This window comes from Hyperolius riggenbachi, chromosome 8 (genome assembly GCF_040937935.1).
Source record: "Hyperolius riggenbachi isolate aHypRig1 chromosome 8, aHypRig1.pri, whole genome shotgun sequence".
Taxonomy (NCBI): domain Eukaryota; kingdom Metazoa; phylum Chordata; class Amphibia; order Anura; family Hyperoliidae; genus Hyperolius; species Hyperolius riggenbachi.
In genome coordinates this window covers 19,260,532-19,404,710 of record NC_090653.1, presented here as the reverse complement: position 1 = coordinate 19,404,710, position 144,179 = coordinate 19,260,532, and the positions used below count along the sequence as shown (strand labels likewise).

The window sequence follows — 144,179 nt, the reverse complement described above, 5'->3', positions numbered from 1 at the left end:
CAAAACTTACCATAATAGCTTCTATAAGTAAAGTAAGGGTTTTATATATATTCTAGTTGGCCACTTGTGTAGAAGGAAAAGTATAGACCATGTATAAATGATAATTTATATAAAAAAATATATATTTGTAATAGTGATGTAATATAAGCGCAGCCTGCAACCCTGAAAGGCAGAAAAATAAAAATGTTTCTGGGTATTTAAAAATTTATATTTTATGAATTAGTTACCAAAATGACATGTTCTCTTCACAGCAGCATGTCTTATGTTACAGATATCATTTGTTTAAACTTAAATTAGAGAATAAAATAATTGCATAAGGTCACTTAAATGTATTTGCATTGCAAGCTATATATGTTATGAAAAAGTTCATTCAAGTTTCAGAGTTGTTGTCCTATACTTTCATTTGAGTATTGATAAAAAGCATAAAATATAGTAATGAATGTTATAATTGATATTAAATTTTAATTAATTAAAATTAAGCCTATAATATTGCCTAGGATTGTTTATCATCATAGCTGGATGATAAACATATCTGTCTCTGTATTAGGTGATTGATGAGGATACTGTGGTAAAGGTCAGCATTCATAAGTAAGATGTGATTGCTTGTGACCATAGACAGACAGATATTGTAACAATCGTTTTTTTTGTTTTGTTTGTTTTTTGCATAAAAGTTGCTAAAAGGAGGTTTTTAAGTTATAGGTTTAGTCAGGAAGTTATTCTTAGTAATATTACTGTGAAATAACATGATTTGGTTTAATTTAGACTAAATAAATTTGAATTGTTGCAAACGATTGCACCAAGAATTTGATCAAAAGGAATAATGCAGGGCCGGGCAGAGGCAGAGGCGAGAGAGGCTCCAGCCTCAGGGTGCAGTGCAGGAGGGCACGCACAACTCACTCAGCTATCATTCACTAGATGTGTTTGAAGTAGAGTTGGGCCGAACGGTTCGCCTGCGAACGGTTCCATGCGAATTTCCGTGGTTCGCGTTCGCGTCCCACAGGCGAACGTTTTCGGAAGTTCGGTTCGCCCCATAATGCACCATGTAGGGTCAACTTTGACCCTCTACATCACAGTCAGCAGGCCTAGTGTAGCCAATTAGGCTACACTAGCCCCTGGAGCCCCACCCCCCTTATATAAGGCAGGCAGCGGCGGCCATTACGGTCACTCGTGTGCCTGCCTGCATTAGTGAGAGTAGGGCGAGCTGCTGCACTGTCTCTCATAGGGAAAGATTAGTTAGGCTTAGCTTGTTCCTGGCTGCATACCTGTTCTGTGAACCCACCACTGCATACCTGTACTGTGTCTGTGAACTCACCACTGCATACCTGTTCAGTGAACCCACCACTGCATACCTGTTCTGTGAACCCACCACTGTATACCTGTTCAGTGAACCCACCACTGCATACCTGTTCAGTGAACCTGCCACTGCATACCTGTACTGTGAACCCACCACTGCATACCTGTTCTGTGAACCCACCACTGCATACCTGTTCTGTGAACCCACCACTGTATACCTGTTCAGTGAACCCACCACTGCATACCTGTTCAGTGAACCCACCACTACATACCTGTTCAGTGAACCTGCCACTGCATACCTGTACTGTGAACCCACCACTGCATACCTGTTCTGTGAACCCACCACTGCATACCTGTTCAGTGAACCCACCACTGCATACCTGTTCTGTTCAGTGAACCCGCCACTGCATACCTGTTCTGTTCTGTGAACCCACCACTGCATACCTGTTCTGTTCAGTGAACCCGCCACTGCATACCTGTTCTGTTCAGTGAACCCGCCACTGCATACCTGTTCTGTTCAGTGAACCCGCCACTGCATACCTGTTCTGTTCTGTGAACCCACCACTGCATACCTGTTCTGTTCAGTGAACCCGCCACTGCATACCTGTTCTGTTCAGTGAACCCGCCACTGCATACCTGTTCTGTTCAGTGAACCCGCCACTGCATACCTGTTCTGTTCAGTGAACCCGCCACTGCATACCTGTTCTGTTCAGTGAACCCGCCACTGCATACCTGTTCTGTTCAGTGAACCCGCCACTGCATACCTGTTCTGTTCAGTGAACAGTTTGGTGTGTCAGTGTGAAGCAGTACCTTAATTACACTACCTGATTGATGTATACACATGCAAGATGTTTTAAAGCACTTTAGGCCTGTCATTTAGCATTCAATGTGATTTCTGCCCTTAAAACGCTGCTTTGCGCCAAATCCAGATTTTTCCCGGGGACTTTTGGCGTGTATCCCACTCCGCCATGCCCCCCTCCAGGTGTTAGACCCCTTGAAACATCTTTTCCATCACTTTTGTGGCCAGCATAATTTTTTTTTCCAAAGTTCGCCTCCCCATTGAAGTCTATTGCGGTTCGCAAACTTTAACGCAAACCGAACCTTCCGCGAAAGTTCGCGAACCCGGTTCGCGAACCTAAAATCGGAGGTTCGGCCCAACTCTAGTTTGAAGCAGAGAGAAATAAGAAAAAGGGGATACATGGCGGTGACTGCAAGCCAGATAACTAGAGATGGGGGGGGGGGGGGGTTGGATGCCCTTAGTCTTAGTCTAATAGCAATCAGTGTGTGACTGCTGGGGTGGGAGGGATGGAGGGGCGCACTGTGGTGTCTCAGCCTTGGGTGCTGGAGGACCTTGTCCCGGCTCTGGAATAATGTGTTAGGTAAATTTAGCAACACATGACTATAGTTATAAATTTGATTATCAAATGCATTATAGAATTGAGAAGATTTATGATACTTTATAAGGTAAAATATTTTTTGAGAATCAATATGTGTGTTCAGTCTAATTTGATCAGTGATTAATTATTTGATTAATGTAAGCAGGGTATGCTGAGTGCACAGTTCCATAAGTTGTTGATCATGAATAAGTATTATACTTATATATATTTTCGTATAAGTCTCTTTTTTCTTACCGGAGGAAAAATGGAAATTTATGAAAATATAATTGATGAATGGTGACAAATGTTTTATATCTTTTTCTGGTCAGAGGTGTGAAATCAGATGTACCAGTTCTAATTATTGTTATACAGGGGAACATTGTGCTAATGTAACAGATATCTGGATTAAAATGGTATACTTTGATCATTGCTGTAAATTGTCAATACAGTAATGCATGCATTGATATCCTAGACTGTACACAATAGAATACTTAAGTTAAAAGGACAGCATATTAGAGAAAAATGCTGATAAAAGTAATTGTTTGTTTATTTTATATGTGCTTAAGTGATAACATTTTTTATTTCCCCTTATGAATTATGTAGACATGTATTTTATCTCCTTAAAGGGATACTGTAGGGGGGTCGGGGGAAAATGAGCTGAACTTACCCGGGGCTTCTAATGGTCCCCCGCAGACATCCTGTGTTGGCGCAGCCACTCACCGATGCTCCGGCCCCGCCTCCAGTTCACTTCTGGAATATCTGACATTAAAGTCAGAAAACCATTGCGACTGCACGCCCGTGTTGTCGCTCCCGCTGATGTCACCAGGAGTGTACTCCGCAGACACAGACCATACTGGGCCTGCGCTGTGCGCTCTTGATGACATCAGTGGGATCAAGGACACGGCAACGCAGGCGAAGTGGTTTTCTGACTTTAAAGTCTGAAATTCCAGAAGTGAACCGGAGGCGGGGCCGGAGCATCGGTGAGTGGCTGCGCCAACACAGGATGTCTGCGGGGGACCTTTAGAAGCCCTGGGTAAGTTCAACTCATTTTCCCCTAACCCCCCTACAGTATCCCTTTAATTATTAAATTTTATTTCCTGAGAAATATGTGAAGAAGATCAAAGGTAGTGGTGACCCCCCCTCCCCCTTTTCAATAAATTGATGAAATCTAAGGTACGATAGTAATTAAGATGGGACATTAAAATAATTAGAGTATTAGTTGTTTATAGAGAAGTTGATTTCATGTTTCATTGAGTTTATTTTGGATACGAGCAATTTAATACGTCTAGTTGCTATGTACTTTAGTACGCGCAGTTGTAATGAAATATTTGGAGTGTCATGAGGTATATTTCAAGGGACAGCTGTAGTTATGTCATCTGAGCTGTTGTCATCTAATCTGCAATGGTACAATGTAGTTTAAGAACAATTAAAAAATAGTTATAGATACATCAGAAAAATCTTTATAGAAATGATGTATTGATCATTTTTGAGATATTATTGTGTAAGAAATGCAAAGGTGTCATTTTTATGGTAGAGGAGTTTCATATAGTTTACTTGAAATTTGCACTCATACAGCAAGTAAATTAGCTGATAAAAGAAACGAGAATACACACAAAAGATTCATGCTGTGAGAAACATAAAAGATGTAATCACACTTGATATTAAAAATAGATATACATACGAGATTAGCATGTTATGTAAACGCACACACACATTAACATGCTATTAAACATTTACATAAGACAAGATATTATGAAGTTATGAAAATATAACTTTGTTGTCCTAACAATAAGATGTGAGAGATGATTTAAGATGACATTGTAGTTTTTTTTAATTGAACTTTTATTAGGTTTATCTAAGGTTATGTTTATTAGATAAACGAGATGTATAAGGTTCATGGTAAAATTTGTGTCCTCATCAAAGGATTGCAATTGTTTAGATAATGTCATAGGAGTTTAATATTTTGTTTGTTTAAAGGTGGAACAAAGGTTTAAAAGAGTTATGATGCTGCACTTTCTTGTTATAGATTTTAATGATCCATTCACGGTTGGAGATGACATGCAGAGGTAGCAAAGTCACATGACACAAACTAAAGAGCTAATTGAGATGAAGGAATGAATGGCATTTCTGAGGTTTGCAAGGAACAGGGCTTAGGCCTGAAGAACTTTGAAAAGTTTTTTTTTCTCCTCATGAACTGAGTTACACTGAGTTTTACATAGTTTATACATTGAAGATGAACTGAACTGGAGAAGTGAAATTTAATATCTCTACACACATACAACTGACTTGACACATATGAAGAATAATTTTTGTATTGATGTGTTTTGTTTAATTGTTTGTTTGTTTTGTTTGTTAGTGAACAGGGTTCATAGTGAACATTTTTAAGGAAGTTTTTTTTAAATTTATTAACATATAGATCCAGTCATTTTTTAATTAAGGTAAATGTATGATTATTGTTTGGAAATTGAATATTTTGATAGAGAAAATTTCCATAATATATTTTGTATGCAAAGTTATTTTGCAAGTTTGATGGAATCATTAATGAACAAGTTTTAGATGGTGTAAAAAATATTTATTCTATAATTAATGGTTTGTATTTAGAGATTTTGAAATCAGATTTAAAGGCAAAGACCTTAACAGAAAGCAAAGGACTAGATAGATAGCATAATTATGTCAATTTAAATCAAATGATATAAAATGGCATCAGTATCATGTCCTTCAATGATACATTTTTTATGATATTTTTTAATTTTGATCAATAATGAGCAAAAACATAATGGTCAAGTATATGTTTGAAAGATCAAATTGAAAATATTACACATTTCCAAACAATAATACAAACGTCTTAAGGAGATATAACTTGATTAAAAAAAATACAAGGTATACATTTTATCATATAGATTTGGGATAGATAAATTATATGAATGCTATCAAGATGAATATATAGCATATTAATGATATCAATAACTGGAAGGCAATACATTTTAATATCTAACATTATTAATGTGATCTAATGAGTTATATACATTATTATTATTAATTTATCAAAGGTTTTATGATAATTTTACAGTGCATGAAAAAGTAATGAAATTCAAAGTTTAGATTTGTCATCATGTTTGCATGCTTAGTCCAAGGATATTGGTTTGATTTTAAAGAGTCTATCATTTTTGTCTAATGTGAAGATTTCTGTACACTAACTGAAAGGGTTAACTTACACACTGACACATGAGAAACAAAGAACAGTTGCTGTTAACCACTTGCCGACCAGTGGATTTTACACTGATCGGTGCTGCGTGGGCTCTACAGCCCGCAGCACCAATCAGGAGTCCAGCAGGGCGATCGGACTACCCCCCTTTTTTCCCCACTAGGGGGATGTCCTGCTGGGGGGGTCTGATCGCCGCCGGCCATCTGCGTTTTGCGGGGGGGCTTCTCAAAGCCCCCTCCGCAGCCATTTCTGCCCTCTCGCTCCTTACCTCCCTCCCTCTCTCCGTAATGCGCAGGACGGAGTTCAGTCCTGCGCATTGAAGGATAGGCTTCAGCCTATCATATGCCGGCGATCCCCGGCCAATCAGAGGCCGGGGATCGCCGATCTGCCTTACGGCGCTGCTGCGCAGCAGCGCCGTATGATGTAAACAGCGGGGATTTCTTCCCCGCCTGTTTACATTTTGCCGGAGAGCTGCGATCGGCAGCTCTCCGGCTGTTCACGGAGACGCCCTCCGTGAACTGACATGGAAAGGCTGCTCGATCGAGCGGCCATTTCCATGGTAACCCGCAGACGACCAGTTTACGCCAATCGGCGTTAGCTGGTCGTCAAGAGGTTAAATAAGGTCCAGCAAGAGAGTAGTTAAAAGGTTTTTTTTTGCCTCTGAGTTCTCACAAAGGAGAAGTTATATTATATAGAGAAGCATATGCATGCAATTAGTTTAAATAAAAGTTAACGGTTTCTCTATATAATATATTGTTATACATAAATTAATACATTTTCCGAATAAGATGGGTGAAAAAAATTGAAATTATTAGAATTCAATGATTGTTATTAGCTTATCTAAAAACAAGAGGTAGCAAAGTTTAAATATAATTATCAGTAAGATATGATAAAATATAATTTCATTACATTTTTATTACATTTTTGATAGTGATAAAATTATAAAAAAATGTATTTATAGAAGTGAAAGTAATTTTAATAAATGATTTAACTTCTATAAACAGGGGGATGTTATATGTTGAATGTTTTGAGATTTTAATCAAATGATATAAAATATTTGATGACTTGATTTCTGCACATGGCTAGGGCCCTGCCATTTGGAGAGTTAAGTTATTGGTATACGGTGTCATGAGATTGAGCTATCAAAACTATTGTTAAACATAGTGATACTTATACAATATTGGTTAATAGATATACAGTATAAGGTTTAAAATGAACTGTCAGAAGTCTGCTGAGCTTAGAGCATGTGGTCTTTCCTTGTGGAATTTAAGGTCACAGAAGTCATTAGAAAATAGATCTCTGTCAAGCCAGGCTTCTGGTTGCAGTAATTTTAACCTGGTTACGTAGTCGACAGCTGGTTGTTATGTGACGTGACTCAACCCTACGTTATTCTTAAGTTAGGAAAAGAGGCTTCGTTCCATATAGAGTGAAAACTCAAGAATTACAACACAGCATTATTTCTGGTCCAATCAGAAGGCAGAACAGTAGGAATACCGAGTACTAACATGTATAAGAACCAGCAGTAAGGTCTGGTCACTCGGACTCACTCACTCTCACACACACTCAAACACACATTCATTCATTCATTCTCTTTACATGACAGACACGTATACACATATGCTCAAATAGAAGACTACTACAATAGATTCGATATACACATTATACAGCAATTTACTCATTCTGTTTTTATATCTTTTGTAACTGATTTTTGATGTACCAAAGAACTGTACCTTATTGATTATTGAATATCTATGAAGATCAATAACGTCTAATTAAAATCCCTATTTTACTGTCTCCTGAGGACTCTGTTTTTTAAAGGAACATTTTTTTATCCCAGTTTATAACATACTGATACCCTAGATCAGAGTTCCCCAACCCTGTCCTTAAGGCTCACCAACAGTGCATGTTTTGTGGAAATCCACAGAGGTAGGTAATCGACGCTGCTGAGACACTAATTACCCCACCTGTGATTGTGTGTGGTTTCCTGCAAAACATGTAGTGTTGGACAACCCTGTCCTCAAAAACTTGAGGACAGGGTTGGGGAACTCTGCCCTACATGACTACTTAATTATTCAATCTGGGGGAATATGGCATTTAGTGGCACTTTACTTGGCCTGAGGAAGTTGGCGAGTTCGCACGAAATGCGTTGTGTGTGTTTGATACTAATAAATAGTTCATTTTCATGAATTTGTCATCATTGAGGTAAGCCACCTCATTTTCTTCTTTTTATTTTTGTTTTTAATGTATTTTATTTTCCCTGGGCGCCTCTTTTCCCTTATCAATGCTGTATAGATGCATCGCTGTGTTGTTGCCTAGCAAAGCCTCTGTACAGCACTGGGTACTTGACATGTAAAAGTTAGGAAGGGGGAAACATGAAATAAATTTGTGATTTTTAAGTTTACGCCTAATTTTCCCAGATGAGTTGAAATTAAATAATAAGCCTGGAATTTACTAAAAAAAAAAACAAATAGGCTCAATTAACTAAAGGGTGCTAAGTGTTAGCACGGCAGTGAAAAACTGCTTTGCACGTGCTAACATGCGCGTAAGGGTTTGCGCACGTAAAGTTTGTGCTTTGCGCATAAAGTTTTGCACGTAAACGTTTCACGCGCAAAGTACTGTGATCTGCACTGACTTCACATGCTAAGTATAATTAACACATGAACTCAGTGCAGATCACGCGAGTGAAAAGTCTATTTTTAATTATTACTGTGCATATTTCTTTATGTGGTGCGTGTAAGACTTTGCGTGTGCCGCGCTACAGTACCACACTTGTTAATGCAACCAACACAAACTTTTGCTTGACTACTAATCACAACGAAATTATCTATTTTTTTTCCACCACCAATTAGGCTTTCTTGGGGTGGTATGTTTTGCTAAAATTATGTTATGTTAAATGCATGTTAACAGGAATAATAATAATTAAAAAAAAATATTTCTCAGTGTTTGGCCATTTTAATTTCTAAAATAATACATGCTACTGTGAATAACCCCCCCCCCCCCCCCATTTTCTGAGAGTGGGTGAAACAATGCTCCTATTTACTTCTGATTGAGTCAGGCAAAGGGGGAGAAAATGAGCAAGGGCCAAGTAGAATTTTTTAGATGGCTAGAGAGATATGGGATGGGGCATATGGGATGGGGCAAATAAGACATATGAACAGATAATGACAAGGGTACATGGGGTGGAGAGGTGAAGTGGAAACTAGTTAGGAGGAGGGAAAATGTGCATATAGGTCTGATGGGTGATGGGTCTATAGCAGGGAGGAAGATATGTGGATGAATCAGGTTAGCATGAAAATCAGGATATGTATATAAGTACAGATGAAGGGGTGGATGAGTAGGTTGTTAGGATGCTTTAGCACCCAAATCAAATCAAGAAAGAAACATGAGAACCTATTTACGCTAGGTGGTGAATGGGAGGTTCATTGTGCTCACGGGAAGATAGAATATTTACTAGGATGACTGGAATGGAACTATGGGGAGTGAGGTCAAATGAAACAAGGCATATATAATCTTATACATCATGGAATTGGAAGATGGTAAACGATTAATTACTTGTATTTTTTATGCTTTGCCATTTTCTTAAAAAGTAAACAAAAAATGATCAAACGGTGATGCACAATGAACCCAACATAAAGGGCTTTGATGAATAGTGTTGGGCGAACATCTAGATGTTCGGGTTCGGGCCGAACAGGCCGAACATGGCCGCGATGTTCGGGTGTTCGACCCGAACTCCGAACATAATGGAAGTCAATGGGGACCCGAACTTTTGTGCTTTGTAAAGCCTCCTTATATGCTACATACCCCAAATTTACAGGGTATGTGCACCTTGGGAGTGGGTACAAGAGGAAAAAAAAATTTAGCAAAAAGAGCTTATAGTTTTTGAGAAAATCGATTTTAAAGTTTCAAAGGGAAAACTGTCTTTTAAATGCGGGAAATGTCTGTTTTCTTTGCACAGGTAACATGCTTTTTGTCGGCATGCAGTCATAAATGTAATACATATAAGAGGTTCCAGGAAAAGGGACCGGTAATGCTAACCCAGCAGCAGCACACGTGATGGAACAGGAGGAGGGTGGCGCAGGAGGAGAAGGCCACGCTTTGAGACACAACAACCCAGGCCTTGCATGAGGACAAGAAGCGTGCGGATAGCATGCTTTGTACCACCATGCAGTCATAAATGTAATAAAGATAAGTGGTTCAATAAACAGGGACCACGCGGCAACGCTAACCCAGCAGCAGCACACGTGATGGAACAGGAGGAGGCGCAGGAGGAGAAGGCCACGCTTTGTGAGACACAACAACCCAGGCCTTGCATGAGGACAAAAAGCGTGCGGATAGCATGCTTTGTACCGCCATGTAGTCATAAATGTAATAAAGATAAGAGGTTCAATAAACAGGGACCACGCGGCAACGCTAACCCAGCAGCAGCAGCAGCAGCAGCACACGTGATGGAACAGGAGGAGGCGCAGGAGGAGAAGGCCACGCTTTGTGAGACACAACAACCCAGGCCTTGCATGAGGACAAAAAGCGTGCGGATAGCATGCTTTGTACCGCCATGTAGTCATAAATGTAATAAAGATAAGAGGTTCAATAAACAGGGACCACGCGGCAACGGTAACCCAGCAGCAGCAGCAGCACACGTGATGGAACAGGAGGAGGCGCAGGAGGAGAAGGCCACGCTTTGTGAGACACAACAACCCAGGCCTTGCATGAGGACAAAAAGCGTGCGGATATAGCAGCAATGCTTTTTGCCGCCATGCAGTCATAAATGTAATACAGATGAGAGGTTCAATAAACAGGGACCGGAAACGCTAAACCATCCCAGATGTTCATCGGTCATGTTACTTGGTTGGGGTCCAGGAGTGTTGCGTAGTCGTTTCCAATCCAGGATTGATTCATTTTAATTTGAGTCAGACGGTCTGCATTTTCTGTGGAGAGGCGGATACGCCGATCTGTGATGATGCCTCCGGCAGCACTGAAACAGCGTTCCGACATAACGCTGGCTGCCGGGCAAGCCAGCACCTCTATTGCGTACATTGCCAGTTCGTGCCAGGTGTCTAGCTTCATGCCCGGTTTCAGGTCCAGCGGTGCCAGCCACAAATCCGTCTGTTCCTTTATTCCCCTCCAAATTTCCTCCCCTGTGTGCTGCTTATCCCCAAGGCAGATCAGCTTCAGCAACGCTTGCTGACGCATGCCAACAGCTGTGCTGCACTGCTTCCACGATCCTACTGCTGCTGGTGCTGGGTTAGCATTTCCGGATGAGGTACAGCTTTGAGATGCGTTGGAGGAGAAGGAGTCAGAGAGGTAGGTGCTGCTGTTGTTATCCAGCTGTTTGCGGCGTGGGCAACACCCGCGCCGTAGCAGGTGAGGAATCGCTGCCAGGCTCCACAAGGTTCACCCAGTGCGCGGTAAGGGAGATGTATCGACCCTGGCCGAACGCACTCGTCCAGGTGTCAGTGGTGAGGTGAACCTTGCAGGCAACGGCATTCTTCAAGCTTCGGGTTATTTAGCTGACCACGTGCTCATGCAACTCAGGCACTGCAGAGCGCGCAAAGTGGTAGCGGCTGGGAACCACGTAACGTGGGATGGCCACTGACATCATGCCCTTGAAGCTGTTTGTCTCCACCACTCGATATGGCAGCATTTCGCAGGCCAGAAGCTTGGCTATGCTGGCTGGCTGTTACTGCCACGGCCCGGGGGTCATTTGCTGGCAATTTCCTCTTGTGCTCAAACATCTCAGAAACAGACAACTCAACCGTAGCGCTGCACACCGAAGGGCTGTTGGTTGTTGTGTTTGATGAACACTGGGAGACCTCAAGAGCACTAGTCCGGAAAGTGACAGTGTCAGCATCGTCTGATGTTTGTGAATGTTGTGAACCACGCAATGGCTGGGCTACTGCTGCTGCTGAGGCGGGTCTGGTGGTGAGTCTGGTGAACCCAAGGGAGGCAGTGTTGCTGGTGGTACCCTGTCCTGCCGCGTTTGCCCACAGAGTGGGATGTTTGGATAGAATGTGGCGGCTCATGCTGGTGGTGGAGAGGTTGTTAATACTTTTCCCCCTGCTCAGGCGGGTCTTGCACACCTTGCAAATCGCCATGGTAACATCCTCAGTGCAGTCTTCAAAGAAAGCCCAGACTTTAACTGGCTGAGGACTCGGACCTCGTGCGTGATGTGCTGGTGCTGCTTAACCCACTGCTGGACGCTTGAGAGGTCATCCAAGTAATTATCTGGTCCTGTTCTTTTGGATCTGTGAGGGTTGTTGTCCTGGACAACATGGGCAGTATTGAGTGGGTTTTCTTGGGTGCTCCCCTGTGGCCTGTACGTGAACCGTCAGGGGAAACACCTCTTCCCTTGCCCCTCCCTCTTTCACCGGATTTCTTCCTCATTTCACTTATCCTTAAAGTACACGCTGACTGGCAGCAGTACAGTGGCAGTACAGAAATGCTATACAGTGGTGGGTGAGCGGTGTACCACTATTGTCAGCAGTGACACAGAGCACAATGCTATACAGTGGCGGGTGAGCGGTGTACTACTGTTCCCAGCAGACACAGAGTGGAAGTAAACACAATGCTATATAGTGTGGCTGAGCCGTGTACACAGAGTGGCATTAAACACAATGCTATATAGTCTGCTATATAGTCACCCCGAACAGGGTGATGTTCTGCAGAACCCGAACAGTGGCAAACACTGTTCGCCCAACACTACTGGGAGGGAACGCAGATTTTAGTACCTAAACACACGATACAACATGTTTTCCGGGGTCGGACTCTGAGGCACATACAGATGGTCCCGATCATCATCCTCATCATACAACTCTTCTCCTGAGTCTGACCCACCCACCACCTCTGCCACCCCAACATCCCCAGACACAGACCCCTCATCGTCCTCAACATTAACTTGGGATGCTGGCCTGAGCCAGACCTCCTCCTCCACATCAGGCCCCATCATCTCCTCAATGGCAGCCCTCATTAATCGCTCTGGCGACGGACTGATGGACACAACGTTCTCCTCCGGGGAGGGCTGCTGCTGACCACTGGCTGCTGGGGTGGATGTTATAGCTTGCGTGGGGCGTTGGCTGTTGCTGTTGTTGGGAGTGCTGCTCACAGCGGAGGTCTCTGGGGAACTCATGTTGAGCTCATATAGTGGTTGACGGTGAGTGGAGTATTACTGATCCCAGCAATATACACACTGACTGGCAGAGTACGCAATGCTATATAGTGTGGCTGAGCGGTGTACACAGAGTGGCAGTAAACACAATGCTATATAGTCTGGCTGAGCGAGCGGTGTACTACTGTTCCCAGCAGAATCAGAGTGGCAGTAAACAATGGTATATAGTCTGGCTGAGCGGTGTACATAGAGTGTCAGTAAACAATGGTATATAGTCTGGCTGAGCGAGCGGTGTACTACTGTTCCCAGCAGAATCAGAGTGGCAGTAAACAATGGTATATAGTCTGGCTGAGCGGTGTACATAGAGTGTCAGTAAACAATGGTATATAGTCTGGCTGAGCGAGCGGTGTACTACTGTTCCCAGCAGAATCAGAGTGGCAGTAAACAATGGTATATAGTCTGGCTGAGCGGTGTACACAGAGTGTCAGTAAACAATGGTATATAGTGTGGCTGAGTGGTGTACACAGAGTGTCAGTAAACAATGGTATATAGTCTGGCTGAGCGGTGTACACAGAGTGGCAGTAAACACAATGCTATATACTCTGGCTGAGCGAGCGGTGTACTACTGTTCCCAGCAGACACAGAACAGTAAACAGAATGCTATATAGTGTGGCTGAGCGAGCGGTGTACCACTATTCCCAGCAGACACAGAACAGTGAACAGAATGCTATATAGTGTGGCTGAGCGAGCGGTGTACCACTATTCCCAGCAGACACAGAACAGTAAACAGAATGCTATATAGTGTGGCTGAGCGAGCGGTGTACCACTATTCCAAGCAGACACAGAACAGTGAACAGAATGCTATATAGTGTGGCTGAGCGAGCGGTGTACCACTATTCCCAGCAGACACAGAGTGGCAGTAAACAGAATGCTATATAGTGTGGCTGAGCGAGGTACACAGAGTGGCAGTAAACAGAATGCTATATAGTGTGGCTGAGCGAGCGGTGTACCACTATTCCCAGCAGACACAGAACAGTGAACAGAATGCTATATAGTGTGGCTGAGCGAGCGGTGTACCACTATTCCCAGCAGACACAGAACAGTGAACAGAATGCTATATAGTGTGGATGAGCGAGCGGTGTACCACTATTCCCAGCAGACACAGAACAGTAAACAGAATGCTATATAGTGTGGCTGAGCGAGCGGTGTACCACTATTCCCAGCAGACACAGAACAGTGAACAGAATGCTATATAGTGTGGCTGAGCGAGCGGTGTACCACTATTCCCAGCAGACACAGAACAGTGAACAGAATGCTATATAGTGTGGCTGAGCGAGCGGTGTACTACTGTTCCCAGCAGACACAGAACAGTACACAGAATGCTATATAGTGTGGCTGAACGAGCGGTGTACTACTGTTCCCAGCAGACACAGAACAGTACACAGAATGCTATATAGTGTGGCTGAACGAGCGGTGTACCACTATTCCAAGCAGACACAGAACAGTGAACAGAATGCTATATAGTGTGGCTGAGCGAGCGGTGTACCACTATTCCCAGCAGACACAGAGTGGCAGTAAACAGAATGCTATATAGTGTGGCTGAGCGAGGTACACAGAGTGGCAGTAAACAGAATGCTATATAGTGTGGCTGTGCAAGCGGTGTACTACTATTCCCAGCAGACACAGAGTGGCAGTAAACAGAATGCTATATAGTGTGGCTGAGCGAGGTACACAGAGTGGCAGTAAACAGAATGCTGAGCGAGCGGTGTACTACTATTCCCAGCAGCGACACACAATGACTGGGGGGGACCCTGGCTAGCGTGGCTGGAGCGCGAACTACCCTGCCTGCCTACCCAAAGCTAAACCCACAGACAAATGGCGGAGATATGACGTGGTTCGGGTATTTATTTACCCGAACCACGTGACAGTTCGGCCAATCAGAGCGCGTTCGGGTCCGAACCACGTGACCCGTTCGGCCAATCACAGCGCTAGCCGAACGTTCGGGGAACGTTCGGCCATGCGCTCTTAGTTCGGCCATATGGCCGAACGGTTTGGCCGAGCACCGTCAGGTGTTCGGCCGAACTCGAACATCACCCGAACAGGGTGATGTTCTGCAGAACCCGAACAGTGGCGAACACTGTTCGCCCAACACTATTGATGAAGCGCGCGTGATTTAGTTGGGTACAGTATAGAAGGGTATGCTGAGTTTGGAAAAAAATAAAATAAAACCCACCTATTTTATTTGATTGTCCTAGTTATTACAACGTTTAAAATATTTCCATAGTACAAGGTATGGGGCCAATATTTTATTTGGAAATAGGGATCCATATGTAACTTCTTTGCAGATATTGCAAAATATTTGTTGTTGGATTTGAGACACTCGGAATGATGCTGATATTTACACTGTATCCTTATGACAGTTTCTGTGTACTTATGACACCTTTATCTGCACTGTTAATGCCTATGGCTCTGGCAGAAGAAGACTTGTTGACTTTTTTTTGTTTGCTTTTTTTTTCTGGCAAGTGGTAGCGGTAAATCATAAAGGTGTGAAAAGATCACGTGGAGGCTACCTTCACAAGCCTGGCTGAGCCCCAACCCTGTAATAGCTTCCATTCCTACCACCTACTTGTTTAATTGTAAAGCAGCATGCTTAATTTTAGTGTTGGGCGAACATCTAGATGTTCGGGTTCGGGCCGAACAGGCCGAACATGGCCGCGATGTTCGGGTGTTCGACCCGAACTCCGAACATAATGGAAGTCAATGGGGACCTGAACTTTTGTGGTTTGTAAAGCCTCCTTACATGCTACATACCCCAAATTTACAGGGTATGTGCACCTTGGGAGTGGGTACAAGAGGAAAAAAAAATTAGCAAAAAGAGCTTATAGTTTTTGAGAAAATCGATTTTAAAGTTTCAAAGGGAAAACTGTCTTTTAAATGCGGGAAATGTCTGTTTTCTTTGCACAGGTAACATGTTTTTTGTCGGCATGCAGTCATAAATGTAATACATATAAGAGGTTCCAGGAAAAGGGACCGGTAACGCTAACCCAGCAGCAGCAGACGTGATGGAACAGGAGGAGGCGCAGGAGGAGAAGGCCACGCTTTGTGAGACACAACAACCCAGGCCTTGCATGAGGGCAAGAAGCGTGCGGATAGCATGCTTTGTACCGCCATGCAGTCATAAATGTAATAAAGATAAGTGGTTCAATAAACAGGGACCACGCGGCAACGCTAACCCAGCAGCAGCAGACGTGATGGAACAGGAGGAGGCGCAGGAGGAGAAGGCCACGCTTTGTGAGACACAACAACCCAGGCCTTGCATTAAGGGCAAGAAGCGTGCGGATAGCATGCTTTGTACCGCCATGCAGTCATAAATGTAATAAAGATAAGTGGTTCAATAAACAGGGACCACGCGGCAACGCTAACCCAGCAGCAGCAGACGTGATGGAACAGGAGGAGGCGCAGGAGGAGAAGGCCACGCTTTGTGAGACACAACAACCCAGGCCTTGCATGAGGGCAAGAAGCGTGCGGATAGCATGCTTTGTACCGCCATGCAGTCATAAATGTAATAAAGATAAGTGGTTCAATAAACAGGGACCACGCGGCAACGCTAACCCAGCAGCAGCAGACGTGATGGAACAGGAGCAGGCGCAGGAGGAGAAGGCCACGGTTTTTGAGACACAACAACCCAGGCCTTGCATGAGGACAAAAAGCGTGCGGATATAGCAGCAATGCTTTTTGCCGCCATGCAGTCATAAATGTAATACAGATGAGAGGTTCAATAAACAGGGACCGGAAACGCTACACCATCCCAGATGTTCATTGGTCATGTTACTTGGTTGGGGTCCTGGAGTGTTGCGTAGTCATTTCCAATCCAGGATTGATTCATTTTAATTTGAGTCAGACGGTCTGCATTTTCTGTAGAGAGGCGGATACGCCGATCTGTGACGATGCCTCCGGCAGCACTGAAACAGCGTTCCGACATAACGCTGGCTGCCGGGCAAGCCAGCACCTCTATTGCGTACATTGCCAGTTCGTGCCAGGTGTCTAGCTTCGATACCCAATAGTTGAAGGGTGCAGATGGATTGTTCGACACAGCTACGTCATCTGACATGTAGTCCTTGACCATCTTCTCCAGGCGATCGGTGTTGGAGGTGGATCTGCACGCTTGCTGTTCAGTGGGCTGCTGCTGCATGGGTGTCAGAAAATTTTCCCACTCCAAGGACACTGCCGATACCGTTCCCTTTTGGGTACTAGCTGCGGCTTGCGTTGTTTGCTGCCCTCCTGGTCGTCCTGGGTTTGCGGAAGTCAGTCTGTCTGCGTACAACTGGCTAGAGGAGGGGGAGGATGTCAATCTCCTCTCTAAAGTCTCCACAAGGGCCTGCTGGTATTCTTCCATTTTGACCTGTCTGACTCTTTCTTCAAGCAGTTTTGGAACATTGTGTTTGTACCGTGGATCCAGAAGGGTATAAACCCAGTAATTGGTGTTGTCCAGAATGCGCACAATGCGTGGGTCACGTTCAATGCAGTCTAGCATGAATTGAGCCATGTGTGCCAGAGTCCTACCAGAATCCTCATCATCCTCTTGTGAGCGTTGTGATAGTTGTTGTGATGCATCATAGTCGTCACCTTCCTCCTGGTCTGCTTCTGCTGACCATTCGCGTTGAATTGTGGAAGTCCAACGTGCACCGCTCTGGCCCTCGTCAGTGGTGGCATGAAATTCCTGCTCCAACTCCAGCTGTTCCTCTTCCTCTTCTTCGTCATAGCTGCTGGGGCCAGCGTTCCCTGAGGCGGATGGCCTGATGTTGGTACCATTACGCTGATCGTTTTCTCCTTCAGATTCCCCCAGTTGCATCATGACAGCTGTTTCCTTGATTTTTAACATCGACCTCTTCAGTAAACACAGCAGTGGTATGGTAATGCTGACTGAAGAGTTGTCACTGCTCACAAGCAACGTGGATTGCTCAAAATTTTGGAGGACTTGGCAGAGGTCCAACATGTTGGCCCAATCGGATCCACAGAAGCTTGGCAGCTGGCCGGATGCGCCTCGGTACTGCGCCGTCATGTACTGGACCACTGCACTCTTCTGCTCGCAAAAGCGGGCTAGCATGTGCAGCGTAGAATTCCAGCGTGTAGGGACATCACACAGCAAGCGATGGTGGGGGAGATTGAAGCGCTCCTGCATCTTGGCGAGTGCCCCCGAAGCAGTACTGGAATTTCTACAATGTTTGGCCACTCGACGCACCTTCAACAGAAGATCGGCCACGCCTGGGTATGTCCTCAGGAACCGCTGAACTACTAGGTTCATCACGTGCGCCAGGCAAGGGATGTGTGTCAGCTTAGCCAACCTTAAAGCGCGAATGAGATTACTCCCATTTAGTGTTGGGCGAACAGTGTTCGCCACTGTTCGGGTTCTGCAGAACATCACCCTGTTCGAGTGATGTTCGAGTTCGGCCGAACACCTGACGGTGCTCGGCCAAACCGTTCGGCCATATGGCCGAACTAAGAGCGCATGGCCGAACGTTCCCCGAACGTTCGGCTAGCGCTGTGATTGGCCGAACGGGTCACGTGGTTCGGACCCGAACGCGCTCTGATTGGCCGAACTGTCACGTGGTTCGGGTAAATAAATACCCGAACCACGTCATATCTCCGCCATTTGTCTGTGGGTTTAGCTTTGGGTAGGCAGGCAGGGTAGTTCGCGCTCCAGCCACGCTAGCCAGGGTCCCCCCTGTCATTGTGTCACTGCTGGGAACAGTAGTACACCGCTTGCTCAGCCACACTATATAGCATTCTGTTTACTGCCACTCTGTGTACCTCGCTCAGCCACACTATATAGCATTCTGTTTACTGCCACTCTGTGTCTGCTGGGAATAGTAGTACACCGCTCGCTCAGCCACACTATATAGCATTCTGTTTACTGTTCTGTGTCTGCTGGGAACAGTAGTACACCGCTCGCTCAGCCAGAGTATATAGCATTGTGTTTACTGCCACTCTGTGTACACCGCTCAGCCAGACTATATACCATTGTTTACTGACACTCTGTGTACACCGCTCAGCCAGACTATATACCATTGTTTACTGACACTCTGTGTACACCGCTCAGCCAGACTATATACCATTGTTTACTGCCACTCTGATTCTGCTGGGAACAGTAGTACACCGCTCGCTCAGCCAGACTATATACCATTGTTTACTGACACTCTGTGTACACTGCTCAGCCAGACTATATACCATTGTTTACTGCCACTCTGATTCTGCTGGGAACAGTAGTACACCGCTCGCTCAGCCAGACTATATACCATTGTTTACTGACACTATATAGCAGACTATATAGCATTGTGTGTACACCGCTCAGCCAGACTATATACCATTGTTTACTGACACTCTGTGTACACCGCTCAGCCAGACTATATACCATTGTTTACTGCCACTCTGATTCTGCTGGGAACAGTAGTACACCGCTCGCTCAGCCAGACTATATACCATTGTTTACTGACACTCTGTGTACACCGCTCAGCCAGACTATGTACCATTGTTTACTGCCACTCTGATTCTGCTGGGAACAGTAGTACACCGCTCGCTCAGCCAGACTATATACCATTGTTTACTGACACTCTGTGTACACCGCTCAGCCAGACTATATACCATTGTTTACTGCCACTCTGATTCTGCTGGGAACAGTAGTACACCGCTCGCTCAGCCAGACTATATAGCATTGTGTTTACTGCCACTCTGTGTACACCGCTCAGCCACACTATATAGCATTGCGTACTCTGCCAGTCAGTGTGTATATTGCTGGGATCAGTAATACTCCACTCACCGTCAACCACTATATGAGCTCAACATGAGTTCCCCAGAGACCTCCGCTGTGAGCAGCACTCCCAACAACAGCAACAGCCAACGCCCCACGTAAGCTATAACATCCACCCCAGCAGCCAGTGGTCAGCAGCAGCCCTCCCCGGAGGAGAACGTTGTGTCCATCAGTCCGTCGCCAGAGCGATTAATGAGGGCTGCCATTGAGGAGATGATGGGGCCTGATGTGGAGGAGGAGGTCTGGCTCAGGCCAGCATCCCAAGTTAATGTTGAGGACGATGAGGGGTCTGTGTCTGGGGATGTTGGGGTGGCAGAGGTGGTGGGTGGGTCAGACTCAGGAGAAGAGTTGTATGATGAGGATGATGATCGGGACCATCTGTATGTGCCTCAGAGTCCGACCCCGGAAAACATGTTGTATCGTGTGTTTAGGTACTAAAATCTGCGTTCCCTCCCAGTAGTGTTGGGCGAACAGTGTTTGCCACTGTTCGGGTTCTGCAGAACATCACCCTGTTCGGGGTGACTATATAGCAGACTATATAGCATTGTGTTTAATGCCACTCTGTGTACACGGCTCAGCCACACTATATAGCATTGTGTTTACTTCCACTCTGTGTCTGCTGGGAACAGTAGTACACCGCTCACCCGCCACTGTATAGCATTGTGCTCTGTGTCACTGCTGACAATAGTGGTACACCGCTCACACACCACTGTATAGCATTTCTGTACTGCCACTGTACTGCTGCCAGTCAGCGTGTACTTTAAGGATAAGTGAAATGAGGAAGAAATCCGGTGAAAGAGGGAGGGGCAAGGGAAGAGGTGTTTCCCCTGACGGTTCACGTACAGGCCACAGGGGAGCACCCAAGAAAACCCACTCAATACTGCCCATGTTGTCCAGGACAACAACCCTCACAGATCCAAAAGAACAGGACCAGATAATTACTTGGATGACCTCTCAAGCGTCCAGCAGTGGGTTAAGCAGCACCAGCACATCACGCACGAGGTCCGAGTCCTCAGCCAGTTAAAGTCTGGGCTTTCTTAGAAGACTGCACTGAGGATGTTACCATGGCGATTTGCAAGGTGTGCAAGACCCGCCTGAGCAGGGGGAAAAGTATTAACAACCTCTCCACCACCAGCATGAGCCGCCACATTCTATCCAAACATCCCACTCTGTGGGCAAACGCGGCAGGACAGGGTACCACCAGCAACACTGCCTCCCTTGGGTTCACCAGACTCACCACCAGACCCGCCTCAGCAGCAGCAGTAGCCCAGCCATTGCGTGGTTCACAACATTCACAAACATCAGACGATGCTGACACTGTCACTTTCCGGACTAGTGCTCTTGAGGTCTCCCAGTGTTCATCAAACACAACAACCAACAGCCCTTCGGTGTGCAGCGCTACGGTTGAGTTGTCTGTCTCTGAGATGTTTGAGCACAAGAGGAAATTGCCAGCAAATGACCCCCGGGCCGTGGCAGTAACAGCCAGCCAGCATAGCCAAGCTTCTGGCCTGCGAAATGCTGCCATATCGAGTGGTGGAGACAAACAGCTTCAAGGGCATGATGTCAGTGGCCATCCCACGTTACGTGGTTCCCAGCCGCTACCACTTTGCGCGCTCTGCAGTGCCTGAGTTGCATGAGCACGTGGTCAGCAAAATAACCCGAAGCTTGAAGAATGCCGTTGCCTGCAAGGTTCACCTCACCACTGACACCTGGACGAGTGCGTTCGGCCAGGGTCGATACATCTCCCTTACCGCGCACTGGGTGAACCTTGTGGAGCCTGGCAGCGATTCCTCACCTGCTACGGCGCGGGTGTTGCCCACGCCGCAAACAGCTGGATAACAACAGCAGCACCTACCTCTCTGACTCCTTCTCCTCCAACGCATCTCAAAGCTGTACCTCATCCGGAAATGCTAACCCAGCACCAGCAGCAGTAGGATCGTGGAAGCAGTGCAGCACAGCTGTTGGCATGCGTCAGCAAGCGTTGCTGAAGCTGATCTGCCTTGGGGATAAGCAGCACACAGGGGAGGAAATTTGGAGGGGAATAAAGGAACAGACGGATTTGTGGCTGGCACCGCTGGACCTGAAACCGGGCATGAAGCTAGACACCTGGCACGAACTGGCAATGTACGCAATAGAGGTGCTGGCTTGCCCGGCAGCCAGCGTTATGTCGGAACGCTGTTTCAGTGCTGCCGGAGGCATCATCACAGATCGGCGTATCCGCCTCTCCACAGAAAATGCAGACCGTCTGACTCAAATTAAAATGAATCAATCCTGGATTGGAAACGACTACGCAACACTCCTGGACCCCAACCAAGTAACATGACCGATGAACATCTGGGATGGTTTAGCGTTTCCGGTCCCTGTTTATTGAACCTCTCATCTGTATTACATTTATGACTGCATGGCGGCAAAAAGCATTGCTGCTATATCCGCACGCTTTTTGTCCTCATGCAAGGCCTGGGTTGTTGTGTCTCACAAAGCGTGGCCTTCTCCTCCTGCGCCTCCTCCTGTTCCATCACGTGTGCTGCTGCTGCTGCTGCTGGGTTACCGTTGCCGGTCCCTGTTTATGGAACCTCTTATCTTTATTACATTTATGACTACATGGCGGTACAAAGCATGCTATCCGCACGCTTTTTGTCCTCATGCAAGGCCTGGGTTGTTGTGTCTCACAAAGCGTGGCCTTCTCCTCCTGCGCCTCCTCCTGTTCCATCACGTGTGCTGCTGCTGGGTTAGCGTTGCCGCGTGGTCCCTGTTTATTGAACCACTTATCTTTATTACATTTATGACTGCATGGTGGTACAAAGCATGCTATCCGCACGCTTCTTGTCCTCATGCAAGGCCTGGGTTGTTGTGTCTCAAAGCGTGGCCTTCTCCTCCTGCGCCACCCTCCTCCTGTTCCATCACGTGTGCTGCTGCTGGGTTAGCATTACCGGTCCCTTTTCCTGGAACCTCTTATATGTATTACATTTATGACTGCATGCCGACAAAAAACATGTTACCTGTGCAAAGAAAACAGACATTTCCCGCATTTAAAAGACAGTTTTCCCTTTGAAACTTTAAAATCGATTTTCTCAAAAACTATAAGCTCTTTTTGCTAATTTTTTTTTCCTCTTGTACCCACTCCCAAGGTGCACATACCCTGTAAATTTGGGGTATGTAGCATGTAAGGAGGCTTTACAAACCACAAAAGTTCGGGTCCCCATTGACTTCCATTATGTTCGGAGTTCGGGTCGAACACCCGAACATCGCGGCCATGTTCGGCCTGTTCGGCCCGAACCCGAACATCTAGTTGTTCGCCCAACACTACTCCCATTATCACACACAACCATGCCCGGTTTCAGGTCCAGCGGTGCCAGCCACAAATCCGTCTGTTCCTTTATTCCCCTCCAAATTTCCTCCCCTGTGTGCTGCTTATCCCCAAGGCAGATTAGCTTCAGCAACGCTTGCTGACGCATGCCAACAGCTGTGCTGCACTGCTTCCACGATCCTACTGCTGCTGGGTTAGCGTTTCCGGATGAGGTACAGCTTTGAGATGCGTTGGAGGAGAAGGAGTCAGAGAGGTAGGTGCTGCTGTTGTTATCCAGTAGGAGGGACGGCGGTGCAGCTGTTTGCGGCGTGGGCAACACCCGCGCCGTAGCAGGTGAGGAATCGCTGCCAGGCTCCACAAGGTTCACCCAGTGCGCGGTAAGGGAGATGTATCGACCCTGGCCGAACGCACTCGTCCAGGTGTCAGTGGTGAGGTGAACCTTGCAGGCAACGGCATTCTTCAAGCTTCGGGTTATTTTGCTGACCACATGCTCATGCAACTCAGGCACTGCAGAGCGCGCAAAGTGGTAGCGGCTGGGAACCACGTAACGTGGGATGGCCACTGACATCATGCCCTTGAAGCTGTTTGTCTCCACCACTCGATATGGCAGCATTTCGCAGGCCAGAAGCTTGGCTATGCTGGCTGTTACTGCCACGGCCCGGGGGTCATTTGCTGGCAATTTCCTCTTGCGCTCAAACAGACAACTGAACCGTAGCGCTGCACACGGAAGGGCTGTTGGTTGTTGTGTTTGATGAACACTGGGAGACCTCAAGAGCACTACTCCGGAAAGTGACAGTGTCAGCGTCGTCTGATGTTTGTGAATGTTGTGAACCACGCAATGGCTGGGCTACTGCTGCTGCTGAGGCGGGTCTGGTGGTGAGTCTGGTGAACCCAAGGGAGGCAGTGTTGTTGCTGGTACCCTGTCCTGACGCGTTTGCCCACAGAGTGGGATGTTTGGATAGCATGTGACGGCTCATGCTGGTGGTGGAGAGGTTGTTAATACTTTTCCCCCTGCTCAGGCGGGTCTTGCACACCTTGCAAATCGCCATGGTAACATCCTCAGTGCAGTCTTCAAAGAAAGCCCAGACTTTGGAGCACCTGCCTGCTTGCTGGCGATTTCTGTTTCCTCCTCTTTTGCCTCTCACTCTAACTTCCACGCTTGTGGTGCCTGAAATTGCGCGCCGCCTACCTTGTGGCACAAGGCGAACTCGTGCAGCAGTGGGTTCTTCAACAGACTCATCTGTGCTGCTGCTACGACGGCGATGTTCTCGTTCACAAACAAAATCTGGGTCTCTGTCCACATTGTCCATACCCTCCTCTTCCATCTCCTCAAACTCGTCATATGTCATTGTGGGCCGCCGCCGTGGAGTAGAGCTCCCCACAACAACCTCTGCGCAGCACACTCCAACGTCGTCTTCCAGATCTTGTCGGCCGACCTCCTGCAATTGCAACCCCTCCTGCCCAAATTGCTCTGGGATTTGGGTTTCCGAGTCCTCCTCGGACTCGCCTTGTATTTCAGTGCGCGGTGCATTTCCCACAGTTAACGGTTGTGAATCCAGGCACAACATTTCTGGCTGTTCCTCCATTGACCTTTGAAAGGTGGAAGTTTGTTGGGCTGGGAATAGCTCCTGCGAATACCCCATTGTGTCCTGAGGTAATTCATCGGACTGGTTATCTGGCAGTTGTGTGCGTGGTGTCGCTGCCGGTTGTGTCAGCTTTGTGCCCACTGGCTCCTTGCAACTGGCTGAGGACTCGGACCTCGTGCGTGATGTGCTGGTGCTGCTTAACCCACTGCTGGACGCTTGAGAGGTCATCCAAGTAATTATCTGGTCCTGTTCTTTTGGATTTGTGAGGGTTGTTGTCCTGGACAACATGGGCGGTATTGAGTGGGTTTTCTTGGGTGCTCCCCTGTGGCCTGTACGTGAACCGTCAGGGGAAACACCTCTTCCCTTGCCCCTCCCTCTTTCACCGGATTTCTTCCTCATTTCACTTATCCTTACAGTACACGCTGACTGGCAGCAGTACAGTGGCAGTACAGAAATGCTATACAGTACCACTATTCCCAGCAGCGACACAGAGCACAATGCTATACAGTGACGGGTGAGCGGTGTACCACTATTCCCAGCAGCGACACAGAGCACAATGCTATACAGTGGCGGGTGAGCGGTGTACTACTATTCCCAGCAGACACAGAACAGTAAACAGAATGCTATATAGTGTGGCTGAGCGAGCGGTGTACCACTATTCCCAGCAGACACAGAACAGTAAACAGAATGCTATATAGTGTGGCTGAGCGAGCGGTGTACCACTATTCCCAGCAGACACAGAACAGTAAACAGAATGCTATATAGTGTGGCTGAGCCAGCGGTGTACCACTATTCCCAGCAGACACAGAACAGTGAACAGAATGCTATATAATGTGGCTGAGCGACGTACACAGAGTGGCAGTAAACAGAATGCTATATAGTGTGGCTGAGCGAGCGATGTACTACTATTCCCAGCAGACACAGAACAGTAAACAGAATGCTATATAGTGTGGCTGAGCGAGCGGTGTACCACTATTCCCAGCAGACACAGAACAGTAAACAGAATGCTATATAGTGTGGCTGAGCGAGCGGTGTACCACTATTCCCAGCAGACACAGAACAGTGAACAGAATGCTATATAGTGTGGCTGAGCGAGCGGTGTACCACTATTCCCAGCAGACACAGAACAGTAAACAGAATGCTATATAGTGTGGCTGAGTGAGCGGTGTACCACTATTCCCAGCAGACACAGAACAGTAAACAGAATGCTATATAGTGTGGCTGAGCGAGCGGTGTACCACTATTCCCAGCAGACACAGAACAGTAAACAGAATGCTATATAGTGTGGCTGAGCGAGCGGTGAACCACTATTCCCAGCAGACACAGAACAGTGAACAGAATGCTATATAATGTGGCTGAGCGAGGTACACAGAGTGGCAGTAAACAGAATGCTATATAGTGTGGCTGAGCGAGCGGTGTACTACTATTCCCAGCAGACACAGAACAGTAAACAGAATGCTATATAGTGTGGCTGAGCGAGCGGTGTACCACTATTCCCAGCAGACACAGAACAGTAAACAGAATGCTATATAGTGTGGCTGAGCGAGCGGTGTACCACTATTCCCAGCAGACACAGAACAGTAAACAGAATGCTATATAGTGTGGCTGAGCGAGCGGTGTACCACTATTCCCAGCAGACACAGAACAGTGAACAGAATGCTATATAATGTGGCTGAGCGAGGTACACAGAGTGGCAGTAAACAGAATGCTATATAGTGTGGCTGAGCGAGCGGTGTACTACTATTCCCAGCAGACACAGAACAGTAAACAGAATGCTATATAGTGTGGCTGAGCGAGCGGTGTACCACTATTCCCAGCAGACACAGAACAGTAAACAGAATGCTATATAGTGTGGCTGAGCGAGCGGTGTACCACTATTCCCAGCAGACACAGAACAGTGAACAGAATGCTATATAGTGTGGCTGAGCGAGCGGTGTTCCACTATTCCCAGCAGACACAGAACAGTAAACAGAATGCTATATAGTGTGGCTGAGCGAGCGGTGTACCACTATTCCCAGCAGACACAGAACAGTAAACAGAATGCTATATAGTGTGGCTGAGCGAGCGGTGTACCACTATTCCCAGCAGACACAGAACAGTAAACAGAATGCTATATAGTGTGGCTGAGCGAGCGGTGTACCACTATTCCCAGCAGACACAGAACAGTGAACAGAATGCTATATAGTGTGGCTGAGCGAGCGGTGTACCACTATTCCCAGCAGACACAGAACAGTAAACAGAATGCTATATAGTGTGGCTGAGCGAGCGGTGTTCCACTATTCCCAGCAGACACAGAACAGTAAACAGAATGCTATATAGTGTGGCTGAGCGAGCGGTGTACCACTATTCCCAGCAGACACAGAACAGTAAACAGAATGCTATATAGTGTGGCTGAGCGAGCGGTGTACCACTATTCCCAGCAGACACAGAACAGTGAACAGAATGCTATATAATGTGGCTGAGCGAGGTACACAGAGTGGCAGTAAACAGAATGCTATATAGTGTGGCTGAGCGAGCGGTGTACTACTGTTCCCAGCAGCGACACAATGACAGGGGGGACCCTGGCTAGCGTGGCTGGAGCGCGAACTACCCTGCCTGCCTACCCAAAGCTAAACCCACAGACAAATGGCGGAGATATGACGTGGTTCGGGTATTTATTTACCCGAACCACGTGACAGTTCGGCCAATCAGAGCGCGTTCGGGTCCGAACCACGTGACCCGTTCGGCCAATCACAGCGCTAGCCGAACGTTCGGGGAACGTTCGGCCATGCGCTCTTAGTTCGGCCATGTGGCCGAACGGTTTGGCCGAACACCATCAGGTGTTCGGCCGAACTCGAACATCACCCGAACAGGGTGATGTTCTGCAGAACCCGAACAGTGGCGAACACTGTTCGCCCAACACTACTTAATTTGCACACTTAGATGCACTTTTAGGCATTTGCACTTTTTTTTTATTTTTTTTCCCTTTTAGGAGTGGTGTATATAAACCACACAATGTTTTTATAATACATTTATCTAAAGAATGTCACTGACTGAAGTTATGTATTTCTTTAAGGTTATGTATTGTAATATAAACAAGGATTGTTTTTTGCTATGGCTGTGTGGTTAATTGTGATATATATTGAATGTAAAACTAGATATCTGTATTGAATTTAGGTTTTCTGTTTGTGTTGACTTGATGCAGAATCCTGTGAAACGCGTTGTCCACATTTCTTGTATAGTCTTTTTTTCCCCACCCATGTGAGTCTTCATTAGAAGTAAGACACCTCTTTATATATATATTGGTATAGATATATAAGTCAGCTCCAATATTCAACCCTCTTTAGCTGGAATGTTTTATCGGCTCAAGTATAAGTCTACCCAGCAAAGTTAATGGCTGCACTTGGGGACCAGGAGGGGTTAATGACTGCACTGCATGCAGTATTGCAGCCATTAACCCCTCCTGTCCCTTAAGTGCAGCCAATACCAAGGCCAATACCAAGGCCCCCAAGTGCTGCAATTATTCACTCCCTTTTATGCAGCCCAGTATTTCCCTCCCCCGTCCCTTTCCTTGGTAATTGTTGTGGCCAGGACTTTCGGACCTGTGTTTTCTTGGCATTTCCTTTCCTCAAAGTATCACTTACCACTGGGTAAATTGCTGCAAATGGGAATGTCACTAATTGTACTCATATTACTCAGTGTGCTCAGTGTTGCCCGTGACTCGTGTATAAGTCGACCCTATACTTTTATGAAGTGAATCAGACCTAAATTTTAAGACTTGAGTATATACAGTAAGTCTCACCTATCATATACATTGGGTGCCTCCCCAAATAGCCTTAATCCTGTTTACTTTACACCTACTTGTCGATCTGGTCGACTAATAGAGAGGACCCAAGGAGGAGAGCGACCTTCCAGCTCCAGAAGGATTTGGGACACCGAGCAATAACAGTTTATTTACGCATTCGCATACGTTGGTTGCAGGACTGCAACCCATCTTTGTAAGTATCTGCTACCCACAATATTCTGCAATATTTTGTACCTGATGATGCTGCACCATTGGGCTCCTGGTCTCCCCTTTTTCATAGGGCAAGGGATCTCCACTCCCCTTGTGAAGGGACTCCACGCCACCTGACCCCCTATCAAAGAAACAGTTCTCCTGTAAACCCCACATACCTATAGAGCTTTTAGCCAGCATCACTAGCAAGCTTTTCTCAGGTCTCTCAGCACAGCTTCTGTGAAAAAATTACAGCTTGTAACAATTGAGTCAGCGTCAAGGCTAGAGCCATACCATGTGGGAATGATTTACTGTTTGTTTATGCACTGTTCACACACACTGCTTTATCACAGATTATATGATAATAGGTGAGAGATTTTTGCAACTTTAGAACAGCTTTTAAAGAGGAGTATTTCATTTATTCCTTTAAGACTTGGATGTTTACAACCCCCCAATCCAGAATGGGCTGTTCCTGGCTGTAAACACTGTTTACTTTAGACTCCGTGAGCAGACTCAGGAACACTACAGAGCTGCAGGTGATGAGTTAGACACATATTATTTGAAGCGATATTTCTTCTTTCTATCATTCTGAACTAATTTCAATCACAGTTTCACTGCTAGTGAGGTCTGTCTCTGTATGCTGGATGTCCTGGGCACAGTCCTCCATAGTCATGCCCACAGTGACTCTTCTCTGTCATTTTTTCTTCACACAAATGAAAAGATGAAAAAAGTCCTTGTATAGCTATTTGCTGGTAATTACTGGAAATATATGTGGCATTTAGAATTGTAGTTAACTTTTGATAGTTGTCCTTTAAGCAGACTGTTATTGTCTATTGTTGAGACTTAGATGAAGATCAGATCACTTTTTATTAACAGTTTTTGTAGAAATCCATATCATTCCAAAGAGATCACATACTTTTGATTGCAACTGTAGTGGCATGTCCTTCCTATGTGGTACCCAGAACTGGATCCCGCACTCGAGATGTAACTTCACCAGTGATTTATACAGAGGGAGAAGTATACTGGCATTTCAAAGTTTAATTTTCCTGTTTATGCGTTCCAGAATTGTATTTGTTTTTGCTGATGCTCCATGGCATTGAATACATTTGCTTGAGGTCCACCTAAAGCAAAACAAAAAAAAATAGTTATCATATGCCACAGCCTTGAGAAATGGGGACCCTGTGAGGCCTCCAAAACAATTGTCGGTACTCATTGTGGTTCATGGCACATTAAAAGTGTGTTGCATCTAATGACAACTGGTGTACTGGTGAACTTTGTGGATTTACATACATTTTTACGCATTACTGGTTCAATGCGTAAGAATTTACGCATTGAACCAGTAACGCGTAAAAACGTATGTGTTAATATTCCTACATTAGCGGGAATGCGTAAAAATGTATGCAATGCATCCTGCCGACCTCCGAGGTCGGCAAGCTGCCAGCGGGGGACTGGAGCAACAGTGAGTGACTACGAGGGCACAGGATGGCTGCATGGGGCTGGCAGAAGCCCCAGGTAAGTGAAACTCATTTTTCTATTTTTCTTGAACCTTCCCTTTAACGTAGCAACATTGCCTATGGTTGCATCACCTAGCACCGAGAACCCGATGGTGTGCCTGCTTCATCTTTTATACAAAAAATGGATAATTACCTTTGGCAAAACAAAAGTTGGCCTTCTTAACCACTTCAGCCTACAGTGTTGTTTCACCGTATGCATCTGAGCAACTTTCACCTCCCATTCATTTGCCAATAACTTTATCACTACTTATCACACTTAATTGATCTATATCTTGTTTTTTATGCCACCATTTAGGCTTTCTTTGGGTGGTACATTTTGCTAAAAATTATTTTATCCTAAATCCATTTTAACAGGAAGATTAAGAAATAAATGGCTAAAAAAATCATTATTTCTCATTTTTTGGCCATTATAGTTTGAAATTAATACATGCTACCGTAATTAAAACCCATGTATTTTATTTACCAATTTGTCCCAGTTATTACACCATTTTAATTATGTCCCTATCACAATTTATGGCGCCAACATTTTATTTGGAAATAAAAGTGTTTTTTTTTTTATTTGCGTCCATCACTATTTACAAGCATATAGCTTTAAAAATTATTGTAATATACTCTCTTGACATGCATATTCAAAAAGTTAAGACCATTAGGTAACTATTTATGTTGTGTTTTTTATTGTTTTTTATTATTATTATTAAATTTTCCGTGTGGGAGGTAAATAGTTAATTTTAAATGTAATATAATGTATTTATTTAATAAAAAAATGTATGTGGGTGTAGTTTTACTATTTGACCACAAGATGGCCACAGTTAAAAAATCCTGGAAGCAAATGCTCTCACTTCCAGAAAGCATTAGGAGGAGGGGAAACTTTTTATATGCAGAAAGACCGGGGTTTTTCTGCCGGGGAAATAGATCAAAGAATGGAAACTATATTTCCATTCATTGATCTCGGGGCTAACGGCAGGCGGCGGGAGCACGCGCGGAAGTGCGCACAGCACTGCTGCAGCAGCACAGTCTATCTGTTCTGGACCACTATGAGCTTGCTGGGTAGTCTGTAACTCTAGGTGTTTCAAGCCCTGGAAGCTAGAGCGGTAATATGGCGGTTTGGGCTTACCACTTTGTGTAGTATTTAGATTCTTCCAGGGCATCACCTGACTGGGAGCGTTTATGTGCACATAACTGTATGTATAATGTAGATATATGTATATTGGTAAAAACAGGGAACACCAAGAGCCCCAATAGTACTATATATATATATATATATATATATATATATATATATATATATATATATATATATATATATATATATATATATATATACTAGCTGATTGCCCGGCATTGCCCGGTTATGTATTTGGCTGGTGTTGGCTCCGCCTACTTTTTCTAACCCTAACACACAATTACTCACTGACCAAGTTTGTGAGCTTTGCGGTCTTTGGTATCAATAATCTGCATTGAAATGAAACAAATCTGATTGGCTGTTTGTGGCTCCACCCCTCTCCAGCATTTGAACCCCAGTCACCCAATGACCAACTGTAGCAGGTTTGAGGCATCTGCTATTAACAGTGTAAAAATGGCAGCAATTTAAATATTCCACTTGAAAATCAACAGGTGAATTTTGATTGGCCATTATAGGCTCCACCCACTTCCCTGAATATTAATCTCAGTCACTCAGTGACCATCTGGGCAAAGATTGGGAACCCTGACATAAACAGTGTAAGGGCCCGTTTCCACTTGTGCGGTGCGAATCGCCGCGGTAAAAATTCGCATGCGGATGCGAATTTCGCATGCGGTTGTTTGCGAATTTTCGTGCGAATTTGTATGAAAATTCGCATGGATGATGCTGTATGCGAATTTAACCATGGCAGTGCCGGTGTGCTTTTCCATTGATTTCCATGCGAATTTGCATGAAAATTTGCATACCAAAGCCGCAGGCGATTTCCCTATTAAATACATTAACGGCGATTCACATGCATTCCACACGCAGGCGAATTCTGAGGGCTCTGCCGTGCAGAAAAATCCTGCACAGAAAAACGCTCAGGAAAACTGACAAGTGGAAACAGGCCCATACATTTGTATTGGCTGTGCAAATCTGCATGCAGGAAATGCATGCAGATTCGCAATAGTGGAAACGGGCCCTGAGAAGGGCTGCAGTTTACACTTTCCCAGTGAAATTTGTTTTTGGCTCTGCTCACTTTTTGTAACCCCGGACACAAAGACACTAATCAATGCCCAAGTTTGTAAGTTTTGGGGTCCTTGGCATCAATAATTTGTATTTTCCCATGAAATGAAACAAATCTGATTCACTGTTTGTGGCTCTGTCCCTTTTTCTGAATTTGAACCTCAGTGACCCAATGACCGACTGTACCAGGTTTGAGGCTTGTGCCATTAACAGTTCAAGAATGGCAGCAATTTTAATATTCTCCTTGAAAAGCAACATGTGAAGTTTGATTCACTTTTGTAGGCTCCACCCACTTTTCTGAATATTAATCCCATTTACCCAGTGACCAACTGTGCAAAGTTTAAAAACCCTGCCATTAACAGAATGGCTGCAGTTTGCATGTTCCCAGTGAAATTTGTATATGTCTCCACCCACTGATGAACCGGCATTTCCCGGGTATGTATCTGACTGGTGTTGGCTCCGCCCAGTTTCTAACCCTAACACACAAACACTCAATGACCAAGTTTGTGAGCTTTGGGGTCCTTGGCATCAATAATTTGTATATTCCCATAGAAATTAAACAAATCAGATAGGCTGTTTGTGGCTCCACCCCTTCCAGCATTTGAACCCCAGTCACCCAATGACCAACTGTAGCAGGTTTGAGGCATCTGCTATTAACAATGTAAAAATGGCAGCAATTTAAGTATTCCACTTGAAAATCAACAGGTGAATTTTGATTGGCCATTATAGGCTCCACCCACTTCCCTGAATATTAATCTCAGTCACTCAGTGACCATCTGGGCAAAGATTGGGAACCCTGAAATAAACAGTGTAAGAAGGGCTGCGGTTTACACTTTCCCAGTGAAATTTGTTTTTGGTTCCGCCCACCTTTTGTAACCTGGACACAAAGTCACTAATCAATGCCCAAGTTTGTGAGTTTTGGGGTCCTTGGCATCAATCATTTGTATTTTCCCATGAAATGAAACAAATCTGATTCACTGTTTGTGGCTCTGTCTCCTTTTCTGAATTTGAACCTCAGTGACCCAATGACCGACTGTACCAGGTTTGAGGCTTGTGCCATTAACAGTGAAAGAATGGCAGCAATTTTAATATTCTCCTTGAAAAGTGACATGTGATTTTTGATTGGCATTTTAGGCTCCACCCACTTTTCTGAATATTTACTACTCAATGACCAAGTTTGTGAGCTTTTGGGTTCTTGGCATCAAAATTGTGCTAATGGAAGCAGTTTATCCAGCAAAGAAATCTGGCTGTTTTTGGCTCCGCCCCTTTACTGAATTTGAACCCCAAACACTTAACGACCGACTGTAGCAGGTTTGAGGCCTCTGCTATTAACAGTGTGAGAATGGCTGCAGTTTCAATATTCCCCTTGAAAATCAATAGGTGAATTTTGATTGGCTCTTGTAGGTGCCACCTACTTTTCCGAATATTAATCCTAGTCACCCAGTGACCAACTGTGTGAAGTTTGAGAACCCTGCCATTAACAGTGTAAGAAAAGCTGCAGTAGGAGAACAGAGGCGGCAGCAGAATAAAAGTGGATAACATTTTTAAAATTTGCTAGGAGGAAGTGGTGGACTTACCTCCATAAAGCAAACACGAAAGACTGTCTGAAAAGTAGCAATCACATTTATTATATAGTACCCCAAAAGTGTAACGCGTTGCGCAGGCCGAGCCCGCTTCATCAGGCAATAAACGTGGGGACAAAACTGAATTCCAGCAATAGCAGGTGTAGCGCCTCAGTGAGGAAAGCTGCAGTTTACATTTCCCCATGTAAAAAGTTAGTTGTTTTTGCCCACTATTTCTAATCTTGACATACAGTCACTTAATGACCAAGTTTATGAGCTTTGGGGTCTTTGGCATCAATAAGTTGCATTTTACCATCGAAATTAAACAAATCTGATTGGCTGATTTTGGCCCGCTCCCTTCAGAATTTAAACCCCAGTCTCCCAGTGACTGACTGTAGCAGATGTTAGGCCTCTGCCATTAAGAGTGCATGAATGGCAGCAATGTAAATATTCCCCTTGAAAATCAAAAGGTGAATTTTGGTTGGCTGCTGTAGGCTCCACCCACTTTTCTGAATATTAGTCCCAGTCACCCAGTGGCCAACTGTGTCACGTTTGAGAACCCTGCCAATAACAGAATGGCTGAAATCAATCTAACAAATCTGATTGGCTGTTTGTGGCTCCACCCCTTTAGTGAATTTGGACCCCAGTCACCTAATGACTGACTGTATCAGGTTTGAGGCCTCTGCCACTAACAGTGAAAGAATGGTAGCAATGTGAATATTCCCCTTGAAAATCAATAGGTACATTTTGATTGGCGGTTGTAGGCTCCACCCACATTTCTGAATATTCATCCCAGTCACCCAGTGGCCAACTGTGTAAAGTTTGGGAACCCTGCAATGTAAAAAATGAAGTTGTTGGCACCGCCCACTTTTTCTAACCTTGACATACAGTCACTCGATTATAAAGTTCATCAGCTTTGGGGTCCTTGGTATCAATACTTTGTATATTCCCATTGAAAAATAAACACATCTGGCTGTTTGTGGCTCCGCCCCCTTCCTGAATTTGGACCCTAGTCACCCAGTGACCACCTGTACCAGGTTTGAGGCATCTGCTTTTACCAGTATAAGAGAATGGTAGCAGATGAAATATTCCCTTTGAAAATCAAAAGGTGAATTTTGATTGGCTGTTGTAGGCTCCACCCACCTTCCAAAATCTTAATCTGTCACCCAATGACCAACTGTGCAAAGTTTGAGAACCCTGCCATTAACGGTGTAAGAATGGCTGCAGTTTATATTTTTCCAGTAAAAGTTGTTTTGGCTCCGCCCACTTTTTGTAACCTTGACGCACAGTCACTCAATGACCAAGTTTGTGAGCTTTCAGGTTCCTGGCATCAAACATGTGTGAATGGAAGCAGTTTATCCACCAAGGAAATCTGATTGGCTGTATGTGGCCCCGCCCCTTTAGTGAATGTGGACCCCAGTCACCCAATGACCGACTGTAGCAAGTTTGAAGCCTCTACCATTAAAAGTGTAAGCATAGCAGCAGTTTAAATATTCCCCTTGAAAATCAACAGGTGAATTTTGATTGGCTGTTGTAGGCTCCACCCATTTTCTTGAATCTAAATCACATTCACCCAGTGACCAAGTGTGCCAAGTTTGAAAACCCTGCGATTAACAGTCTAAGAATGGCTGCAGTTTACATTTTCCCATTTAAAATGAACGGCTGAAATTTGATTGGCTGTTTTATGCTCCGCCCACTTTTCCTGGATTTGTAACCTCGGTCACCAAGTGACCAACTGTGCCAAGTGTGGGGACTCTGGCTTGATTACTGTGAGAATGGCAGCCTTTTACATTTTTTCCATTGACTTGAATGGGTGGAATCTGATTTGCTGTTTGTAGCTCCGCCCAGGTGTGCAGGGGGGCCGCGAGACCCCCAGAACATATCATCCCAGGTAGTAAGGGATCTGTATACCAAGTTTCGTTCAAATCGGTCAAGCCGTTTTCGCGTGTTCGCGGCACATACACACACACACACATACATACACACACACACACACACACACACACACACATACATACATCCGATTTTATATATATATATATATATATATATATATATATATATATATATATATATATATATATATATATATATATATATATATATATAAAATGTTTTTGTATGTCTTTTATTAAATTTCTTTGCAACGAATTAATACTTTGCACATTATTTGCAATAGCTCAAAAGTTTGAATTTTTTTATTGTTTTATATGTTGTTTTGGAAGGGAGACATCCACACTCTCCTAGCAACTGTGTATATATTTTTTCATGTATTTATTTATTTTTTTCATTTTAAATGTTTATTGAAGAAAATATGCATCATAAGCTTACAGCAACATTATAGCATTTTCTTCAAATAACAAATCAATGACAGTATGAATAAGTGTAGCAGATACACCATTTTCTGTTTAACATTCTCTATATAAGTAACACTTGTGATATACAGCTTTGACAGTATCCTTTTGGCTGAGCCAACACAGTTAGTTCAATATGGTGTCACAAGAGATACAATGTAAGTACTATATTATTTCATTAACTGTATATGTATTGAATTATTGTGTATCGTGGTCTGGATTGGTGATGATTTTGTATACATACTATAGACTAATTGCACTAAGCACCTTATACTTTTGTTTTTATGCGCTTCCCATTGTCTACGTTGTTGATTTACTAATTACGCACGCATATTGATACTTCCCTATGTATATTGTTAGGCTCCAGCCACATACGTATTCTTCTCGGCCACCTGTACTCGTCCCTTTGGTTTTAATGGTTATTGTATCCCCCTGTTTTGGTTTCCCTATTGTGGGTTCCTTGTCTTGTTTATTTTAATGGAAATGATCAAAAATAAAAATGATATATTTACATGTTCGTGCATTTGGTGCATTGTAAGATCTATTTTCTCCTAAATGTGTATGATTTGCTTTGCTCTAGATACAAACACTTGTACATAGATTGTTTTTGGATGTAATTTGGCTGTGCTCTCTGGTTCTTGTTTCTTTATTTAGTAGCTTTTTAAACTTTATTGGTTCTTTTTCTTTCCAGATGAAAGCACGCATATACCTGTATTGAGAATTTTTTATGAGAGTGGCCAAGGGTCTTGAAAATCTTATATTTGGCTTTGTGATTGTGATATTGCTGTACTAATATTATGGAGTTCCTAGATAGACTTGAAAGTGGTTGCAATAGTAGATTTCAGAGGATTTTTGGACGTAAGTCTGAAAACCACTAATATGGGTCCGGAAGAATTTAGGAAATTATGCTTTGTAAATAAGGATGCACACATAAGTTATTTAAAAACATGGTGGAACACCCATAGCCTAGAGAGCTATAAAAAAGAGGAGATATACCCTCAGGGTCTATGTGCACAAATCTTTCCCTCCTGGGAGGTAGATGCCTAGGAGAAAGAGGATTGGGAAACAGGTCTGAAGAAATGTTCCACAATTATAAAAGATATGTTAATAGCACATGATAAAAAACATATGCATAAACTAAAGAAAGGAATTGCTAAATTACAGACACCGATTGACACATTTGACTAAATACAATAAATTCAGCCTTTTTAGAACAGTTCAGACGGGATTGGAATAAGAGAGAACAAACTATTGTGGATGGAAAAAAGAAGAAGAAATTGGATAGAGACAGAGAGGACCATGCCCGGAATCAAGCTTATCGATGGAGACATAAGGGGAATAGGAAAGGCTAAATATATTATAGACGAAAACCAAGCAAAAAACCGTCAATCTGGAACTCCCAGCAATGTCTTACAATCTTTACAACACACAAAAATAGGGTCAGCACCAAACACCAGCCATATAGTAAATAGCCAAGTGTGCAGAACAGATCACAAACAATGCAAGTAGCCACAAAGGAAAAGTAGATCTGAAAAGCACCACACCCCTCAGATACGTTTAAAAAGATTCTATCTTTATTCAATACCAAAAAGTCAAGGATAACAATAAAAACAGTTGCAAACCAAATAACAGGTGGAATATGCTGACATAATATTAATATTTCCAATTAGTGTGTATAAAAACTCTATCATCCAACCACAACAGTAGGCTCAAAGAATGCACATAGGTAACAATGTAAATCTAAAGCATATTTTATATAGAAAAAAAGCTTGGCGTATCCCTCCAAAAAAACGTGTCTATATCTAAAAATACAAGGGCATAATAGTCACATCTGGAAAATAATAAGAGACTCCCCAAAAACAGCAATGGAGATAAGTAGGTGCAATATATACTACTGTAGAGTGTATTACATGGAAACCAAACGCGTGTGAAGTGTGCAACAGTTAATAAAAAAGTGTGAGTAAGATGAGAGACATAAAGGACTGGGTGAGTAGAAATGGACCCAGATGAGAATGCTGATATACGCTGTATAACAGCCAAGGAAAGTGAGAGGAAATTGCGAAGCCAGACCGCCATGAACAATGTGAAGAAAAGGAGAGAGGAGAATGAAGGCTGAGCGGGCAAACAAGCCTTACCGAGTGAAGGGGGGTGAGAGAGACAGTGAGCCACCTATGACATTGCGATTCTTCCGGGCTGATGTCATTTCTTATGATGCCCGTATACATACAGACAGAGGGGAGGGGGCGGTAACTATCTAAAAAATGTTGTGTGCAGTTGCGCACTGGAATACTGATAGATAGTTATGTGGCAAACTGTTTACTGAATTGTTTGCAGCGAACAGGCCATGGGAAATGACCTCGGGGTGATTCCGCATTCAACATATTACACATTACTGTGTAGACGCTTTCCTGGTGGCCGCGAGTCCTTGATTGGGTGCCTTTCCCCCGGGAGTGCTCTGCGCATGCCCATGACATCACGCAGAGCACTCCTGGCTGCACGCCTGCAATCAAGGACGCACGGCCACCGGGAAAGCATCTGCACAGTAATGCATAACATTACGAATGCGGAAATGATCCCGAGGTCATTCCCCATGGCCTGTTCCCTGAGAACAGTTTGGGCCATCTCTACTGATATATACTTACTAATCTCGCATCCCCAGCATCCACCCGGTCTGTGAGTAAGCCAAGGAGAGGGGACAGAGGAAAGGAAAAAATATGAGGTATAGCATAAGAATAGAATCAAAGTGGGAATAGTAAATTTATCTCCCAATGGAAATAAGAATATATAAAAACACTGAAAAAATCATACAGTAAAAGTACATATAACTTTTTATAAATACTGAATGATCTGATGGTAATACAAAAGTAGTAATGCTGGTAAACTTGTGTAATAACAGAGCCATCTAGTGGTCCACCATATAATGACATGTAATATGATAGAACAGCACAGAAGCTTTGTATAAGCAATAGATGTAAAAACATGAAACAAAATCAAGGGACCCATAGAAAGCATTATAAGATCAAAAAGCAAAATGGGGATAGGGGTATTAATCAGAGGGTCTACTCACAAAACGCCTCTTTAAGAAGGGCAAATACCTAGAATAGAACTGCAAGGAGAGTCCAAGAGAAAATATACATTCATGGTGACTATAGCCACATGCAGGGAATAAAGTGGAACAAAGATGAATATGAAAAAGGAGATGGTGAAATGTATTACACAGCACTACACACCAGGGGTGTAAACCTCCATTCACCTTGGAGGAAGTCCATACCAATACAGAAGAAGATAATGATAATGAACTCAGTGCAGAAAACTCACAAATTAAAAATCCTTGTTGAGGCCTACTGGATAAAGTGATCCCAGATCGTAGATCCACCGAGTTTCGTTTTTCAGTAGCTGCTGTGTTATGTCACCGTCTCTAAGAGATGGAAATATATGTTTAAGACCACTTACTGTCCAACCTCTTACTGAACCTCCATGTTTTCTTAGGGCATGATCTGTTACGGATGTAAGGGTCGTAGCCTCTTCCAAATCTCTTGATGCCATACGGATTGTCGAAAAGTGTTTCTGTATCCTTGATTTTAGGTTTTTTTTAGTTTTTTTTTTGTCTAACCTACACAAAACAGACCACATGGGAATTTCATGAGATAGACAACTCCTTTTATCTGACAATTAATAAATTCATTAATGCAAAAGGTTTTATTAGTTTTTGGACTGACAATTGTGTTTGTGGGGCGCATATATGTACACACATTGCAGCCACCACAGGGGAAGCTTCCTTTTGTTTGTACTTTGTGTCTTTTTCTCTGAAAAAGGCTCCTACAATGGAGATCGATCAGGGTTGGTAATAAATTCAGCCAGAGTTGGATCCGTATGTAGGATTGGCCAGTGTTTGGTCAAAATTCCCCTCAGGTCATTATTAAAAGGGGTATAAATGCGAACCAGGTTGTCCCCTTTCCTAATTTTAGTACACAACAATTTAGTCCTCTTGGAATGTGTAGCCTAATTATATGTTGTTTAGTATGGAAAAACTCAAAAAAAATGGAGCAAACTGTTGACTGCCATGGTTTTTCAATACAATGTGATGGCAATTTGTCTCATCTCTGTAAATGAGAGATGTAGGTCAAGAAAATTCACAGAGGTGTTTGAGATGGTTGAGATCAAGACTATATTTAGATCATTATGTCCCAGAGATGTGAAAAATTCCTGTGCCATACTTTCTGGGCCATCCCATAAAATCAGTATTCATCTACAAAATGGTACACCAAAATGTGGGGGCGGTACTGTTCAAGGAGTTGGCCCCAGGCAACCCTCCCACCATCCAAGAAATATTAGTGATGGCAGGTGCACATTTTTCTCCCATTAAAACACAGTATGTTTGTTTCTTGGGGAGTAAATAAAAGGTTGTTATGACCAGTTTATTTACCATCAAAAAAATTGTTCCCACTTTTGTAGAGCGAGGTTTAAACTTACTTTTCTGCAGTATATGCACACAGGGAGAGGTTGCTTGCTTGGCAGTTTGAAAAAGCTGTTATTTCCCACAATGCAATGATGTTCACAGACAGAAAACTGTGAAGTCTGGAAGCAGGGACACACATACACACAGGGACAGGATGCAGAGACACAGGGGTTTTATTATATAAGATGACTCATTCTATACACGCCCACTTCGAGATGGTATACTGGTAGGCCAATTTCTAAAAATCTAAAGAAATTGTTCAGGGGAAGAGGACTTTGAAAAGGAAGCAGATGCTTTACAGAGAAGGTTTGAGGTAAAAGGCTATCCCAATCATATGATTAAGAAGGTCCAAACGAGACCTAGAAACGCTGATAGAGAGCTCCTTTTGAGACAACGGAAAACTAGAAATCAACCTCTTAACCCATAAACGATGGCTGCTCACTAACAACTATGCTATGCTGAACATCAGATATTGTGGCTCTACAGCTCTGCTGCTGGCTTCAACTTTATGCATTGAATTAACTTTATACTGGCTTCTGGTCTATCACGCAGGAGATTCTGTGAGTGGGAATCGGCGGTGGACTCCCTGTATATTGAGTCTTATTTGTCTTGACCTCAGGAGAATTTATTAGCCTTTGAACTTGCTGGAGTTGTATTACCTGTTCTCAGTGTTCGCCTGCAATTTGAGATACACAATTTTTTTGGAGTAGGATTTTTTGTCTTTTTCAAGTGTTCAAACAATATATGGGTTATCCAGTTTTTTTGTTGGATTTGGAGACTGCAGCCCCTTTTCACTTTTTTTGACCAGCTATTTTTGCCTGTATGTTGTATGTATACTATTTATACAGATAGTATTATATTACTGTTAAAATAAAGTAATTTTCTAATCCCATATGCACCCAAGAGTCAACCCTTTCCCTTGTGCTTGTACATTATTCAATGTTGACATGGTGCATGTGTGTTCTTCATACGTTTTTTCTTATTATTTATTCTCTTTTGTTTGGTCTATTAGTCTCATGGGCTATTATACCTGCCATATTTAAGTAGTTTTTTTCATGCTAACCCAATCATGTGATTAAAAAGGTCCAAAGGAAACCTAAAAATGCTGATAGAGATCTCCTTTTGAGACAGCGGAAAACTTGAAATCAACCTCTGCTCTGTCTAGTTACTAAATACAACCATAGTTAGTCAGAAATAATCTGTAATTGGAAACGGCTTAGGGCATACTTACCAACGATCCAATTCTAAAACAATACATAGCTCAGAGACCTAAATTATTGCCTAGAATGGCCCCCACCATTGGTGAATAGAATTCACTTTAGTAGATCATCTGTAGGAAACTTGAAATGCTTCACTTGTGGGACATGCAATATCTATTAATCCACGAAACCCACTAAATCTGTGTGGGATTCAGAATGAAGAAAAGAGTACCATGTACAACACTTCATTAACTCTGGAGTCATATGCATGATGGAATGCTCTTGTGGTATAAAATACATTGTTTAAGCCAAAACTGAGTTAAGGAAATGTATACAGAAACATTTCTCTATGAAAGATTGGCACAGAGAGGCCATGAGGAGGCAAGCATTAAATGCTTAACAGAAACATGGTGGCCAAGCCTCTGGCTGGAAAGTCTGTGGTTTGGAAAAGATTTATCCATCCCCACATGGAGGTGACATCACTACACATATGATACGTAAAGAGACCAGATGGATACATGATTTAAAGGGGAACTTCAGCCTAAACAAACATACTGTCATTCCCGCTCGTCCACGCGTACGCGCGGATCGATTCGCGCTCCTCCCCGCCGGCGCTCCTTATCAACTGCTCGATTCCCCACCATTGTTCTCCAGCGGGGATTGAGCGGGGAATCTATCCGGCAGGTCATCGGACCTGTCAGATATTATCAATCGAGCCCATCAGCGACTCGATTGATAAGGAAAGAAAGTGCCGTGTATGCCCAGCATAAGTCTATATAGCAGTCAGGATGAATCACCGGAGAAACATTACTCCTCCAAAAGTGGGACCAAAAGGATCAAGACACAAGGACCGGATCAACACCAAACCTCTATCAACAACAGCAAAAATCTGATGTGTATTCCTCCCCTACTTTCCGAATGTACTACATCAGCACAACAGAATCAAGGACCCAGGGGACCAAGGAACAAACATATTAAAGAATTCTTTTTACCTACACAGGAACAAAGCAGTGGATCAGAATACAACACAACAGGATGCACCTCTTCTAGCTTTTTTTTAGAGCTTCCCACTATTCTAGAGGGAACACGAACACTGAGACCCCAAATTCGGAACCCAATATTCCACCAGGCACAAATGCCCAAAAGGTCCCCAATAAACCTGGATACGGTACCTATGGGAGGTTCAGAACAAGGAAGAGGAACTGCAGAGGGGGCAAGAAGAAAAAAAAAACTTGGAATTAGATCAATCGAGACTGCCAAGGAGAGTAAAACTGACAAAGAAGGAATGAATTCTATCTTCAACCTGTCAACACATAAACTCCCTCAAAAACAGCTGATCTTTTCGAAATTGTTCGCAGACTTAAATTATTTCACAAGAAAATTAACGTTGAAAAGATACTTCGCTTGTAAGAAATTACAGAATCTTACAAACAATAAAGATGGAAACCTTAATCCAATTGTTGTCAATACTGATCAAACAGAGGGATATTATATCGATGAAACAGAATTAAACTTGGAACGATATATACATACACACCTTAAAAGTTAATCAGCTTTTTACCCCACAACACATTGGGGGACGTATGTATAGAGAGTTTCTATACCCAGGTCTTGGAAGATTTTAGGAAGTTTGAAAACACTAGAAAAAAGTGTAGCCTCATGAGAAGAGGAACGGCAATTAGGGAACTACAGAACAATCCATCCTTGGTCATCAGGTCAGCAGATAAGGGGGGAGGAATTGTAATTATGGATAGAGTTGACTACATCAGAGAAGCTGAGAGGATCTTGGGGAATACAGAATATTATACCATACTAGATGAGAATCCTACAATCATCTACATGGAAGAACTGAAAACACTGGTCAAGGATGCTAAGGAGGACAGTATCATCAACTCAGCGGAAAGAGATTATTTACTCATTAGCAACCCTAGCATGGCTCACTTTTACCATCTCCCAAAGATACACAAGTCAATCACAAACCCACCGGTCGACCCATCATAGCAGGGATACATTCTCTATCTTCACATTTATCCGAACTTATAGATATACACCTAAAACCACATGTACTGGCACTACCCTCGTACCTTAAAGATTCAACACGACTGCTTCTGGAACTTGAAGAAATAACTTGGAAACCGACATACAGATGGTTAACTTTAGACCTAGCATCATTATATTCCAACATACATCATCAGATAGGTCTGTGAGCTATCTGGTATTTCTTAAATAGAGACGAAAATATGCCTATAAAACAAAAGATCTTTCTTCTTAAATTGACAGAATTTTCTCTAACACACATTTTTTTTAAATTCTTAGATACCACATATCTACAGACGAGGGGTACAGCAATGGGGGCTAATTATGCACCAAATTATGCTAATTTAACCATGGGGTTTTTGGAGAGTATTATTCTTGGACCCAATAACCCGTTCTCTAAGAATGTGATATATTATCGAGGATACATAGATGACTTGATCTTGGTCTGGGATGGCAATCTCGAACTACGAATAGGTTTGTCCAATACATGAATGATAATAACTGGGGTATCTCCTTTACATCAAATACCAGTAACGAACAAATAGAGTACTTTGATGTCACGCTATACATCGAAAAAGGAGAAATAAAATCACTGAACCACTTAAAATCGGTGGATGTGAATGGATATATAGACTATAGGAGTTGCCACCACAAGCCATGGAAAAATAAAATTCCGTATGGGCAATATCTACATATCAGGAAAAATTGTACCGAACTTCGAACCTTTGATAAACAAGCTGGGATTTTAACGAATAAGTTTAGACAAACGCTCTTTCCTGAAAAAGGAAGCTGGAATGAAGGCGAGGAGAACTGAAAGACGAACCCTACTTGATAAAAAGAAACACTCCCATGCACCTATGGAACCTTCATCTCAACCTCTATTCATACCCAGATTTTCAAATAACCACTCTTCTATCAAAAATATCTTAGGTAAACACTGGTAGGTACTTAACGATCAATTTTTGAAAGAGGAACTAGTCAATGGCCCTAGATGTGTATTCAGGAGAGCAAAGACGCTGAAAAATATCTTAGCCCCTGGTAAGATAAAAACCACAAGAACTGTCGTAAAAGCAATAAACGGGACCCACAAAAAGGGTGTGGTTAGATGTAAACAAAGAAGATGCCTCTGTTGTCAAAAGATCGAGGAAGGGCAAAAAAAGTTCATCTCTGCCGTTACAGGCGAAAGCTTTGAAATCCATAGACACATTGATTGTTCCTCTAAATTTATAATATACCTTATCACCTGTACATGTAATCGGCAATATGTAGGCAGAACCACTCAGTCCCTTAGGGAAAGATGGGGACAACATAGACGTAACATTCTAAAGGGCTATAACAAACATGGCCTATTTGACATTTTAGGGATGTACATAGCTGGGATCCTACTACTGTAAGAATTTGCCCAATTGAAGGACCATTCTATGTATACGGATACCGTACTTTGGTTCCTTATACAAATGTGTTGTGATATATAATAATGCATTTTGAGGTTCCTAAGCTCCTCTTCCTCCCCTCGCCTTATTTCCCCTCCTCTCTTCCCTCCAACCCCCCCCCCCCTTCCCATAATTTTTCCCCTCGATCCCTTCTCCTCCTTCCCCCCCTCCATTTCCCCCCTACCCACCTTTCCTTCTCCCGTATTGTCCCTTTACATTCCCTCCTCCCTTGTTCATATGAACTTATTCTGTGCTAATAATTATTGTGATAGGGTTGATGAGAATTATTGATATATACAGTATAGATACCGTCTTTCCCCGAAAATAAGACAGTGTCCAGGGTTTATTTTCAGCAGATGTCTTATATTTCAGTTCATGTGCTGAGTGTCCTCCTGACTTCCCCATTGTGACACCTTTTCCTCTACTGGATCCACCTCTTGTGTGCCACTTTTTTGTACCTTTAGTGTACCCCTCTGCACCTGTATCCTCCTCTATCCCCTGTCCTCCTGTGTCCCGTATCTACTTGCCCGCAAGACTATGGGCTCCAGTAATAACACAAGTTTCCATATTTTTCCCCCTTATTGCCACTAGGGCTTACTTTCAGGGTAGGGTGTCAGGAAGCGCAGAAGCGCAGCCGCTCGCTCTCAGAGCGGGGCGGCTGCTTCCACATCCAGCATGGCAGAGCACGGTGAGGAAGCCGCCTCCACTCAGTATGAGGCGGCTGTCCCCGTGCAGGGCATGGCGGAGCGCGGAGAAACCGCCGCGTTGGACGCGGCGGTTAGCGCGCATGGCCCCATTGCGGAGGCACCGCAGAGTGGTGCTGGTGTGGCTGGGACACGTAGTCCCTCTAGCTTTAGAGTAACGCGCGCGCGCGCACTGAGGCAGAGATTATATGGAAACCAGAAGTGAGTCAGCTGACCAGGCTGGTCAGCTGACTCTGGCTCCACTCTTCATTGGTCCAGCACTTAGGAAGGTGCTGGAGAGGTGCCTGTGTATATATACTGCTGGCTGTTCAGTTGCTGGCTGTCTGGCGTTGCGAACACAACGTGGGAGCACTCAGACCCTTAGTCAGATCCTTAAGTGTGCCGGGACCAGCTGGAGCTGTAATCCTACACTTAGCTAGATTCTGTTGATAGCTTAAAGTACTAGTTTGATTGTGATTATCTGTTATGACCCTTGCCTGCCTGACTATACTCCTGAACTCTGATCTTGTACCTTGCCATTCTGATACCCTGTTGCCGAATCCTGGCTCGTCCTTAGACTCTGCTTCTGCCTCCTGACCTTGTACCTCATTATATCTGATACCCTGTTGCCGAATCCTGCCTGTACCTTAGACTCCGCCTCTGCCTTCTGAATCTGTACTTTATCTGTCCGTGTGTTTATGACCTGGCTTGTCCGACCTCGAGAACCGACCTTACTATTGGAGGCGGTTCCCCGTCCTGTCAGTGACACTTCCTCCAGAGTGTCATTTTCAGACAATCCTTCCTATTCTCAGCCTGACTCCTCCCGTCTTGGAGAGTTCAGGTCTTCGGAAGGAATCTGTGCTGTACTCCTTACTGCACTGAGGCCTAGTCCTCTAAGTGCTACTGTTACACCAAACACTACACTCTACTCAGGTGAACAGAGGTTAGCTGGTATATCGGATTATCGGTGATACTGCAGATCACTTATAATCTGGTATACATCTGTATTCCCAGTGATACTGCAGATCACCGGTAATAAGATCCTCTCTGTGCTTCACCGTTCATTACATAGGGCTTATATTTCGAGTATGCTCAAAATTCCTACTAGGGCTTACTTTCAGGGGCTGTCTTAAAGGGAAGGTCCAAGCAAAAAAAAAAAAATGAGTTTCACTTACCTGTGGCTTCTACCAGCCCCATGTAGCCATCCTGTGCCCTTGTAGTCACTCACTGCTGCTCCAGTCCCCCGCTGGCAGCTTTCTGACCTCGGAGGTCAGGGACACATTGCATACATTTTTACGTAATCCAGCTAGTGCAGGAACAAAAATGTACGCGTTGCACCACTAACACGTAAAAATGTATGTGTTAATGTTCCTGCACTAGCGGGAATTTGTAAAAATGTACGCAATTCGGCCCTGACCTCTGAGGTCAGAAAGCTGCCAGCGGGGGACTGGAGCAGCAGTGAGTGACTACGAGGGCACAGGATGGCTGCATGGGGCTGGTAGAAGCCACAGGTAAGTGAAACTCATTTTTTTTTTTGCTTGGACCTTCCCTTTAATTTCGGGGTCAGAGGGTATATACCTCATAGACAGGTTGTCTCTAGTTTAAATCACACTTTTTTTGGATGTTCCCTAATCGGGATCATAGTTATTACCTATTTTTAATTATGAGCTTATTACAACCTCCTTACATCTATTTTCTCAGCATATAGATTCAGATTTAGCCCCTTTTTGCTTACCTTGAGTTTCCCTATACTGCCAAGCCCCATCGCACATTAATCTGCGGCTTTTAATTCCCCTATTTATTAACATTTCATCTATTTTATCCATGATGATCATTATCCTCATTATTATTATTTATATGGGCTAAAAAAATGTCTTACACTATCCGAACCTCTTATCTGGGTCATTTCCCTTGTCGCCTTGCCACCCCATCCCTCTATGAATCCTTTTTAGTCATACATTTAATATTGGTGAATCATACACTACTACCTCTCTACCAATTTTACATTGAACTAATTAATACACTACAGGGTCATCGCATTTATAATCTCCTACATTGACCACTTCTATCCATATTGTGGATACTGTTCTACATTTAATATGGCTGCCGTGTTTATTTCCCAACACAATATGGCCGCCACCTTTCATTCCACCCTATGCCACACTCTATATGGGCGTTTTCACCTTACACCTTACACTATTGCCACACTCCCTATGGCCGCCACCTTTATATATATCTAGCAAACAGAAGAGAGCAGGAAAGCTGGCACTGCTGCAAGTGTTCGGTTTATTATAGCATTGATAAAGTGCAGACGTGCAACATCTTGCAAAAATAGCAAGCTTCCGTAGAAGCGCTATCCAGAGTGAAACGGCCGTCAGGCATCCTGTGCCCAGCACCCACCATTACCAACGCCTCCTCTCACCAGGGTATGTGTTTTTTCATGCTATTTTTGCAAGATGTTGCATGTCTGCACTTTATCAATGCTATAATAAACCGAACACTTGCAGCAGTGCCAGCTTTCCTGCTTTCTTCTGTTTGCTTGCCATTTGATGCTTTTGCTTGAGCATGCTGAAGAGGTTCCAGAAAAGAGGGGTGTTTGTAGTCCTCCTGTGCAATCTGCATGTCTCTGAAGCTGATTTATGCATGCCATACCGCTGTAGTGCCAACCATCTGTTCTCCGTTGGTTCTTTATATATATCTACCTCAGCCACACAAAATATGGCCGACGGCTGCCCGTTACGGTGCTTTGCCACGCTTAATATGGCCACAACTTCCTTTACTTGTACAATGCCGGGTTAATACTGGACGTGACGTAGTAAATATCCGACGTCACAGAATTCCCCCTCTGGGGACGGATACTTTTTTCCCATACACTCATTTAATACCCAGTGCAGCGTCTAGCCACTATGCTGCCCAGGCTCCTTACATGATTTTTAAGGTAAGCACTCGCTGCGGACACTTAGCTCTAGGTCCTACGAGGCTTTGACGTTCCCTCTATAGGGGACATCCTTTATCAGCTGCTTCACTAGCAGCCGCCCTGCCTGCTGATTTTATCGGCACATTCCTGTTATTTCGTTTATAGCAACGGCACCCCCACCTGCCCATACATTATTAGTAAAATAGGCCACTGCAGCTTTAAGGCTAAGCTGCAGGGCCACACAACATAGCACACAAGTGATCCCCCGCCCTTTTCTCTTCACCAACAGAGCTCTCTGTTGGTGGGGTCTGATCGCTCCCCCATGTTTATTTTTTTAAAATAAATATTATTGTTACTGTTTTTCATTAAAAAAACCCTGTTTCTTTAAATATCTACCCTCCTCCCCCCCTCCCTCCCCACAGCCAGCCAATTATGGCAATCGGCTGTCATAGGCTTCTGCCTATGAGAGCCGATCGCTCTCTTGTCCCCCAGGGGGACAGCCGTGTGACACGGCTGTCCCCAGTACAGCGCTATACATGTAAATAGACGGCAATCACGCCGTCTAACAGTCTCCCGTGCAGCAATAGCCGCTCGGAGACTGAAGGCGGGGCGGAGCTCGGCCCCCCAAGCAGGAAATGCGCGCGCAGCCTGCGCGTGATCTCCTGAAAAACAGAGCCCCAGGACTTTACACCAATCTGCGTTAGGCGGTCCTGGGGCTGCCGCCAAGACTACATCCATTGGTGTGACGCGGTCGGCAAGAGGTTAAATGTATATACAGTACATGTTGCTAACACTCTGGGGCTTACTCTAACCATCCTCCCCTTTTATCAATAGGCTCACTCCCATAAGATTATATGTATCCTAAGCCCAAAACTAGTCCCAGATAACCTTGATTCCACTCCATTGAACAGCAGAGGGTTTACTAATCACTCTTTTTCTGGTTACATTTATAGTATATTTTTCATGCATTATATTAACATTGGCACCTTGTAATGATATCATATACCACCATGTGATAGAATGGGAATGTAATTAGAGCATACTATAGATAGAATGCTGGTTCCAGGGCATATATGCTGTTTTCCTTTTATTGCAACATGGATTTTTATATATTCTGTGTCATAATATGAATTTGATGATTGTAGGTTGAGTTTATGTATTTTTATGTAATTTTCTTTTTATGATTTGAGTCTGAGTGCCATCCTTTTTCTTTTTAAAGCACGTAAATTGACCTGAGGAAGTGACTGTTGGTCGAGAAACACGTTGTCCAGTGCTAAATAAACTATTAATTTCTATACCTGTCTGAGTCTTCATCTCAGGTAAGACTTTAAACTCTTACCTGTTTGAACTGAAATTGATATACCATATCATTATATAACTAAAGGGCGCCTCCTACTGTTTGAAATACAAAAATCTTTACCCCACCTGCTAGGAGTTGCGATCCTATTTCTATATAGGGCTCATTTTGTTTTAGGAGCAGCGACTTACAAGGCCGAGTGGAGACAGTTCTTCTCCACACACATTGACAGTGATTGCCTTCACAAGCAACCTACATTTGTGAGTATAACACTTTTACAATTGACCAAATACTGTGATCGTATTATGCGATATTGGGCTCCTGGTAACCCTGTGTTTTTTCATTTCTACTAGTCCGATCTTTTTCATGGGGGCAGCCATCTTTTTTGTTGAAAGGAGGTGACAGGGAGACACAGTTCCAACTGTCCTGTGTCCTGATCACCCCTCCCAGCTGTGTGCGCTAGGCTTCAAATCTCAAATTAAAATTAAAAATAAATTAAAAATTAAAAAAAAGCACCAGAACAGCAGAACGAGTACAACGACATTAGAAATCCTATCATGCTTTGCACAGAATAAGGGGACAACTGCCCGGGCAGTTTTTTTTTCTGTGCAGCTAAAAATGAGGCTTGGGTAACGAAAACAAAGTTTTGATGCTGTGAAACTGTTAAAGAAACACCAAGCCTTTTCAGTGCTACTGAGTAGATTTTTAGTCTGAAAGTTCACTCACTTTAAAGACTTTATCACCATGAAGTATAAACAAAGACTTTTCATCTTTCAGTTATTTACATGACAGATCTTGAAACACTTGTGTAAATATCTTTGTCTTTTTGGACTGTGGTTCTCCTTCTTATCATCATGGTCATCCATTTATCTTATGCTTATGTTTTCTCGGGTAAGGCTGGCTTGGCCCTTAAAGCGGAATATAACCCTGCATTTCAATTTTGCTCTAAAATATTATTTACAGCATATTACATGCAAAAAGCATTTTTTTTTACTAGACCAGCATTGGAAGGGTTAAACACAGAGGTTTAAAGGTCCTGGAGAGATATGCAGAAGTTCAGATAGATACATTCTATTTAGTTACATGTATCTATTGATAAACAGTTACACACTCTTTGGTTGTCGTCCAAGCTCCTTCTCAGTGAGAGAGATGAGTCACATTCAACACTTAGATACATTATGTAAACAAAATGTATCTATTTCAGCTTCGGGTGCGTCTGCAGAAATCTAAAGGAACTTTAAAGCCCTGTGTAACCCTTCCAATGCTGGTCTAGTTAAAAAAAAATGCTGGTTGCATATAATATACTGTAAATAATGTTTTAGAACAAAGTTGAAATGCAGGGTTATATTCCGCTTTAAGTAGTGTTGGGCGAACAGTGTTCGCCACTGTTCGGGTTCTGCAGAACATCACCCTGTTCGGGTGATGTTCGAGTTCGGCCGAACACCTGATGGTGTTCGGCCAAACTGTTCGGCCATATGGCCGAACTAAGAGCGCATGGCCGAACATACCCCGAACATTCGGCTAGCGCTGTGATTGGCCGAACGGGTCACGTGGTTCGGACCCAAACACGCTCTGATTGGCCGAATGGGTCACGTGGTTCGGGTAAATAAATACCCGATCCACGTCATTTCTCCGCCATTTGTCTGTGGGTTTAGCTTTGGGTAGGCAGGCAGGGTAGTTCTCTCTCCAGCCAGGCTAGCCAGGGTCCCCCCAGTCATTGTGTCGCTGCTGGGAACAGTAGTACACCGCTCACCCACACTATATAGCATTGTGTTTACTGCCACTCTGTGTCTCTGCTGGGAACAGTAGTACACCGCTCACCCACCACTGTATAGCATTGTGCTCTGTGTCGCTGCTGGGAACAGTAGTACACCGCTCACCCACCCACCACTGTATAGCATTGTGCTCTGTGTCGCTGCTGGGAATAGTAGTACACCGCTCACCCACCACTGTATAGCATTGTGCTCTGTGTCGCTGCTGGGAACAGTAGTACACCGCTCACCCACACTATATAGCATTGTGTTTACTGCCACTCTGTGTCTCTGCTGGGAACAGTAGTACACCGCTCACCCACCACTGTATAGCATTGTGCTCTGTGTCGCTGCTGGGAATAGTAGTACACCGCTCACCCACCACTGTATAGCATTGTGCTCTGTGTCGCTGCTGGGAACAGTAGTACACCGCTCACCCACCCACCACTGTATAGCATTGTGCTCTGTGTCGCTGCTGGGAATAGTAGTACACCGCTCACCCACCACTGTATAGCATTGTGCTCTGTGTCGCTGCTGGGAACAGTAGTACACCACTCACCCACCACTGTATAGCATTGTGCTCTGTGTCGCTGCTGGGAATAGTAGTACACCGCTCACCCACCACTGTATAGCATTGTGCTCTGTGTCGCTGCTGGGAACAGTAGTACACCACTCACCCACCACTGTATAGCATTGTGCTCTGTGTCGCTGCTGGGAATAGTAGTACACCGCTCACCCACCACTGTATAGCATTGTGCTCTGTGTCGCTGCTGGGAACAGTAGTACACCGCCCACCCACACTATATAGCATTGTGTTTACTGCCACTCTGTGTCTCTGCTGGGAACAGTAGTACACCGCTCACCCACCACTGTATAGCATTGTGCTCTGTGTCGCTGCTGGGAATAATAGTTTTCCTGGAACCTCTCATCTGTATTACATTTATGACTGCATGCCGACAAAAAGCAAATTGCTATCCGCACGCTTCTTGTCCGCATGCAAGGCCTGGGTTGTTGTGTCTCAAAGCGTGGCCTTCTCCTCCTTCGCCGCCCTCCTCCTGTTCCATCACGTGTGCTGCTGCTGGGTTAGCGTTACCGGTCCCTTTTCCTGGAACCTCTCATCTGTATTACATTTATGACTGCATGCCGACAAAAAGCATGTTACCTGTGCAAAGAAAACAGACATTTCCCGCATTTAAAAGACAGTTTTCCCTTTGAAACTTTAAAATCGATTTTCTCAATAACTATAAGCTCTTTTTGCTAAAATTCCTCTTGTACCCACTCCCAAGGTGCACATACCCTGTAAATTTGGGGTATGTAGCATGTAAGGAGGCTTTAAAAAACACGAAAGTTCGGGTCCCCATTGACTTCCATTATGTTCGGAGTTCGGCTCGAACACCCGAACCAGTGGCATACCTAGGGTATTTGACACCCGGTGCTGGGTCTTAAATTACACCCCCCCCCCCAAAAAAAAAGTAAAGGAGTGTGGCATGCTAAGCACACCATGGCGGGTAATGCCAGGTATAGGTGCCCCCAGTATATGTAGCCTGGAATTGTTGCCCCCAGTATAGGTAGTGTAGTATAGCCACAATAAGCAGTGTCTCCCTACAAAATACATATGATGCAGCAGTGTTTTGCCAAAATATATAATGGGACAGCTATTAGGTAGCCAGATAACCCCCCTTTAGTGCCGGTAGCCAGATGACCTCCACCATTTATTGTATAGGTAGCTAGATAACCCCCCATTTAGGATCGGGAACTAACATTATACCCAATTACAGTATATATAGCCAGATCTCTCTTTAGTATATAGCCATTGTATATAGTCAGACCCCCCTTTAGTGTTATAGCCAGCGTATATATTCAGATCCTCCCCTATATATAGCCAATGTATACAGTCAGATCCTCCTGTACATAGCCATTGTATATAGACAGATCCCTCGTATATAATCAGATCTCCTGTGTATACAGTTAGATCTCCCCTGTATATGGCCAATGTAATTCTGACTGAGTGACCCCCAGGTGTACACACACACAGAGAGAGAGAGACAGAAGGAAGATAGAGCGGAGAGCATCAGGAGAGAGAGACAGAGCAGAGGACAGGAGGGAGAGAGACCAGAGGGAAAGAGGAGAGAGACAGAGCAGAGAGACAGGAGGGAGAGACAGAGGAGGGAATGAAACAGAGCAAAGAGAGACAGAGCAGAGAGAGATAGGGAGAGAGACAGGCGGGAGAGACAGAGGAGAGAGAGAGACAGGGGAGAGAGAGATGGAAGAGAAAGAGAGACAGGAGAGAGAGAGAGGGAAGAGAAAGAGAGAGAGAGAGAGAGAGACAGAAGGGAGAGACAGGTAGAAAAGAGAGCGGAGCGAGACAGGAGGGAGAGACAGAGCAGAGAGAGACAGGAGGGAGAGAGACAGGAGGGGGAGACAGAGAGACAGGAGGACGAGACGAAGACACAGAGAAGAGAGAGAGGAGGGGGAGACAGGAGAGAAAGAGACTGAGTAGAGATAGACATGAGGGAGAGACAGGAGAGAGAGAAATAAACAGGAGGGAGAGAGAGAGAGAGAGAGAGAGAGAGAGAGAGAGTCAGGAGGGGGAGACAGAGCAGAGAGAGAGAGAGAGAGACAGGAGGGAGAGAGCAGGAAGAGAAAGAGCAGAGAGACAGGAGGGAGGGACAGAGCAGAGACAGACAGGAGGGGGAGAGAGACAGACAGCAGGGAGAGAGATAGAGCAGGGAGAGAGAGAGAGACAACAGGGAGGGAGAGAGAGAGAGAGAGCAGGGAGAGAGAGACAGACAGCAGGGAGAGAGAGACAGACAGCAGGGAGAGAGAGACAGGAGGGAAGGAGGGAGGGAGAGACAGGAGAGAGGGAGGGAGAGACAGACAGGAGAGATGGAGGGAGAGACAGGCAGGAGAGAGGGAAAGACAGACAGCAGGGAGGGAGAGACAGACAGGAGGGAGGGAGAGACAGACAGACAGGAGGGAGGGCGAGACAGACAGGAGGGAGGGCAAGACAGACAGGAGGGAGGGCGAGACAGACAGGAGGGAGGGCGAGACAGACAGGAGGGAGGGCGAGACAGACAGGAGGGAGGAAGAGACAGACAGGAGGGAGGAAGAGACAGACAGGAGGGAGGAAGAGACAGACAGGAGGGAGGAAAAGACAGACAGGAGGGAGGAAGAGACAGACAGGAGGGAGGAAGAGACAGACAGGACGGAGAGACAGACAGACAGGAGGGAGTGAGGGTGAGACAGACAGGAGAGAGGGAGGGTGAGACAGACAGGAGAGAGGGAGGGTGAGACAGACAGGAGAGAGGGAGGGTGAGACAGACAGGAGAGAGGGAGGGAGAGACAGACAGGAGAGAGGGAGGGAGAGACAGACAGGAGAGAGGGAGGGCGAGACAGACAGGAGGGAGGGCGAGACAGACAGGAGGGAGGGCGAGACAGACAGGAGGGAGGGCGAGACAGACAGGAGGGAGGAAGAGACAGACAGGAGGGAGGAAGAGACAGACAGGAGGGAGGAAGAGACAGACAGGAGGGAGGAAAAGACAGACAGGAGGGAGGAAGAGACAGACAGGAGGGAGGAAGAGACAGACAGGAGGGAGAGACAGACAGACAGGAGGGAGTGAGGGTGAGACAGACAGGAGAGAGGGAGGGTGAGACAGACAGGAGAGAGGGAGGGTGAGACAGACAGGAGAGAGGGAGGGTGAGACAGACAGGAGAGAGGGAGGGAGAGACAGACAGGAGAGAGGGAGGGAGAGACAGACAGGAGAGAGGGAGGGAGAGACAGACAGGAGAGAGGGAGGGAGAGACAGACAGGAGAGAGGGAGGGAGAGACAGACAGACAGGAGGGAGGGATAGACAGACAGACAGGAGGGAGGGAGAGACAGACAGGGAGAGAGAGACAGACAGCAGGGATAGAGAGAGAGACAGCAGAGAGAGAGAGAGACAGCAGGGAGAGACAGACAGGAGGGAGAGAGAGGGAGGGAGAGACAGACAGGAGAGAGGGGGGGAGAGACAGACAGGAGAGAGGGGGGAGAGACAGACAGGAGAGAGGGGGGGAGAGACAGACAGGAGAGAGGGAGGGAGAGACAGACAGGAGAGAGGGAGGGAGAGAAAGACAGGAGAGAGGGAGGGAGAGAAAGACAGGAGAGAGGGAGGGAGGGAGAGACAGACAGACAGGAGGGAGGGAGAGACAGACAGACAGGAGGGAGGGAGAGACAGACAGCAGGGATAGAGAGAGAGAGAGAGACAGCAGGGAGAGAGAGAGAGAGAGAGAGAGACAGCAGGGAGAGACAGACAGACAGGAGGGAGAGAGAGACAGACAGGAGAGAGGGAGGGAGGGACAGACAGGAGAGAGGGAGGGAGGGAGAGACAGACAGGAGAGAGGGAGGGAGAGACAGACAGGAGAGAGGGAGGGAGAGACAGACAGGAGAGAGGGAGGGAGAGACAGACAGGAGGGAGGGAGAGACAGACAGGAGGGAGGAAGAGAGACAGGAGGGAGGGAGAGACAGACAGGATGGAGGGAGGGAGAGACAGACAGGAGGGAGGGAGACAGAGACAGACAGGAGGGAGGGAGACAGAGACAGACAGGAGGGAGGGAGACAGAGACAGACAGGAGGGAGGGAGACATACAGGAGGGAGGGAGACATACAGGAGGGAGGGAGAGACAGAGGAGAGACAGACAGGAGGGAGGGCAGGAGAGAGGGCGAGACAGACAGGAGGGAGGGAGAGACAGACAGGAGGGAGGGAGAGACAGAGGAGAGACAGACAGGAGGGAGGGCAGGAGAGAGGGCGAGACAGACAGGAGGGAGGGAGAGACAGACAGGAGGGAAGGAGGGAGAGACAGACAGGAGGGAGGGAGAGACAGACAGGAGGGAGGGAGAGACAGACAGGAGGGAAGGAGAGACAGACAGGAGGGAGGGAGAGACAGGAGGGAGGGAGAGACAGGAGGGAGGGAGGGAGGGAGAGACAGACAGGAGGGAGGGAGGGAGAGACAGACAGGAGGGAGGGGGGGGGAGACAGACAGGAGGGAGGGAGGGGGGGGGAGACAGACAGGAGGGAGGGGGGGGGAGACAGACAGGAGGGAGGGGGGGGAACAGATAGGAGGGAGGGGGAGATAGGAGGGAGGGGGAGACAGACAGGAGGGAGAGATAGACAGACAGGAGGGCGGGAGAGACAGACAGGAGGGAGAGACAGAGGTGTACTGTCCAGCGGAAGCGTCACATTGTAAATGTTCACCAAAGGTGTACCTGGGTGGCCCAGCTTGTCGGGAGATGAGCAGCCACAGGGAAGCGGCAGGCAGGCGGCATCTAGTTGTCATGGCTGCAGCGGTGGAGGAGCTGCAGCATGGATGGGCCCGCCTCTGGGTTCCCCGTGAGCCTGGAAGGAGGTGCAGAGCAAGTCTTCCCTTGGAAGCATTTGGCGCCTGGTGATAGTCCCAGGGTGCTGCGGTGACGCGGAGGCGGCAGCAGCAGCAGCCGTGGTGGGGATCATGGCAGACATCCCATGTGCGTCCCACGTGCAGCCCTGAGCGGCTTCCCGCTGAAGGTGGATTTCCGGAGGATGGCTGAACTGACAGCCGAGGTGACGGAGGCGGGGCCAAAAGGGGTTTTAGCCGGCTGCCAATAGAAGGGAGGCGGAGCATGTATTCTGGCTTAAAATCTGTGATAGGTTGGGCTGGCTTCTTTGACACCCCCATCCCCACCTGTCACCCGGTGCGTGGCGCCCCTGTGCGCCCAATGGACAGAACGCCACTGACCCGAACATCGCGGCCATGTTCGGCCTGTTCAGCCCGAACCCGAACATCTAGATGTTCGCCCAACACTACCCTTAAGGTCTATTTATTTTTGTGGGGTGAAGCTGGTTGGGCCTTCAAGGCTAATTCACTCTATTGGGTATACATCACTATCTAGTCTCTTCCCTTCTTCCCACACCTTTTCTAACGTGGCATATTATTTCACTCTTTGGTATACTCACATTCTCGTGTGTTTTCCAGCTGTAAAGCTGGCCTTTCATTCTTAGTATGTATTTAGGGGGCTTGTTGTAAGTCTGCCTCCCCTTCCTTCACTGTTTGCTTCTAATGGTATTATTGAGGCTTAATTCCCTGCTCCCCTTTCCCCTTGGTACCCCCCTTCCTTTTATTTGGACACAACATCTTTGGCCTGTTCCCTCCATCTCTCTCTCCCCCCTCCCCTCTCCCTTTATTGTCATTTTATATTGAGCTGGATTATATTCATCTCAATGTGAATAATATCTACATTTTTGTAAATATGCAACCAATTATTTGTACACTAAAGCATACTTTATTTTCCTTATAAAACATATATATCAGATCTGCTCTACAACCACAAGATGGCAGCATCTCTCCTGTTTATTTTGCCTAAGCTGACATTCTCAAGTCAGAATGGAACTCAGTTTACCTCTCATCAGATCCTCTCTTTTGTTCTAAATGTTATGGACAGCTCACTAATGTTCATATATACATATTTATTTGATCATCTTGAATTTAAAAGCTGCATGTGTAACATGAATGCTCCTCCTCTAATTCCCAGATTTGATGCTAGCTGCATTACTATGGTGACACAGAGACCTCACATCAATTGCTGCATGGCCATACAGCGTCTTTCCTTCCCTGTCATTTGACTTCTGACAGCTCTTAACCACTTAATCCTATATGGATGGTCATTTCCATCCAGATAGGCGCTGCTAAATTCTATCTGGATGGATATTTCCATCCAGTGTTTAAGCAGCGATGCGCGCACACACACAGAGTCATAGCCATGCGCAACCTAGCGTTTTTCCATGTTGGCAATTGGGGAAGATAAGCAAGGCTTCACCAAACCAACTGCAGTGCCTGTGATGAATGGACATGACCCCGATCAGGGGCCATGTCCATTCATAATAAAGAACGTGAATGAACAGAAAAAAAATGGTAAACCAGGAACTGTTTCTAATGCCATCTAGTGGCAAAAAAGTTAAATTACACACTACACATTTTTTAAATTAAAATATTAATATATTTTAGTCATTTTCAAAGCTCCTCCCCACCCCAGTTACCAAGTAAATACTTTGGAAAAAAAAATCCATAAATAGTTGCCTTAGGGACTTTATTTTTTATATTTATGTCATGATGGTATATTACTGTTATGTTCATGCATAAGGGCTTACAATTGATGGGACATGAAAAAAAACCCTTTATTTCCACATAATATATTAATGCCTTACATTGTGCTTGGGACATAATTTAAATGTTGTGATAGCCAGGACTAATGGGAGAATAAAATGGGTGGGATTTATTTATAGTAGCATTGTTTATTTTCAAAACTATAGGGGATGGAATAGGAGAAATAGTGTATTTTTCTTTCATTTGTGTGTTTGCCTATAAAATGCATAGAAAATAAAGTAATTACTGAAAACAAATATCACTCACGAAAAGCTTAATGTGTGGCGAAAAAAAAACAACAACAAGATATAGATCATTTACATGTGATGAGTAAGGATAAAGTTATTGGCGAATGAATAGGAGGAGCGCTGACAGGGGAAAATTGCTTCCATCCTGAAAGTGAATACACCTGCAGGCTAAAGTGGTTAAAGGACATCTGAGCTGAAAATAAACTGAAGAGAAAAACAATTGTATCTATCCTCCTTCTCCTAAAAATTACTTTTTTTAAAATATCCCATGGTTTTATTTCATAATTACATGTAATTTTTACTTTTTTTTGCTGTTTCATTGTTTCTGCTCAATGACACCTTCATTGAAGTATGCCGGAGCTCAAATCTATGAATTTTTAACCCTTTTTTAATCTTTTTCCTGATCACAGAAGCAATTTACTGACAGGAAAGGGTTTTATGCTTGTAATTACTTATCAGTGAGGACTGAGCTATCATCTGACCTGGTCCCAACCTGGATAGAGACTGTCACTTCCATACCTGATGTTTTACTCTTTCAGGCAGTGAAAAAAAAGAAAACAGCCTTGTTATTTATGAACTTGGCACTGTACATGCACCTGTCTATCTCATCATGTCACCTGTCACCTCTGTTGTTCTAAAGGAACGGAACACTGCTGGAGGCGTGGTCTCTGAGTAAGCCGGGCTTCTCTGGTGACACGTGTTAGACCTAGAAGGTGGCTGCAGCGTGCTGTACTGGGGCGGTGTGCAGAAAATATGGTGGTTTGGGCTTATCACTTTATACAGAGTTCAGATTCTTCCAGGACATCACCTGACTGGGAGCATTTATGTGTGCATACCTGTATGTACAATATAGATATATATACTGGTGTTTTTTTACCCAGATAGCACTTTGGCTTGTACATTTGCACTTTGCATCTTGAAAAAAAATAACTTAAAGATACTTATTTCTTCTATCCTATAAGTTCCTATACCTGTTGTAATGTGCTCTGGCTTACTGCAGCCTTTTCTAGTTGCACTGTCTCTGCAATATATCTAATCTTCTTTTCTTTGTCAAGCTTTGTCGACCCAGAGAGGAATGCACTGCCTCTGCTGTGATAGGGAGAAGTTATGCACGCCACCTCCACGCCCCCTGCAGGCTCTGTGTGTTTTTATGTGTGTTGTGTGTTTATCCCTCACAGACAGGTCTCTGCTCTCAGTTTTCTTAGTTTGTGAGGCTGAGGGGGGAAGGAGCTGCTGCCTGTCACATGCTAATCCCAGACTACGTGCAGATAATTCACTATGTAATAAAAAACTTTTATTTTACTGTAACATGATATATATATATATATATATATATATATATATATATATATATATATATATATATATATATATACACAAACATCCCTTCCTGATTAGCAGCCATATTTTTTGTTTGTAAACATTGCCTAAAACTGGTGATTAAAAACCAGGATTGTGGCGGGGAGCGGCGTAAACGGCAAAGAGGGACCCAGGAGATCACAGTGACTCGATTGGTATGTTTTTTACTGTACAAATCGGACAGTACAGATTCTCTTTAAGAACTATATTCTATTATTAACTGTATACTTACTGAATTATTATGTATCATGGTCTGGATTGGTGATGATTTTGTATGCATACTATAGGCTAATTGCACTTAGCACCTTATACTTTAGTTTTTATGCACTTCCCATTGCCTGCATTGTTCATTTACTGAATATAAATCCTTGTATATATGCGCTCAACACCAATGTACAACCTGGAAAAAAAACACACTGGAAAAAAACACTGGGGGAAAAAAATGCCCCTGATGAGTGTGCATGCACGAAACATGTAGGGCGGAGCTTACAGGCGTGGAGTGGTTGGCGTGGAGCAACTTGTTACTGTATGCTTATGTATACTGGGATCATGTGAGTGTAATTGCTTTTAATATCTTTTAAGACCTATACGGTGGTGATATTGAGCACAGATAATCTGTCTGGAGCACTGGTGTGATGTAAAGGACAATTTAATGTTGATACAGAGTCACGCTATGGTTTTTTGTTTCTTTTTTTATTTTTTTATTTTGAGCACTCTATTGAAGAGGGACCTCTTCTGCAGTACATGAGAACGCAGCGTCTGGATGAAGTGAAAGGAGTGCATCATTTACTGATTATGCATGCATATTGATACTCTCTTATATGTATTGTTAGGCTCCAGCCACATACTTATCCTTCGCAGCCACCCATCTCCATCCCTTTGCTTTTAATGGTTATTGTCTCCCCCTGTTTTGGTTTCCCTATTGTGGGCTCCTTGTCTTGTTTATTTTAATCGAAATTATCAATAATAAAAATGATATATTTACATTTTTGTTCAATTGGTGCGTTGTGAGATCTTTTTTTCTCCTAAATATGTATGATTGCTTTGCTCTAGATACGCACACTTGTAGTGGCTGGATAGTGTACTGGTTAAAGAAACTCTGAAGTCTCATAAAAATCACGTTTTTATATTAAAAATCTCTTTAACATGATAGCCCTAACTAAAATGCTGCATCCCCGCGGCGGAACGCTAACTAAATCCCCCCTAACACCACCCCCACCCCCCCACCCCCGCAAAATCCACAACTTTCTTGTGGATTTTGCTGCCCCGGGAGGTAGAGCTTTCAGCTGCAGCTCTGCCTCCATGCGCGTCAATCCGGGCATATCTCCGCCTCTCCCCCGCCCCTCTCAGTGAGGGAAGACTGAGAGGGGCAGGGGGAGATCCACGTTGATAGATGCGTGTAGAGGCAGAGCTACAGCCAAAAGCTCTGTCTTTCACAGATGCGCTCCCCGCAGTGTGCAACGTGGAGGAATTTAGTTAGTGTTCAGCTGCGGGATGCAGCGTTTTAGTTAGGGCAATAATGTAAAAGAGATTTTTAACATAAAAACCTGATTTTTATGATACTTCAGAGTCTCTTTAAGGGCTCTGCCTTTGACATGGGAGACCAGGTTTTGAATCCTGCACAGGCATACACCGCCTCTGCCAGACTGAAAAGTGCTAACATTTATTAAACTAGGAGGTACTTTAGCTTCCAATATGGTTTGCATGCAAAGTATATTATACTAGACACTTGCGCCACGGTGCAGATTTGCATATGATTTGCATCTGAATTGAATGCGAAGTGTGCAGAGACAAGCAAAACAGACAAATGATAAGCGCTCAAGGATGCACCTGAATTGTAAGCCATCAGCGGCAATGCAGAGCCCCCTAGGGCTGAATACATGCCTCTAATGCAAAACAGATGCAAAATTATGTGCTAAATTCTAATCTAAAAATTTGAGAGTGAATTAAAAACAGTGAAGGCAGCTAGCCACTAGTATACTTACCTTCAATTTTGCACAGTGGGAGACATGGTGCGCTTTGAAACAAACCTCATACCTGAATGGTTTATCTGCAATGGTGAGCAAGAGCTCCAGAAACTGGACTATATTACACACCCAGCATACACTGCAGGCAAAGAGAGGGAGGGGGAATTAGTGATTAATCTGCATCGGTGGGCAGAGCTCCAGAAACTGGCATTTGTCTGTTTTGCTTGTCTTATGAAATGTGTATACCATTTATGAATAGCAGCACGAGGAATTATGTTTTTATTGCTAGGTGAGTGTTAGGTCTTCCCCAAGGGGGTACGTCACTGCTGTGGGGGAAGTCTATTAGGTCATAATTTGTGCACTAATTATCACTGAAGCTAACACCCCCCCCCCCCCCTTGGTCTATAGTGATGCAGGGTGTGTAATATAGTGCAGTTTCTGGAGCTCTGCCCACTGGTGCAGATTAATCACTAATTCCCCCTCCCTCTCTTTGCCTGCAGTGTATGCTGGGTGTGTAATATAGTCCAGTTTGTTTGAAAGCGCTGCCATGTCTCCCACTGTGCAAAACTGAAGTGTGCAGAGAGTCTATATAGGTGCTGCACACTGAGCTGGTGGTCATTTCAGATGCAGCCTTAGTGGTATGCGCTGGCGTTCTCCTCGCTGTTCTACCAAATATTAGGATTATTACATAGATTGTGTTTGGATATGATTTGGGCTCTTGTTTCCTTGCATAATTTTGTATCATCTGCGATGTTTACTTATCCTTCAATCTAATCCTGTAAACCACATAAATAGGACCAGAGACACGTAATGTGTGATGCAAAAAATTTAATGTCTAGAGAAAGAAAAATCACAGAGAGAGTAAATCATTATTTAGGGGTTACAAGGGGGAGCCTATGTGGAGCATTTGAAGGGAAATTGATTCGTTTCTTGTATTGATTAGAAGGAAAACTAATGATTCGTGTTCAGTACTACATTCTACTGTAAGTCTTCAGCTCCTGTGAAATAAAAACAAATAATAATGAATGATATGAACAGATGTATACATTTATGATAGGAAAAAAAAATATTTAAATGCAGAAAATGACAAATAGAGTATCAACTGAGAGATTTAGAGCGGCTCTTACCTCCGCAAAGGGGTAGGAGCCGCTCTAAATCCTTCCATTCCAGCCACCGATCATTGTCCTCACCAGCTGTCCCTGATGCAAGCAGTTTTTTGTTAACTAGATACCGGCGATTTAAGCTCCGCCCCCACAGTTTAAGCCCCCCCGCATCACTGTCAAGTACAGCCAGTCTAATAGCTACTCCCCCTGAAGTGCCAGCCGCCCAGCGCTGTTTATAGAGCAAGTGCTGAGGAGAGAGCCACGTTAGTCAGCTATAAGGTATGAGTGAGGCACAGTGAGCAGCTCCAGTGAGCAGCTCCTACCCCCGCAGCTAAGGAGGATCAGTGCTGAGAGGGGGATCAGCATTCTCAGCCGCTGCCTGAATATGTAATGAGTGGGGGTTTGTCCATTCTCCTGCGTGGAGGGGGGAGCAGAATTTTGGCATCTAGCAATCTTAGCAGTCCAGAGGGACACAATCTGGCTGGCTGGCCGCACTAGGGGGGCAGAATGCAGCAGATGCAGAGTAGAGAGGACTCTTGATACTCGGCTGCAAGTCCGAAATTTAGGTCTGATGCGAGTATAAGTCGACCCCCCAACTTCACAAAAGTAGATCTGACCTAATTTTCTCGACTTATAGTCGAGTATATATACGGTACTCCATACAATGCTGAAGAAGATGTTGGCACTATATAAATACTAACTAATAATAAAGGAGGACACTGGAAACAAGAGGACAAGATTTTTCAAAAAAGACCTTGACATTTTTGAAAAAAAATCAATGTTAATGTTCGGGGGAAAAAGTTGCCATTTAAATGTGGTAAAATAACATATTTTTTAAAGGTAAGTATTTATGTTTAATTAAGATTAATAAAGGACTTTTTGTTGTGTTTTTATTTTATTATTTTATCTAGAATTCTCCAGATTCTCATTGGTCTGTTAATAGACTAATAGGGAGCCTTGGAGGGAAATTTAAAGATGCCTTTGCTTTAGTTATACTTAGTATACCGTATATATTCGCAAGCAAGCCAAATTTTTGACCCCCCCAAAAGTGGGCCAAAAGTTGGGGGGTCGGCTTGCTTGCTAGTCATGTCCCCCCGGCCGCCACTGCTGCTATTACCTTACCGGCGGCCTCTAATATTCCCCTCTCCGTCTCCGTGCAGGGCATGTAAATTGTTCACAGCAGCTCGCCCCACGCCGGCAGCTGTGTGATGACGGAGGAAGTGTAGAGAGAGCGGTTCCCATAGTAACGGCGATACATATCGCCGCTACAGGTAGCCGCTCTCTATGCTTCCTCCGTCATCACACAGCTGCCGGCGTGGGGCGAGCTGCTGTGAACTATTTACATGCCCTGCACGGAGACGGAGAGGGGAATATTAGAGGCTGCCGGTAAGGTAATAGCAGCAGAGGCGGCGGCGGCCGGGGGGGAACTACCTACCTACCTACCTACGCAGCACTATACTCGGCACTATCTACCTATACTGGGGCACTATACTAGCTATACTGGAGCACTATGCTAGCCATACTGGGGCACTATGCTAGCTATACTGGGCACTATACTAGCTATACTGGGCACTATACTAGCTATACTGGGCACTATACTAGCTATACTGGACACTATACTAGCTATACTGGGCACTAGTGCTAGCTATACTGGGCACTATACTACCTATATTGAGCACTATACTAGCTATACTGGGCACTATACTAGCTATACTGGACACTATACTAGCTATACTGGGCACTATACTAGCTATACTGGACACTTTACTAGCTATACTGGACACTTTACTAGCTATACTGAGCACTTTACTAGCTATACTGAGCACTATACTAGTTATACTGAGCACTATACTAGCTATACTGAGCACTATACTGAGCACTATACTAGCTATACTGAGCACTATACTAGCTATACTGAGCACTATACTAGCTATACTGAGCACTATACTGGCTATACTGGGCACTATACTAGCTATACTGAACACTATACTAGCTATACTGGGGCACTATACTAGCTATACTGAGCACAATACTAGCTATACTGAGCACGATACTAGCTATACTGGGGCATTTTACTAGCTATACTGGGCACTGTACTAGCTATACTGAGCACTACCTACCTATACTTGGCACTATACTAGCTATACTGAGCACTATACTAGCTGTACTGGGCACTATACTAGCTATACTGAGGCACTACCTACCCATACTGGGCACTATACTAGCTAACTAGAGCTGGGGCAGAAAGTGATGGTGTGTGGAGGCAGCCGACTGAGATCTTTCAATCAAGCTCATAGAGGATATTGGCATGGGATCATTTCTGAGGATATTGGTGTGGGAATTTTTTTTTAAAGGTGGTAAGTATTCATGTTTAATCAAGATGAATAAAGGGATTTTTTGTTGTGTTTTTATTTCTTTTACCCCTTTGTGGAAAAGGATAAGGGGTATTATGCACCCCTATACTCATATTACCTGCCGAGGTGGCTGGCATCTGGAGGTCCCCTTCTGAAAGGGGACCCCTGGATGCCAACTTAAACCCCCAGGCCGTAGAGATGTGCTAACATCAAATTATGGGTTTGTGAACAGTGAACGCAAACTTCTGCAAATGTCTGTGAACATGCGAACCGCCGTAGACTTCAATGGGCAGGCACATTTTAAAGCCTACCTGGACTTTTTTCTAGCCACAAAAGTGATGGATAAGTTGTTTCAAGGGGTGTAACACCTGGACTGTGGCATGCCAGAGGGGGATCCATGCCAAAAGTCCCACCAAAATGTACGGAGTTAATGCAGAGTTGGGTTTTAATCCCTAAAGGTCAGAAATCACAGTACATTCCTACAAATAATGCACTGAGGTGGTTCTGTGCCTGCAACTTAATGTGGCCACAATAGCAGTAGTGTGCACAGCTCTGGGTGTCAGTGGGCTATGGAGTGTCACACACAGAGAAATGCAATAGTTCTATTGGAATACAGTGAAAAAAAAGCACTGCAGTGGTATTGTGCCTGCAACTTAATGTGGCCACAATAGCAGTAGTGATCACAGCTATAGGTGTCAGTGGGCTATGGAGTGTCACACACAAAATAAAAACAGTAGACCGATGTGCTAGCCATCAAAAGGGCTGTTTGGGGTGGTTTCAGCAAGTAGTCAGTGAGGAACAAGAACACAGGCCTAGCTATTTCTTTCCCTACCTATCTGCAGAAAGCCTGACCCTGCTCTCACTAACAGCAGCCAGCAGAGAATGAATCCAATATGGCCACCACAGCTGCTTTTTAATAGGGGGTTGGGAAGGGGGTGGGGAGTCAAGGAGGGGTTGCTAGCTGATTAGCTGCCATGTGTCTGCTGACTGTGAGGTAAGGGGTCAAAGTTTGGCTCCATGATGATGTATAGGGAGTGGGTTGAACATGCCAAATGTTTGCAGTTCGCTGAGAATGGGAACAGCAGAAATTTTGACAAAAACTGTCCGCTGCCTGGCCATCTATTTTGTTAGCCCCACCTCCTAATGGGGCACCAGAGGTGGGGAAGAGCCCCTTGTCCTTGGATTGGACAAGGGCCTCCTCCGCAATACCACTGTCCAGGGTTTGGTACACTTGCTAAACTTTTTTTAAAGAAATTCTGGCTGCAAAGATGCCCTGAAAGTTTTAGAAGTTTGCCTGCCAATAAAGTCTATGGAGCCTGCCATGAACGGCCGGTTCAAAAGCATTTGTAGTAAATTTGCTTTTGCAAATTCAAAACTCGATGTCCGGGCCATCAGTAATCATACATAAATGGTCCAGGACTGACCGGCTCACCACTGGCCCAAACATGCTGACATCACAATGAGCCAGGAAACTAGTAAAAAAAATCAGCTTTACAGACAGAAAACTAGCAGTCTCAAAAGATGATCAGTGATGGCTGTTTGTATATTTTTTTATAATCTGCAAGATGTTTTGAAAAATTAACCATTAAAAAAGAATTTGCACAAAAACATGTATTTTCTGGTGACTATTTCGTACTTGATCCCCCTCTGCTTTTCCACTGTCCAGGTTTTGGTACACTTTATTAACTTTTTTTAAGAAATTGTGGCTGTAAAGATGCCCTGAAAGTTTTAGAAGTTTGCCTGCCAATAAAGTCTATGGAGCCAGCCGCGAACGGCCGGTTCACAAACATTTGTGGTAAATTTGTGTTTGCGAACTCTAAATTAGATTTTCGGGCCATCAGTAATCATACATAAATAGTCCAGTCCAGGGCTTGGACTGACCGGCTCTCCACTGGCCCAAACATGCTGACATCATAATGAGCCCTCCTCTACAGGAAGCTAGTCAAAAAATCAGCTTTACAGCCAGGAAACTAGCAGTCTCCAAAGATGATCAGTGATGGCTGTTTGTAAATTTTCTCTAAAACTACAAGGTCTTTTTGAAAAATTAACCACTAAAAAAGCATGGCTGTTTGCATATTTTCATCATGATATTACTGTAATAATAGAATATGGTCAGCAATAATCATCAAAATGTAATTATTTTATAAAGCGTATATAGAGAGAACAAATGTATTATTATTATTTATGTATTATAATTATTATAACCTCTACTAAGAAATAAGTGCCTTCAGAATGTACTTACCACATGGATGTTGTGTGTCTTTGGGTTATTATTTGCCGCCACCGAGAAGACCTAGTACTGGATCCAAGAGACCTCCACCACCACTACTACCACCGCCAAGGGCACCACCAAGAAGATTTCTGGGTTGGCTATTTAGTTTATCAGTAACGTCTGTCTGTAATACAGAAATTGTAAATTCTTTTTAGCCCAGAGCTGCTTTTGTTTAGTCCACTGTTCCCAATGTTATTATTATCTGGGTGGTCACTTACCACACTCCGTTTAGATTCAGTAACGTCACCTTCCTGCAAGACAATAATCAGGCAAATACTAAGCTTTAGTTGCATAGATTTATATATAGATTTTCATGTGTAAATCATTGAAATATTATCTCTGTTGATCATTTACTATTATTATTATTATTATTATTGATTTATAAAGCGCCAACATATTCCGTGGCGCTGTACAAAGTAAGAAACAAACATTGGGTACATAATACAGACAATGGTGTACACTAATATACAAGATACATAATTAGTGACAAAATACACAACAACAAAAAAATATACAGCATAGAGAATACAAACTACAGAAGTGGTAATGACAGTGATAAAAGTAACATGATGAATAAAATGTATAATGATTTCCAAGACACAAAAGGGGGAGAGAGCCCTGCCCTTGCGAGCTTACAATCTAAAGGGAATGGGGGAAACAAAAGGAGGGGTAGTATGCAACAAATATATAAAGGCAGTGTGTTTTAGGATACCTGGTAGGAGTGCAATTTGGTCTTAGGACAAAGGGAAGTGGCTTAAGGTAGCACATATGCTTGTCGGAACAAATGAGTTTTTAGAGAGCGTTTGAAAGTAACAAAGGTTGGCGAGTGACGGATGTGTTGTGAGAGGGGATTCCAGAGAAGGGGTGAAGCGCATGCAAAATCTTGTAAGCGTGAATGTGAGGAGGTGATTCTAGAGGAGGACAACAGAAGATTGTGTGCAGATCTGAGATTGCGTTTGTATCTGGAAATTAGTGAGGATATGTACCGGGGAGAGAGATTGTGGAGAGCTTTGTAGGTTAGGGTTAAGAGTTTGAACTGAATCCTCTGGTTAATTGGCAGCCAGTGAAGAGCTTGACAGAGAGGGTCAGCAGAGTAAGAGCGAGAAGAAAGATGAATGAGATGAGCAGCTGAGTTCAGTACTGACTGGAGCGGGGCCAGTTTAATAGCCAGTTTGTTACCAGATAAATAACAACATATCCAAATTAATATACAGTATATGGACAAAAACATTTGTATAATTATCAAATAAAAACAGTAACTTTTACTTCTATCTTTGTGTCAAAAGGGACTGAGACAGTCATGAAAATAAGTTGTTTAGAGTTTGGAACAATTAGAACCTCTGTCAGCTCTTTATTGCTGTACCTCACTTCCTGTTCCAGGGACCTTCTACACTAACAATAGAGCCCAGATTGTCACTGGAACAGGAAGTCAGGGAAATGGTGCACAGATAACAGTAACAACCATTAACATCAGAAGTGTTGACAAGCAAATATCACTTGGCACCACCCCTGTACTGCCACCTGCCAGGCTTTGCACTAACTTTGCACCACTAACATACCACAGTCCATCAGACAGGACACTGACCTATTGGGTTTTATGGAGTCACACATACACAGTAATGGTGTGGGATATTGGCAACGAGTGTTATTGAGTTAATAAATTGACCCTATATTGGGGTGAGTATAATTGCATTTCAAGAAGGGCTGTAGACAGTAATAGGGATGATTATGATGAGCTAATTACACTTTTGCAAAATGTGTGTAATTTTAAAGTGAGATTGTCAGCCACAAAAATTCTATTTAAACACTGCAGTGCGTTTAACCACTTGAGGACTGCAGTGTTAACCCCCCCCCCCCCCCCAAAGACCAGGCTCACTATTGATAAATTGGCCACTGCAGCTTTAAGGCCAAGCTGCAGGGCCGTACAACACAGCACACGAGTGATCCCCCCCTTTCCCCCCCACCAACAGAGCTCTCTGTTGGTGGGGTCTGATCGCCCCCCCTGTTTTTTTTTTAATCAATGTTTATGTTTATATTTTTTTATAAAAATGCCTTTTTTAACATTTATTTCCTGCTCCCTCCCCCCCCCCTCCAGCCAATCAGCGTGATCAGCTGTCATAGACTCCAGCCTATGACAGCCGATCACTCCCCAGTGTATGGAGGGGACAGCCGTGTCACACGGCTGTCCCCAGTACAGTGCTGCTGCCGATCGCAGCGCTGTACAAGTAAATAGATGGCGATCACGCTGTCTAACAGTCTCCTGAGTGCCGATTGCCGCTCGGAGACTGAAGAGAGGGCGGAGCTCCGCCCTCCGAGCATGAGATGTGCGCGCAGCGTGTGCGCAATCTCATGCAAATTAGAGCCCCAGGACTTGACACCAATTGGCGTTAGGTGGTCCTGGGGCTGCCTCCGCGTTCACGCTCATTGGCGTGAGGCGGACTTTAGGTAGTTAAAATACTGCCAAAAATCTCTCTCTACAAGTCCAAGCTCTCCAATCTATTCAGGAATCTCTCTGCTGTTATTATAGTTTCTCAGTCCCCCAAGCTCTTTTCTGAGCCATTCCCAATGACCCTCCCACCTTCTTGCTTCTCACTGATTGGTTGAACAGACTGCTGCCTAGCTGAAACATTATCCTCTGCTCACTCATGTTTACAAGCAAGGCTGAAGTGACTCAGTGATTGGAGGAGAAAAGTAAAAACAAAGGTTAAGGGAAGAAATGACATCACGATTTAGCCTAAAACTGTGGACAAAAGACATGGTTCCCATCAGGAACAGAATTCTCATCATTTACTATATAAAATTCACTGAAATCAAAACATGGACAGTACAATACATGTGTTATGAGAGTAGATCAAGGATTTATCTACATATATATATATATATATATATATATATATATATATATATATATATATATATATATACAGTGGATTGCAAAAGTATTCGGCTGCTCTGTGAGGACCTCAGAGGTTGTCTAAGAGAATATTGGAAGCAACAACACCGTGAAGTCCAAAGAACACACAAGACAGGTCAGGGATCAAGTTATTGAGAAATTTAAAACAGGCTTAGGCTACAAAAAGATTTCCAAAGCCTTGAACATCCCACGGAGCATTGTTCAAGCGATCATTCAGAAATGGTAGGAGTACGGCACAACTGTACACCTACCAAGAAAAGGCCATCCACCTAAACTTACAGGCCGAACAAGGAGAGCGCTGATCAGAAATGCAGTCAAGAGGCCCATGGTTACTCTGGATGGGCTGCAGAGATCTACAGCTCAGGTGGGAGACTCTGTCCATAGGACAACTATTAGTCATGCACTGTACAAAGTTGGCCTTTTTGGAAGAGTGGCAAGAAGAAAGGCATTGCTAACAGAAAGCATAAGAAGTCCCGTTTGCAGTTTGCCACAAGCCATGTGGGACACACAGCAACCATGTGGAAGAAGGTGCTCTGGTCAGATAAGACCAAAATGGAACTTTTTGGCCAAAATGCAAAACGCTATGTGTGGCAAAAAACTAACACTGCACATCACTCTGAACACACCATACCCACTGTCAAATATGGTGGTGACAGCATCATGCTCGGGGGGTGCATCTCTTCAGCAGGGACAGGGAAGCTGGTCAGAGTTGATGGGAAGATGGATGGAGCCAAACACAGGGCAATCTTGGAAGAAAACCTCTTGGAGACTGCAAAAGACTTAAGACTGGGGCGGAGGTTCACCTTCCGGCAGGACAACGACCCTAAACATAAAGCCAGGGCAACAATGGAATGGTTTAAAACAAAACATATCTATGTGTTAGAATGGCCCAGTCAAAGTCCAGATCTAAAACCAATCGATAATCTGTGGCAAGATCTGAAAACTGCTGTTCACAAACGCTGTCCATCTAATCTGACTGAGCTGGAGCTGTTTTGCAAAGAAGAATGGGGAAGGATTTCAGTCTCTAGATGTGCAAAGCTGGTAGGGACATAACCTAAAAGACTGGCAGCTGTAATTGCAGCAAAAGGTGGTTCTACAACATATTGACTCAGGGCAGTGTTGCTTGCGAATTTTCGCCAAAGCCATTTTCGCATCGAAAATCCCATTTTCGATTTCGCCGAATTTTCGCGAAAATAAGTACTATTTTCGCTTCAAAAGGCGAAATTTCGCAATGATATTTTCGCATTAATTTTCGCCTAAAGTCCGTTTTTCGTGTTGAATATCTAAGCCCCCTTAAAAGCTAGAATCACCAAATTTGCAGGGTATATTAAAGAGATATGTGGGTACAAGAGGAAAAAGAAATTTTTCAAAAAGACCTTATAGTTTTTGAGAAAATAGATTTTAAAGTTTCAAAGGAAAAAAGTATACATTTAAATGCAGTAAATGACAGTTACTTAAGCAAACCTAGAGGTAGTGTAAATGTACTAATAGCAAAAGAAAGGGCCAACTGCCAAGTGCAAACTGCCAAGTGCAAAGGGCCAAGTGTAAGGACAAAGGGCCAAGTGCAAAGGGCCAAGTGCAAGGGCAAAGGGCCAAGTGCAAAGGGCCAATTGCAAGTGAAAAGGGCCAAGTGCAAAGGGCCAAGTGCAAAGGGCCAAGTGCAAAGGGCCAAGTGCAAGTGCAAAGGGCCAAGTGCAAAGGACCTAGTGCAAAGGGCCAAGTGCAAAGGGCCAAGTGCAAAGGGCCAAGTGCAAAGGACCAAGTGCAGGTTCAAAGGGCCAAGTGCAAAGGGCCAAGTGCAAGTGCAAAGGGCCAAGTGCAAAGGGCCAAGTGCAAAGGGCCAAGTGCAAAGGGCCACGTGCAAAGGGCCACGTGCAAAGGCAAAGGGCCAAGTGCAAAGGCAAAGGACCAATTGCAAGTGCAAAGGACCAAGTGCAAAGGCAAAGGGCCAAGTGCAAGTGCAATGGGCCAAGTGCAAAGGGCCAAGTGCAAGGGCAAAGTGCAAAGGCAAAGGGCCAAGTGCAAAGGCAAAGGGCCAAGTGCAAAGGCAAAGGGCCAAGTGCAAAGGCAAAGGGCCAAGTGCAAGTGCAAAGGGCCAAGTGTCAAATGAAAAGGGCCAAGTGCAAAGGCAAAGGGCCAAGAGCCAAGGGCCCTTTGCACTTGGCCCTTTTCATTTGACCCTTGGCCCTTTGCACTTGCACTTGGCCCTTTGCACTTGGCCCTTTGCACTTAGCCCATGGCACTTACACGTGGCCCTTTCTTTTGATATTAGTAAATTTACACTACTGCTAGGTTTGCTACAGTAACTGTCATTTACTGCATTTAAATGTATACTTTTTTCCTTTGACACTTTAAAATCGATTTTCTCAAAAACTATAAGGTCTTTTTAAAAAATTTCTTTTTCCATTTATACCCACATATCTCCTTAATAAACCCTGCGAATTTGGTGATTCTAGCTTGTAAGGGGGCTTAGATATTCAACGCGAAAAAAACGGACTTTAGGCGAAAATTAATGCGAAAATATTCGGCAAATTTTCGCCTTTCGAAACGAAAATAGTATTTATTTTTGCGAAAATTCGGCGAAAAGAATATTTGCATTTTCGCTCATCACTGACTCAGGGGGCCGAATAATTACGCACACACCACTTTGCAGTTATTGATTTGTAAAAAATGTGTGGAATGATGTATGATTTTCGATCCACTTCTCACATGTACACCACTTTGTATTGGTCTTTCATGTGGAATTCCAATAAAATTGATGCATGTTTGTGGCAGTAATGTGACAAATGTGGAAAACTTCAAGGGGGCTGAATACTTTTGCAACCCACTGTGTGTGTATATATATATATATATATATATATATATATATATATATATTTTTTTTTTTTTTTTCCCTGGCACAGTATGGCTTATCCTCCTGCTTTAATGAATTTGATTATGATTGTAATGAAAAATCCTAATCACAAATTACGACCATACATGAAATTATCATTATTGCAATTTTTTTGTAATTACAGTTATTTTTGTGACATTTTTGTAATTAGAAAGACAAGAAGAGAAAGACAAACACTTATATAGTGCTTTTCTCCTGGCGGACTCAAAGCGCCAGAGCTGCAGCCACTAGGACGCGCTCTATAGGCAGTAGCAGTGTTAGGGAGACTTGCCTAAGGTCTCCTGCTGAATAGGTGCTGGCTTACTGAACAGGCAGAGCCGAGATTCGAACCCTGGTCTCCCGTGTCAGAGGCAGAGCCCTTAACCATTACACTATCCAGCCAAAATGTTTTCATAATTATTATTTGTGTGAAGAGCTTTGCATTAAACCATTACCATTTTGTATAACTTGCAATTTCATGTAATTTTTTTGTAAGTTCCCAAAAATATGAAATTAGGAATGAAACATGAAATGACGATATAATGCAAAATCACAACAAAATCACAAGAAAATCACGAATGACACATTTTCTAGTAATTACATATTATAAATGTCTCCCTTGCCATATAAACAGAGAACTGGCATGTTTTAAACCAAGAGGTAGGGATACTAATTGGCAAGTTCTGAAGAAGAAAGAGAATTTTAGGCAGTATAATCATTTTAATGATAGAGAACCTACCTTGGTTGTTAAAACATCCACAATCCCAGCTAGCAAGCATCTTCCTACTATCACCAATATCAGCATTATAGTTGAGGGACAAAACATTGGTTAAGTTGCCACTGGTCCTAATCCCTAAATACTTGATGCAATCTCCCTTTCATTTATAATTACAAAAAATATTTCATGTATTGCATTAGAGTGAGGGTACAAAATTGGAATGGAATTCCTGTAACAAAGCGACAACCCTCTCTACCGAGTTCCCTGAGTCCAAAAGTGATAATCGTAAATCCTCTGCAAATCCCATTACCCTAAGTTGTGCACCATTAATGTCTAATCCATGAATGCCTGGGTCAGGCTCAGTCTGCACGGACTGCAGCAAGGGTTCCAGCACTAGATTGAAAAGATATGGGGACATTGGACATCCTCACTCCATTTGTGACCCGGAAGCTTTTACCGTTGATCAAGGTGTGGGCTGATTGACATAGACCCTTCACCATGATGACAATTTTTGGTCCAAACCCAAACATGTCCATCACTGAGAAAAACAATTTTCTATTCAGTCAGTCGAATGCCTTCAGCATTGAGGATAATAAGTACTTATTTACTACTTACTGCATTTTTTAACAATATACTGTATTTTTTGGACTATAAGACGCACGTGACCATAAGACGCACCTAGGTTTAGAGGAAAAAGAACAGGGGGGGAAATATATATATACTAAACCTGGTGCATCCATGGTGAAGGGGCATCTTGTGGAATATGTCCCCTGTGTACCTCATGTGTCTCCCTGTGTCCTCCTCTGTCCGCCTTGTGTCCTCTTGTGTCCCCCCATGTGTCTGCCTCTATCCTCTTTGTGTCCTCCTCTATGCCCCTTTTTGTATCCTCCTCTATGCCCCTTTGTGTCCCCCTGTGTCCACTGTTTGTCTTCATGTTCTCCTCTGCATGGGCATAGTACAGGGAGTCCCTGACATTGCGGTGGGTTAGAGGTTCGTATTGGCGGGCGTTCACAAGTCAGGAACTCCCTGCACTTGGACTATAAGACGCAGTGAGTTTTTCCCCCCACTTTTGGGGGAGAAAAAGTGAGTCTTATAGTCCAAAAAATACAGTATATAAAATTGATTGTTATATACAGTATATGCTTACTTGTAACCATTTATTTCTACAGAAACTAATTTACTGATGGCCCAGTAGTGCATCAGGGGCTATAACCACCCTTTTTGACAAGATTTTAGAGTAAATTTTGGTGTCAGTATTTATAATAGAAATAGGCCGAAACTTGCTACAGTCCATGCTCAACTGACCCTTCTTAGGAATAACTGAAACCAATGCCTCATTTGTTTGATTTGAGAAGGTTGGATATCATCTTTATCATTAACCAGTGTACACAAATGGGTGAGGTTAGCTGGTACATTTTGTTTTGTTCTTTGTTTTGTTTTTTTTCAGCTCTTTGATAGCTGCTACCAACTCACCTTTCCTAATTGGAGCCTCTATGGAGTCCCTTAGTAAGGGGTCAAGTTCAGCAAATGGGCACTTTTTAAGGAATTCATGTCTTTCATCTGAGTGGCTGCCTTCTTTTAGGTTGTACAAATGTGTATAATAGTCAGTGAATGTCATACCCATATTGTTAGTGCTAATTATTATTATTGTATTTATATAGAACTGACATCTTACACAGCACTGTGCAGTATATATATATATATATATATATTTTATTTTTTTTTATCTATTTTTTTTGTCTTGTCACTAACTGTCCCTCAAAGGAGCTCACAATCTAATCCCCACCATTGTCATATGTCTATGTATACATCACGTAGTGTATGTATTGCAGTCTAAAGCCAATTTTAGGGGGGAGCCAATTCACTTATCTGTATGTTTTTGGAATGTGGGAGGAAACTTGAGAGCCCAGAGGAAACCCACAAAGACACAGGGAAACACACAAACTCCTTGCGGATAGTGCCCTGGCTGGAATTCGAACCGTGGACCCAGCGCTGCAAGACAAGAGCGCTAACCACTACGCCCCCGTGCTGCCCCTAATTAGTGGCCTACCATCGTGGTCTATGCGGGTTTGGATACATTTGTCAGCTTTTTCCTTTCTTAACAGTTCTGAAAGTATTTTCCTGACTTATTCCTGCCTAATAATTGTTGCTTTCTATAAAAACTGCTTTTCAACTTTTTTATCTAGTACTTTATTAATGAATGCTCTGGTATTTTTGAGTTTATTCAGGACTTTGATGGAAAGACCTGCCTTATGTTCTGCCTTTAGTTGGCTTCATTGATTAAATAGTGACTCAAGCTGTGAGAGACAGTTGGAGATAAGGTTTTACTGCAGAAAAGTTCTAAGGGTAATTAGCTCTGCCTTGTTTTACAGTTTAAAATACAGAGTGCGGATTCTAAACTGCAACAGTGACAGTATGATGCAATATTATAAATAAAGCCATATAACTGAAAATAATGAATATGAGACTCTTTTTGTTGCTACTAATGTTCTATGTATTATCTGTACTGTACATACAATTCATTATTTCACAAGTTTGTTTTCTCTTCAGATTTGCTTTAACTTTACATTGATATTATTGATGTTGCTGTAAACTAGTACATAGGTAGGGAGGAACCATTACCCGTTATGTAGCCAAAAACATGCAGATAAATTGAGACAAACCTATTCAGACAAGCTTATTATTTGCTATGGCTAGAATGTGAAGCTCACGGCCTCATCTGCTAAACCTTCTGTCTACTCCCCCATAATCTCCACCCCGCTACCCTCTAGATTGTAAGCTTACAGGTCCAGGTATTTCCTCTATATCTTTCCTGTTTCTTAGCATTTCATCCAATGAACATCTATCAGTATTGGTGATTTTTTTTTTCAAACTAGACCTCAATTGTGTGTATCAGTACTTGATTTACTCGTTGTCCAGATTGTACAGTATGTTGAATTGCTTATGTATCTATGCTCCACATTATTGTTTGTGTTTTGTGAAACAGTTAATTTCGGCGTGCGGCGCTGGGCACCAAAGCTGGGAGCCATCATAACAGCAATGCATTGCTGTGTGCTCCGCATAACGGTAATTGTCAGACCCCGAATTACATCTCCCTCCGAGTTCCGACAACTCAGAGGGGGAATAGTATTTAACCCTTCCAGGGAGTTTAGCAGCAGCAGGAAGACCCATCATTAGGCTAGCCCAGCAGCCTGGTGGCCAGATGAGATGCACTCTTTTTTTGTGCATTATACAATGCTATAGAAGATCCTACAGAAATAAAAATAATAGCTATCTTCTCCAGAAATTAGCCTTAGTTTATGATAGTCATATGACTATGATAGAAATTAGATTGTGAGCTCTTCTGAGGACGGTCAGTGACATGATTAAATAAGATGTCGGTGCTATATTAATAAATATATTAATAATTACACAGCCCCCTATTGCCTTAGTTGTCTTTTAGAACATAAAATAAAACAGTTTTAGTGGTTTGTTCTGGTCTCTGGAGAGTAGCAATGGCAACCAAATGCCCCAGAATGGCATGAGAAGACCATAGGGGGTAATGTGTTTGGCAGTGGGGGGGGGGGGGGGGCAATTTTGGTAAAACAGAAATCTTTTCATTCACAGCTCTGTAAGATCCTCTTTTCCTTTTTACTGGTTGTGTCTAATCAGTACCAATTTATATTGGTGTTACATACTTTCTTCTGCAAGTAAAAACTTTTTGTTAAGTACTTAAGTTAAATAAAGCATTTGCTTTGTAATGTTAGCCTCTTCTCCTGTAAATGTACCAAATTGTATTGGCCATGCAATGTAAATGTACCAAATTGTATTGGCCAAAAACCTTATTTTAACACATGTAGTGAGTTGTGTTTGAGGAGTGTGTTAGAAGATGTGACTGTCTAACCAACAGTTAGACTAGCCTCAGACCACAGGATACTGAGGAGGTTTAACTAAAAATGTAGGCCAGCTTCAGTGTCGCAGTAAAAGGTCTTGGAAGAGTCTCTCTGAAATAAAAATATATAAAAAAAAAGTTTTCTAAAATAGTTACCGTCTTTACCTCAAAGTAAACAAAGGAAAAATAGACAGATATATTCCTAACAGTAGGGTCATCCTCCTCTTAGAGGCCAAAAGCCCTTGAAGGATTGGTCATATAACAAAAGACAAAACCCGTTGGCATCAAGGGTAGAGGCAGTAAACACTGGGAAAGGTTTCCTAAAGATTTACAATGAAAGCATTTTCTTACCATAGTTCCTTTTGTTTCCTCATCAGGGCTTCCAGACTGTTAAATAGAGGGTTAGATAATCAGGTGAATCATAGACTGCAGGAGAAATCAACATCTACATGAAGAATAACAAATAAGCTAGATTGTATCTAGATCTGTACAACCTTGGAGTTACTCCTGCTCTTGTATTTGCCTGAGGAAGCGGGCTTGGGCCCCGCAAAACGCGTTGCATAATTTTATGTGGCGTACTGATTAAATATATTTTTCTGGATACCATATATGGTGGTTGTGTCATATATCTTGGGGAGACGGATCCACCCCGGTCCCCCAATTTTTTATTTGGTTTTAATAGACTACTAATTTTTATTCTGCTGGCGCCTCTGTAACTACTACAAATATCACCTGAAAAGAAGTTCTATTTTCATCTACAGAAGTGTGTGTTTAGGAGATCACACGCTGGAAATTAACAAATGTTACTTTCGCTGAAAAATAAATAAATAAATAAAGTTGTAAGCTTAGCTATCAGTTTGGCTTCTTACATTGCAAAGTTTAATGGCTTATCTCTCACCAACCTATCAGTGAGGATCTGGGGCTCCCATTCACATTGTACTTGGCCTACAGCATGGTAGGAGCCTCCAGACAGTCTTCTGAAAACCACTAAAAGAGTGCCGAGATTACTGTTTCTATGGCTAAAAAGACAAGTTCCAGCTTTCTATCCATACTTGAAAGTCTCATCTGGCTGAAGATTGGAACTGACAGATCGAAAGATTAGGCCAAGGACCTCACAGAGATGCTGAAGTTACAAAATATCTAGATATAAAAGTTACTCCTAAGGAATCACAACTGGATCATTAGTGAATACATAGTGTAACAGTAAGGGCAACAGCATTGTGATAAACATGTCAATTGTGGTGCTGTTTTACCACTAGTGCAATTAATTTTTCCCAAATCGCAATCCTCGGCCTGCACAACTTCATTGTTGCTGCGCTCATATACCCTACAGATCGCAGCACAATCGTAGTAGTGGAAACTGAAGCTATTGCGATCACAATGCAGACCAATTGCACTTATGATTGCATTACCTAGTGGGAAAGGGCCCTTAGTGTTGGTCTTTGAATTCAACATATAAAGTACAGAACATCTGAATATTGCTAACCACTGTACCATTTCAGTACCGGACAGGTGGACAGGATCAAGGGGCAGTTCACTCACTTGCCTGTCAATCTGGCATTGTCGGGTGGTAATATAATGTTCCGATTGTTGCAAAGAATTGTTCTAACAGAAAGTTGCCATGTTGTTTAATTTGATCTCTGTTGTTGATTAAATCTATGTTATAGATCATACAAGACTGATCTTTATTTTTAAATCTATCTTCCAGCTCCTGCTCTTCCAGGGGGAGATTAGCAGTGCTGGCCAATGCCCCAGTGATAAGAGCTGTGCACAGGAGACAAGCAGTGTGAAGTGATGGAAGACTGGATATTGTCATTGGAGCAGCTGTCATGGCTGTTATGTTCCCACACGTGCTGCCCCATCGTAGATCCCTACCGGATAATAGAGGAGCAGCACTGAGCTGGCAGCCTGAACTGATGGAGGAGGAGAATTAGAGGTAATGTGATGCAGTGGGATTTATCAATTGGTGCAAGGAAAACCAGAGCCTACCGTCCTAGCAAGTCCTTAAGAGCCCCAGCAAAGCAGTTCAGCAGCACAGACTATCTAACGCCTGTCAGTTTCTGGCATCAACAACACCAACAAAACTATTTTTTACAAAAGAACAAATAAAAAGTTATCAACAATGTGTATTAATACATTACCTCTTTAGGCTTCTTACCACAGTCACCTTGTGGGCATAACGGGTTAGATAGCATCCCATCTAAAAGAAGAAACAAAAGCAATGTTCAGCATACACATATATAAGCGTTAACATGCAGCACAGTATGGATTAGTTAAGCTCAGCATCATCATATACTGAGCACACAGGAGATGTTATCCATACATACCGGTACAGAGGCTGAGGCCAATGAGAGTGAAGAGGATAGCGATCTTCATGGTGGAGAGTTGTGGAAATCACACAGGTTGTGTCTCTTAGGCTGTCCCAGCTCCCCTTTTATAGCAGTAAAAGCCACTGACCTCATAAGACAAACAATATATCACTGCCCACACTGGAACATGTCCCAGCTACTGGCTACTTTAATTAATGCGCCTTCAAATACAATATTTTGGCAGCAGCTAAGAATACAATTAAAACTTGCCAAACATGCTCAATGCCAGATTTAAAGTAAACTTAATAAGTCATGCAGGTGCTGCTGTTCAGAGATTAAAATTATATAATGTTTATCTGTTATTACTTTTGATCCCTTTTCCTCTTGGTCATTGGTCCCCAGTATCCATTGCAATTAAATTATGCTTATTTACACCTATCCATAGAGCAAGCAACACCAATGTATCTCCTTGTTCATAAGATCATGCCACACAATGCCAGGGATTAAACATCGCCAAAGTAAAGCAATGGTAGGGCTAGTTCACACTGGGCACTTTGGTAGCGTTTTGCTGATTGCCAGCAATCAGCAAAACGCTGTTTTTTGTTTTTTTTTCATCATTAAAGGAAGCTTTATTAAAGCATAAAAAGTGGATACAAGCAAACAAACAACAGTAAAATGTTCATTTAAAAAAAACAAAAAAAAAAACAGGGGGAGCATACACATACAACTTAACCGGTTAAGCCCCACAATGTCGAAAACCTCATGCATCCGAGCAACGTTCACCTCCCATTCATTCGCCAATAACTTTATTGCTACCTATCAGAATTAATTGATGTCTATCTTGTTTTTTCTGCCACTAATTAGGCTTTCTTTGGGTAGTACATTTTGCTAAGAATTATTTTTTTCTAAATCCATTTTAACAGGGAGATTAAGAAAGAAATGAAAAAAATTCATTATTTCTCAGTTTTTGGCCATTATAGTTTGAAATTAATATACGCTACCATAATTAAAACTCATGTGTTTTATTTGCCAATCTGTCCCGGTTATTACACCATTTAAATGATGTCCTTATCACAATTTATGGCGCCGATATTTTATTTAGAAATAAAGGTGCATTTTTTTCAATTTGCGTCCATCACTATTTACTAGCTTATAATTTAAAATAATATAATAATATACTCTCTTGACATGCATATTTAAAAAGTTCAGACCCTTAGTTAACTATTTATGTTGTTTTGTTTTGTTTTTTTATTTTCATTTTTTTTATTTTTTTTTTTATTAAAAAATGTATTTGGGTAATTTTTGGTGTGGGAGGGAAACAGCTAATTTTAAATGTATAATAATGTAATTGTTTAATAAAAAATGCATGTGGGTTCAGTTTACTATTTGTCCACAAGATGGCCACAGACAAAAAAGCCCTGGATGCAAACGATCTCGCATCCAGGAACTACAAAGAGCCTGGGGAAACGTTTCTGGGGCAGAAAGACGGCAGTCTCTAATTGGAAACCGTCAGTTTTTCTGCTGGGGAGTTAGATCGGTGAATGGGAATTATATTCCCATTCACTGATCGGGGGGCTAGCGGCAGGCAGCGGGAACACGCGCCCGATCCCGCGCACCACACAGCAGCAGAGTCTATCTGGACGAACTTACTCATCCAGATAGGCTGAACTGGTTAAATAAAGTACAAATCTGATCCACTTGGAAAATGGGGGACTAAAACCACCGTACTGAGATTCCAGGGATCATCTTAATCATAAGCTCCAATAAAGTCCATAAGCTCACTGTCAGGAACCGGCCCCACGGCAAGCCTGCAGAGACAGTTCCCGACTGGGATTTGACTAGATCGAGAGGGGAAGCAACTTTATTCAAGCTAACACAAGGTTGTCGCCCCTCACAACACACTCTGCCAACACTAGCAGCTGCTAGACACCTCGTCAATTCCCACTCTGCTGTCGAGTAGTCTGCACCCAGACTGGCGTTCACGTACTTTGGGTCAGCTTCGAGCCTTAGGCCAAAAATACGAGAATACCACACACACAAAATCTCACATGGTAGCGATGCACAATCCGAACACACAGCCAGACGCTGAAGCGATGTACAATCCAAGCACACAGCCAGACTCTGAATTTGTAATCCAATCACACTGCAGTCTCTCTCTAGGAATGCGAGCTGGAAGGTCTCTACAGTCACTTTCTCTATAGTGGCGTGAGCTACTTCTCAGTCCTCTTGGGAAATAGTACTGCTGACTGCTGTACTACCCCTTCCACATCAGATGGCTCTGGGAGATTAACCCCTCGACAAGGTCTGCCTTGCTCCCACTACACCCTCACTTTGTTATCCTCAGCTGGTGGCCTGTTAAACAAACTCCTGAGCTCCTGCAGGCTGTTATCAACTTGAACCGCCTCAGAGAACACAGGGCTGTCTGCTACAGGTACCAGGGAAGTAGCAAAGTGGGGGGCCTCTGGGCCATTAGGGCCAAGTTCTGAAGTGGAAGGTCCCAACCCGGCAGCATCAGCCCCTTCAGTGGACAGTCCCTCTGCTATAGACCCGCTAGCACTGCTGGTTACCACTGCAGCTGAGGGAGTGTCTGCCTTACACATAGCATTGTGTAGTACCTCACATATGATATCAGCATTATCTGCCTTGCACATATTGTCATTTAGTACATCAACATCACATAAACCATCTATCTTATCTGCATTACACACATTGCTACTCAGCACCCCACAAGTAATATCAACAGTTTCTGCTTTGATTGTATCAATAGGCAGCATGCCAGGAATGACATCATCAGTATCTGCATTCTTGGTATCAACATATCCCACTCAAGTCCTAGGCACTGGAGGCTTACTAGGGATGGCTACTAGTACACAGTCCTTAGCCCCTAAAGACTCACCAGCACCCCCATTTGCAAAGAGTTATCACACAGTACCTTACATAAGTCCGGGATTTCTGGTGGGGATACAGGCTCCAAGGGGGTTGGATTAGGCTTATACCGGGCTACTAACCATCCCAGGTCAGTACCCAACAAAACATTTGTGGGAATGGCTTCAGTGACCCCAGCTTCTCTCATTCCACTGCCAGCACCCCAGTCTAGGTGAACCAATGCGGTGGGTATGGCTGGAGTGACACCCCCAACTCCTTTGACAACAATCATTTTACGAGGAAGGTACTGTTCCGGATCTACAAAGTGGGGCTTTATGAGAGTCACTTTTGCTCCAGTGTCTCTCAGCACAGTAGCAACTGTTCCCCCTACCGTGACAGGCTGCAGATTCTCTGTATAGCTAACTGCATTCCTGGTAGCACAAAAAGCAGATTGGACTTCATTGGGGTTTAAGGCCTCACTGGATTTTGGGGCTTCCCTCTTCCATTCTGGACAAGTCACACTGATATGACCCACCTTGTCACATACAAAACATTTCCGGGTGTCAGTGGTTGGTGGCTTGAATCCAGGAGACGGCGGTGCTCGTTTCCTCTGGGTGATGGGGAAGTTGGTCTAGCGCTCTGTTCTCCCTTCCAGCTGGGCGCAGTAGTCCTCCGGGACTCGGATGCTCAATGCGCTCTGTAGGAACCTGCAATTTCAGCAGCCTCATCCACCTTGGCTTTCGATCTAGCACGAACAGCCGGACCTCAGCAGGACAAGTGTGTAGGAACTGGTCCTTGATCATCAGTTCCTGCAGGGCATTAAAGGTTTTAACAGAGAGTCATTTCACCCACTTCTGGAATGCAGTGTGCAGGCTACAGAAAGGTCTAAGTAGCTGTCATTAGGACCTCCCTGCACTGTACTGAAACATTTTCAATACACCTCTGGTGTGAGGTGGTATCTTTTAGCAATAGCCTTCTTAATGGCTTCATAGTCCTCTTCTTCCTCCTGTGGAAGACTCACAAACACCTCCAGGACCTTGCCTCTCAGCCCTGGTGTGAGATACCTGGCACACTGATCTCGGGGTATCCCATACTGATGACAAGTCCTTTCAAACCCCTGTAGGAAAGTGTCTATATCAGAGTCCTTGTCCATAGTGGGACACTTATCCAGGGGGTTTTGTGAACTCGCTCACCCTCACATTGGGCGGGTCCAGCAGACCACAGTTATGCTGCTGAAGTTTAGCCAGCTACAGCTGGTGTTGGTGATGGGCTCTATCCCTTTCTGCCTGGTGTCGATGCTAAGCACTTTCCCTTTTGGCCTGGTGTCGATGCCTAGCTCTTTCCTTCTCTGCCTGTCGATGCATTAGGATCAGCTTTAGGCGCAGTTCTGGATCAGCTGAGCCCAGTAGTTGTAGATCAGCTTCCAGAGATGCCATTTCCATGTTAGGTGGATCATCCAGGACATCATCTCCACTTGCATCCTGTGGTGGGAGCGATTCATCCTCTGATGTGTTGTGAGCTACATCTGCTGGCAGTGGAGAATGGGCTTGCTCTGCCGCATCATACTCCTGGAGGGCAGGAACTAACTGCTCTTTAGTCTGGCCCCTCACCGTCTCAATGCCTCTGTGCTCACACAGGTTGAGTAGGTAGTCTCGACTTTGTTTCTTGTAGAAGGTTGCTTTCTGAGCCATTGTATTGCCAAAAAAAATATATAGAAAAAGGGGGGAGGGGAAGCAAAATGCCAAGTGAGTACCTTTGTGGGAAAAAAAGTATATACATTCTGCATTGAGTAGCTGAGTAGACTTCTGTAGGCTAGTTGCGTCTAACAGCTTCCAGCCCTTAGTACACAGTATAGGGAGCTAAACTGCGTACTAATGTACTAAGCATTCCCACCACACTGCCGCCAATAAGTTCCGACTGGGGTTTTTCTCGTTTCGACCAGATCGAGAGGGAGAGCAGCCTTATTCAAGCTAACACAAGGCTGTCACCCCTCACAAAACACACTCTGCCACCACTATCAGCTGCTAGACAATTCCCACTCTGCTGTCGAGGGGCCTGTACTCAGTCCAACATTTTCGTGTTTGGGTCAGCTTTGAGCTTAGGCCAAAATGCAGGAACGCCACACACACACACAAACTCTCACACTGTAGTGGTGTACAAACCGAGCATCCAATAAGACACTGAACTTGTAACACAAATTACACTGCAGTCTCTCTCTAGGAATGTGAGCCCTGCTTAGTATCCAGAACACTAGCTTATTAAATAAAGATGTAATACTCCAAAAAAGTGGAACAGTGCAGAAAGAAATTTATACAAATATATTTACAGAAACAAAGTAAACAATACAAAGACACACAACAAGGCAGTTTGCTAAAAACAAAATAAAAGGAGATCAAACTTTCCCAGCATACAGGTCCTAGCATTGTTTGCGGGAGCACGCAGGTTCCGACCAGAAGCCGAGGCTCCCCTAGTGTGTTGCTAGCTCCTGAGAAGTACAAGTTCTGAATTTTCCCTGCTGACTTTTATAGGAAGATTTGTAGCCCAAGGCTACTCAATGTTCAGATCCAGAAATAATCTAATTTCCTCAGATTGTGATATCACCATTTTGCAGAGACCTCTGTCACACCCTTACTTGCTGGGATATGCAAATTCCAAAGGTTCCTGTTCTACTTTCAACTCTCCCAGACTTTAGGTTACATAGTTACGACTATATAAGACATACGTTCATCGATTTCAACCAGAGAACAAAGTGCAACACCAGCCCGCCCCCTCACATACCCCCGTTGATCCAGAGGAAGGCAAAAAACCCTTACAAGGCATGGTCCAATTAGCCCCAAAAGGGAAAAAATTCCTTCCCGACTCCAGGTGGCAATCAGATAAAATGCCTGGATCAACATCATTAGGCATTACCTAGTAATTGTAGCCATGGATGTCTTTCAACGCAAGGAAAGCATCTAAGCCCCCTTTAAATGCAGGTATAGAATTTGCCATAACTACTTCCTTTGGCAATGCATTCCACATCTTAATCACTCTTACTGTAAAGAACCCTTTCCTAAATAAATGTCTAAAACGTTTTTCCTCCATGCGCAGATCATGTCCTCTAGTCCTTTGAGAAGGCCTAGGGACAAAATATGTTAATTAGACCCCCTCTAAGGCGTCTTTTCTCTAACTAAGTTTATCTAACCTTTCTTGGTAATTGAGACCTTCTATCCCACGTATCAATTTTGTTGCTCGTCTCTGCACCTGCTCTAAAACTGCAATATCTTTCCTGTAATGTGGTGCCCAGAACTGAATTCCATATTCCAGATGTGGCCTTACTAGAGAGTTAAACAGGGGCAATATTATGCTAGCATCTCAAGTTTTTATTTCCCTTTTAATGCATCCCAAAATTTTGTTAGCTTTAGCTGCAGCGGCTTGGCATTGAGTACGATTGTTTAACTTGTTGTCGATGAGTACTCCTAAGTCCTTCTCCAAGTTTGATGTCCCCAACTGTATCCCATTTATTTTGTATGGAGCTAGTCTGCTAGACCATTGGTACGACCAAAATGCATGACTTTACATCTTTCAACATTGAATTTCATCTGCCATTTATGTGCCCATATAGCCATCCTATCCAGATCCTGTTGCAATATGACCCTATCTTCCTGAGAGTTGATGATTCTGCACTTCCTGAGAGTTGATTCTGCATAGTCCAATTGTGTATTGGGAACAACCGGTGGCTGTATACAGACGTTAAAGCAATGCAAACACCTCCAGCACATCAGACTATTCAGGACAACTGGTTGGTTAATTATCTAATTAACTGTTTCCTTGATGTCCGGGTGTCTGGGAGCTATTTAATTTAGCTGGTCTGTTCAAATGAGATTTATAGCCCTTTTCTGAGAGATGCAAATTTCTTTCAAAGTCAGCAGCCAGGCTGTCTCTAACAGACATACACATATGACATAGTACACAGCAGACAGAAAATGAAAAAAACATGGCTTCCATGAGATACCAGTTCAGAAATGGCAGCTATATCTCTACAGTGAACATCCATCTTCCAAATCTGCGGCTCTTCCATTAGCCGCACACACAAGTCACACAGGCACCGACGTGCCATGCGCCAGAAGTGGGTATGGGACTGATGGAAGAGCGGCCGATTCAGACTATGGACAGGCACTGTGCCACAGGACAGGTAATGGATAAATGCAAACATGTACATTTATACATTAGGGAAACATCGCTGGGGGTTTTGTCACGTTTGCCGCTACCATCACGCATCAGATCGAGCAAGTTGTTCATCTTGCAGCATGTCAGACCGATTCATGCAACCACATAGGGCACCACAGTCCCGATTTGGGTGGGACCATCCCAGGGCCCCGCCCCCCACTCCATGTAACACCTCCTACTCTTTACGTCCCATTTTTCTATGGATAGACCGTGAAATATTTTAGATCCTGCATGCAGAAACAGAAAGATCAGCCTCACACTCCTTCCTCTCCTCTGTGTGTACTTCCTGCAAGCTGGTGCCGCCCTCCAACCAATAGAAACTGAGAGGCAGCTGTGTGCGCCCCGCCCCCACATCCTCATCCAGGCTAGGAGAAGCAAAACCCTGCATCCAGGAAGATTGCATTGCTGAACACAGGAGGTAGGCAGAGGGGCAGAGGAGAGGACACACAGCTCAGTCACACCAATCACTGCAGCCTGCCCCCTACTGCAGAGACTGCCTATGAGTGTGACAGAGACAGACAGACCTGGTAATTTAACTCTTTCAGGTCAGCCAGGGTCAGGAGCCTGGTAATTATCAGTTGTCAGCACCAACAGACAGCAGCACACTGAGCACAGTTAATCTTTATTTTTTTTAAGAAACAAAAATAAATATTTAGGGCTACTATTTTACTTGTATTTTTACTTATTTCCTAGCAACATTGCAATGTTTTCTATGTTCACCACGGAGCTTAGACTATGTGTGGTATTATAGCCATAGCTACCAAGGGACAGTCCCTCTTTGCAACCCCTGTCCCTTTGTTCCTCTTTCTTCCTCATTTGTCCCTCTTTCAGGACTCCCATACAGTTCTATGGAAATCTATGAATTTTCTACTAAAAAATGTTATATTTTTCCTTTGAAAACTTTATAGTATGCAAGACTAGGGGTGTGGTCGGGGCAAGGTTAGGGATGTGGCAAGGGTGTGACTTAAGTGTCCCTCTTTCTTTCTTATCGGAAAAAGTTGGGTGGTTTGCAACCAATTTCGACCCTAAATGGGTTGCATCATCAATCGGGCATGCACTTGGCCGCACCGATTTTCATCCGATGTGATTAATATCAAATTCGGTGGTCAATTGGCCGCCAAGTTGCCTGATGCATGGCCACCTTAGGTTAGCAGAGAGAGGGAGGGAGCAGCGTTGAGCAGAGAAAGTTTCAGATGGGGGTGGGAAGAGAGAGAGAGAGAGAAAGAGAAAGAGAAAGAGAGTGCAAATATACAAAGCAAGAGATCATATTACACTAATCTCTCCCTCCTCACCCTTTGAAGTCCACCGTCCCATGCTGGCTGTGAGGAAGTCTGAGGGGGAGAAGGATTGTACTGCACCCCCTGCAGTGCTGGTCCTGGATAGAGTTGTTGGAGGGGAGGTCTGAGAGCAATCTGATATGTCATATACCACCACTCTGCCTCCCTCTCTGCTCCCATGTGCTGTAGTCTCATAGTAATTGCTATGGGACTACAAGAAAAAGGCCGCGCTGTGAAAATATGTCTGCAAATGCAGACTCTGGCAGCCATTTTCTTAGAATCCGCCATCTAATAACCCTGTACAGCGCTGCGATCTAAGGCAGTGCTGTACTGGGGACAGCTGTGTGACACGGCTGTCCCCTTGCGTGATACACAAGTAAAGCCTATGACAGCCGACCACACTGATTGGCTGGCCAGGGAGGGAGGTAAAATAAATAAAAAAAGACACCATTTTATTTTAAAAATAATGAAATACATATTTATAAAAAAAAATACATCTGGGGAGCAATAAGACCCCACCAGGAGAAAGGTCTTTTGGTGGGGAGAAAAGGAAGGGGGAGGGGAGAAATCACTTGTGTGCTGAGTTGTGCGGCCCTGCTAGGCCTTAAAGCTGCAGTGGCCCACTTAGTAAAAATGGCCTTAAGTGGTTAAGAAGGGGACCCCCAGATACCAGTCCCCTCCCCAGGAGACATAAGTATAGGGTACATGGTACTCCTTACTCATTTCCACAAAGGGTTAAATTAAATAAAAAAACAACAATGAGAGCAATATTTTATTAATCTTAATTAACCTTAAAAAAAAATAAGGTTCCCACGCCGATATCCTTGGAAATGTCCCGCGCTGCGCACCCACCGCCACAAGTATAGCTAGAGCTAAAGCATCTTTAAATTTTGTCACAAGGCTCCCCATTGGTCTATAAACAGACTAATGGGAATCCGCCAGATTAAAAACAAAAGCATTATGTTGTTGTATGCTCAAATTCAGAGATCACTTAAAGGAGTCATCAGTGAAACCCTCCACATCTACTAGCCTGGGGCTTCCTCCAGCCCCTTGCTACTGACATTTCCAGCACCGCAGCTTCGCTCACAGCCACTGGCCTGGGGTCCCCGCAGCGGGGCTTGCACAGGCGCAGTACAAGGACAACCCTGGGGTCGGCCTCTTGCACCGGCGGGAAATGGGGGCCGGTGGCTGCAGGCGGAGCTATGGCACTGGATGTGTCGGCGACAAGGGGCTGGAGGAAGTCCCGGGTAAGTAGATCGGTGGGGGCAGGTTTCACTGATGACTCCTTTAAAGTAAATCACACACGCACACACACTATTTTTTTAACTACTTTAACATATCTTGCAAATTTGGTGTTTCTAGCATTTGTTATTAACTGCTAAAGTCGATGGCCATTAAACTTTAAAACTCATTCAGAAATCATTTGCACATAAAACATATTTTTGGCAACTATTTTGCAGTTGATCCTCCTCCGTCTTGTCACTGTCCGGGTTTTGGTACACTGTTTTCATCAGTTTTAAAGAAATTGTGGCTGTAGAGATGCCCTGAAAGTTTTAAAGTTCTCCTGCCTATTAAAATCTATGGAGCCCAAAATGAACTTCCTGTTCGAGAACATTGGCAGTAAATTTGTGTTCGAGAACTGAAAATTTGGTGTTTGCTACATCACTATTAGTGAATATACCCCAGTGTCACGGTTCAACTAAGAGAGGAGGAGGCAGGGCCACCTACAGTCACATGATTATGTTGCAAATCCTAGAATTAAGATACAATATATATTAACGTATTTTCCTTCTTATGGTAAATGACTATAGTGTGGGCAGCAGGGTTGCTCGGATACCCCCAATCACGACTCGAGTGAATTCAAATCTGGGTACACGGAAATCCGGATTCGGTCATGATCACGATCACGGAAACCGATTCGAAATAGAATTCGAGTCATGATTAGGCATTGAATCTGGAATCACGAGTCACAATCAAGAATGGCCTTACATTGCTTTCAAAACTTCTTTTATGGTGCATCATGTATTTTTTAAAGAAAAAACGCAGTTAAATACGAGTGGAGGTGTAAAAAAAATGATGGAAAACATTTGTTATCTGTATTTGTTTATTCTTCTTCTTCTTTATCTTCTTCTCTCCATCTTTTTTTCACCTTCTTTTTCTTCTTCACCATCTTCTTCTTCACCACCTGGTTCTTCTTCTTTTCTTCATCTGGTTCTTCTTCTTCACCTGGTTCTTTTTCTTCTTCACCATCTTCTTCTTCTTCTTCTTCTTCACATTCTTCTTCACCTGGTTCTTCTTCTTCTCTCCATCTTTTTCTTCTTCATCATTTTCTTCTTCATTTGCATCATTTTCTTATTCTTCCTCTTGTACTTTTACTCTTGTACTCTTGTACTCTTTTTTTATCAACAACAAAATATGTGTAATGTAGCTATTGTAGTGGCGTCATAGCTAGTGGCACATGGCAGCAGTACGTTATTCTGTGGACCCTGGCAGTGGGAGCACAGACATTAGGAGGCTAAATACACCAGCAGCAGCAGGAGGAGGAGGAGTAGTGACATTACATATGGCAGCAAGCAATATAATAGGCCATGGCACCGAGCGGTGGTACCATGGCTGTGATATAAACACCGAGCTATTAGCAGGAGGTTCCAGGCAGTGGTCGTGAAGCCCACATTGTGTCCAATACACAATTGGGACAGCACAGATTTAATATTTATTTACTTAATTTTTTTACAATATGGTAGCTATTGTAGTGGCATAATAGCTAGTGGCACATGGCAGCAGCACCTTATTCTGTGGACCCTGGCAGTGGGAGCAAAGACAGCAGGAGGTTAAATTCAGCAGCAGCAGCAACAAGAGGAGGAGGAGAATTCACGTGCGGCAGCAGGCAATGTAATAGGCCATGGCACATAGCGGTGGTACCACAGTTGTGATATAAACACCGAACAAACAGCAGGAGGTTTTCAACCCAGACACCTCAGAATTGTTTTTTCAACTACAAAATATGTATAATTTAGCTATTGTAGTGGCGTAATAGCTAGTGGCACATGGCAGCAGTGCACAATTCTGTGGACCCTGGCAGTGGGAGCACAGACAGCAGGAGGTTAAATGCAGCAGGAGGAGGAGTAACGTGTGGCAGCAGGCAGCTTAGGCCATGGCACCTTGCGGTGGTACCACGGCACAAGCAAAAATTAACAACCATAAAGGTTCCAGGAAGTGGTCACACAGCCGCAGTTGGGTTCTCCCCACAACTGGGACAGCACAGTTTGCATCCCAGACACCTCATAATAATTTTTTTCTTTTTCACAACAAAAGTTGTAGCTATTTTGATGGTGTAATAGCTAGTGGCAGAAGCACATAATTCTGTGCACCCTAGTAGTGGGAAAACAGACAGTAGGAGGTTAAATGCAGCAGCAGCAGGAGGAGTAAGTAACATACATGGCAGCAGGCAGCATAGGCCATGGCACCTAGCCGTGGTACCACAGCACCTAAAAAATAACCGGGCCAAATTAGCAAGAAAATGAAGGTTGGTGTGCAAAAAAACATTTCCAGCCACCTCATATCCCCCTCTTGCCGACAGCAGGGGCCAGGAACGTGCCTTCAATCCAGGCATGGTTGATCTTGAGGAAGGTCAGTCTGTCCACAGACTCTAGGGACAGATGAGAGCGCTTCTCTGTGACCACGCCACCGGCCGCACTGAAGCACCTCTCGGACAGCATGCTTGAAGGGGGCAAGCCAGGACTTCCAGGGCAGTACGCCCAGGAAGTCCTGGCTTGCCCCCTTCAAGCATGCTCCCTCCAGATCTCCAAGCACTTAACCCAGTACTCCATGGGTTCCACAGGGGCCTCTGTGTCAAGCCTGCTGAAGGACCCCATGAAGTCGGCCACCATCTGGGTTCAGGTGCTGGCTCTGACTAGGGATGATCGGAAAGAGCCAGCCTTGCATGTACCATTATGATATATCCAAGAGAAAAATGAGCTTGCTTAGGGATTTGTGGGATGTCAAAAGCAAACTCACATACATTGGCTAGGAATCAAACCCAGGACTACCGATTGGTAGACTGCTATCCTAACCATTATACCACCAACACAACACACTACAATGCTACATGCTGAAGCCAGCCTAGCATGTACCATTATGATATATCCAAGAGATACATGCTGAAACTTCTTGGAGTAGACTTACTTCCTCCCTCCAAAAGACACACATACATCCCCATAAAATCATTCAACAGCAACTGTGTGCACAGTCTTTGTGGTACACAGTCTCTGTGGCAAAACTGTTTTTTTCTCTTGGATATATCATAATGGTACATGCTAGGCTGGCTTCAGCATATAGCATTGCAGTGTGTTGTGTTGGTGGTATAATGGTTAGGATAGCAGCCTAGCAAGCGGTAGGCCTGGGTTTGATTCCTGGCCAATGCATGTGAGTTGGCCTTTGACATACTCCAAATCCCTAAGCAAGCTCATTTTTCTCTTCGATATATCACAATGGTACATGCTAGGCTGGCTTCAGCATGTAGCTTTGTAGTGTGTTGTGTTGGTGGTATAATGGTTAGGATAGCAGCCTACCAAGCAGTAGGCCTGGGTTCGATTCCTGGCGAATGTATGTGAGTTGGTTTTTGACACCCTACAAATCCTTAAGCAAGCTCATTTTTCTATTGGATATATCATAATTGTACATGCTAGGCTGGCTTCAGCATGTAGTGTTGGTGGTGGTATAATGGTGAGGAGAACTGCCTACCAAGCACTAGACCTGGGTTTGATTCCCGGCCAATGTATGTAAGCTGGCTTTTGAAATCCTACAATTCCCTGGAAGACAAGACCCTCCTCTTCCAGAAGAAGGAAGGGAATAAGGAAGTCTGTCGAGCAGAAATTCTTATTATTAGGCAGAAATTCGCTTGGTGAGGAAAACAATTTGCATTCCGTACAACTCCGCGGAATTTCAAATATTTCTGCGGAAACTCCGCCATAGTAATATAGCAATTCCATTCCATGGCAATGGAACGGAATCACCTAATTCCGTCCAGAATCACGGAAATCTTAATCCCGCGGAATCCAGTGACCATCCCTAGCACTGACTTACAAAGGAGGATGCTGCTGCAGGCACCTCCTCTCTCGGCAGCTTTACCATCATGCAGAGTGCCTTAGTCAGAGACAGCAAGTCTCCTGGTTGCCTGCTTCTGCTTCTGCTGCTGGCCGCAGGCACCGGCTGCCGTGCTGGCTGCACAAGGCCAGAGGGGGTGGGAGGCTGGGGGAAGACTTCCTCCAATCTGCGAACAAGGATCCGCTGCAACTCCCTTGTTCACTGCTCAGGGTCTCCAGCAGGCAGGAACTGAGCCACATTCCCCTTCAGCCATGGGTCCAGGATCATGCTGATCCAGATGTCCTCCTGAGCACGCATCTGGATCACCCTGGGGTCCCTGCGCAGGCACCATAGCATGTGCGCTGCCATGGGGAACAGGGAAGAGACAGCAGAGACATCCCCAGAGCCGACAACGCTCTCCTCTCCCGGCCCCTGAGCCTCTTCTTGCCCTCTCTACCCTCACACCACTGCAGCTGCGCTCTGAAGTTCCCCCTCAACAGCCACGTCGGGGACCTCTAGCTCCTCCTCCTCCAACAACTCAAACTCCTTCTCAGAGGTGGACTGCGCAGCCACCTGCTGATCCAGCTGGGTCAGGGCCTCCTCTTCCTGCAGCAGCATCAGCAGCAGAAGGGGGAAACCTGGGTTAACCTGTTATCACGAATAGAATTTGAGTCAAATCACGGGTGCACTCGAATTCAGACCCGTGATCGATTACGATCACAAGATCCAAATACCGAGCTCATGATCGGGGAAAAATGCTCATGATCACGGGCTAACCATGATCGCGAGCTCGTGATGAGCAAGCCTGGTGGGTAGAGGAAGGAGATATGTAAAAGAAAGAAAAAAAATAGCCCGGAGAGGTGCTTTAATTTAATCATACACATGCTGTGTTTTGTGAAGTGGAGGAATGTATTTATTGACATTCATTATTAAGAAAAGATGTTTCCTTATACGCACATAGGAACAAATGCCTGCGGGATTTGTTTTGTGTGAAGTTCAGTACATAAAAAGTTATCTAAATGAAAATCTTGGTATCAGAGCAAATAATAACACTACAGAGGATTATCATTATCCCGGAAACACTCAGCTACTGTTCAAGCTTCTGATGTGTAACTGGGATAGATATTTGGAAATCCTAGGATCCTAGTAAATGCTTATAAACCTATTGTATCGTACATGGTCGTGTGCTCCTTTTCTATGTCCCCCTTGTACTTGAATTACTGGACCTACCTAACCAGCCCAATATTGCATGAACATGTATTTTGTACCCTGGGTGCCTTGTATAGCTTTGTCCTATGTTGTATAACGTTGTTATGTTATGTCATTCTTTGTGCCACTGTATGTATTTCTTATCCAGCGCTGCATAATAAGTTGGCACTTTATAAATGCATTACATACATTAAATACTCACGTATAAGCCTAATTTTTCAGCACAAAAAAAATGTGCTGAAAAGTTACCCCTCGGCTTATATGCGAGTTAGTGTGCCAGAATAGATGGTAAAGTAAGTTTTGTTACTGGCAGAGGAGCGTAAGGATCTTGCACTAGTGAGCATGCTCTTGCCCTCCGGTTCCCTGAAGGTCTGTGCCCCCCATCCTTTGCAACATGGTGTGCAGATTGTGCTGCTTCAGAAGATGACCTGTGTCCCCTGGCTTTTGGAGCAGGGCATGCAAGCAATGTGTCAGTGGTGAAATGATCAGGAATTCTTCCTGTGTGGCATTCGCTGTCTCATATCTATGACGCCATCTAGTGGCATTTCGAGACATAGCTGTATCATCCTTGGGGCACATCTGGCTACGGGGATGTGGGCTGACTTGTACTGGGTGCACATCTGGCTACTGTGGAGGAGATATACTTGGGAGGGGCTTATACACAGGTCAATCACTTTTTCTTGGTTTCTGAGGGAAAAGTGGGTGCCTCGGCTTATACGCAGGTCGGCTCATACGCAAGTATATATACGGTAATAATATTAGTGATCCTACAGAGGAGAGAAGGAAGGAAAGACAAATCTGTTTAAGGTTTTTTAATTATTAATCTTCATTTATATAACATCAGCTTCTTTCATGGTGTTTAACAAAGGCATACAGGGTATATTAACCTCCTTGGCTGTAACCCCGTGTGTGACACGGGGTAAGCCGCCGGAGGGTGCCGCTCAGGCCCTGCTGGGCCAATTTACATAATTTTTTTTTCAAACATGCAGCTAGCACTTTGCTAGCTGCGTGTGTGGTCTGATCGCCGCCGCCCACCGCCAATGCGCCGCTACCCGCCGCGGATACAGCCCCGCATACCCCTTGCGCAGCCTGGCCAATCGGCGCCAGGCTGCGCTATGGGGTGGATCGGGGCTCCCTGTGATGTCACGACGTCCATGACATCGATGACATCACTCCGTTCGTCGCCATGGCGACGGGGGAAGCCCTCAAGGAAATACCGTTCAGAATGGGATTTCCTTATGGGCAAGCGGCGCCGGCGGCGATCGGGGAATACGGGGGGACGCCGCAGGGAGGGGGAAGCATGTAGCTAGCGCTAGGCTAGCTACATGCTAAAAAAAAGGTGAAAAAAACCCTCCCGCGGCCGTGCAGCCGCGGGAGTCATACCGCCAGAGGGGTTAATATAACAATAAAATACATGAAGGATATAACAATACAAAATAAACAAACTAACAGTTAACAATACAAGACGAAGGTGGAGTACCACTGAAGCAGCAAACAAATCAGCTACAGATATTTACACAGGAGTGGGAGGTATGGACACACATTACACATCATTGTGAGACAAATTGGGAAGAAAGCCCTGGCCAGAAAGCCTTACAGGTTAAAGGTTTATAGTATAGGACAGTAGGTGAAGGGAAGCTGTGTATGAGATGGTACAAAATGGTAGTCTGTGGCTGGAGTGTCCTAGGTAGGAGAGTATGCTTGCCTTAAGAAGTGAGTTTTTAGGTTGCGCCTAAAAAGGGTAAGTGAGGGTGAATAGAAGATGAATTGAGAGTGGGTGTTCCAGAGGAGGGGAGAGGACCTTGAGAAGTCTTGTAAGCAGGAGTGAGAAGAGGTGACCATAGAAGAAGACTGGAGAATATTGTTAGTAGAGCAGAAATTGTGTGACGGGTGGTATCTGAAGATTTAGAAAGACAAGAATGAGTAAACGGAGAGCCAAATCTGGTGTAGTATTTTTGAAAAATTGGGGATATAGTGAAATAAAAAGTTATACTCACAAGTCAGGGTTACCACCAGGGCCGGATTTGTACTTTTTACTGCCCAAGGCCAACTATACCATCTGTATGGTTGTAATCTCTGTGTGCCCCAATGAGAATTCGCCTTACTTTCCATCATTGGTGTCACCGACAATAGCTATTTTAGTAATACGTATATAGATTAGAAGTTATGTTTTGAAATTTTATGTTATGTTCGCCATCTCATTAATGATGGACCCATTGCGTCACCATGAGAGTTAGAGTGATGTATACCTGCAGGATAGAGCTTACAGGTCTTGCAGGGACGGCACAAGTACAGGACAGAGAGTTCAAAGGTTAAAGCTGTTCTTGTAGATAGGGATGACTGCATAGAACAGCTTTCCTGCCCCTCACTGAGCCGCCCCTAAACTTCTGGTGCCCTAGGCCATGGCCTATGTGGCCTTGCCAGAAATCCGGCCCTGGTTACCACGTAGGCAACCACTGATACAGCAGGTGGGGAGAATTGTCACCTGACCCCACTCAGGTTTAAAAAGTCGCTCTCTATAGATAGGAAGAATGTGGATACACCCCTCCACCAAGGGTGGACTAAGATATTGAATAACGAGAGTAACAGAGGCGCCAAACAAGTATAAAATAGGTTAAAAACCGTCTAAAAAGAGGGAAATGGGTGGATTCACCTCCCCCACATACACAAATGATAGATAGAGGCGCTCTGGCTACAGATTGACCTGCATATGTGTTCTCCTTGTTATATTGCCTGATGAAGCGGGATGTTTGCCCGTGAAACGCGTTGCATCACTATTGGAGAATTGTTTTAATAAATAGAATTATAAATCTTACGGCTATATTAGCCTGGTCATTTGTGTATGTGGGGGAGGTGAATCTACCCATTTCCCACCTTTTAGACGGTTTTTAACCTATTTTATACTTGTTTGGTGCCTCTATTACTCCCGTTATTCGGTATCTGAAGATTACTTAGATAAGAAAAAGACAGGTGCTAGGTTGTAAATAGCTTTGTAGGCGAGAGTCAGGATTTTAAACTGTATCCTTTGTGTTAAGGTAGCCATACATCTATTGATGCTGCGCTTCCAAACAGTAGCTGCACCCGAATTGACTACCTGCAATAGATGTGCAGAGCTCCACAATTACCTCTGTTGGTCTACAATTCAGTTGCAGCCTATGAGCGCTGTCATTTGTTTGATGTCTGTTTCAGAAAAATGTGTATACCATTTTATGACTAGCAGCACTAGGAAAAAACTGTGCCTTTATCGTTAGACTAGCGGTAGGTCTTCCCCGAGAGGACCCGTCATCGCCGTGGGGAAGTCTAGTAGGGTATAATTTGTGGACATATTATTTATACTGAAGCTAACGTCCTCCTTTGCTGTACCTGGTTTGAATGCATGTTGTGAATTTTAGTCCACAATTGTGGAGCTCTGCACATCTATTGCAGGTAGTCAATTCAGGTGCAGTCTCTGTTTGGAAGCGCTGCCAATGTCTCCTGCTGTACGAAACTCATGTAAGTATACTTATGGCTAGCTGCATCCATGTGCATCAATTTGCATTCAAATTATAGATTAGGACTAGTACATGATTTGCATCTGATTTGCATTCAAGGCATGTATTTAGCCCTGTGGGGCTCTGCATGCCTCTGTTGGTCTACAATTCAGTTGCAGCTTATGAGCGCTGTCATTTGTTTGATGTTTGAGACATCTAGCGATGATGGGCAGATTTGAGCGCGAGACAAATCTCTATCTAATTCAATCTGATTACAGAGAGGGGTCTGCTGCCCATACACTGCATGCCGATTCCCTATCATTTTCAGCATGAAATCTCTTGGGAATCGGCTGAGTCCATCACATGTGCCACCTTGCTGCTGTTCCCTAATGTATAAATATAGCCAGTATGAAAAACAGAGGCGCCAGCGGCATATAATCGGATAAAATTCTTAAAAATTGCTTGGAGGAAGTGGTGGTCTGAATAGTAACAAACACATTTATTATACGGTTCACCAAAGGTGGCACCTTTGGGGTGCCGTATAATAAATGTATTTCCTAATGTATAAATGTGCATGTGTGCGTTAATACATTACCTGTCCTGTGTGGTGGTGAACATCCATCTTCCAAATCTGCGGCTCTTCCATTAGTCGCATACACAAGTAACACAGGCACCGGTGTGCTATGCGCCAGAAGTGGGTATGAGGCTGATGGAAGAGTGGTGGATACGGACGACGCACAGGCACTGTGACACGGGACAGGTAATGCATAAATGCACACATGTACATTTATACACTGGAGAAAAAGCGATGGGGGTTTCGTCGCACTCGCCGCTACCATCATCCAGCTCCTTCGAGCAAGCTGTACATCTTGCAGCATGTCCGACCAATTCATGCAACCAAGTTCGGCTGTAAATTGGTTGCATCATCGATCGGGCATGCACTTGGCAGCACCGATGTTCATCTGATGCGGTTATAATCAAATCAGGATCGGAGGGGTGGGGGGGATAGCAAAGGGAGGGGGGAAGCATGTAGCTAGCGCTAAGCTAAAAAAAAAAATTAGCAAAAAAAAAACCCTCCTGCGGCCGTGCGCCGCATAATATCATAACGGCAAGGAGGTTGAAAAAAAAAAGAAAAAAAAAACAGCAAACAGAGAAGCTTCCCCATATTGGAGCATTGGATTTGGTAAAGTCTTAAGCCAATGTGTTGTAAGCCACAAGTAAGCTTTAGGTTAGCAGGAATGGCCACCTAGGTTTTCATCCTTCCCACCATTGCCCTGGAACCTTCCAGACTTCAAATTGATGTCCTTTGCTGCGTGGGTTACACCAGCATCATCCAGGGGGGTACATGATCTTTCTTGAATTGAAGCCTGTAAGCAGTATCACCATGTGTCCCACTGCTTTCATCTAGAAAATTAGGCAAATAAGCAAGCTCATTTTTCTCTTGGGCATCTCACAATGGTACATGCTAGGCTGGCTTCAGCATGTAGTGTTGGTGGTATAGTGGTGAGCATAGTTGCCTTCCAAGCAGTTGACCTGGGTTTGATTCCTGGCCAATGCATGTGAGCTTGCTTTTGGGAGCCTAAAAATTCCTGGAAGACAAGCCCAAGATCCATGAACAGGAGAGAGAGAGAGAGAGAGAGAGAGAGAGAGAGAGAGAGAGAGAAAGAAAGAGAGAGATTTTACCTTTGTAATTGGTTTGGGAGCATTTATAAGGCCACTTCCGTTTTTTTCTCCCCTCCGATACCTAAACTAACTATCCGGCTGGATTTCGGATTTTAGATAGGAAATCAGAGTTTGCCGAAATAGTCAATTCGAATTTCAAAAAATATCTGAATTCTATTCAATATTCGGATAGTGGAAAAAGTTTGGATTATCTGGGTAGTTCGGATATCCGAAAACTGGATGAGCACCACTGTTTAAGAAGTGAGTTTTCAGGTTGCGCCTAAAAGGGGTGAGGGTGAGTGGCGGATGTGTTGAGGGAGGGTGTTCCAGAGGGGGGGGAAAGGATCTTGAGAAGTCTTGTAAGCCGGAGTGAGAAGAGGTGACCATAGAAGAAGACTGGAGAATATTGTTAAGGGGCACATACACCTAACTATTTTCCCGCCGAAATACGGCCGTTTCAATCACAGTGATCAAAACGGCCGTGAAATTGCCGCGCACACCGCTGACAGAACGATGGATTTCCGTCCGAAATCCATCGTTCCCGTCGACTCCCATCGATCCATCCGTGCGGAAGATTTTTCTCGGTCGCCGGCGGGTTGGGAGCGGGTCTGGAGTGTGTTTGAATGCCCGACGACTGACGCAATACAGCGGGTATACATTACCTGCTCCGCCGCCGCGAGTCCCCTGGTCCACCGCTGTCTTCTCCGCCTGGTCCCGGCATCTTCTCTGTATCAGCTTCCGCATCCCGGCATCCGGCATAACTTCCTGTGTCACTGCAGTGACAGCGGAAGTACAAATAGAGGGTGCTCTATTTGTACTTCCGCTGTCACTGGAGTGACAGAAAGTTATACGCGGATGCCAGCCGGGAGCCGATGCGGGGGGGCGGCAGCAGCGGCAGCTCCACAGATTGGGAACGGTTTCAGGCTGAAGTCGATTCACAATCTGTTTGCAGTAAAGGTGGCCATTCGATCCCTCTCTGATCAGATTCGATCAGAGAGGGATCTATCTTTTGGTCGAATCTGATGGCAAATCGACCAGTGTATGGCTACCTTTAGTAGAGTAGAAATTGTGTGAAGTGTGGCATCTGAAGTTTATTTAGATAAGAAAGAGTTAGGTGCTAGGTTGTAAATAGCTTTGTAGGTGAGAGTCAGGATTTTAAACTGTATCCTTTATGTTAAGGTAGCCATACCAGGGGTGCTCGGATACCCCTTTTTAAAATCACTCTTTCTCTCTCTCTCTCTCTCTCTCTCTGTCTCTCTCTCTCTCTCTCTCTCTGGAAAAAGTTCAGATTATCTGGGTAGATCGATATCCGAAATCTTGCTGAGCACCACTGAGCCATACATCTATCTATCCAATTCAATCTGATTACAGAGAGATGTATCTGCTGCCCATACACTACAGGCAGATTCCCGCTCAATTTCAGCATGAAATCTCTTGAGAATCGGCTGAGTTCATTGCATGTGCCGCCCCGCTGCTGTTCCCTAATGTATAAATGTGCATGTGTGCGTTTATTCATTACCTGTCCTGAACTTCCTGTTTGAGAACATTTGCAGTAAATTTGTGTTCGAGAACTGAAAATTTGATGTTCACTACATCACTATTAGTGAATGTACCCCAGTGTCACAGCTCAACTAAGAGAGGAGGAGGCAGGGCCACCTACAGTCACATGACTATGTTTCAAATCCTAGAATTAAGATACAATGGGCTTGATTCACTATGCGGTGCTAACCTACTTTGCACGTCTAAAGTCTTTAGGCGCGCTAACCAGGGTGCTAAGTAGGTTAGCACCGGTTTTCTCAATCAGATCGCGCGCTAAGTACCGCGCGCAAAGTTTTGCACGCGCAAAGTCCTATGCGCGCGCTAAGTCCTATAGGCTTTAATGGGCACTTCGCGCTGAGCGCCCTGTGCACTGCGCTGAGCGCCCTGCGCACTGCGCAGTACGCGCACAAAGTTTTGCATGCATAACTTTGTGCGCGAAGCGGTTCGCACGCAGATTCGCTCGCGAAAAGCACTTTTAGGCGTGCTAAGGGGGTTTTCACAGGCGTGCTAACAGTTAGCACCGCTTTGTGAATCAAGCCCAATGTATATTAACATTTTTTCCTTCTTATGGTAAATGACTATAGTGTGGGCAGAGGAAGGAGATATGTAAAAAGAAAGAAAAAAATAGCCCGGAGAGGTGCATTAATTTAATCATACAGACGCTGTGTTTTGTGCAGTGGAGGAACGTATTTATTGACATTCATTATGAAGAAAAGATGTTTCCTTATACGCACATAGGAACAAACACCTGCTGTGTTTGTTTTGTGTGAAGATCGGTACATAAAAAGTTATCGAAATGAAAATCTTGGTACCAGAGCAAATAATAACACTAAAGAGGATTAGCATTATCCCGGAAACACTTAGCTACTGTTCAAGCCTCTGATGCTGTAACTGGGATAGACATTTGGATCTTGGATCCTAGTAAATGTGTATAATCATATTGTATTGTATATGATCGTGTGTTCCTTTTCTATGACCTCCTTGTACTTGAATTACTGGACCTACCTAACCAGCCCAATATTGCATGAACATTTACTTTGTACCCTAAGTGCCCTGTATAGCTTTGTCCTATGTTGTATAACGTTGTTATGTTATGTCATTCTTTGTCCCACTGTATGTATTTCTTATCCAGCGCTGCATAATATGTTGGCACTTTATAAATGCATTACATACCTTAAATATTCGTGTATAAGCCTAATTTTGCAGCACAAAAGTTACCCCTCGGCTTATATGCGAGTTAGTGGGCCAGAATGCATGGTGAAGTAAGTTTTGTTACTGGCAGAGGAGTGTAAGGATCTTGCACTAGTTAGCCTGCTCTGGTCCTCTGGCTCCCTGTGGGTCCGTGCCCCCCATCCACTGGACCATTGTGTGCAGATTGTGCTGCCCAAGAAGACTACCTGTGTCCCCTGGCTTGTGGAGCAAAGCATGCAAGCAATGTGTCAGTGGTGTAATGATCAGGATTTCTTCCTGTGTGGCATTTGCTGATTCTCATATCTTTGACCCCTGTAGTGGCGTCTTCAGACACAGCTGTATCATCCTTGGGTCACATCTGGCTACGGGGATGGGGGCTGACTTGTACTGGGGAGGGGGCTTAACCACATTTACCACACAGCAAACAACTGCAAAGAGCTTTAGTGATAACATCAGGTGAGCAAATAATTGTTTTTATTAGTTGATACCTCAACGACATAAATGTTAGTCTCTATGTGGCTATAGAGAAACGACACACTCTAGTTATTCTTCGGATAGAGAGGTTGTGTGCAGAGGAGCTCCTGAGAGACTTCCAGAGCAGCAGCTGGCTTATACCTGGCCCAGCAGAGAGGAAGTTTTTCTGGACTTTTGGAGCTACCTGAGGTCCCTGCTTAGGCCTTGGCCTGCAGGGGCCCTCTCTACTCTAGCCGGCTGCTTCCAGCCATGGAGCAGTCGGCTCATACCCCCCCTGACGTGTCTTACCTAGGGGAAGGGGGGAACACCTGTGATGGAGGAACCCGAGATGTTGTAGCAGATGTGGTGGCGTGGAATAAACTAATCAAATTCCACACTGACCTGTATGATCAACTGTGCCTACAGCTAAAACAGAGGATCCATCGTTTTGGTGTAAAATGGAGGCCCGAATTCCTGGGTGAAGATCCTGTGACAACAGAGCTGCAAAGGAAAGTGGCGGACCAATGGAGAGTAATCTCGGAGTTGGAAGAGAAAGGAGGACCTTTTCGGGAAACCCGCCAGAATGCGGCCAGATTTCGCTTGATGTCCGCCGACGCTGTCGTGGAAAATGCAGTAAAAAGCATAAGATCAGCAACGGTAAAGTCCGCACCTACCCAATCCGTAAGACCCACAGGTAAGGTTGAGGGTGGGAAACCCAGCAATACCCGAAGTGGGCAGAAGGTGGTGATGAAAGTGACAAGCAAGGAAAATATGAAGAAATGTGAAATAGAAACCTCAAAAAATGAGAAGCCGGTTGAAGCTGCAAAGTTTTCCCGCACTGTACTAGTCAAAGCAGATGTGCATGCAGAACAAAATGCCGAAAAATCTGGAGCTTATCAAGTACAGAGTGAGACTATGAGACCTGTGACAACAGCTGAGGAAGACAGAAATAGTACCAAGAAGTGCAGTGTGGAAGGAGTTAAAAAAAAAGAAACTGACAGATCAACAGCGGAAGAGGGCGCTGAAGTGGAAAATTCCATAGAAACAGATGTGCCTGATGTGCCTGTAGAACGAGTAGATATGGAGGTGGAGGAATCTGAGGCATCCCAGGTAACAACGGAGAGTGTGCAGCAAAAAGAAAGTAAAAATGTTCCTAAAAAAAGAAAGAAGAGAGGAAGTAATGCAGGAGGCAGAAGAAGATCCACCTACGTGCGGAAGTCTGTGGGGATTGTGAGACAGCTCGCCGCTGCATTGTCTCAAGCTGGTGTAGCGGTGGCGCAAACCGGAAGTGACGTCACCGGAAGTGACGTCAGCGGAACTCCGGTGTGCGCTCCAGCGCCTTCTCTGTGCGTACCAGGAGTCCTTCAGCGTGGCACGAGTGCTGCTGAGCGCACAGGAGCTGACAGGGAATCCCCAGCACCTGAGGAGGAGAAGGGGTTTGTTCCACTATGTGACCAGCGTCCTTTGGCACACGAAGGTGATGTCTTACAGCGGCCTGATAGTACTTCATTTCCAACGGACAAAGAAAAGGGAGAGGGTGAACGGAAAGCTGTGGAGAGCAGTAGTAATGGAGGACCACATGTAAACATCCCTGAACACCAGGAGGACAATCGAGACCCTCAAATGGAGGTGAGCAACAGTTTTGATGTAACTCCCATTAAAGGTACATCTGCAGAGACAGGTGCATGCAGTAGTGTTATTGACAACAGCATGGATACACAGTGTCCTGACGAAAGCAGTAGTCATACCAAATCAGAGGAAAAGAACCCTGATGTGACATTAATAAATGAAAAGGTATCTGAGAGTGATGCAGTGGTAAATACAATTGATACCATTTATGGGAAAGTAGAAACTGTTTTAATGACAGGATCGACTGTACATCATGTGGTCAAAAATATCTCGACAGTCTTGTCTGATGTAAATAAATTTGCAGAGTCAGATGTGCGTCAGGGTGTTTCCGGCTCATCTAAAGTAGTTGAAGGAGATGAGGGGGGTAGTGTCAAAGGTGCAGTTTTTGACCCAAAAACAATGGTGATTAAAATGATTGGCGATTTCATAGCAGGAAGCAAGCGTTACATTGTTGAACCAGATTTGATGTATGTCCTGGAGAAAGAAACCTGTAAATTGTTAGATTTTTTGCCTATCAACGAAAATGCAAATTTAAGTAAAATCGCCTCTGCTGGTTTAGGAGACGCAAGTTTAGGTAAACAAGCTAATTTTGAGGCAGGAGATTTCTCATTTTTAATAAGGAATGAGGTAATTTTTTGCTATAGTAAGGAAGGCAAAGAGATTTTCATGGAGGTTATTAGTGGCATAGGCGAATGTCACCCATCCATCCGATCTGAGTTTGCCTCATCCGCCATGCCTGGTCTGGCCTCCATTGTTAGGGGGGGGGTGAAACATCATCGGCAGCAGCTCGGCCTAAAACCTAGACGCCCAAAACACCATCATATGCCCAGGCTATGGGGCAGATAGGTGGGGGAAGGCTTGGTGGGAAGAGAGTGCCTGCTCCCTTGGATAAGGGGGAGGACGCGCCCGTATCTGGGGGGAGGAGGAACGTGGTCCGCCTAAAGTGGATGGGGGAATCACGCATCCCTAACAAACAGGATTTTGCCCGTCTCCTCTTGGGTACGGGTGTGAAGGCCCAGGACATATATGCCATCATTGCTCCTGGTGACCCCCCTGAGTACTATGACGTTAGTTTTCTTACACCGGGGGGCCAATAATTTTTTATGCAAGAAAAGGAGAAGAGGAGATCAGAATGGAAGCATTTTGTGGCCTCATATATATCTGGTCAGCCCCTGGTGAGGAAGGCTAACGTCATGGTGACAAAGGAGTCCATTCCAGTGCAGGATATTGTCTTCTGGCTCTCTCACTATGTTGATGTAGTGTCCTCTCCTCAAAGGGTCCTGGATGACTTGGATATCTGGTGGGGAGGCTATGAGGTCTCCATTAAGATGAAATATAAGAACGGTACTTACTCACATGTTCCCCGTACAGCCCTGCTGGGCAGAGACAAGATTACCGTTTTTTATCCAGGTCAGCCCAGGATCTGTAACCGTTGTGGAGGGAGGGGACACTACAGTTATGGCTGCAAGCAACCTCGTTGTGGTTTGTGCCAGGAATTTGGACACGACGCAAGAGATTGTAATACTATTAAATGTAACCTATGCCATACTTTCGGGCATCCTTGCAGCGTGTGTCCAAATTCCTGGTCAAATCTGCCTGAGTCAGTAAAGGAGGCCCTATTGTCAAAAATGGAGGAGGAGGGGATACAGTCATACGTTTCCAACCTACCTCTTGAGTTACCCCCTCAGCCCCTTTCCTCACAGTCCAATTCCCAGCCTACTCCGCCAGTATCTACTCCCGGTGTATCAAATCCTGTGTCTGTGCCATGTAAAGATTCTGTAACAGTACCCTCCTCTGACAGTATACCATCTAGTGGGGCCCCTGAGGCTGCATGGCAAGTAGTGAAGAGAGTCAGGGGAAGACGCCGCACTATGAATGAGTCTGAGGGAGCAGGTACTCTCCAGGAGCAGTCAAAACCCCGGTTTCTGAAAAACCCAAGAGATAGCCCCCCACCAGAAAGGATCCAAAAAAAAGTTCCAAGAAGAGAAGAATCCCAAGTTGCAGTCAAAAGTGGTTTGGAGTTTGAAACCCAATTACCTAAACCAAGGGTTTCCCAATCTGATTCCAATCCTTCTCCAATCCTTCTCCCATCCCTGTCCCCTCCGCCTGATTCACTACCCATCCCAGATCCTCCTCCTCCCCTTCCTCCCGATGTATCCCCTAATCCTGCATATTCCCCCGCCCAACCCTCTGGATCAGGAATAACGGCAACTTCGCTTTCTGTAGGAAAGGAAAAAAGAAAACAGCTGGATTTGAGGTCTCTTCACCCAGATGACCTAAAGTATCTGGAGGAGAGACTTCAGAGTGTAAAAAAGCGTAGGCCTAAAACAATAAAAGATAGGCGAGTGCAAAAGAAAAGTGAGGTGGCAGCCAAAAGGCTGGTCCACCAGTTAGCAAATAGGTTTAGTGCCCTAGATGATCAGCAGGAAGAATCGCTTTCTGAAGAAAGTATGGAGGCAGAGGAGTGTGAACAGGAGAATACTTCCTAATGTTGTCTGTGTGGATTGTGTTTCTTTTTCTTTTTGTCCTGTGTGGAGTAAGCTGGAGTGAAACTATCTCAATTACTCAAATGGCTGTTCCCCCACCACTTAAACTGGCGACCATTAATGTCGCCAGTATTAAATCAGTAAGAGCTCGTAACCTGGCCTTATTTTTTCTCAGTAGTTTTGATGCTGACATTTTGTTTTTGCAGGAGACTAGGCTCACCTCCTTGGCCGATATCCATCTGGCCAGGAGGGACTGGAGATCCAGTCCGAGCTATTGGTCTCTTGCGGCCGAGCCTTACAGTGGTGTGGCAGTGCTTTTCAGAACTGAAATGGTAACTTGCCGGCGGGTAATTGAAGTAGAGATGGGGAGATGTCTGGTCCTAGACGTCGTTGTGAGGGGACAGAACCTCAGGTTAATAAATGTTTATGCACCACAAACTTATTGGGAGAGGAGACGTCTTTTCACAGCGATCAGGCCGTTCCTTTTTACGACGCAACCGATAGTGTTTGGTGGTGATTTTAACACCATTGTCAGGTTAATGGACAGGGGAGGTACCAACACTCGGTTGCGTCCGGATAGTATATTCTTAAATAGGATAGTTAAAGAGGCGGGTCTGGTGGATGTTCATGTTCAGCATTCACCAAACCTCACTGGGTTCACCTATCAGCGAACAGGGATTCAGAGTAGAATAGATAGGTTTTTTGTTACAGAGAGTTACACTGCTTCTGCCCCAAGGGTCCAGGCAGTGGAATTCTCGGATCACTGTATTCTGTCGGTGGATCTGGGTGCGTCCTGTGCTCCTCCCAGAGGTAGGGGTACCTGGAAGTTAAATTCGTCTTTGCTGTTGGAAGAGAATGTGAGACAGTCTGTTGAGGAATTTTTTCAGGCACAGATCACTATCCTGGAATGCTTTGACAACAGGTCAGAGTGGTGGGAGGTGGTCAAAAGTCGTGTCATCAGACTTTTCAAGAGCCTAGCCAGGAAGAAACAGATTGGTAGAAATATTGCTTACCAACAACTGAGAAGAAAGCTTGAGATCCTTGTCTCGGAGAACGGAGATCAGGGGGAGATCTCTGAGGTCAAGGCCCAACTCAAGCAGCAGCAATATGACCGTCTGACCTCTCTGTATTTAGAGAGGGATTATGGCAAATACCACTCGCCTGATCCCTATCAGAATTGCAGACAAGGTGCAGCCCTTAAAACGGTTACTGGGCTCAGAAATGGATCAGGTTCTGTGGAAAAATCCAGGCACGGAATCCTATCCATCGCTAGAGATTTTTATGCTGATTTGCTTGGGAGCAAGCCGATTGACCAGGCAGGAATGGAGACCTTTCTAGTCTCAACTCCAGGTCTGGGGAATGCAGATGTTTCTGACATAAGCCTGACAGAAGCAATCACCGCTGAAGAAGTAGAGAGAGCCATTGACAGTCTCACGCCCAAAAAGTCTCCTGGTCCAGATGGTCTGACAGCCGAGTTTTACAAGGCTTTCAAGACCTTTCTGGCACCTCAATTGGCAGATATGTTTAATCAGTGTCTTGCTGAAGGTGACTTACCACCCTCCATGAGAAAGTCAGCGGTCATTCTCCTGTCTAAAGGCAAAGATCCTGAGATGATTGAGAACTGGCGTCCCATCAGCCTTCTTAACATCGACAGAAAGATTCTGGCAAAAATATTATTCTGGCGTCTATCCCAGGCGACATCCTTGCTTTCCCACCACCAGCACTGCTCGATTTCAGGTAGAGGCACTTTCTCAGCACTTTTGTCTGTCCGGGAAGTCCTGGAACGATGCAGAGCTGAGGGTTGGGGAAAGTACTTGCTGGCATTGGATCAGTCTAAGGCTTTTGATCGTGTCAACCATGAGTACCTATGGCGGCTACTTTGTGTGTATGGCCTGCAGGAAGGGTTTGTTAATTGGCTTCGCATTTTGTATAAAGAGGCGGAGAGTTTCATGCTCATAAATGGCTGGGTTGGCGAATCTTTCAAGGTTTGTTCTGGAGTGCGTCAGGGATGTCCGCTGAGCTCCCTCCCGTACGTATTTGCAATCGACCCCTTCGTAAGAAGGCTAGAGAGCAGTGCGCTCAGTGGAGTTCCTGTGGGCATTTCTGATGTGCCTCCCCTAAAGGTTGTGGCCTATGCCGATGATGTGACGGTGATAGTTTCTGGGACAGAGGAGGCGGAGGTAGTGGTCTCGGAGATTGCGCTGTACTCAAAGGCATCAGGGTCACAAGTCAATCCAGACAAGTGTGAAATTTTCTGGATGGGGAATGATGGAGAGAGCTTTGAGCTTCCTGGCTCCTTTCCCGTGCCTCAACAGAGAATTAAGATTCTTGGCATCGAATTTGGTCCTGGCGATTACGGTCATCAAAATTGGGTGTGTAGGCTAGATGATGTCGACGCCAAAGTAGCACGCTGGAAGAATTGGTCTTTGACCTTCAGGGAAAAGGTGGACCTGATCAAGAGTCATCTGGTTCCAATATTGCTTTACGTCAGTTATGTCGCAATTTTGCCTCAATCTCTGTATACGAGGATCTGTGGTCTGTTTTTTCAGATGCTCTGGGGAAACAGATTAAACATTATGCAAAGGAATATCACCTACAAAACCAAACGGGAAGGTGGCCTAGACATGGTCAATCCAATTGTTTTCTTTTCTCTGCTGTTTATTAAACACAATCTTGGTAGCATGCTTGCAGAGGACCCGCCTGGTTGGGTAGGCATTTTTCGAGCCTGGTTTGGGACTTCACTCACGAGTTGGGAAAGCGGTGGCTCAGTGAAAAGTCTGGGGTCTCGCCGTGACTATCTCCCGGCCTATGTTGTCATGTGTTTGAAAAAATTAAGACAGTGGGGATTGACGGTGGAGGATGTCAAATCGGTCGGGAGGCGTGACCTAACGAAACGAGTGATAGACTCTCATTTTCATGTCTCACTGTACTTAAAAGACTGCCCAAGCGTGCAATTGGAAGAGGGTTTGAGGATGATTAATTCCCCACGCATTCCAAATAAATTGTGCGATATTGCTTGGCTTTCCTTCCATGGCAAGCTCTATGTTAGGAGCAATGTTAAGCACTTGAATGTGGATACACGTGGATGTCCTCGTGAGGAGTGCGGTGGTGTCGAGGAATCCATGGACCACTTTTTACTTCATTGTCCCTTTAATATAAAGGTGTGCAAACAGGTGGGTGGGATCCTAGGTATCCCCTTTCTGGAGCATCTGAGTTACGCTGAGTGGGCATATGGAGTATTCAGGTCCTACCAGGGTTATGATTTATGCACTTTATATTTAGTCAGTTTAGCCATTAGACAGCACACATGGTTGGCACGGTGTCAGCTAGTTATTAGACAAAAATCCATCCCTGTCCAGGTGGTGGTGAACAATGTCCTAGGTGAGGTGTCCAGGATTCGGTGCTCGGAGAGGCGCAGGATGGGCAGGAGTGCTTGGATTCTGGCGTGGCAGAATATCAGGCCTCCTTAGCTCATCCATGTCTCTCCTGGGTGGGCTTTCTATTTCTTTAACTCACCCTGCTTAGATTTTGATTATTTTCTCTATATTTTTTATGTTCGGCCGCAGACATAACTGAAGTCATCCCTCCAGCTTACTTGGGGGCCTTTGTTTTGTCTTGTTACAGTTTTTGATTATTTTTTGTCTTGTGTATGTTACCCCTCCTGGTGTGAGTGGGTTGCTGCATGCTATGTGTTGTTGTACATGTCTGGTGTGTGGTCACTAGTGGGTTGGTGTATGGTGGTAGTTCATGTTGTCTAGTTTTTGCGTCGCATGGATGTAGTATGTATGGTTCTCCTGTTCAGGATATGCCCTGTTTATGATCATCCCTAGGGACTCAGAAAGTTTCTTTAAAAATGAGTTTTTGTTTGTAAAGATGATTTATTTTGCTTTATTGTTTTGGGCGTAAAAGTCCCTGTATATATGAGCTTTGCAAAAATAGCATTACGGTCAATACTGACTTTATGTTTTTGTACATGTTTGTACAGAATGTTTATGCAGAAGTATGCGTTTTTTTTTCTTTGATGTTGTGTGACCAAGGTCACTGCATTTTATTATTATTTATTGTATTGTAAATTTGTATATATTTTTTACAATAAAAATCCTCTATGTGGCTATATTTGTGTAGTGGTCATCGTGTTGTGTGCACATTTGTGGAAGTGCATGTGACTGTACGGTCTTATAAAAAGACTATCGGGTTCTCTACTTGGTTCTGCCATTACTAGTGGCAGAACACTTCTTCAACAAACAAAGAGCACTGGACACACAAAGCAGCAATCTACCTAAGCTATCCCTCACTCAGCAGAGCTCTCTCCCCATTATACCCAGTACAGCAGTCACAGACAGTATGTAAAATGGCTGCTGTGCTTGGGTTTTTATAGGGGGGGGAAGGGGTCCAGGAGGGATAAATACCTCATTGGTTGATATGTGTCTCCTGAGTCAGGAGACACATAGCAACCAACGAGGTATTTATCCCTCCTAAACCCCCCCTCGCCCCCCCCCCCCCCAATTTTTGACTCTGTGTAAAAGAATGGGGGCTGATCGAACATCACGATCTGTGAATTTCATAAATGGTTCTGTCCATCACTATTTGCAGATAATTGGGAAAAAAGGACTCCAGGGAATCAAGAGATCATCTCAAAGCAAAGACCTCCAAGGTGGTGTTTACAGAAAAAACTGCCACTGTATCCTGATACACCAGAGAAAGGCAGAAAGAGATTATGGAGTAAAATAAGCTTTTGATAATTTGGTGTAGGAAGGAATGCTTTGGGATCTTGCAGATTTTCAGGCAGGGAAACACACTTGACTGCACAGAAAGACTGAGAACTCGTGTTAATCAATGGGCTAGTTCACACTTAAAGAGAACCCGAGGTGGCTTTGTATTACATTAGTGGGGCACAGTGGCTGGTTGGGCACACTAACACCAGCCTCTGTTGCCCCATCGTGTGTCTCAAAGACCCCCCTGCTCGCCGCTATACCCCCGCAGTGCTGGCGACACGCAGCGTGTCGCTAGCACAATGTTTACCCTAGCGCTGTCTGTCAGCACCGGTCCGCCGCCTTCTCCGCATCGCCGCTACCCGCCCTTGTCCCTTCCCTCCCGCTGATTGGAGGGAAGGGACGAGGGCGGGTAGCGGCGATACGGAGGAGGTGAGGGAGCGGCGCTGACAGACAACGCTAGGGTAAACATTGTGCTGGCAATGCGCTGCGTGTCGCCAGCACTGCGGGGAGGATAGCAGCGAGCAGGGGGGTCTTTGAGACACACGATGGGGCAACAGAGGCTGGTGTTAGTGTGCCCAACCAGCCTCTGTGCCCCACTAACGTAATACAAAGCCACCTCGGGTTCTCTTTAATATGTTGTTCGGGCGCAGAAAAAAACCTGGCATTCTGCATCCTGATTCTGCTCATTTTGTCAGTTTTCTCTATAAAATACAGTACATCAGCTGCTGTTCAAAAACTTGCGTGTTTTCCTGCATAGAAACACACTTTGTGTGTAGAAAAAGTACGCAGAAAAACCTGCGCAGAAAACTGAAAGACAAGTGTGTTCCCTGCGTCAGTCAGCTTCATGCTGTACCCTAGGGGAAGCCTGCAATGGTAAGGCAAACCTAAATTGGCCTTCTTAAAACAGAAGGTATTTGTAATAATTCAGGTTGGAGTGAGCATATACTGTAAGGTCTCTCACAATGCATTACTGCCAAATAGTCCAATTGTCCATTTGTTGTCCCTGAAAGCTAAACATACCTCCAAAAGCTGCTAGAATGCAATGATGTGTCATTGTATAGAGCCACACTAATCCAACATGAGTACAGACAGATTCAAAGTGGCTAATCCTCATCAGTGCATGACATGGATTAACATGGCATTAGGAGGGAGGACTTGAGGACTGATTGCCCAGCAAGCTCACCGTGGGCCAGAAGCCACTTTTTTTTAAGGTTTTTTTTTTAAGGTTTTAAGGTATTCATGGTTAATTGAGATTTCTCGTTGTTGTTTATTTTTTTTAAATTTAATTTAACCTTTTGTGGAAGGGGTTTGGGAGGAGGGACCCCACATCATTTCCCACACTCTGAACATAGGTTAAGAAAAAAAAAAAGAAACACATTTATTTACATGTTTATACCTTATCTGTCATTTTGCCACATTCAAATCACACATTCAAATCACACATTTTTTTCCTTTCACTTTAACATTGATTTTCTCAAAAACTACAAGTTTTTTTTCCTCTTGTTCCCACTGTCACCCTTAACATACCCAAAGCCGCCTTCAGACCCTCACTCCCAGGACGTAAGGGAGGGACCTGGTTAATCTTGGGGCCCAGTGAACACAGAGCTGGACACACAGGACCCCAGAAACTGCAAGAATGTACTTCCAACCCTGCAATTCCCCCTTCTGACCTGGTGGGTCATTACCTTACCACCGCTCTGCCTGCACTTCCACTTGCATCACATGTACTGTAGCCCCATAGAAATTACTATAAGACTACAAGAAAATGGCCGACAGAGTGCATTTGCAGACATATTTTCACATGGTGGCCATTTTCTTGTAGTCCAATAGCAATTTCTATGGGGCTACAGCACATGGGAGCGGAGAGGGAGGCAGAGTGGTGGCATATGGCATATGAGATTGCTCTCAGACCTCCCCTCCAACAACTCTATCCAGGACCAGCACTGCAGGGGGTGCAGTACAATACTTCTCCCCCTCAATCTTCCTCACAGCCAGCATGGGACGGTGGACTTCAAAGTGTGAGGGGAGAGAGATTAATGTAATAAGATCTCTTGTTGTGTATATTTGCTCTCTCTCTCTCTCTCTCTCTCTCTCTTTCTCTCTCTCTCTCTCTCCCCCCCCTCTTTCTCTCTCTATTTCTCCTCACCCTATCTGAAATGTTCTCTGCTCAACGTTGCTCCCTCACTCTCTCTGCTAACCTAAGGTGGCCATGCATCAGGCAACTTGGCGGCCGATCGACCATCGGATTCAATAATAATCACATCAGATGAAACGGTGCTGCCAAGTGCATGCCCGATCGACGATGCAACCAATTTAGGGCTAAAATTGATTGCATACCTCCCAACTTTTTGCGATAAGAAAGAGGGACACTTAAGCCCTGCCCTTGCCACATCCCTAACCACAACCCCAACCACACCCCTAGTCACGCATACCATAAAGATTTTAAAGGAAAAATGTAACATTTTTTTTGTAGAAAATTCATATATTTACATAGATCTGTACGGGAGTACTGAAATAGGGACAAATAAGGAAGAAGGAGGAACAAATGGACAGGGGTCCCAAAGAGGGACTGTCCCTTGGTAGCTATGACTATAATACCACAAGTAGTCTAAGCTCTGTGGCGAACATAGAAAACATTGCAATGTTGCTGGGAAATAAGAGCAAAAATACAAGTACAATAGTAGCCTTAAACAATCTTTAAAGATTAACTGTGCTCAGTGTGCTGCTGTCTGTTGGTGCTGACAGCTGATAATTACCAGGTTTCTGACCCTGGCTGACCTGAAAGAGTTAAATTACCAGGTCTGTCTGTCTCTGTCACACTCATAGGCAGTCTCTGCAATAAGGGACAGGCTGCAGTGATTGGTGTGACTGAGCTGTGTGTTGTCAGGCATGGACTCACCCCCACCGCCAGCGGTAGTACGAACGCCGCGCTCGCGGCTGACGTCATCGGGACCCCGAACTTCCGGTCTGTCCCGGCGGCCTCCTCCTCCGCTCAACGGGTCACCAGGAGCATGTCTCAGCAGGGCAGGGCAACGCGCGCACGCACGGAGCGTCACGCCCTTTATGCCCTGAGAAGGAGGATCCCATGAGCAGATTGCCGGGACAGTTGCCGCCCCTTTTCTGACGTCATCGGGGGGGGTGGAGATTGCTGAAGTGACAGTCTGCATTTAAGCAGCAGACTGTCAGTATTCTGTGTCCGCTGTAGCGATCACACCTGTGTTAGCTCTCGGATCCACAGTATACCTATATATTGGTGCTGCCAATATATAGGTACTGGAAGACCATACCATTGTGATTTATCTGTGCCTTTGACCTTTTTGCCTGTTTCTGACCTTGCCCTTGCCTCATCCTCTTGTACTTCTGCCGATCTGATCTCCTGTTGCCGACCTTGCCTTGTCTCTCGTTTTCGCCTCTGAACTTGTGATACTGTACCTTGATATTTCTGATCTCCTGTTGCCGAACCCCGGCTCGCTCTTAGACTTCGCCTTTGCCTCCTGATATTGTACCTTATTTGTCTGTGTGTGTACGACCTGGCCTGTCCGACCTCGAGAACCGACCTTGCTGTTAGAGGCGGTTCCTCGCACTGTCAGTGACCCTTCCTATTGAGGGTTACTTTCAGTATATCCTTCCTGTTGGCTGCCCGACTCCTCCTGTCTAGGAGAGTTTGGGCTGCGGAGGGAATCTGTACAGTACGCCTTGCTGTACTGAGGCCTAGTCCTCTAGTATTACTGTTGCACCAATCACTACACACTTTAGGTGCCAGAGGTTAGTTAATATATCGGATTGTCGGTGAGACTGCAGCTCACTTATAATCAGATATATATCTGCATTCCGGTGATACTGCAGATTACCGGCAATCAGACTCTCTCTGGGCCTATCTACCATCTCAGAACGTGACATGTGTCCTCTCCTCTGCCCCTCTGCCTACCTCCTCTGTTCAGCAATGCTGATCTTCCTGGATGCAGGGTTCTGCTACTCCTAGCCTGGACGAGGATGTGGGGGCGGGCGCACACAGCTGTCTCTCAGTTTCTATTGGTTGGAGGGTGGCACCAGCTTGCAGGAAGTACACACAGAGGAAGGAGGGTGAGGCTGATCTTTCTGTCTCTGCTTGCAGGATCTAAAATATTTGACAGTCCATCCGTAGAAAAATGGGATGTAAAGAGTAGGAGGTGGGACATGGGGTGAGGTGGGCGGGGCCCTGGGATGGTCCAATCCAAATTGGGACTGTGGTACCCTATGTGTTTGCATGAATCGGTCGGACATGCTGCAAGATGTACAACTTGCTCAATCTGGTGCGTAATGGTGGCAGAGAACGTGAAAAAATCCCCAGCACTGTTTCCCCAGTGTATAAATGCACATGTGTGCATTGCTGGGGGGGGGGGGGGCATAATAAGTAGATATGCCCCTGGCTACTTAATACTGAAAACTGCCTGGGGCACATCTGGTTACCTGATACTGTGTTATATGTTGAACGTTTTGAGATTTTAATCAAATGATATAAAATATTTGATGACTTGATTGCTGCACATGGCTAGGGCCCTGCCATTTGGAAAGTTAAGTTATTGATATACGGTGTCATGAGATTGAGATATCAAAACTATTGTTTAACATAGTGATACTTATACAATATTGGTTAATAGATATACAGTATAAGGTTTAAAATTAACTGTCAGAAGTCTGCTGAGCTTAGAGCATGTGGTCTTTCCTTGTGGAATTTAAGGTCACAGAAGCCATTAGAAAATAGATCTCTGTCAAGCCAGGCTTCTGGTTGCAGTAATTTTAACCTGGTTACTTAGTCGACAGCTGGTTGTTATGTGACGTGACTCTACCCTACGTTATTCTTAAGTTAGGAAAAGAGGCTTCGTTCCATATAGAGTGAAAACTCAATAATTACAACACAGCATTATTGCTGGTCCAATCAGAAGGCAGAACAGTAGGAATACTGAGTACTAACATGTATAAGAACCAGCAGTAAGGTCTGGTCACTCGGACTCACACACACACACACACACACACACACACACACACACACACACACACACACACACACACACACACACACACACACACACACACACACACACACACACACACTCACTCACTCACTCACTCACTCACTCACTCACTCACTCACTCACACACATTCATTCATTCATTCATTCATTCATTCTCTTTACATGACAGACACGTACACACATACGCTCAAACAGAAGACAAACAATAGATTCGATATACAGATTATACAGCAATTTACTCATTCTGTTTTTATATCTTTTGTAACTGATTTTTGATGTACCAAAGAACTGTACCTTATTGAATATTGAATATCTATGAAGATCAATAACGTCTAATTAAAATCCACATTTTACTGTCTCCTGAGGACTGTGATTTTTAAAGGAACATTTTTTTTATCCCATTTTATAACATTTGGTGAGCCAGACACTCGCAAAATTTTTGATTCATGAAGATCAAATCAGCCAGTCGCAAAACGAAAGCAGCCACATCGCAAAATAGTTTCAAAATCGGGGAACGAGGACAAGAGAAGTAAGCTGAGCTGGGTGCTTGTGAAACTCTATTGCGCTGAACCTGAAGTGGGGAATGTGACAAAGTCGACAGGAGATCTGATGATTGATGTCATGTGGATGTGAGCAGGAATCCATTTGCACAAGGTAATTATGTTTTATTTTCTGTTGAATTGGCTAAAAGTTTAAATTAAGTCAGATAGCGTTATCCAAAGTAATTCAAAGTAATCCAAAATTATTATTTGTCAGCTAATTTTGCTAAAATGAACAGCATGCAAAGGAAATGTTATCCTTGTTTCTATGTAGTATGCTTTTATAGTGGCAGACAGAATGCAAACCTTGTCAGTGGGTGTGCATATTTAAAAATGGAACCATTCTTGTTTACAAAGCTGCAAACTAAACTTGGGAAAAAATGGTTTAAATGGAAGCTTTTGATAGTGTAATCAAAATGTAATTGAATTATAGAAGCAAAACTTACCATAATAGCCTCTATAAGTAAAGTAAGGGTTTTATAAATATTCTAGTTGGCCACTTGTGTAGAAGGAAAAGTATTGACCATGTATAAGTGATAATTTATATAAAAAAATAAATATATATTGTAATAGTGATGTAATATAAGCGCAGCCTGCAACCCTGAAAGCCAGAAAAAGAAAAATGTTTCTGGGTATTTAAAAATTTATATTTTATGAATTAGTTACCAAAATGACATGTTCTCTTCACAGCAGCATGTCTTATGTTACAGATATCATTTGTTTAAACTTAAATTAGACAATAAAATAATTGCATAAGGTCACTTAAATGTATTTGCATTGCAAGCTATATATGTTACGAAAAAGTTAATTCAAGTTTTAGAGTTGTTGTCCTATACTTTCATTTGAGTATTGATAAAAAGTATAAAATATAGTAATGAATGTTATAATTGATATTAAATTGTAATTAATTAAAATTAAGCCTATAATATTGCCTAGGATTGTTTATCATCATAGCTGGATGATAAACATATCTGTCTCTGTATTAGGTGATTGATGAGGATATTGTGGTAAGGATCAGCATTCATAAGTAAGATGTGATTGCTTGTGACCATAGACAGACAGATATTGTAACAATCGGGGGTTTTTTTGCATAAAAGTTGCTAAAAGGAGGTTTTTAAGTTATAGGTTTAGTCAGGAAGTTATTCTTAGTAATATTACTGTGAAATAACATGATTTGGTTTAATTTAGACTAAATAAATTTGAATTGTTGCAAATAATGATTGCACCAAGAATTTGATCAAAAGGAATAATGTGTTAGGTAAATTTAGCAACACATGACTATAGTTATAAATGTGATTATCAAATGCATTATAGAATTGAGAAGATTTATGATATTTTATAAGGTAAAATATTTTTTGAGAATCAATATGTATGTTCAGTCTAATTTGATCAGTGATTAATTATTTGATTAATGTAAGCAGGGTATGATATGCTGAGTGTACAGTTCCATAAGTTGTTGATCATGAATAAGTATGTCTTTATACTTATATATATTTTCGTATAAGTCTCTTTTTTCTTACCGGAGGAAAATGGAAATTTATGATAATATAATTGAGGAATGGTGACAAATGTTTTCATATCTTTTTCCGGTCAGAGGTGTGAAATCAGATGTACCAGTTCTAATTATTGTTATACAGGGGAACATTGTGCTAATGTATCAGATATCTGGATTAAAATGGTAAACTTTGATCATTGCTGTAAATTGTCAATACAGTAATGTATGCATTGATATCGTAGACTGTACACAATAGAATATTTAAGCTAAAAGCAGCAGATTTCTGGCAGCACTACAGGACAATTACTTGACTCAAATGGTAACGGAACCAACTAGGGGGAATGCGTTACTGGATCTGATCATTTCGAATAGACCAGATAATGTATCAAATGTGCAGGTTCAAGAACATTTGGGAAATAGTGATCACAACATGATAACGTTTGATCTGGTGACTGATAGGCCACGGGGCAGCGGGACCACTAAAACTATGAATTTTAGAAAAGCAAAGTTCAATCAAATCAGGCAGGCACTAAGTTTGGTGAACTGGGATAATATACTACAAGGGGAGGACACTGAAGGGAAATGGCAAGCTTTTAAACGTATTCTCAATCAATATTGTAGTATGTATATCCCATATGGAAACAAAATGTCTAGGAATAAAAAAAGGCCTCTATGGATGAATAGAAAGGTTAAAGATAAAATGAAGAGGAAAAAGAATGCCTATAAGGTCCTAAAACAGGAGGGGACCGAGGCTGCACTAAGCAATTATAAGGAGTGCAATAAAAATTGTAAAAAAGAAATTAGGCTGGCAAAGATCGAAGCTGAAAATCAAATCGCTAGGGATATCAAATCTAACCCAAAAAAGTTTTACAAGTACATCAACTCTAAAAAAAGAAAGGTTGACTGTATAGGACTCCTAAAGGATGAGGGTGGGAACTCAATGGTGGATGACCAAGGTAAGGCAGAGTTATTAAATGCTTTCTTTGCTTCTGTCTTTACAAAGGAAACAGCACTGTTGCAAATTACAGAGGCGGAAGAGTCTCAATCTTCTAACTGTAATATTAAATACTTAACGCAGGAAGAAGTAAAGGCAAGACTAAATAAATTAAAAATAGACAAGGCACCTGGCCCGGATGGCATGCATCCTCGGGTCCTAAGGGAATTAAGTTCAGTTATAGATAAACCCCTTTATCTTATCTTTTGTGACTCTCTTGCAACTGGCAGAGTCCCAGTGGATTGGCGTACAGCCCACGTTTTCCCATTATTTAAGAAGGGCAAAAAATCAGATCCAGGAAATTATAGACCTGTAAGCTTAACATCAGTTGTATGCAAACTATTTGAGGGGTTACTAAGAGATACTATACATGACTTCATAGTAGAAAATAATCTTATTTCTCAGCATCAACATGGGTTTACTAAAGACAGGTCCTGTTTGACTAACATGCTCAGCTTTTATGAGGTAGTGAATGCTAATATGGATATTGGGAATGCTGTAGATGTGATATACTTAGACTTTGCTAAGGCATTCGACACTGTTCCCCACAAAAGTCTGGTGCAAAAGTTAAGGATGCAAGGACTGGGGAAGAGTCTGTGTTCATGGATAGGGAACTGGCTAATGGACAGAAAACAAAGAGTTGTGGTCAATGGATCATACTCAAAATGGGAGACTGTTAGCAGTGGGGTCCCACAGGGGTCTGTACTGGGTCCAGTGCTCTTCAATTTATTTATTAATGACCTAGTGGATACAGTAGTGAGCAATGTTGCTATTTTTGCAGATGATACAAAATTGTGCAGAATCATCAACTCTAAGGAAGATAGTGTTATATTGCAACAGGATCTGGATAGGATGGCTATATGGGCACATACATGGCAGATGAAATTCAATGTTGACAAATGTAAAGTCATGCATTTTGGTCGTACCAATGGTCTAACACCATACAAAATAAATGGGATACAGTTGGGGACATCAAACTTGGAGAAGGACTTAGGAGTACTCATCGACAACAAGTTAAATAATCGTACTCAATGCCAAGCCGCTGCAGCTAAAGCTAACAAAATTTTGGGATGCATTAAAAGGGAAATAAAAACTCGAGATGCTAGCATAATATTGCCCCTGTTTAACTCTCTAGTAAGGCCACATCTGGAATATGGAATTCAGTTCTGGGCACCACATTACAAAAAAGATATTGCAGTTTTAGAGCAGGTGCAGAGACGAGCAACAAAATTGATACGTGGGATGGAAGGTCTCACTTACCAAGAAAGGTTAGATAAACTGGGTTTATTTAGTCTAGAGAAAAGACGCCTTAGAGGAGATCTAATTAACATGTATAAATACATCAGAGGGCAATATAATAGCTTGGCGGATGAGCTTTTTGTCCCTAGGCCTTCTCAAAGGACTAGAGGACATGATCTGCGCATGGAGGAAAAACGTTTTAGCCATTTATTTAGGAAAGGGTTCTTTACAGTAAGAGTGATTAAGATGTGGAATGCATTGCCACAGGAAGTCGTTATGGCAAACTCTATACCTGCATTTAAAGGGGGCTTAGATGCTTTCCTTGCGTTGAATGACATCCATGGCTACAATTACTAGGTAATGCCAATGATGTTAATCCAGGGATTTTATGATCAACAGGGATATGTGAGGGAGCAGGCTGGAGTTGTACTTTGTACTGGTTGAACTCGATGGACGTATGTCTTTTTTCAACCAAAGTAACTATGTAACTATGTAACTATGTAACTATGACAGCATATCAGAGAAAAAATCTGATAAAAGTAATTGTTTGTTTATTTTATATGTGCTTAAGTGATAACAGTTTTTATTTCCCCTTATGATTTACAGTGGTGTGAAAAACTATTTGCCCCCTTCCTGATTTCTTATTCTTTTGCATGTTTGTCACACTTAAATGTTTCTGCTCATCAAAAACTATTAGTCAAAGATAACATAATTGAACACAAAATGCAGTTTTAGATGATGGTTTTTATTATTTAGTGAGGAAAAAAAAACTCAAAACCTACATGGCCCTGTGTGAAAAAGTGATTGCCCCCCTTGTTAAAAAATAACTTAACTGTGGTTTATCACACCTGAGTTCAATTTCTGTAGTCACCTACAGGCCTGATTACTGCCACACCTGTTTCAATCAAGAAATCACTTAAATAGGAGCTATCTGACACAGAGAAGTAGACCAAAAGCACCTCAAAAGCTAGACATCATGCCAAGATCCAAAGAAATTCAGGAACAAATGAGAACAAAAGTACTGTAATTGAGATCCATCAGTCTGGTAAAGGTTATAAAGCCATTTCTAAAGCTTTGGGACTCCAGCGAACCACAGTGAGAGCCATTATCCACAAATGGCAAAAACATGGAACAGTGATGAACCTTCCCAGGAGTGGCTGGCCGACCAAAATTACCCCAAGAGCGCAGAGAAAACTCATCCGAGAAGCCACAAAAGGCCCCAGAACAACATCTAAAGAACTGCAGGCCTCACTTGCCTCAATTAAGGTCAGTGTTCACAACTCCACCATAAGAAAGAGACTGGGCGAAAACGGCCTGCATGGCAGATATCCAAGGCGCAAACCACTTTTAAGCAAAAAGAACATTAAGGTTCGTCTCAATTTTGCTAAAAAAACATCTCAATGATTGCCAAGACTTGTGGGAAAATACCTTGTGGACCGCCGAGACAAAAGTTGAACTTTTTGGAAGGTGCGTGTCCTGTTAAATCTGTCGTAGAAGTAACACAGCATTTCAGCAAAAGAACATCATACCAACAGTAAAATATGGTGGTGGTAGTGTGATGGTCTGGGGTTGTTTTGCTGCTTCAGGACCTGGAAGGCTTGCTGTGATAGATGGAACCATGAATTCTACTGTCTACCAAAAAATCCTGAAGGAGAATGTCCGGCCATCTGTTCGTCAACTCAAGCTGAAGCGATCTTGGGTGCTGCAGCAGGACAATGACCCAAAACACACCAGCAAATCCACCTCTGAATGGCTGAAGAAAAACAAAATGAAGACTTTGGAGTGGCCTAGTCAAAGCCCTGACCTGAATCCTATTGAGATGTTGTGGCATGACCTTAAAAAGGCAGTTCATGCTAGAAAACCCTCAAATAAAGCTGAATACAACAATTCTGCAAAGATGAGTGGGCCAAAATTCCTCCAGAGCGCTATAAAAGACTTGTTGCAAGTTATCGCAAACGCTTGATTGCAGTTATTGCTGCTAAGGGTGGCCCAACCAGTTATTAGGTTCAGGGGGCAATTTCTTTTTCACACAGGGCCATGTAGGTTTTAAGGTTTTTTTTCTCACTAAATAATAAAAACCATCATTTAAAACTGCATTTTGTGTTCAATTATGTTATCTTTAACTAATAGTTAACGGTTTTTGATGAGCAGAAACATTTAAGTGTGACAAACATGCAAAAGAATAAGAAATCAGGAAGGGGGCAAATAGTTTTTCACACCACTGTATGTAGACATGTATTTTATCCCCTTAATTATTAAATTTTATTTCCTGAGAAATATGTGAAGAAGATCAAAGGTAGTGGTGATTTCCCCAGCTTTTCAATAAATTGATGAAATCTAAGGTATGGTAGTAATTAAGATGGAACATTAAAATAATTAGAGTATAAGTTGTTTATAGAGAAGTTGATTTCATGTTTCATTGAGTTTATTTTGGATACGCGCAATTGAATACGTCTAGCTGCTATGTACTTTAGTAATGCCCAGTTGTAATGAAATATTTGAAGTGTCATGAGGTATATTTCAAGGGACAGCTGTAGTTATGTCATTTAAGCTGTTGTCATCTAATCTGCAATGGTACAATGAAGTTTAAGAACAATTAAAAAAAGTTATTTCAAGATACATCAGAAAAGTCTTTAAAGAAATGATGTATTGATCATTTTTGAGATATTATTGTGTAAGAAATGCAAAGGTGTCATTTTTATGGTAGAGGAGTTTCATATAGTTTACTTGAAATTTGCACTCATACAGCAAGTAAATTAGCTGATAAAAGAAACAAGAATACACACAAAAGATTCATGCTGTGAGAAATATAAAAGATGTAATCACACTTGATATTGAAAATAGATATACATATGAGATTAGCATGTTAGGTAAACGCACACACAAATTAACATGCAATTAAACATTTACTGTACATAAGACAAGATATTATGAAGTTAGGGAAATATAACTTTGTTGTCCTCACAATAAGATGGGAGAGATGATTTAAGATGACATTGTAGTTTTTGTTATTTAACTTTTATTAGGTTTGGTTTATCTAAGGTTATGTTTATTAGATAAACGAGATGTATAAGGTTCATGGTAAAATGTGTGTCCTCATGAAAGGATTGCAATTGTTTAGACAATGTCATAGGAGTTTAATATTTTGTTTGTTCAAAGGTGAAACAAAGGTTTACAAGAGGTATGATGCTGCATTTTCTTGTTATAGATTTTAATGATCCATTCACGGTTGGAGATGACATGCAGATGTGGCAAAGTCACATGACACAAACTAAAGAGCCAATTGAGATGAAGGAATGAATGGCATTTCTGAGGTTTGCAAGGAACAGGCCTTAGGCCTGAAGAACTTTGAAGAGTTTTTTTTTCTCCTCATGAACTAAGTTACACTGAGTTTTACATAGTTTATACATTGAAGATGAACTGAACTGGAGAAGTGAAATGTAATATCTCTACACACATACAACTGACTTGACACATATGAAGAATAATTTTTGTATTGATGTTTTTGTTCAATTGTTTGTTTGTTTTGCTTGTTAGTGAACAGGGTTCATAGTGAACATTTTTAAGGAAGTTGTTTTAAATTTATTAACATATAGATCCAGTCATTTTTTAATTAAGGTAAATTTATGATTATTGTTTGGAAATTGAATGTTTTGATAGAGAACATTTCCATAATATATTTGTATGCAAAGTTATTTTGCAAGTTTGATGGAATCATTAATGAACAAGTTTTAGATGGCGTAAAAATTATTTATTCTATAATTAATGGTTTGTATTTAGAGATTTTGAAATCTGATTTAAAGGCAAAGACCTTAACCGAAAGCAAAGGGCTAGATAGATAGCATAATTATGTCAATTTAAATCAGATGATATAAAATGGCATCAGTATCATGTCCTTCAATGATACATTTTTTATGATATTTTTTTAATTTTGATCAATAATGAGCAAAAACATAATGGTCAAGTATATGTTTGAAAGATCAAATTGAAAATATTACAAATTTCCAAACAATAATACAAACTTTTTAAGGAGATATAACATGAAAAAAAAATACAAGGTATACATTTTATCATATAGATGTGGGATAGATAAATTATATGAATGCTTTCAAGATGAATATATAGCATATTAATGATATCAATAACTGGAAGGCAATATATTTTAGTATCTAACATTATTAATGTGATCTAATGAGTTATATACATGATTATTATTAACCTATTTTGGTTCCTGGACGTAGTTTCTACGTCCAGGAACCATGCGCGCTACCGCGCCCCCGCGGCCGATCGTGCGCGTGCACGCGCACTCCCGGCCGCGGATTCGGTAGCCAAGGAATCAATGTATCGGGCTACGGAGCCCGATCATTGATTCCTCTCCCCCGCTGAAAAAGCGACAGCTTCTCTCGGAAGCTGCGCCTTTTCTGGCCGTTCCCTTCCCGATGTGTCACTCTAAGCGCGTGCTACGCTTAGAGTGACGTCATGTAAACAAACTCATGGCCGCCATCTTGTGGCCAAAAAGTAATACTACACCTGAAAAAAAAAAACAGAATTAACACACATTTACATTATAAATCTATTGTTTACCTCCCACCCTCCCAAAAGTACCCTAATAAAATTTTTAGTATTAAAAAAAAAACCATTACAATAAAAAAAAAAATGTAAATATTTACCTAAGGGTCTAAACTTTTTAAATATCAATGTAAAGATGAAATATTTCTATATTTTTTTATTTTAAACTTGTAAATAGTGATAGATGCAAAATGGAAAAAATGCACCTTTATTTCCAAATAAAATATTGTCGCCATACATTGTGATAGGGACATAATTTTAACGGTGTAATAACCGGGACATATGGGCATATACAATACATGAGTTTTAATTATGGAGGCATGTATTATTTTAAAACTATAATGGCTGAAAACTGAGAAATAATGAATTTTTCCATTTTTTTCTTATTCTTCCTGTTAAAATGCATTTACAGTAAAGTGGCTCTTAGCAAAATGTACCCTCCAAAGAAAGCCTAATTGGTGGCGGAAAAAATAAGATATAGATCAGTGCATTGTGATAAGTAGTGATAAAGTTATAGGCTAATGAATGGGAAGTGAACATTTCTCACGTGAAAACGACGGAACCTGAATGGGTTAGTTTATCAAAGGTTTTATGATAATTTTACAATGGATAAAAAAAGTAATGAAATTCAAAGTTTAGATTTGTCATCATGCTTGCATGTTTAGTCCAAGGATATTGATTTGATTTTAAAAAGTCTATCATTTTTGTCTAATGTGAAGATTTCTGTACACTAACTGAAAGGATTAACTTACACACTGACACATGAGAAACAAAGAACAGTTGTTGTTAAATAAGGTCCAGCAAGGGAGTAGTTAAAAGGTTTTTTTTTGCCTCTGAGTTCATTCACAAAGGAGAAGTTATATTATATAGAGAAGCATATGAATGCAATTAGTTTAAATAAAAGTTAACGGTTTCTCTATATAATTTATTGTTGTACATAAATTAATAAATTTTCCAAATAAGATGGGTGACAAAATTGAAATTATTAGAATTAAAGGATTGTTATTGGCTTATCTAAAAACAAAAGGTAGCAAAGTTTAAATATATTTATCAGTAAGATATGATAAAATATAATTGTATTACATTTTTTATTACATTTTTGATAGTGATAAAATTATACAAAAATGTATTTATAGAAGTGAAAGTAATTTTAATAAATTATTTAACTTCTATAAACAGGGGGATGTTATATGTTGAATGTTTTGAGATTTTAATCAAATGATATAAAATATTTGATGACTTGATTTCTGCACATGGCTAGGGTCCTACCATTTGGAGAGTTAAGTTATTGGTATACGGTGTCATGAGATTGAGATATCAAAACTATTGTTTAACATAATGATACTTATACAATATTGGTTAATAGATATACAGTATAAGGTTTAAAATGAACTGTCAGAAGTCTGCTGAGCTTAGAGCATGTTGTCTTTCCTTGTGGAATTTAAGGTCACAGAAGTCATTATAATAGATCTCTGTCAAGCCAGGCTTCTGGTTGCAGTAATTGTAACCTGGTTACGTAGTCGACAGCTGGTTGTTATGTGACGTGACTCAACCCTACATTATTCTTAAGTTATGAAAATAAGCTTTGTTCCATATAGAGTGAAAACTCAAGAATTACAACACAGCATTATTGCTGGTCCAATCAGAAGGCAGAACAGTAGGAATACTGAGTACTAACATGTATAAGAACCAGCAGTAAGGTCTGGTCACTCGGACTCACTCTCACACACACACACACATTCATTCATTCATTCATTCATTCATTCATTCATTCATTCATTCTCTTTACATGACAGACACATATACACATACGCTCAAATAGAAGACTACTACAAACAATAGATTCGATATACAGATTATACAGCAATTTATTCATTCTGTTTCTATATCTTTTGTAACTGATTTTTGATGTACCAAAGAACTTTACCTTATTGATTATTCAATATTATGAAGATCAATAACGTCTAATTAAAATCCACATTTTACTCTCTCCTGAGGACTTTGTTTTTTAAAGGAACATTTTTTTATCCCATTTTATAACATACTGATACCCTAGATCAGAGTTCCCCAACCCTGTTCTCAAGGCTCACCAACAGTGCATGTTTTGTGGAAATCCACAGAGGTAGGTAATCGACACTGCTGAGACACTAATTACCCCACCTGTGATTGTGTGTGGTTTCCTGCAAAACATGTGGTGTTGGTGGGCCTTGAGGACAGGGTTGGGAAACACTGCCCTACATGACTACTTAATTATTCAATCTGGGGGAATATGGCTACTTAATGTTTGATAGGTTGCATCTGGCTACTTAATACTTTTATCTGGAGGCATGTGACCTCATTCTTTAATCTAGAGGCACATGGCTACTTATTGTATCTAAGGAGGCTGTGGCTACTTCTAAAGGCCCCCTGCAGACATCCTGTGCCCACGCAAAACAATCTCTGGTTCCTCGCCACAGCTCACTTTCTCTTGAAATCCACATGTGTCCTTGCTCCCACACGCGTCACCAGGAGCAAGGATGTGCGAGGTCAAGGTCGTACAGGTGCAGTGGCCGTCAACTTGTAAGTCAGTGGCAAAAGAAACAGAGCCACAGAGGGGGATTGTAGGATCGTGTGGTAACGTTGCGGGCACAGGGCGGCTGCAGGGGTCTGGCAGAAGCCCAAGTAAGTGCAACATTTTTTTCAGGTCTGCTTTAATTTATGAATCTGGGAATAGTGGCTTTTAAATTCTGGTATCTGTGAAAATACATCTGTCTGATAACAATAGCGCAGCCTGCATATAAAAAACATACTGCCACTTCCCTGTTCTGAAAGACTGACAGCTAAGGGCACGGAGAGAAAAAACATTCTGCTCTCTGTGCAATTGTTTTAATGACTGCATATGCTCAGCCACTGATAAGGAATCATACAAAGTTTTGCCGAAAAAGATTTGTAGACAGTCCCTATTTAGTGTGCTTGTAGACAGTTTCTATTCAGTTTTCTGCACGCCATGTGTGTCTGTATGTGTGAAAACATGCACATTTTATCACAAAAGCTAATGTAACTGATAAAGAAAAGGCCTGCAGTGCTTCACTGCTGTCTGCTTTTATCTGCATGGGGAAAACACATTCAAATGTGCACTAGCCATTTGAATAACATTGGTTCTCAGTTTACCTGTGCAGAAAGCGAGAAGGTGGGAGGGGAGGGGGCCCCATCCAAAGTCTAGCAGGGGGGCCCAAGAGCAGTTGAAAAAGTTGTGGCCAAAAATGGGTGCAATTGTTATTTATTGATATATTTGGGCGCAATTGTTATTTATTGATATATGTGGGCACAATTGTTATTTTTCGTAATATAGAAAGCCATTACACTATTTAGCAGGTGGCTGCAATTACATTGAAATTTATTGTATTATTGTTAGCGGGGATCAGGGAGTGTTAAGGGTAGGCACCACGAGGGGGACCTTATGTTTAGGCACCACCAAGATGGTCTTAGGATTAGGCACCACCAGGGGGGTCTTACGGTTAGGCATCACAAGGGAAGTTTTAGGATTAGGCACCACCAGGCGGGTCTTACGGTTAGGCATCACCAGTGAAGTTTTAGGGTTAGGTGTCACCAGGGGGGTCTTAGGGTTAGGCACCACCAGGGAGGACTCAGGGTTAGGCACCACCCGAATCCAGTTAGCAGCATTTAAGGGCACTTTACTTGGCCTGAGGAAGTTGGCGAGTTCCCACGAAATGCGTTGTGTGTGTTTGATACTAATCAATAGTTCATTTTCATGAATTTGTCATCATTGAGGTAAGCCACCTCATTTTCTTCTTTTTATTTTTGTTTTTAATGTATTTTATTTTCCCTGGGCGCCTCTTTTCCCTTATCAATGCTGTATAGATGCATCACTGTGTTGTTGCCTAGCAAAGCCTCTGTACAGCACTGGGTACTTGACATGTAAAAGTTAGGAAGGGGGAAACATGAAATAAATGTGTGATTTTTAAGTTTACGCCTAATTTTCCCAGATGAGTTGAAATTAAATAATACTTTAAAAAAAATAAAAGCCTGGAATTTTCTTAAAAAAACAAAACAAAACAATGGGCTCAATTAACCTCCTTGCCGGTTATCCCGAGCTCAGCTCGGGGTAACCTGCGCAGGAGGATATCTCAGGCCCCGCTGGGCCGATTTGCATAATTTTTTTTTTGTTACAAGCAGCTAGCACTTTGCTAGCTGCTTGTAACTTCCGATCGCCGCCGCTCGCCACCGATCTGCCGCAATCCGCCGCGCCGAGTCGCTCCCCCCCGCCCCAGAGCCCTGCGCTGCCTGGCCAATCAGTGCCAGGCAGCGTGGAGGGGCGGATCGGGATTCCCTATGACGTCCCGACGTCCATGACGTCGGTGACGTCATCCCGCCCCGTCGCCATGGCGACCGGGGAAGCCCTGCAGGAAATCCCGTTCTCAACGGGATTCCCTGCATACTCTGATCGCCGAAGGCGATCGGAGTGGGTGGGGGGATGCCGCCGCTTAGCGGCTATCATGTAGCGAGCCCTTGGCTCGCTACATGATTTAAAAAAAAAAAAATTAAAAAAATGTGCGGCGCTGCCTCCTTGCCGGATTTTTTAGACCGGCAAGGAGGTTAACTAAAGGGTGGTAAGTGTTAGCACGGCAGTGAAAAACTGCTTTGCACGTGCTAACATGCGCATAAGGGTTTGCGCACGTAAAGTTTGTGCTTTGCGCGTAAAGTTTTGTGCGCAAACGCTTCACGCGCAAAGTACCGTAATATGCACTGACTTCACATGCTAAGTATTCTTAACACATGAAGTCAGTGCAGATCACGCAAGTGCAAAGTATATTTTTAATTATTACTGTGCATATTTCTTTATGCTTTACTTTGCGCGTGCCGTGCTACAGTACTGCACTTGTTAATGTAATCATCATTCATGATTACATTAACAAACTCTATTTTACAGATCGTGCTAACTGTCAATCATTTGCATGGCGTAGTGCACTTAGCGCACGCCGCGTAGCGCCGTACGCGCTAAAAATTAGAGCGCAACCAGCAAAAGCTTTGCAAGTGCAAACTACTTAGCACCCTAGTTTGCACGTGCAAAGCCTTTACACATGATAACTCAGTTGTCACTCTTTAGTGAATCAAATAGTCAATAGTATAATATAGGCGCCTCGAATAATATAAATGCTCTTCTCTACTTATCAGAATCACACACTGCAGCGACTGTAGAGATAAATCCTTTTCCTCAGATGCAGTAAATATCAGACAAAAAGCAGCAGCGCTGTGTGGTCAACATCAAAGCAATTCTGTTCCACCTCCAGAGATCCCAATGGTCTGTTCTTTCACTCCTAAAAAGTGCCACTCAGTGCACCATAAAAAAGGAGATAAGGGATTCTCTCAGTGGAATTCAAAAGGACAAATTTATTTGAGTATAAGATCTTCCAGATGAACAGGCAAAATAAAACTCACATACAGAGGGTCCTACTCCAGTAGGAACCCTCTTGGCAATAGCTTCCCACTCAATGTGGTACTTCAGTACAGTAACAGTGATCAGTAGTGTATCATTGCCCGCTCTTGTCCCGACTAGTTTCGGCCTTCTGCCGTCATCAGGGGATACGAGAGCAGACGGGCAAGTCACACACATATATATATATAATAGTCTAACATCTATCATAATTACCTATCCGAGTGTCAGCATACTCCCGAGTAGTGTCCGCGGCTCATAGTGTCAGCATACTCCCGAGTGGCGCCCGCGGCTCGTAGAGTCAGCATACTCCCGAGTGGCGCCCGTGGCTTGTAGAGTCAACATACTCCCAAGTGGCGCCCGCGGCTCGTAACTACGAGCCGCGGGCACCACTCGGGAGTATGCTGACACTCGGATAGGTAATTATGATAGATGTTAGACTATTATATATATATGTGTGACATGCCCGCCTGCTCTCGTATCCCCTGATACTTTTTAGGAGTGAAAGAACAGACCATTGGGATCTCTGGAGGTGGAACAGAATTGCTTTGATGTTGACCACACAGCACTGCTGCTTTCTGTCTGATATTTACTGCATCTGAGGAAAAGGATTTACCTCTACAGTCGCTGTAGTGTGTGATTCTGATAAGTAGAGAAGAGCATTTATATTATTCGAGGCGCCTCTATTATACTATTGACTATTTGATTCACTAAAGAGTGATAACTGAGTTAGCACGTGTAAAGGCTTTGCACGTGCAAACTAGGGTGCTAAGTAGTTTGCACTTGCAAAGCTTTTGCTGGTTGACCATTGGGATCTCTGGAGGTGGAACAGAATTGCTTTGATGTTGACCACACAGCGCTGCTGCTTTCTGTCTGATCTTTAGAGAATCAAGCCCAATATGTGTATCACTTTGATGGCATAGGTATTAAAATGTTTTTTCTGTATCAAAAGCGACACAGTTGATATGCCAAAATTGTCAGGAACCTTAAAGAAATCATCAAGCGAATCGTGCCTCCCATTCTTTCCTCTGGTTCTATGATTTATATTGAATTCAATGCACATGTTGGGTGGATAGTGCGGCACACAATCTTTTGCTTGACTACTAATCACAACGAAATTATCTATTTTTTTTTTTCCACCACAAATTAAGCTTTCTTGGGGTGGTATGTTTTGCTAAGAATTATTTTATGTTAAATGCATGTTAACAGGAATAATAAGAAAAAAAATATTTCTCAGTGTTTGGCCATTTTAGTTTTAAAATAATACATGCTACTGTGAATAAAACCCCCCTATTTTCTGAGAGTGGATGAAACAATGCTCACATTTACTTCTGATTGAGTCAGGCAAAGGGGGAGAAAATGAGCAAGGGCCAAGTAGAATTTTTTAGATGGCTAGAGAGATATAGGATGGGGCATATGGGAGGGGGCAAATAAGACATATGAACAGATAATGACAAGGGTACATGGGGTGGAGAGGTGAAGTGGAAATGTAGGAGGAGGGAAAATGTGCATATAGGTCTGATGGGTCTATAGGAGGGAGGGAGATATGTGGATGAATCAAGTTAGCATGAAAATGAGGATATGTATATAAGTACAGATGAAGGGGTGGATGAGTAGGTTGTTAGGATGCTTTAGCACCCAAATCAAATCAAGAAAGAAACATGAGAACCTATTTACAAGACAAGACAAATAACATTTCCTGGCGGACTCAAAGCGCCAGAGCTGCAGCCACTAGGGCACACTCTATAGGCAGTAGCAGTGTTAGGGAGACTTGCCTAAGGTCTCCTACTGAATAGGTGCTGGCTTACTGAACAGGCAGAGCCAAGATTTAAACCCTGGTCTCCTGTGTCAGAGGCAGAGCCCTTAACCATTACACCATCCAGCCACTGCTAGGTGGTGAATGGAAGGTTCATTCTGCTCGGGGGAAGATAGAATATTTACTAGGATGATTGGAATGGAACTATGGGGAGTGAGGTCAAATGAAACAAGCCATATATAATCTTATACATCATGGAATTGGAAGATGGTAAACTATTAATTACTTGTATTTTTTATGCTTTGCCATTTTCTTAAAAAGTAAACAAAAAATTATCAAACGATGATGCACAATGAACCCAACATAAAGGGCTTTGATGAAGCATGCTTGATTTAGTTGGATACAGTATAAAAGGGTATGCTGAGTTTGAAAAAATAAATAAATAAATAAAACCCACCTATTTTATTTGATTGTTTGTCACGGTTATTACAACGTTTAAAATATTTCCATAGTACAAGGTATGTGGCCAATATTTTATTTGGGAATAGGGATCCATATGTAACTTCTTTGCAGATATTGCAACATATTTGTTGTTGGGTTTGAGACACTCGGAATGATGCTGATATTTACACTGTATCCTTATGACAGTTTCTGTGTATCTTTCTCTGCAATGTTAATGCCTATGGCTCTGGCAGAAGAAGACTTGTTGACTTTTTTTGTTTGCTTTTTTTTCTGGCAAGTGGTAGCGGTAAATCATAAAGGTGTGAAAAACCTCACGTGGAGGCTCCCTTCACAAGCCTGGCTGAGCCCCAACCCATTCCATTCCTACCACCTGTTTACTTGTTTAATTGTACAGCAGCATGCTTAATTTGCACACTTAGATGCACTTTTAGGCATTTGCACTTTAATTTTATTTTTTTTCCCTTTTAGGAGTGGTGTATATAAAACACACAATGTTTTTATAATGCATTTATCTAAAGAATGTCACTGACTGAAGTTATGTATTTATTTAAGGTTATGTATTGTAATATAAACAAGGATTTGTTTTTTGCTATGGCTGTGTGGTTAATTGTGATATATATTGAATGTAAAACTAGATATCTGTATTGAATTTAGGTTTTCTGTTTGTGTTGACTTGATGCAGAATCCTGTGAAACGCGTTGTCCACAGTTCTTGTATAGTCTTTTTTTCCCCACCCATGTGAGTCTTCATTAGAAGTAAGACACCTATTTATATATATATTGGTATAGATATATAAGTCAGCTCCAATATTCAACCCTCTTAAGCTGGAATGTTTTATCGGCTCAAGTATAAGTCTACCCAGCAAAGTTAATGGCTGCACTTCGGGACCAGGAGGGGTTAATGACTGCACTGCATACAGTATTGCAGCCATTAACCCCTCCTGTCCCTTAAGTGCAGCCAATACCAAGGCCAATACCAAGGCCCCCAAGTGCTGCAATTATTCACTCCCTTTTATGCAGCCCAGTATTTCCCTCCCCCCTGTCCCTTTCCTTGGTAATTGTCGTGGCCAGGACTTTCGGACCTGTGTTTTCTCTGCATTTCCTTTCCTCAAAGTATCACTTACCACTGGGTAAATCGCTGCAAATGGGAATGTCACTATTAGTACACACATTACTCAGTGTGCTCAGTGTTGCCCGTGACTCGTGTATAAGTCGACCCTATACTTTTATGAAGTGAATCAGACCTAAATTTTAAGACTTGAGTATATACAGTAAGTCTCACCTATCATATACATTGGGTGCCTCCCCAAATAGCCTTAATCCTGTTTACTTTACACCTCCATGTGAGGTGCTAATCCCCCACTACTTGTCGATCTGCTCCACTAGTAGAGAGGACCTAAGGAGGAGAGCGACCTTCCAGCTCCAGAAGGATTTGGGACACCGAGCAGGAACAGTTTATTTACGCATTCGCATACGTTGGTTGCAGGACTGCAACCCGTCTTTGTGAGTATCTGCTACCCACAATATTCTGCAATATGTTGTACCTGATGATGCTGCACCATTGGGCTCCTGGTCTCCCCTTTTTCATAGGGCAAGGGATCTCCACTCCCCTTGTGAAGGGACTCCACGCCGCCTGACCCACTATCAAAGAAACAGTTGTCCTGTAAACACCACATACCTATAAAGCTTTTAGCCAGCATCACTAGCAAGCTTTTCTCATGTCTCTCAGCACAGCTTCTGTGAAACAATTACAGCTTGTAACAATTGAGTCAGCATCAAGGCTAGAGCCATACCATGTGGGAAGGTTACACTTCTCTGTCACTATTCACAGATGAATGATTTACTGTTTGTTTATGCACTGTTCACACACACTGCTTTATCACAGATTATATGATAACAGGTGAGAGATTTTTGCAACTATAGAACAGCTTTTTAAAGAGGAGTATTTCATTTATTCCTGTAAGACTTGGAAGTTTACACCCCCCCCCCCCCCCAATCCAGAATGGGCTGTTCCTGGCTGTAAACACTTTTTACTTTAGACTCCGTGAGCAGACTCAGGAACACCACAGAGCTGCAGGTGATGAGTTATACACATATTATTTGAAGCAATATTTCTTCTTTCTATCATTCTGAACTAATTTCAATCACAGTTTTACTGCTAGTGAGGTCTGTCTCTGTATGCTGGATGTCCTGGGCACAGTCCTCCATAGTCATGCCCACAGTGACTCTTCTCTGTCATTTTTTCTTCACACAAATGAAAAGATGAAAAAAGTCCTTGTATAGCTATTTGCTGGTAATTACTGGAAATATATGTGGCATTTAGAATTTTAGGTAACTTTTAATAGTTGTCCTTTAAGCAGACTGTGATTGTCTATTGTTGAGACTTTTTGTGCGGAAATCCCTATAATTCCAAAGAGATCACATACTTTTGATTGCAACTGTAGTTGCATGTTTTTGTATCTGTTCCAAAATGTTGATGTCCTTCCTATGTGGTGCCCAAAACTGTATCCCGCACTCCAGATGTAACTTCACCAGTGATTTATACAGAGGGAGAAGTATACTGGCATTTCAAAGTTTAATTTTCCTGTTTATGCGTTCCAGAATTGTATTAGTTTTTGCTGATGCTCCTTGGCATTGAATTAATTTGCTTGAGGTATACCTAAAGCAAAACAAAACAAAATAGTTATCATATGCCACAGCCTTGAGAAATGGGGACCCTGTGATGCCTCCAAAACAATAATCGGTACTCATTGGGCCTGATTCACAAAGCGGTGCTAACCCAGTTAGCACGCCTAAAAGACTTGAGGCGTGATAACCATTGCACCAGGCTGGTGAAAAGCCAGTTTAGGCGTGATAAGTTTAGGCGTGATAAGTTTAGGCGTGACAAATTTAGATAAGTTTAGATCGCGCGCAAAGTCCTGCACGCAAAGCAGCGCCATTAAACTCTATGCGAAGTGCACCAGACTTTGCTAGCGCAAAACTTTTGATCAGCTTTGCACTGCGATGCTAACCCAGTTGGAGCTGTAGTTATCACGCCTAACCTTATCACGCCTAAACTTATCACACCTAAACTTATCACACCTAAACTTATCACACCTAAACTTATCATGCCTAAACTGAGTTTAGGCATGATAAAGGGCTTTTCACCAGCGTGCTAACTGTTAGCACCGCTTTGTGAATCAGGCCCCTAAACTTAAACTCAGTTTAGGCATGATAAAGGGCTTTTCACCAGTGTGCTAACTGTTAGCACCGCTTTGTGAATCAAGCCCATTGTGGTTCATGGCACATTAAATGTGTGTTGCATCTATTGACAACTGGTGTACTGGTGAACTTTGGGGATTTACTTTAACGTAGCAACATTGCCTATGGTTGCATCACCTAGCACCGAGAACCCCATGGTGTGCCTGCTTCATCTTTTATACAAAAAATGGATAATTACCTTAGGCAAAACAAAAGTTGGCCTTCTTAACCACTTTAGCCTACAGTGTTGTTTCACCGTATGCATCAGAGCAACTTTCACCGCCCATTCATATGCCAATATCTTTATCACTACTTATCACACTTAATTGATCTATATTTTGTTTTTTATGCCACCATTTAGGCTTTCTTTGGGTGGTACATTTTGGTAAGAATTATTTTATCCTAAATCCATTTTAACAGGAAGATTAAGGGCCTGATTCACAAAGCGGTGATAACTCAGTTATCACGCCTAAAAGACTTTAGGCATGATAACCTTTGCACCACACTGGTGAAAAGCCAGTTTAGGTGTGATAAGTTTAGGTGTGATAAGTTTAGGTGTGATAAGTTTAGGCATGCTAATTTTAGATAAGTGTAGATAGCGTGCAAAGTGTCGCACACAAAGCAGCGCCATTAAACTCTATGCGAAGTGCACCAGACTTTGCTAGCGCAAAACTTTTGATCAGCTGTGCACTGCGGTGCTAACGCAGTTGGTGCTTAAACTTATCATGCCTAAACTTATCACACCTAAACTTATCATGCCTAAACTTATCACACCTAAACTTATCACACCTAAACTTATCATGCCTAAACTGAGTTTAGGCATGATAAAGGGCTTTTCACCAGCGTGCTAACTGTTAGCACCGCTTTGTGAATCAGGCCCTAAGAAAGAAATGGATAAAAAATCATTATTTCTCATTTTTTGGCCATTATAGTTTGAAATTAATACATGCTACCGTAATTAAAACCCATGTACTTTATTTACCCATTTGTCCCAATTATTACACCATTTAAATTATGTCCCTATCATAATTTATGGCGCCAATATTTTATTTGGAAATAAAGGTGTATTTTTTTCAATTTGCGTCCATCACTTGACATGCATATTCAAAAAGTTAAGACCATTAGGTAACTATTTATGTTGTGTTTTTTTTTTATTGTTTTTTTTTTATTATTATTACATTTTTGGTGTGGGAGGTAAATAGTTAATTTTCAATGTAATATAATGTATTTATTTAATAAAAAATATATGTGGGTGTAGTCTTACTATTTGGCCACAAGATGGCCACAGTTAAAAAATCCTGGAAGCGAACGCTCTCGCTTCCAGAAAGCATTAGGAGGACGGGAAACTTTTTTTCATGCAGAAAGACCGCGGCCTCTGATAAAGGCCGTCGGTTTTTCTGCCGGGAAATAGATCAAAGAATGGAAACTATATTTCCATTCATTGATCTCGGGGCTAACAGCAGGCGGAGGGAGTGTGCACAGAAGTGCGCACAGCACAGCTGCAGCAGCACAGTCTATCTGTTCTGGACCACTATGAGCTTGCTGGGTAGTCTGTAACTCTGGGTGTTTCAAGCCCTGGAAGCTGGAGCGGTGATATGGCGGTTTGGGCTTACCACTTTGTGTAGTGTTTAGATTCTTCCAGGGCATCACCTGACTGGGAGCGATTATGTGCACATAACTGTATGTATAATGTAGATATATGTATATTGGTGTTTTTTACCCAGATAGCACTTTGGCTTGTACATTTGCACTTTGCACCTTGTAAAAATTAACTACTATATATATATATATTCTTTTTTGTCTTTTATTGAATTTCTTTTCAACTATTTAAAACTTTGCACAATATTTGCAATTGCTTTGAGTAGAGTTTGATGTTATACATTTTTTCATTTATTTATTTATTTATTTCATTTTAAATGTGTATTGAAGAAAATATGCATCATAAGCTTACAGCAACATTATAGCATTTTCTTCAAATAACAAATCAATGACAGTATGAATAAGCGTAGCAGATACACCATTTTCTGCTTAACATTCTCTATATAAGTAACACTTGTGATATACAGCTTTGACAGTATCCTTTTGGCTGAGCCAACACAGTTAGTTCAATATGGTGTCACAAGAGATACAATGTAAGTACTATATTATTTGATTAACTGTATATGTATTGAATTCTTGTGTATCGTGGTCTGGATTGGTGATGATTTTGTATACATACTATAGACTAATTGCACTTAGCACCTTATACTTTTGTTTTTATGCGCTTCCCATTGCCTACATGTTGAGTTACTAATTACGCATGCATATTGATACTCCCCTATTTATATTGTTAGGCTCCAGCCACATACGTATTCTTCTCGGCCACCTGTACTTGTCCTTTTGGTTTTAATGGTTATTGTCTCCCCCTGTTTTGGTTTCCCTATTGTGGGTTCCTTGTCTTGTTTTTTATTTTAATGGAAATGATCAAAAATAAAAATGATATATTTACATTTTCGTGCATTTGGTGCATTGTAAGATCTATTTTCTCCTAAATGTGTATGATTTGCTTTGCTCTAGATACGAACACTTGTACATCGATTGTTTTTGGATGTCATTTGGCTGTGCTCTCTGGTTCTTGTTTCTTCATTTAGTAACTTTTTAAACTTTATTGGTTCTTTTTCTTTCCAGATGGAAGCACACATATACGTGTATTGAGAAATTTTGATGAGAGTTGCCAAAGGTCTTGGAAATCTTATATTTGTCTTTGTGATTGTGATATTGCTGTACTAATATTATGGAGTTCCTAGATAGACTTGAAAGTGGTTGCAATAGTGGATTTCAGAGGATTTTTGGACGTAATTCTGAAAACCACTAATATGGGTCCGGAAGAATTTAGGAAATTATGCTTTGCAAATAAGGATGCACACATAAGTTATTTAAAAACATGGTGGAACACCCATAGCCTAGAGGGCCATAAAAAAGAGGAGATATACCCTCAGGGTCTATGTGCACAAATCTTTCCCTCCTGGGAGGTAGATGCCTAGGAGAAAGAGGATTGGGAAACAGGTCTGAAGAAATGTTCAACAATTATAAAAGATATGTTAATAGCACATGATAAAAAACATATGCAGAAACTAAAGAAAGGAATTGCTAAATTACAGACACCGATTGACACATTTGACTAAATAAAATGAGTTCAGCCTTTTTAGAACAGTTCAGAAGGGATTGGAATAAGAGAGAACAAACTATTGTGGATGAAAAAAAGAAGAAGACATTGGATAGAGACAGAGAGGACCATGCCCGGAATCAAGCTTATCGATGGAAACATAAGGGGAATAGGAAAGGCAAAATATATTATAGACGAAAACCAAGCCAAAACAGTCAATCTGGAACTCCCAGCAATGTCTTACAATCTTCACAAAACACAAAAATAGGGTCAGCACCAAACACCAGCCATATAGTAAATAGCCAAGTGTGCAGAACAGATCACAAACAATGCAAGTAGCCACAAAGGAAAAGTAGATCTGAAAAGCACCGCACCCCTCAGATACGTTTAAAAAGATTCTATCTTTATTCAATGCCAAAAAGTCAAGGATAACAATAAAAACAGTTGCAAACCAAATAACAGGTGGAATATGCTGACATAATATTAATATTTCCAATTAGCGTGTATAAAAACTCTATCATCCAACCACAACAGTAGGCTCAAAGAATGCACATAGGTAACAATGTAAATCTAAAGCATATTTCATATAGAAAAAAAGCTCGGCGTATCCCTAAAAAAAACGGGTCTATATCTAAAAATACAAGGGCATAATAGTCACATCTGGAAAATAATAAGAGACTCCCCAAAAACAGCAATGGAGATAAGTAGGTGCAATATATAATACTGTAGAGTGTATTACATGGAAACCAAAAGCGTGTGAAGTGTGCAACAGTTAATAAAAAAGTGTGAGTAAGGTGAAAGACATAAAGGACTGGGTGAGTAGAAATGGACCCAGATGAGAATAAATGCAGTAGTGAGATCAGGAGCGGCACACCTTTCCGTAAATCAAATGGGTGCTGAGTCCTGGATGCAAAGCCGACAACCAACCAAATTCGTAAAGTCCAGAAGTGAACTCGCACACCAGCTTCTCAATGGAGCAAGAAAGTGTCTTTTATTGATCCATCACATGTCAAACACCAAGCATGACAATTGTTTCGGGGCCACTGCGGGTCCCCTTCATCAGATAAGTGCAGACAAACATTACAATATACTGTGCACACCAATATATACCAGTGATACAGGCCCTGCCCATCAAAACATGTAACGCCCACTTGTTGTATAGTAAACATGAAGCAAATAGTAGATCATATAACCTATATGCAAAACAAGCACTCCCAAACATTGTGGATGTACTGTAAAATGCCCATAAAATGGGTCTCAAAGCAACCTTTGCTAAATACATGGATAGGAAAAAATGATAATATGTCTTATGCTGTCACTCACCAATAGATTTTAAATTCATTGGTCAGCGTCGTCTCCGTGGGACAGTCACAACCGCCAGCAGCCGTTAAGGGAGTTCCTCCGGTAGTGGGGCGAACTATGCTAACGCCCATTTCCGGCAAGTGCGGAAAGAATCCGCCGTAAAGTCCAATGGAGCACGTCGGGATGGAGGAGGCGTGGCCCAACATCGGACTGCAAAGGTCCAATAGGGGAGCCAACGCACTCTGCACGTAATGGTATGCCTGGCGTCTAACCGTCGCCCTGGCAACCACCACGGACCGAACTGTATGAAGAATAATATGCCTGGGCGTCCGGCGTTACCCTGGCAACAATCGACGAGCCTCCAACAACCGGATGCTACGCTGGTTGTGCACTGATTACGCTGATAATACACAATACAGAGCACAAACAGGTGGACAATGTACTGGCTGCGCACTGATTACGCTAACAATACATAATACAGCGCTAGGTGCGGGGGACATCCCACGAGGGCGTACACCAACCATCACAAACCATCCTGAAATCTACAGGGGGGAACAGATTGTAAATAAATCAGTTGCTCAATGTGTAATACCTGCAACAATTACACTAAGGAAGGTTACAAACCCTGGTGTAGTGCTCAACAATAAGCAACAATGTTACATATACGTCAAAAGGGATGGGAGCCACGGGAAATGGAAGGGAACAGGAAAAAACAGGGAATAAACAAGACGGGGACAAAAGGAATGAACAGGAAGGAAAAAAAGGGAGGGAGGACCTGTATGGACAAAAAAACGTGCAGTTGTAAGTGATAAAATGATTAATAATGATTAAATGGTCACAATAGGAGGATAAGTAAAATACACAGTAAGCATTCATAGGGAGGCATGAGTATAACACTACCTCTCATTCAGATAACATGAAAAGGAGTTAAATTGATTAAGCCCTTTGGGTGACACTGTGTCCAAAGTGTGCATCCAAAAGGTTTCTTTCCTAAGCAAAAGATTGTCCCAGTCGCCGCCTCGTCTCGGTTTTTTTACCCTGTCAATGACAAGGCCCCTCAGTTCACTGACTCGGTGACCCATTTGCACAAAATGTACCGCAACAGGTTTGGTGGAATCCAAAGGTTTGCCTTCCTGATGTGCTTTTAGGGCAATACGTATATCACTCCTGTGATGTTGGAACCTAACTTTAAAAGCTCCAGTGGTTTTTCCCACATATCCCTTGCCACATGGGCATTTCAATAGATACACACAGTATTCGCTGTTGCAGTTGTAATAGTCATTCATATAAAATTTCTTACCAGAGCTTGGATGAGTGAAGAAGGTACCTGTAATTAAAGAATTACAAACATTACAATTAAAACACTTATAGCATCCTTTCTTCTCAGAGAAGATAAATTGTTGTTTGCTATATTTCTGGCTTGGGTCTGCTTGAACCAAAATATCACGAATGCTCTTACTTGATCTATACGAGAACAATGGTTTTTCTCTAAGGATGGGGTTGAGACTTTTATCAGATTGTAGAATGGATAAATTCTTATCCACTGATCTTACAACAGTCGTGGACATGTGGTTAAAATCTTGAACAAATGGAATGTTGTTTTTAACCGATTTGTCAACAGTGCCACTAAAAATGGCATGTGCTCTACTGATTGCTCCCTGGAGAATATGATCTGGATATCCTCTTTCAATAAACCTAGCCCTCATATTGACAATTTCATCCTCTGCGTTTTTTCTATCTGAGCATATTCTAAGTACTCTGAGAAATTGGGAAACGGGCAATCCGTTCACAAGATGGTTGGGATGAGCACTACTGTATAGCAACAATGTGTTCCGATCAGTCGGTTTTCTATACAAAGTAGTGCTCAGACCACCCCCAGTTTTCACCACCTTGACATCCAAAAACGGCACAGAGCATTCCGAGATTTCAGGGTTGAAGACAATACCTGCAAAGAGCGAATTGAGATACTCAATAGTAAAAGTCACAGAGATCCTTACGATTACCTCTCCATAACAT

The 144,179-nt window shown here is 43.4% G+C and overlaps 2 long non-coding RNA genes across 2 annotated transcripts; one reads left to right on the top strand and one right to left on the bottom strand.

Moving 5' to 3' along the window:
* Positions 1-29,498: 29,498 nt before the first annotated feature.
* On the bottom strand, positions 29,499-40,855 carry LOC137528640 (uncharacterized). Its single transcript, XR_011023447.1, has 2 exons — positions 40,739-40,855; positions 29,499-29,771 (listed from the first exon to the last, which is right to left on the bottom strand). It is a non-coding gene; the product is annotated as an uncharacterized lncRNA (long non-coding RNA).
* Positions 40,855-80,717, top strand: LOC137528638 (uncharacterized). Its single transcript, XR_011023446.1, has 3 exons — positions 40,855-41,037; positions 50,213-50,312; positions 80,584-80,717. It is a non-coding gene; the product is annotated as an uncharacterized lncRNA (long non-coding RNA).
* The last annotated feature ends 63,462 nt before the right edge of the window (positions 80,718-144,179 follow it).